At 43.3% G+C, this 144,179-nt stretch overlaps 1 protein-coding gene across 1 annotated transcript; it reads left to right on the top strand.

Moving 5' to 3' along the window:
- Positions 1 to 92,752: 92,752 nt before the first annotated feature.
- NGF (nerve growth factor) lies at positions 92,753 to 143,288 on the top strand. The gene is made up of 3 exons (XM_060006996.1): positions 92,753 to 92,796; positions 134,955 to 135,078; positions 142,396 to 143,288. Exon 3 carries the CDS (start codon positions 142,408 to 142,410, stop codon positions 143,131 to 143,133), a length of 726 nt encoding a protein of 241 aa, XP_059862979.1. The 5' UTR covers positions 92,753 to 92,796; positions 134,955 to 135,078; positions 142,396 to 142,407; the 3' UTR covers positions 143,134 to 143,288.
- The last annotated feature ends 891 nt before the right edge of the window (positions 143,289 to 144,179 follow it).

Genomic DNA, 144,179 nt, shown 5'->3' with positions numbered 1-144,179 from the left:
TGGTGGGCTAATCAATTCTCTTACTAATTTCGCAGGATGGCTGTAACAGATGTTTAGATGGATATTTAACTTCTTTATAAGTAGATTTTTGTTTTCTACAGGGAGAGAGATTTGGATAAAACTAAGCCTCCCCATGAAGCAGTGGTCCCTAGTCCGTCAGGCACAGAGTACTGGGAATTGCTGAGTTTCCACTGAGGCTGGCCATTGAAGGGCGGGGTTGCCCTGGAGGCACAGTGGGGTGGGCTGGTGGGCCTGCCAGTGGCTCAAAGAGGTGAGCATCTTCAGCAGTGAGATGCAGGATGCTGATGTACCGCTGGGGTCCTCAGTCTGCATTTCAGCAAGATCCCACCTCAGGTCATCGCTATGCACATTCAGCTAGGGAAGCACTGAGCTAACATTCCCGCCTCCCTCAAGGAGTCTTTGAAATTCCAGGCAGAGAAGTTCTGGGATGGAAGCAGCCCATCCACAGAGTGACTCTCCTCATATCTGCCCACCACCATTCAATCTCGCTGGGATTTTTCATTATGGAGAATACATCTAATTCTCAGACTGAACTTCCAAAAAAGTCTCCCTCTGTCTCTCTCTTTTCACCTGTTTGAGACACTCTCACAATTTCCCAATAGATGAAGTTAAAGGGAGGTCAGTAGATTAGTTTAAAAAGAAAGCTTTGGAATCAGAAGAACTGGGTTTCTGTCTTGGTTCTGTTTTTTTCCCGGCTGTGTGAACCCAAGAAAACTCTTACACTATCGAGCCTTGGTTTTCTTTCTGTGGAATGAGGATAGTAAGAGCACTTACTTCATGAAGCTATAGTGAGGATTAAATTTTTTCTTAGTCTTTTTTAGAAATTTATTTGATTGAAGTATAGTTGATTTACAACGTTGTATTCGCTTCTGCTGTATAACAAAGTGATTCAGTTATACATATATCTTTTTTGTATCCTTTTCCATTATTATGGTTTATTACAGGATATTGAATATGGTTCCCTGTAGGACTTTGTTGTTTATCCATTCTATATATAATAGTTTGCATCTGCTAATCCCAAACTCCCAATCCGTCCCTCCCCCACACCCTCTTCCCCACGATTAAATTCTAAAATATGGGCAAAGTGCTGTCACAGTGTAAGTGCCCAACAATCAACTGCTATCATTGCCATTATTAAGCAATAATATTGTCATAATTCCTTACTCATTCATCCCAGGAATACATTTTCACTTTAGTACTCTGTTGGTAGCTCACTGTGGGTATCTGGAAATCCTACTTAACAAAAAATTAATCTTCTAACAGGGTGCACTATGAAGAGGAGTATTTATTCAGTAAAACCTGAAGAAACATACCGATGAAATTGTATAGTAGTCCCAGGGGTAAAAGGCTTTAAAAGACTCATTTCAAATCATTTGCATTGTGCTGATTTAGGATTTTATTCCATCTATTTGCAAAAGTGTTGACTTTGTGCCAGTCACTGGGCGAATAAGATATGGTCCTGTCCTCAGGCAGGTCACAGGGTAGTCAGGGAGAGAGACACATGGACGAGGAACTGGAGTCGCTGAGGACATGGGCACTAGTGGAGCATAACAAGCTTGAGGACACAGATGGGAGCAAGGAGGGCCAATGTCAGTCCTGGGGAGGAGGCAGGGAAATAGTGATTCTGAAGAGACTGAATGAAGGTTTCATATTGGACAACTAAAAGGAAGGGAAAGTGTATTTTGGGCAGAGGAAAGAGAGGCATAAAGGGAGGGTGTGTGTCTTACATATTGCTGGTTAGCAGAAATCCTAGCATGAAGAGCTTTAGCGTTCACACACAGGAGTTTACTCTGTAGCCAGCAGGCAGTCAGTCACTGGAGCATTTAAGGAGTGGAGTGTTGAGGTCAGATTTGAGTTTCTGTAGGATCCCTCCAGTGACCATGAAATAGAACAGAAGGGTAGACTAGAGATAGCTATAGCAGAGAACAGAGAAAAAGGGCAGCACTGGGGGTTAGTTAGAAGCTAAAATTGGATATGGAAGTGAGAGAAATAAAGGTGGTAAAAATGATTCCCAGAGTGCCAAATAGGTGGAAATATCAGCAAACAGTTGGGTACACGAGTGTGGCAGACACCAGTCTGTGTTTGCATAACAGTCATCCCTACATCCCTTTTTCATCCTGCTAGAACCCCAATTTATTTTACAGGCAGAGATCCTTTGAAATTAGAAAGGTATAGGCCCAACTGCTATGGATGAATTATGACTGTTTTAAACCAGTTGTGTCAGTCTGATTCCCTTTGGCCACTTTGTCAAATTGTGGGCAAGTGACTCATTTATTCTGGCTAATTGAACATAATGAGGGGTTGCCCCGGATGAAAAAAAAGACACACCACCTGGGGAAATAACCCCATATCCAACATGTCTCCTTGCAGCCACCATCTTGTGACATGAGAGAAGAGCATGAGAACAAAGCCAATACACGGAGGATGGTGGAGCAGAGAGTGACACCTGGTCCTTTGTTGCACCTTTGAACACTGGGATCATAGGTAGATACTATATCAGATAGCATCTACTATCTTTGAACTTCTTGTTAAGTAAGATTAAAATGTTCTGCTCTTTTAAGGCCTCTGTTTTATGTAGGATAGGGTATAATGAGGTAATAAGTATACTTCCAAAGTAATGACTCAAATATGATAGACATTTATTCCTTGCTTTTGAGTGGTTGAAGCTGGATGTTGCAGGTGGGTGGTGGTTGAAGACCCAAGGACACAAACTAATGTGGGCTCTGCTGTTTTCAACATGTGGCCTCTAGGGTGGCTCTGAGCAAGGAATCACACCTAGCCAAAGGGAGGAAGAGGACAGAGACGCCTGGTGGCGAGGTTTTGTGGGCCAGGCCTATAAACAGCACACATCACTTCCACTCACATTCCATTGAAAATAACAGAGTCACATGGCCACCTCTAACTGCAAGGGAAACTGAGAAATGTCAGCTAACTAGGAAACAGCATACCAGCTTCTATATATGGAAGGATGGATTTTGCCAACAGCTAAGAGTCTCTGCCACACCACTGTACATTGAATTTTACTGTTGTTGTTACTTGCAATTGAAAGAATTCCTAACTGTTCCAATAGATCTGGAGTTTAGGGGAGACCTTGTGGTGGGTTATACAATTTTTCCTTGACTATAGTATCTGTAGTTTTCAAGACATATCATATGTGATAAGTAAGAGCAACAGAGTGGATGACATCACCCAGGAAGAATGTAGAAAGTCAGAAGAGACACAGATATAGAGCCCTTTAGTTGTTCACAGGACATATCTAATCCAGAAGAATCCCTCCTCACTGCCTGTGAAAGAACAAATCAGACATTTTGGTGGCCTAGAGGGTCTTGCTTTAGGTTGAGTGGACTCGTAGCTCAGATGTAAGAACAAAACTATACAGGGTTGTCCAAGGAATTTTGTTTTGGGGTGCTTCTGGATATTAAATCCAAGTAGGGCTGTCTTTGCCTCTGTTTTCTTTCTATAAGGCACTAAGTTTGATAAACAGCTGAAAAAAGTCTTGAGCAAAATGTGTTCAACTTCCTTCCTTCTCTGATGAAGATATTTTATGTGGACACCTAGCAACCCAGATCCTGAAATAACTCAATGTGAGAAATGCTCCAAGTGCAATTCTGTTCCTTCCCCTCTTCTTTATCCTCACTCCTGAGGCTTCATATTGGGAGACTCTGACTTTTCTGGTTTTAACTATCTAAACCCTCAAGAGAAGAAGAAAGAGATGTTATGAACTGGAAGTTTCCTCTGTCAGAAATCTACCTTGGCATTTGAATTTTCTTGGAAGGGTGTCCTCATTAGGCAGTGGTCTTTGGGGATAACTTTTACCATTTTATGGAGTACTTATTGATGACCCCAGAATCTGAGCTGATACAGCCTGCAGGTCTCGTGGGTTGTGACCTATGCAGCCATGGACAGACTGTCAGATGTCCTCCATCTAACTGTCCTCCAAACACTGTCCCTTCAAAGCTCCCAATCACAGTGGCTAAGCAAAAAGAGAACACTCAGCTGTGACTTGGTCTGGAAATTTGGGGTATAGGCACTAATTAGCTAGAGTTCTATCTATTTATTATTAAAATAAATTCCACAAGGGCAGGAGCCATATTATATATGCATTTCATTATACCACACTCCCACTGTAAAATGAGGATAATAATAACTAGCATACATGGCATTCTTAGTGTAAGCCAGGTATCATGCTATGTGTTTTACCAGAGGTATCTCATTTAATCCTCATAAAAACTTTATCAGGTAGGTAGTATTATTATTATCTTTTTCCAGATGAGGAAACCAAGGCTGTAAGAGGTTATATAGTCACTCAAGTATTCAAGTATTTGAATAGACTTGAACTTGAACTCAAGTTCAAGTATTTTGAACTCAAGTGTTCAAAAATGGTTGGGTCAGGATCCAAATCCAGAGGTCTGAGTAAACCTGACCCTAGACCCCCCCCATTAATCCTTGTTGTGAGGATTAGAGACCTAGGTAGAGCACCTTGCTGACACTCAGCAAGTGCTCAATAAATGGCCATTATCGTTATGTCATTGTTTCTACTTTATAAGGCATTGTGTGATGATCTTATAAGATTGCAACGTGGTCTTATATTAGACAAGCTGTTTTGTTTCTTGTGTGACTATGAGGAAACTGTGCAAAGTTGATTCCTTTGTTAGGAAATGTGTGGATCTTGTGACATGGTAACAGCTGAGGTCTTGGTGACAGGCAGTATCTGAGGGTCCTGGCCCAGAGAAATAAAGGTCCCAGCAGTCAACCTCCTGGGGTTCAAAATGTTAAGGATTTTCTTACCGGTAGTATTGATGATCCCTTGGAGAGCAACATTAAATTGAATTTATCATTTATTTTAATAATTTTTCCTTAATAAAGCTACTTTTCCAATAAAAAAAAGTAAAAAGTGAAAACTTGGAAAATGCAACAAAGTAAAAAGAGGAAAAATCAACATGATTCTACTGCTGAAAGACAGTCCCATTGACATTTTATTCATTTTTTTATTTGTTTGCTTTGTTGATAGCATGAGAGACCCTCAAATTCCCATGCACCTGAGTCATCAAATTTTCTAAATCTGGCCCCTTTGGCTTGGGACAGGAGAAGTCCTGCTATTGGTTGGTTCCCAGTTCTAGAGTCTCAAGGGTGCATTAAGACAGATCCCAGCAAGGCAGCAGCCAGAGGGGCCTCTCTGGATAGGGTGACAGAGGCCTTGATATCTCAGGGAAAAGCACTCAGCTCTGAGCCAGTATTCTACACAAGGGTTGACCCAGTCCAGGAGGAAGTTTTCCTGGGCCCAGTTCCCACCCTCATGGTCACATCATGGTGACGCAACAGGAAGCCGGTGTCCCCAGAGCCCAGGTCTCTCACAGGAAAGTGTTGTCAGAGGTTTCTGCATGGGCAGGCGGTCCATGCATGCTGGGTTCACAGCAGTATTCCCAACCCACAGGATTTGTTCACGGGCTGGAAGGCGGCCTCAGGGCTACACTGTGGCGTTTCCCCAGCCTGGTCCTGATGCTTGCGGTAATGTCTGCAGTGATGCCATAAATCAGCTCTGCTCTGCGCTTTCCCCATATTTCCAAATGAGTTACCCTTTAAGCAGGCAGTGTGAAATACCTCCTTTCAGATGTCATGTATGAAATAATGACTGGCCAGTGAAAATATATTTTGTAGTTGAAAAAAGTAATATTCTGAAGGCTTGGCTATGTTCTTCCTTTGGTTGACATTTTCTGGGCCATGGAGAGGAAGGGAAGTTCTCCTCCTTCATCTGCTCCCTGGATAGAATTTGCTTCTTGGCAAAGGAGATGAATGGCAGCGTTGCGCTATCCTGTTGAAGTCTATTCCCTTTTCTCATGTGATCTCCATGTCAGTGATGAGCTTACCCTTCAAGATTCTCTCCACAATGTTCCCTCAGCTAGAGGGAGGAGCCAAGGAATGGGAGTCTAAACACCTGCATGGCAGCTGCAAGTTTTGCCACACCCACGACTTGTCATGAGGCAAACCAACTTACCTCTCGGGGTCCTGAGCTTCCTCGAATGTTTATTCTCTTAACTGGGCAATTTATTCACTAACATTCCTTACAGCTATCAGTCCAAGAGCAAGTGATGCTCATGATAATGATCCTCGGGCACTGCAAGATCCTTAGTCACCTTCCACACTCCCTATAATCTCAGGGCTGTATGCATTTTATTATTCAAATTCCTTGAAGGTTGGTAATCCGTGTGCAATAATTATAGAGACTCTAGTAACAAGAATGGTGGAGACCAGAATCAGACATGGAGCATTAACCAAATTCTTTGTCCTTTACGTTGAAGATGAGGTCATGGAATGTGTTACAAGAATACCAGTAGGGCTGAAGTGATACATGCAGGACCATGGGCCTGTCGTGGGCACCCCAGGGAGACTTGCTGTAGGCATAGGGCAATGACTTGAGGCTGTAAAGCCCACTCTACTCTATGAGGCGTCATCCTTTTGCTCCATAGAGTAACACAACTTCCGTAGCTCAGAAAGCTTCTTGAGCTTCAGATTGCTCTAGCCAGTTCATCCCTCTGCTGCTGACACTTGCCAGTGGTCCTGTGGCATGGTGTGCCCTTTGAGTTCCAGCTTGCTCTGTGTAATTGCATTCAGCCAGTGCTAAATGTACTTCACAATGTGTCACAAGTGGTTGTATTACAGTGAGGCCATATCTTAGCCAGTGGGTGGGCCACGGATCAGCTCAAAACCCAAACTGTACATGAAGATTAATGTGATTTGGGGCATAAACCCATAAACCTATGGCTCAGAACCACTCCTCCATAGACCAAAGGCATGGTTTACAGTATGGTGTTTCCTTCTCACTCTGACAAAATATTAAGTGGGACTTTACCTATTTTTCCAGTTTCACCTGAGGAACCCAAAGAGACAAATAGCTCTTTCTAAAGAAGCTTCTAGACCATGCATGTAGGATTTGTTAAGAGATGGCTCGACACCAGTTCTATGGCCTTGTCCCATCACCCACCTCCAGCTGGAGCTTGTTTGAGGATGCCGAGGAGTCAAGATTCCTTCAAAGTGGCTCATCAGAGTGTCCTGTGTTTTCCCTACCCTCCTTGTGAGAGTTGGAGGGAGGTTTTTTCTTGTCCCTGCTTCAAGCCAGGTCAGGAGGTCCTGCTGTCCCAGTGCTGCTGGGAGAACACAGCAGAGAGGGATGAAAGAGTTCCTGAAGAACATGACTGTATCCCTTGGAATTTGGAAAGCACAGACACCAGGGCCTGAATCTCCTCTGGAAAATATGGAAGGAGAGAGAGTGACTAGAGCTGTTTATGAGAGTCAAAAGAGGACCAAGTCTGCCATTGGGCAGGCTGCTCTTTCCTCAGACACTGCGGAAGACAGTTGGGCTTGAACTGTCATGAGAGAACCCCACCCAGCTGGGGCAAATGAACCCCAGCATGAGCTACCTGGTGGGGTAGGAGCTGCCAGGAGCTGGAGTCTCCCCCCAAGAGACTGCATCACCCATGACAGTGCAGCATCTGTGGTCTCCTCAGAGCAGGGCCTTGGGAGAACTCACAATAGAGAGAAAAAGCCACGTATGGGCACCAGCCAGGCAGAGGGCACTCACATCTGACTCCAGCAGCTCCGACCCATAAAATAACACTTTGCTCTTTTCCTTTAGTTTTTCCTCTCCTGACCCCAACCATAGAGGAGAAAGAAGCAAAAGAGAGAGAGCTAGAGAGAAGACAGAGCAAAGCAGAGGGGAAAGCAAAGTCTTGCCTAGGCAGGTCATCAAGCCTGGATAAGGCCTGATGGGGTAGAAAGAAAAAGAAGCCTTTGAATTGGATGAGAAGTTGAAGGTTTGGTTTGGTTTAGTTGGGATTGCCCTTTTGCTCCCTAAAAATGAAGAACATTTACACTTGAAATGGACTGAAAAATGTGAGGATCTGCTTACCACATCATCCAGTGCAGGGAGCCTGGCAGAGTAGATTTGAAGGGGAGCAATGAGAGAAAAAGAACTTACTTTCTGACCCAACTTCTTCAGTAAACTGGTCACATTAACATTTGGAATCAGAATTTGCTTCTGGGAAGTTAGTAGACGTATTTTTCTCTGTTCCTCTTGCTAGGTCAATTAAAAGTCCTGGATATTATGTGAAAACAAACAAACACACAAAACAAGAGTCTGAAAGGTAGAGAGAAGGGACAGACTGGCTAGGGACCTTGGGATCTAAAGAGCAACAGAGAGGTGAGTTCCAAGGGTTTTCTTTTTGCCTTTCATGTCCTAGACTGTGTGCTGGAGAGGCCAGAAATGTGGAAATGCCAGAGGGTCAGACATAAAAATCCCCAACAAAGCCTTCTCTCTCTAGCCAGAATACCAGGAAAAAGCAGCCTACCCAGATAAGAAGTTTTTAGACAAAAACTCTTTTACTCCAATCAAACCAAAGGAAAAACTCTTGTCCCCCACCTCCACCAACACAGCCAAGATCAAGTGGTGAGTCTGGACTTCCACCCTCTGTAAGCAGTGATGAGGTGCCCCAATCCACCCCACCTGGTGTCTTAGTGGTGCCAGAGGAGGCTGAATAGGGAGCTGGGACTTTCATTCCCACTGGTTACCTTAAAAAATAGGGAAAATCTCAAATAATCCAGGTTCCCATATCAAGAATCTAGAAAGTAGAAGAGCAAAATAAACCCAAAGAAAGTGAAAGGAGAAATAATGAAGATAAGAACAGAAATCAATGAAATTGAAAACAAAAACAACAGAAAAAAATCAATGAAACGAAGAGCTAGTTTTTTTTTTTTTTTTTTTTTTTTTTTTTTTTTTTTTTTTTGCAGTACGCGGGCCTCTCACTGTTGTGGAACACAGGCTCCAGATGCGCAGGCTCAGCGGTCATGGCTCACGGGCCCAGCCGCTCCGTGGCATGTGGGATCTTCCCAGACCGGGGCACAAACCCGTGTCCCCTGCATCGGCAGGCGGACTCTCAACCACTGCGCCACCAGAGAAGCCCAAAGAGCTAGTTTTTTGAAAAGATCAATAAAATTGACAGACGTTTAGAAGGGCTGACAAAGAAAAAGAGAGAAGACTTAAATTATTATTATCAGGACCAAAACATGGGACATCACTATAGACTGTGCAAACATCAAAATGATAATAAAGGAATATTACAAACACCTCTTCAGATGTAAGTCTGATAAATTAAGTGAAAGGGATCAATTTTTCAAAGAACACAGACTACTGAAATTCACCTGATATGAAATAGTTAAACTATTAGGGAAATCAAATTCATAACTTAAAATCTTTCAAAGAAGAAATCTCCAACCCCAAATGGTTTCACTAGGGAATTCCATCATATGTTTAAAAAAGAATACCAACTCTACAGACTATCTTATAGAAAACAGAAGGGGGGGAAATACTTTCCAATTCATTTTATAAAGTTAGTATTACCATGACACTACAACCAGACATTGAAAGTACAAAAAAAAGAAAACCACAGACCAATATACCTCATAAATTTAGAAGCAAAATATTAACAAATAGAATTTAGGAATACATAGAAAGAACTATATTCCTTGAGCAAGTAGGGTTTGTTCCACAAATGGAAGGCTCGCTCCTATTTGAAAATCAATCAACAAAATCCACTTTATTAATAAGGTAAAGAAAAATCACATGATCATTTTAATTGATGAAGAAAAATATTTGACAATATTTAACACCTATTTATGATAAAAAACACTGAGAAAACTGGGAATAGAGGGAAACTTCCTCATCTTGAAATTGAGCATTAACCAAAAAATTACAGCTTTCTCTCTAAGAGCAGGAACAAGGCAAGATTGTCTTCTCTCACCTTTTGTACAATATATTGCTGGAAATTCTAACTAGTGCTATAAGCAAGAAAAGGAAATAAAGGCATACAGATCAGAAAGAAAGAAAGAAAACTACCCATTTTTGCAGATGACATGATTGTCTATGTGGAAAATCTTAAAGAATCAACAAAAGAAACCTCCTAGAACCAATGCATGTGTTCACCAAGGTCACAGGCTACAAAATAAATGTATAAAAATTAACTGCATTTCTATATACTAGCAATAAACATGTGGATACTGAAATTTAAAACACCATACCATTTACAACTACTCAAAAAAGTACTTAGGTGCAAATCTAACACCACATGTAGAGAACTTGTATGCAGAAAACTACAAAACATTGATGAAGGAAATCAAAGAAAATCGAAATAAATGGAGAGACATACTATGTTCATGAATTGGAAGACTTAACTTAGTAAAAAGGTCAGTTCTCCCCAAATGGAATTCATATTAAATTCCCTGCCAGACTTTCTGTAGATATATACAAGAGTATTCTAAAATTTGTATGGAAATGCAAAGGAACTGAGAGAGTGAAAACAATTTTTAAGAATAAAATCTGTGGCGTCCATCTCCCCAATTTCATGACTGGTTATATAGCTAGAATAATGAAGATTGTGTGGCATGGTGGAGGGGTAGGCACATAGACCAATAGAAGAGAATAGAGAACCCAGATATAGACTCACACAAATATACCAGACTGATTTTTGATAAGGTTGTAAAAGTAATCTAATAAAGGAAAGATAGCCTTTTTAACAATGTTGGAACAATTGGTTATCCAAGAGCAAAATAATGAACCTAGATCTAAGTCTCATACCTTATACAAAAATAAACTCAAAGTAGACTATGGGCATAAATGTAAAACTATAAAACCTTTAGGAAAAAAGATGTTAAAAGATCTTTGTGATATGGGACCAGGCCAAGGTCTTAGACTTGACACCAAAAGTGCAATCCATAAAAGGAAAAGTTGATACAATTGATTTCATCAAAATTAAAAACTTTGGCTCTGCAAAATACCTTGCTATGAGAATAAAGAACAAGCTACAGACTGGGAGGAAATATTGTCAAAACACAAATCTAACAAAAGACTAGTATCTAGAATACATAAAGAACTCTGAAAACTCAACAGAAAAAAAAAAAAACCCAAACAATCCAATTAGAAAATGGACAAAAGACATATACAGATATTTCAACATCATTAGTCATTAGGAAAATGCATATTAAAGCTGCAATGAGATAGTACTAACATAAAAATGACTAAACTAAAAAATAGTGACAATGTCAAATGATGGCAGGAATCCAGTGAGAAACTGGATCACTCATATATTGCTGGTGAATATGTGAACTGGCACAGTCACTCTGGAAAACAGTTTGGCAGTGTCTTAAAAAGCTAAGCATGTGGCCCATCGTGCAACCCAGTAATTGTACTCTGGGCATTTACTCCATAGAAATGAAAACTTATTTTCACATAATACTTATTTACAAGTCTTCATACAAGTTTTATTTGTATTAAGCAAAAACTGAAAACCACTTAGATATGTTTCAAAATGTACCATGTCCATACCATGGACGACTACTTGGCAACAAAAAAGCATGAATTATGGATATAATTGAGAATGAATTTCTTAATTATATGTTGATATATTGAGAAAACTTTAAAGATGAGACTGAGTAAAATGGAGACACTAACAAATTTTTTTAAGGAAAGCATTTTCCATCATGAACTCTATTAAAACAATTTCCTGTAAGTACTGTTAAGCCATTCCAAAATTTTCCATGGTCCTTTTTATTTTATTAGAAGTATTTTATTAGGATTAATCTTTAAATATTTAATGAAGATTTGATTTGCCAATTGTTCTGATTATCGCTCTGCCATTTTTTTGAGTGCCTTCCTCCTGGTGTCAAATTAATAGATGTAGATTTTGTCTGACAGGTTTGATTTTTCCATGAGTTTTTCTCTGGTGACAAATTTTACTCTACAGAGTGTCAGCCGATGTCTGTTTTAGCCTCAGACAGGTAAGGACTTAATAAACGTTAGGTGCTGTTATTATGCATTGTGACAGTATTCTATACAAATTTGTTTTGAGATATAATTACATTCCATAAAATTTTAATGTGCACATTTCAGTGGTTTTGAGTATATTCATAAGATTTTACAACAATCGCTATTTAATTCTAGAACATTTTATCACCTCCCCCCCCCAAAAAAAACCCCTCCATATCTGTTACCAGTCACTCCCCATTTTCCCCTCCCTCCAGTCCCTGGCAACCACTAACCTACTTTTTGTCTCTACGGGTTTGCCTATTCTGGACATTTCATATACGTGAAATCACACAATGTGTAGACTTTTGTATCTGGCTTTTTTCACTTAGTATAATGTTTCCAAGGTCCATCCATATTGTAACATATATCAATGCTTCTTTCTTTTTTATGGCCGAATAATCAATTGCATGGCTATACCACTTTGTATATCCATTGTATGGGTATACCGTTTTGTTTATTCATTCATCAACTGATAGATATTTGCATTGTTTCTGCTTTTCGTCTATTATTAATAATGCTGCTATGAACATTTGTGTACAAGTTTTTGTGTTGACATGTTTTCAGTTCTCCTAGATAGTTACCTAGAAGTGGAATTGCTGGAACGATTCCCACTTTCTCCGCCTACTAGTCAATACTTGTTATTGCCTGTCTTTTTGATTGTAGCTATTCTAGTATCCACTAGGTTGTGAAATGGTATCTCATTGTGGTTTTGATTTGTATTTCCTAATGACTTTGTATTTCCCTAATGACTAATGAGGTTGGGCATCTTTTCATGAGCTTATTGCCCATTTGTACATCTCTTTCAGAGAAGTTTCTATTCAAATTCAATTTTTAATTGAATTATTTGTCTTTATTCTTGAATTATATGTTCTTTGTAGATACTGAATACAAATCTCTTAGCAGATATATGCTTTGCAAATATTTTCCCTCCTCCTCTGAGTTGTCTTTTACTTTCTTGATGGCATCCTTTGAAGTAAAAACGTTTTAAATTTTGACAAAATCCAATGTTTTTGTGTGTGTGTTTGTGCTTTGGATATCCTTAAAAACTATTAAATTATCCAAGTCACAAAGATTTACACCTATGCTTTCTTTTATTGTTTTAGCTCTTACATTTAGGTCCATGATCCATTTTCAGTTAATTTTGTATATGGTTTAAGGTAGAGGTTCAACTTCATTCATTGCTTGTGGATATCTAGTTGTCTTAGCACCATTTGTTGAAGATCGTTCTTTACACATTGAATTGTTTGGGCACCCTTGTTGAAAAGCAATTGATGTAAATATAAGAGTTTATTTCTCGACTACCAGTTCTATTCCATTGATCAGGATGTCTATCCTTATGCCAGAATCACACTGTCTTGATTACTGCAAATTTGTAGAAAGTTTTCAGATCAGGAAGCATGATTCTTCAAACTTTGTTCTTCTTTTTTAAGATTGTTTTGGTTATCCTGGGTCCCTTGATTTCCATATAAATTTTAGGCACAGCTTGTTAATTTCATTAAAAAAAAGCGGGGGGAGCCGGGATTTTAATAAGAATGTATTAAATCTCTAAATCAGTTTAGGGGACTATTGCTCTCTTAACAATATTAAATCTTCTGATCCATGAACATGGGATTGACTTATTGATTTAGGTCTTTAATTTCTTTCAATGATGTTTTGTACTTCCTAGTATATAAGTCTTCCACTTTTTCTGTTTCTCTACAAACTGAATAAAAGACTGATGGAATTTATTTTTAGTTAACACATGAGAAATTTTTCTTATATTTGTAAGACAGAATGAGTGAGGCAGAGAGAAAGATGGATGCGGAGGGAAACTGAGAGAGAGGCTAGAGCTATTAACGGTGAATCTCAAGTTCAGTTCTTGAGTGTCTGGCAATGTCAAGGCAAAGTGAGAATATTTAGGCGTCACAAAGGCAGAGTATAAACTTTCAAAGTATCCAGCTGTGGCAGTAAGAGATGGAGTGAGGCAAGGAAGGCCTTTCACACACTTCAAATATACCTCATGGTTGGTCCTCTCAACAGTAACCTCTCAGGGGAACTTTAATATTTCCAAGAGCTTTTCCGTTCTGTAATCACCTGAATTCTGTCACTAATAATATAGGATGGGAATGTTTCCCCCAATTCTTCCTGACCTGCCAAGCTGCAAAAGGCCATTGATGCCAAAAGTTCTCATTTAATCAGCAGATACCAGTCCAGGAATGGCCCGCCTTTCACGCCAGTATGCTGTGGCAAAGGCAAGGAAGGCAGGAGTGGCTGGGAACAAAACAGAGCAGGGGCTCTCTTGAGTCTGAAACTGAGTTGTGGGAAAAAATACTGAGAAATCCCCGTGGAAAGAATGAGAAAGAATCCACATAAAAGATTTTGTTGCTTATGACAAACTCCTACTGCTCACATAAAATTTTCTAGAAAATAAGCTAATATTATAAATATGCAATATATATGTGTATACATATGTATACACACACACACACACACACACACACAGACACACACACACACACACCCTGACGTATTGACTAGGCTGCATTTATAGTGTGCTCCTGAGAAGAAAATATTTATTTCAGTCTAAACATCTTTAAATGCACATGGAAAAACAATTTCAGGAATCAAGTTTTCTGAGGTGGTCTCTCAGTCCCTCTCTATTTTATTCAGGATAATTCTACTATCATGAACTAGAGCAGATATTGATATTTAATTTACAGACGTGTTACTCCTCAATTTACCGGAATATTTTTGCCACCACCGTTTTAAGGAGTGGTGCTTCATAAGATGCTTGAGATATTTTATACATATGACATCATTTGTCTTCCCAATATTCCTGGGAGTAGATAAAAAAGAGAGCAGACAAGTTAAGAAACAGGTTTATTCCCCTCATTATACAGATGAGGAAACAGACATGAGGAAGGAAATGGACTTTCAGTCATTCATCAGTTTCTTCATTCATCAGTTATTTACTGAGAGCCATGAGGTATTACGCTCTGCATCTCGATGCTATGGTTACAGTAACTGTCTTGGTCCTTCTTCTCATGGAGTTTTTAGTCTTACAGATTGCTGTTTTCAAAATGCAAGTCTGACCATGCGACATCTTTGCTTAAATTATTTCTAGGGTTTTCCACAGGTTTCAGAATAAAGACTAAAATTCTTATGCTGACTTGCAGTGTTTACGTGGTCTTACCACATATCCAGTAATATTAGCCTCATCTAATGTTTGCCTGCATACCCACCAAAGCTTCAGTGGTTTTGTTGTTTTGAGAGAATGTATTTATTTAATTTCAGTTTTTATTTTTATCAAAGTTTTACAAGTATTTAGTTTAAAGAGTTAATATTTTAATAGTCTTGTTATAAAGAATAACAGCCCCCTTTTTCCAGACTCAATCACTTTTAAGTCTTCAGTCAATTCTTTTGATATTGATTTCCTTATCTCTCGATAACATTCTTGTATTGCTACGTCTCCCCTTTTCAGTGTTAAGCAGTATCTATTGACTTCACACTGAGGGGTATGAGGCTTTAGTTTTACTCCCCCTTCTACCTCCACACACATCCTGTTCCCATCACTACAGACTGTCAGGACTTCTCTTTCTAAATCCAGATTTTACAATCAAAAGCAGACTTTATGTGCTACAAATTATAGCATAAAGTTATATTTATTTGTTCCTGGTTCAGAAACGTCTCAATAGAAGGCTCAGTACAGGGGGAAAAAAAAGACTTTAGTTTAACAGATTTTTTTTTCACTGGAAGGAATCTTAGGGACCATTTCTTCCTCTTTTAACTTCAGAGATATTGATACCTAGGTTCAAGGTCATGTGGAAAATGGATGACAGACAGGGGACCAGCAAGTAGTTCTCCTGACTCCATTTCCAGTGCTCTTTAGCATAATCCACGCTGCTAACAAACTTTTAATTAAGATGAATTTAGGACTGATCTCTGAGTATCAGGAAATTTAAGCTGTTTGCCTAACAGTCAATAAATGTTTTTGTTTCATGTCAGATATTAGATTCTGTTCTCAGCTGGGAACCTGGGGCCTCTGCACATCCCACAGGAGCTGTCAAAGGCTGCTGAACCTCCATATTGCACTTTTCTTTGGTTTTATTCTTCCTTGGAAAAAGAATAAAATCAGTTAGCTTCAGAAATTTTGGGAGAAGACATTGTGTATTCTACACTATGGGGAAAATCATAGCAAATTGAGCCCATCTTTCTTTCATCGCTCTGGGAATATCCAGCTTTGGGGGGAGAAGTAAGTAAACACCTGCATATCTTTATATCCACTTCTGTAATGAAGTCAGAAAACAAACCTGTTGGCAAGAAATGCATCTTTAGGGGTGACTTCTTATCCTTTCCTGCACCTCTCCCTTCTCTCTCCACCTCTAGATCAAGTGATAGCTGCTCTGTGTTTGAAATTCTGCTACATCCTGTCTCCTTAAATATCATTGGTCTCAAAATTTTCCACTCTCACTATTGGTTCAAATACTTCATTGCTCAATAAAGGGTGATAAAGAAGAAAGATGAGATTAAACGGTGTACTGAGGGGGAGGAAAGAGACAGGAAATATTATTGATAGGTTAGCATCTAAATGGTCAGGCTACTCAAGATGGCTGCTCTCTTGTTCTCTGTACATCCCCTGCTTGACCAGTCCCTACTTCATTCACATCCTACTCACCTGACTGACCTTCCCTCTTAATCATAGAGCCTAATCAGTACTTGCCCTCAGCCCCAGCAAATGATTGTTCTAATCTTTAGATCAGAACTATCTCCACTTCAAAGGGGCAGTGAGGGGCATGTTCCTCTGCTGGTTTCCCTGGTAACTGACTGTTGACCTGACTGTCAATTCCTCCTATAACTGATAACACACACAGTCCCCCTGTGCCCTGACCCCGCCCTCCGCCATGGAGCAAATCCTGCTGCCATGTCCTGCTTGAGGTCTGCCACGCACAGTGGGGTGTCGCTCCAGAACCTTGCTTCAGACGTGTAAGATCCCACCATCCGTTAAACCATTGATATCTCTGTCCTCTGTCGCTGACTCCAGGCTCTTTCTTCGGTCTTGAGAATGAGCAAGTTCAGGGCTTGCAGGCCTGTGGGGTGTAGCCCAGCAGCACTCAATTTATCTTAGGCCTTTTACTAGTCACTTAGTAAATGCTACTCAATTGAATAATGGTAACAGCCCTGCAAGGTAATAACCATTATTCCGTTTCATAGTTGAGGAAGTGGAGGCTCAAGGAGGTTAAATTGTCCACTGTACTGTCCACTGTTGCACAGTTGTATTAGTCAAGTAGACTTTAGTCAAGTTCTCCTCGACTCCAAAGCCTGTCCTTTTTTTTTTTTCTTTATTGGTTATCCGGGGCTGCTAAACAAATTACCACCAAACTCAATTGGCTTAAAGCAACAAACATGTATTATCTCACAAGGCCTATGAGTCAAGAATCTGGGCGCAGCTTGGCTGGGTGTTTCTGACTCAGGCTCTCTCACAAGGCTGCAATCGAGGTGTCTACTGGGGGCGTCCAGCATCTCCAGCCTTACCCACGTGGCTGTTGGCAGATCTCAGGTTTTCATTGGCTGTTGGCTGGAGACAAACATTTTTTGCCTTGGGGGCCTCTCCATAGGGCAGCTCACAACATGGCAGCTGGCTCCTGCCAAGTTAGTAATTGAGAGTGAGAGAGAACACCCAAGATGGAAGCCACCGTCTTTTCCTAACCTAATCTTGAAGTGATATGCCATCACTTCTGTTGTGTTCTGTTCTGTAGAAGTGAGTCGATAAATCCAACCTACACTCAAGGGGAGGGGGCTACACAAAGATGTGAACATCACAAGGCAGGGGGCCATTGGGGGTCTGGTGGAAATCATCTTTCTGAGCTTGTTTTTATGTTCTAAAATATTCTTTGCTTTACAAAAACTATTTATATTTTAAAAACCCCTTAACTAAAATCAAGCATTCTATCTGCATTTAACACCTCTCGTGAACTTTTTTGTGTGGTAAGTCTTTAGGAAAGAATTTCAGAGAAGTTCTCATGCAACTTTGAAGCAAGCAGTTCAAAGTTAGATTGAAAGATGTAGCTGTGTGTGTATGTATGTGTATATGTTTGTGTGTGTATATATATATCAATATTAAAATGCTCTTTTCATGTTGGCTACAATATATAAAATATAATAATAAAATAAAAAGAGAGACAAATGACAGGGATAAGCAGCATCTGGTACAATGTCCATTACTTTTATACAAGTCTTACTTTGCAAAGATTTCTATGTGCAATTTGGATGAGAACCAAAAGAAATATCTTAGTGGCCACCTGACCCATGCTATGTGTGCATCTGTCCCCTCTTAAGTAACATTTTATTAGTGTTCAGAATTAGCTAATAATGTTTACCAACTATATAATAGGAACAGAGTCCTTCATTCAGGTGAACACTTGGTAAAACTTTTCTTTAACTCCCGAAGCTTTAGAATTCAATTGACTAGGCTGAAATATCTGAACCTCCTAGGGCCTAACGGGGAAAGGAAGGATGGATAGACAGAAGGCCACTTGCACAGGGCCTTGGGGTCCCAGAGACCTTGTGACAAAGGTCCGCTCTTCTGCTGGGGGTTCTTGGGCAAGTGCTCTTGTCTGAAACAACACGCACCCACCTGACAGGGCAACTGTGAGAAGAGGCAGCATAGCCAGGTGATTTAGGCGCACAGACTGAGAGCCAGACTGGGTTCATTTCCTGGCCCTGCCACTTAACTATGGGAAAGCCAGTAACCTCTCTGCTCAGTTTCTCCATCTGAAAAGTGAGCATGTGATGGCACCTACCTCATTGTACTGTTGGGAGGGTTACATGAGTGAATATGTGCAAAGCTCTTAGAAGAGTACTTGGCACTTGGTAAGTGTTAAGTCAAGGACAAGTGAAGTCATTTGTGTAAAAGCCCTAGCATAGTACTTGGCATAAAGTTAGAAAATTAATAAATTATGCTCAATTTTTAAACCTTTAATTTCTTCATCTGTAAAATGGTGATGTTAATGCCTATCTTATAGAGTTCTTTTTTTTTTCTGAGCAGTAGAAAAAATTTTAATTATTTTATTTATTTTTTATTGAAGTATAGTTGATTTACAATGTTGTGTTAGTTTCAGGTGTACAGCACAGTGATTCAGATATATATCTATGTGTCTATATATCTCTATATATCTCTATATCTATCTATCTATATATCTGATTTTTTCCCATATAGGTTATTACATAATATTGATTATAGTCCCCTGTGCTGTACAGTAGGTCCTTGTTGATTTCTATTTTATATACAGTAGTGTGTATATATTACTCCCAAGTTCCTAATTTATCCCTCTCCCCACACCTTTCCCTTTGGTAACCATAGTTTGTTTTCTATGTCTGTGATTTTCTTTCTGTTTTGAAAATACGTTCATTTGTATCTTTTTTCTTTTTTTTTTTTTTTTTGTGGTACGCGGGCCTCTCACTGTTGTGGCCTCTCCCGTTGTGGAGCACAGGTTCTGGATGCTCCGCGGCATGTGGGATCCTCCCGGACCGGGGCACGAACCCGCGTCCCCTGAATCCGCAGGCGGACTCTCAACAACTGCACCACCAGGGAAGCCCCATTTGTATCATTTTTTTAAAGATTCCATATAAAAGTGATATCATATGATATTTGTCTTTCTCTGTCTGACTTGCTTCACTTAGTATGATAATCTCTAGGTCCATTCATGTTGCTGTAAATGGCATTATTTCATTCTTTCTTATGGCTAAGTAGTAAAGAGTTCTCTTATAGAGTTCCTATGAAAATAAAATAAAATAATATATATAAAGCATCTAATGGTTTGTGACCAAATAAGGACTTTCTAAATGGAAACTATTATGATGATGAATATTCACAAACAATTATAGAGCTACCAATACGTGGGAGCTGGGGATGTCAAATAATTCAGTGAAAAATCTCTCTCAAGTCAGGAGGTAAATATCTCAGCTCTAGGAGAGTGCTGTGCTCTGAGATGACTACAAGATGTTCCTTTTAGCCTGGCTAGTGCTTTCTGGAGTTACTTTGGAGCTGTTATGTGTCCAGAGAACTGTAAGTCTGAGAATGGTTTCCTCTGGTTTCAGCTTGGTATTTTAATCGGCATATTAAGTTTCTTATCTATTTCTCTTTTGTGTTTTTAATAATATCCCTTTGTGGTTGCAGGCTGAGTGCAGAAAGAATGTATTAGAAGGAGCTAGTAGAGATAAATGCCGTCCACACACTGAGAGTTTGTAGCTCTGGGATCACTGGGTTCCAAACACAGGGAGCTGGCTGTCAACCCCGTGAGCTATTTCCAGAGAGCCTCGCTTACAAATCACAGGGTGACGAGGAGGGGAGGCTTGGGGGCACCCAAAGGCCTGCTGAAATTCGTTTGTTCTGTTTTCTCAAGGACTGCCACTGTGCCTTTTTCCCCACTTGAGAACCCCACTCAAGAATGCTTAATGTCTCGGAGCTCTCCTTCAAGGCTGAGAGGGACATTTTGTAGGTAGCCCTAGCATGGGTAGAAAAGAATGCATTTCTCAAAAACATAACCCTGTCTATGACCCTGCTAATGATAACCACAAACCAAAGGGAAAGAAAAGCATTTTAAAGCTGTTCTGGGAAGTAGGTTGCTCCCTGACCTCCTCCCCTGAGCCAGAGCTCTGAGTATCAGACTGACGGCAAACATACCACAAAACAAGACAGTGGGAGACACTTCATGACTAATTGGCTTTAAAAACACGGAATAAAGGAAAATATATAAACAACTCTTGAGCTTTGAAAATAAGTACTACTAAGGACCGTGGATTGCTCATACAATTCCGTATTTATTAGAAATACCAACCTCCGTGACCATCAATGTCCCACCCTAATGTTAAGTTCATTAGGGGTGTATCATCTCTAATGATAATCTTCAGTTGTATCTGAAATTTTACTTATTTTTTTGATCCCTCTTTCATTTTTCTTACCTGGAGGCTTCAGAGAAGTCGCGTCAGAGTTCACTTGGCAATATTTTGTGGATCTTAAATCAAGTAAATTTCATAAAAGTCCTAACTTTCAGCGCCTTTCAAATGGTATTAGCTTGGCTTTAAACTCCTTAGAGAATTTCAGTGGCAAAAGGATAAGTTCCTGGTATCTGTTATCAACTCCCTGTTTAGGGATTAGTCCTGTGTTTTGGTGTGGGATATAAACATATCCGGATAATTCTCCTGAGCTTCACTTGTTGAGATTTGACATTTGTCCTATCACTTAGTTATGGCTTAGCTCCCAGAGAGCTCTGCTGGCACCTCTGAGACAGCTGCCTGCCCCTCCCCACAGCATACACCCTCAGTCGGGTCCAAATCTTCCCTTTAGCCAAAAAAAAAAAAAAAAACAAGAAACAAAAACAAAACAAAAAACAAAGCTAATAACAAAATACAGCCTAGAAACCCTTCATCTTGAAAGGCTCTCTCAGCTTTGTGGGGCTTGGAGCTGTTAGCCACAGAGATATCAAAGGATCAGACCTGGGTTATTTTGTCTTGACTTGGTAGGGCTTCCAAATGCCTGCCCTACCCTATCTCCTGGCTACACCCTCTGACCCAACATTTTAGCTTTCCTCACTGTCAGTTTGTCTTACTAGGTCCCAGGAGCATCTTTTTTAAGGAGCATTTGCTACCTCCAATGTTGCTAAAACAGAAGCCGTTGCTCTCTTTAGAACTCCACTGTTGTGTATAGAAGTAGAGGACTGGAATTAGTAAAAAAGACCTGAGTGTGTATGTGTGTCCTCATGTGAGATGTTTCCAACTTGAAAGGATCATTCATGCATGTTATAATCATCATTCTACTACCACAGAGTGTTTTCTCTCTGTGTGAAGTAACCAGCTGGGTGGTATCCAGTAGGGTGCTGGGAATTGGAAAAATGGTTCTTATTTGTAGCATTTGCCAATTTCCTTGTTTTATATACGCCCAGCTTGGTTGATTTCAAGATAGCAAAGTGAAGTCACTGAACAAAGACTTGGGAAGAAATGCACATCACCAGCTCTGCCAGCAGTGTGAGTCTGGTCCAGCACAGGTTTGCAGGGAGAAGGCCAGGAAAGGTTTATAGAGCAAGCAGCTCTTGAGCTTGAATCTAGAAAGATGAGGAGGTATTTTCTGAGTGGATACAGACAAAGGGGAAGAAGGCAAGAGGCAAGAATGCCTAGCAAAGGGTGGACAACTTTCGCTGCATACTAAGTGTGTATGTGTGCACTTGTGTGTGTGGTGGCACCTGTGTGGCAGGGATAGATTGGGGAAAAGACTCCCTCCAGCAAGCCATCTGTGGCTCTAGCAATGAGCCTCCGTCATCTACACAATTCCCGGGATTAAATGTAACATCTATAGTCTCCTCTCAAGACTATGAGTCCAAACCAGACAGAAGATCATCTCCACAAGGACTCCTTTCAAAAAAGAGTAGTTTCAGGGCTTCCCTGGTGGCACAGCGGATGAGAGTCCGCCTGCTGATGCAGGGGACACGGGTTGGTGCCCCGGTCCGGGAAGATCCCACATGCCACGGAGCGGCTGGGCCCATGAGCCATGGCCGCTGAGCCTGCATGTCCGGAGCCTGTGCTCCGCAACGGAAGAGGCCACAACAGTGAGAGGCCCGCGTACTGAAAAAAAAAAAAAGAGTAGTTTCAAATATTCCTTTGGTTATAATAGTCAGTGTCCTAGTGAAATAGTCATTATTCTCGGAGCCAACGTCAATACATTATTATTACAGAGAATGGCCACACAACAGGGCACAGGCAAGCCAAGGAAAAGGGAATTTCAGACTGAGGAGCGGTTAAAGGTCATACTGTGATTTGGTCTGCATAGGAAATGGAGAAAGTTTAAAAGGGAAGAGTGATGCATTGATTTGCGTCAAAATAAGACCTTTGTGTAACAAGAAATATTTCAGAGTATTCTAATTACCAACTGTCTCCAACACATGAGCTTGCCCTCCAAAAGCTGCATTTCCTCGGTCGCATCCAAGGGCGATTCAGAGTATTGCTTCAAGGCAAGAAGTTTATGATTCCGAACGTGTGTACTGGTAGGTCTCGTCACTCTCGATGAAATCAACAAATATTTATTGAGTGGTATCTTGGCCCATGATACCAAGTTATCCTTATTCCTGGCACAGCAGTCCAGAGCTCTGAATGCCCTGCTCTCTCTGGCTTTTACAAGAAGAAAAAAGGATGCCTCGAGAGATTTCTCATCAGCTCTTTCCACTTCTGCTTCTTGACCTACACGGCAGGCTCCAGGGGTTAGGGATGCTCAGACATTATTTTTCTGGCTTCTTTCTGTTTCATGAGGATGGTCTAGTCTAGCTTCTGTGGAATTTAACTATTGTTTGTATAATTTAACTATATTTCAACGTGTAATTTAATAGAACTAGATACAAAATTACTATAAATATAACTGTAACTAATTTAACTATACTTTGTAACATGGACATGTTCTAGAGGCTTTTGGGTAATGGGTTCTTTAAAAATGAACCAGAAAAAGTCACCACAAATCAGGAGCACAAACTGAGTTTCTCCCTTAAGATCTTTTTTAAAAAAAACCCTAATTTCCTTTTTTTTAAACTATGGGAAAAATGCTAATTTTCTTACATAGGAAACGTTAACAATCCAATTACAGTGAATAGTAAAAATAGTTTCCTAGTGGGAGTTATTAAGGATATTGAAATAAACCCCCCTGGTAACACCAAATATCAGTTAAAAGTATATGGATAAATCAGGACAGAGAGGCAGAAATAAGAATTTGGAAGTCATCTATTACCAAAGTCATCATTTTGCTGCCTCTCCTAGTGGCCAGCATGGTTCTTTCTATGTTGTTTAAATAATGTACCAGGATAAACACGAGATTAAGTTTAACACCATCCTGCTGCTGCTGTCAACAGGCAAGCTTTTAAATGCTATTTCCCCTTCAGCTACCAAGTTGTTGCTCAGAAAATATCTGATAGGCAAGAATGGCCATCATAGGACATTCCTTCCCTAGCATAGTGAAGGGTATGGTATTGTAAAGGAAAAAATATATATTATATCAATTTATATTAGGTAAATAAAATTTTAAATTCTACAAAATTGGCTCCAAAGGAGTTTCTGAATGAGTGGAAGGCAGCCCCTACTAGAAGCCCAGGCTCTGAGGGCTGGTCTTTTTATGAGATCATCCTTGTCATGTTGTTTCAATTACGTGAGGCCAAGCACCATCACACAAGCATGAGGATGAAGTCATTCTCTAGAGCTCTGAGTTCAGGAGCTGAGCCTCTTCCAGTTCATCTCTCCCCATCTCAATTGTCCTGGAGAAATGGTAGAACCAGGAATTAAGTGAGCTTTCCTTTGGGACACAACACTCAGAGGCGACCACATGGTACAGCTGGATAAGCAGAGTCATCAGAGTGCAGCCTCTTAGTGTTAACTGAGCTGGTGGTCTATTTAACCTCTCTGAACCTCATTGGTAAAATGGAGCTCATAATACTTACCTTACAGATTATTTGAAGATTAAATGAAACAGGGTTAAAGCACCTGGCACAGAGTAGAATTCAGTCAACAATGGTGGCTCTCATCGTACTTCAAAGCTACACTGAATCCTCTCCAGATTGGAGTTTCTTCCTTTTTCCTCCCAGCAACTTTCCCCCCTCTATCCAAAAGGAGAGAAGAGTGGCTGGCATTGGCTCTACTAGCATCACCACGGGCAGGCCAACTACAAATTGAGGGTGAGGCTGAGTGAGAGGAATACACCATGAATGGGGACCAGAGCAACTTTTAGATAGCTCAGAGGAGCTGACTCTTCTGAGGCCTAAGGTCACCTGGTGAAGCAGGAATAGCTGTCAGTGGACAAGAGCTTAGCTCAGTAAAGAGGGGCCATATCTTATGCTCTGAGAGGACAGGCAGCCCCACCACTACCAACAAGATGCAAAAACAGCCTGTAACTTTCTACCACTTGGCTGGGGTGCAGGATGCTTGAGCTGTCCAAAACCACCTATGCTACACACAGTGTACATTGCTGTTTGTACGTCTGCTTGCTTTTGTTTGTTTTCAGTGTCTTAGCAGATTGGCTCTGGGTTCATGCTGCATGTTGTATTTGGCAAGAGGAGGTGTTTTAATATCCTTGCTTGGCTAGAACTATCTCAATGCTGATGAGTTCAGTTATTTTGAATAGGATAAAATATTGCCCCAGGTTTCTACATAATCATAGCATAGAACAGTTCAACTTTAAACTTGAGTTAGCTAACTTAAATACTTGCTAAAATAACCATATCTGGAGCAAGCCCCACAGATTCCTGGAGTTCTGACCAACTCTTGGGCAAACCATGCATGTCAAAACATACTTGATGATTTATCTGAGCTATAATCTGGGAAGCTGAAATTGATAGAGCATCCTTGTCCTTACCCTAACCTTCCTATGTATGTGTCTGTTATCCAGTACCTTAAATGGGTGAGACCAGTGAAGATTTAACAGTTACCTTATTCCAAATGTCTGTGATTTATATTCAGTCCACAAAAGATATATATTCACCCACACAAATGAAGTAAAGCTGAATCTATGCATTCATTCACAAATACTTTATGGCATCCAACTTGTGCCAGACACTATAAGCACTGGGGTTACAAATGTGAATGGCCCAATCTCTGCCTGAAAGACTTACAGTCTAGCAGAAGAGGCGGTATTCCAGATACATAGATGATCCAAATAAGGGGAGCGATCGGTTCTGCAGGGATTGGAAATCAGGAAAGACTTCGTGGAAAAAAATGACCTTTGTTTGGAATCAAGACTTCAAATCAAGAAGTCTTTCCTGATTTCCAGTCCCCATAAAACTGACCACTCCCCTCATGAACTCAGGATTATCCTAGCAGATCAATCACACTGTGACAACTTTTCTGGCTTGAATTATCCACATAGACTATTAGAGTGATCCTAAGTTCACTCACTAATTGAAGAGTCACTGCTTTTATAACACGTGTTCATCTCTTCAGTCAGCAAAAGAAACTTTGCTTTGACATTTGACAATCTCAACAGTTTTGGCCAATTCTAGTAAAGATTCATGAGCTCAAACTCTATAAACAGAGGCATGTGGGAAAAAGAAATAAGTGAAATTATGCCCTTTATTTATAGCTGTCTTCTCAATAGTGAAAGTTTAAAAGCTGACTTTTAAAAAGATTGGAGCTTAAGATGAGCTACGTGATAACAAAGGCAAGGAGGGAACGGAAGCACTGGAGTCAGTTTCAACTCATTGACAATTAGTGTGACTCCAGATGCACTGTATGTTTGCCCCCAGATGTTTCTCATAACTTTACCTCCAAGTGATGATATCCAAACTTACACTGCTAGACTCCCTTTTCTTTATCATCAGGTTTGATTCTATTTAAAGTATAACTAGCCCCACAGATGTATTTTATACCTTGGTGTAAATAAATCTGCCAGCTTCTTTCTTGACACCAGTAGCACCATGGGTGAAAAAGAGAGTGCTGCTAAGGTGGAAAGAGGGGAAGAAGAGTGAATAAAATGAAGGTTGAGGGCACTCCAAGTTGTTTTACTTGCAATTTGCTAAAGACCAATCCTGGTCACAGTTTAGAAAAAAACAAAAATTCACAGATAAGAATTGGTACCAATACCTGAGATTCTAAAGATTTGTAAGGCAGGTGAGTTTGATGGTTTTGATAATGAAGACTGACACCCACCCTTATCTCCCAGCCTCAGCTTGTAGTCATACAAGAGTTTCCAATCCAGAACGAATCAGATTGCACTAGGTACCCAATGACATGGCAGGATGTCACCTGCCCCATGGTACTCTGAGAAAACAGCTGCAGTCACAGTTAACTCCTCATCAAGGACATTCAGAGTCATATTTCACTTTTCCTTTTTTTCAGTTTTATTGTAACATGCTCTTCCTTGTTCTTAGATCTGATTGTTGTACACAGCATCTAATTTCTCAGTCCCCACCCACAGGCCAGTGCAGGCCTGTCAGGAAGGGAATGAATCAGTGTCTCAAAGCCCCAGTAAAGTCACTAAAGGAACCTTCCATTCCTACCTAGGCAGGGTATTTGCACCTGTACACATTCATTAGCAAGTACAGATTGAACACTCTCTGTGTAGCACCTGGACCTACCCTGTGACAGAAATCAGAATGGTATCAGACACAGTTCTGGTTTTGTTGTGCTTATAATTGTACTGGAGAGATAAGTCACAAATGCAGGAAAGGTTGGGTCACAGTAGGAGGTAGTAGGGGCCTAACTCTCTAAAGAAAACAATAGAAGATCAGGGAAAGGAGAGATACCTGTAGGTGGAGTAGTTAAGCTCTATGAGGGCAGGGACTAGGGCTAGTATTCATTGTTGTATCCCCAGGGTCTATAACATAGTGGGTGCTCAATAAATATTTGTTAAATGATTGAGTAGATAGATGGATGAATGGATGGATGGATGGATAAATGATGGATAGATGCTATTGTCAAATACTCCATGAAAGAGGTAGTTTTTGAAGATTGGCTAGATTTTTGATAAAGAGGAGAAGGGAGAGGGAAAATCAGACAAAGTTCCTCTCCTAAAGCCCCCCAGGACATTCAGCAGGATTGAGACGCTGTCAAGATAGAGCAAGCATTCAAAAACCCTTGAACAGGCATAAAGGGAACCTACTTCAACATAATAAAGGCCATATATGACAAACCCACAGCAAACATCATTCTCAATGGTGAAAACCTGAAAGCATTTCCTTTAAGATCAAGAACAAGACAAGGATGTTCATTCTCACCTCTATTATTCAACATAGTTTTGGAAGTCATAGCCATGGCAATCAGAGAAGAAAAAGAAATAAAAGGAATACAAATTGGAAAAGAAGTAAAACTGTCACTGTTTGCAGATGACATGATACTATACATAGAGAATCCTAAAGATGCCACCAGAAAACTACTAGAGCTAATCAATGAATTTGGTAAAGTTGCAGGATACAAAATTAATGCACAGAAATCTCTTGCATTCCTATACACTAATGATGAAAAATCTGAAAGAGAAATTAAGGAAACACTACCATCTACCATTGCAACAAAAAGAATAAAATACCTAGGAATAAACCTACTTAGGGAGACAAAAGACCTGTATGCAGAAAACTATAAGACACTGATGAAAGAAATTAAAGATGATACCAACAGATGGAGAGATATACCATGTTCTTGGATTGGAAGAATCAATATTGTGAAAATGACTATACTACCCAAAGCAATCTACAGATTCAATGCAATCTTTATCAAATTACCAATGGCATTTTTTACGGAACTAGAACAAAAAATCTTAAAATTTGTATGGAGACACAAAAGACCCCGAATAGCCAAAGCAGTCTTGAGGGAAAAAAACAGAGCTGGAGGAATCAGACTCCCTGACTTCAGACTATACTACAAAGCTACAGTAATCAAGACAATATGGTACTGGCACAAAAATAGACATACAGATCAATGGAACAGGTTAGAAAGCCCAGAGATAAACCCATGCACCTATGGTCAACTGATCAATGACAAAGGAGGCAAGGATATACAGTGGAGAAAAGACAGCCTCTTCAATAAGTGGTGCTGGGAAAACTGGACAGCTACATGTAAAAGAATGAAATTAGAACACTCCCTAACACCATACACAAAAATAAACTCAAAATGGATTAGAGACCTAAATGTAAGACCAGGCACCATAAAACTCTTAGAGGAAAACATAGGAAGAACACTCTTTGACATAAATCACAGCAAGATATTTTTTGATCCACCTCCTAGAGTAATGGAAATAAAAATGAAAATAAACAAATGGGACCTAATGAAAGGTCAAAGCTTTTGCACAGCAAAGGAAACCATAAATAAGATGAAAAGACAACCCTCAGAATGGGAGAAAATCATCGGACAAAGGATTAATCTCTGAAACATATAAACAGCTCATGCAGCTCAATATTAAAAAAACAAACTACCCAATCCAAAAATAGGCAGAAGACCTAAATAGACATTTCTCCAAAGAAGACATACAGATGACCAAGAGGCACATGAAAAGCTGCTCAACATCACTAATTATTAAAGAAATGCAAATCAAAACTACAATGAGGTATCACCTCACACCAGTTAGAATGGGCATCAACAGAAAATCTGCAAACAACAAATGCTGGAGAGGGTGTGGAGAAAAAGGAACCCTCTTGCACTGTTTGTGGGAATGTAAATTGATACAGCCACTATGGAGAACAGTATGGAGGTTCCTTAAAGAACTAAAAATAGAATTACCATATGACCCAGCAATCCCACTCCTGGGCATATACCCAGAAAAAACCATAATTCAAAAAGACACATGCACGCCAATGTTCATTGCAGCACTATTTACAATAGCCAGGTCATGGAAGCAACCTAAATGCCCATCGACAGACAAATGGATAAAGAAGATGTGGTACATATATACAACAGAACATTACTCAGCCATAAAAAGGAACGAAATTGGGTCATTTGTAGAGACGTGGGTGCATCTAGTGACTGTCATACAGAGTGAAGTAAGCCAGAAAGAGAGAAACAAATATCGTATATTAACACATGTATGTGGAAGCTAGAAAATGGTACAGATGAACTGGTTTGCAGAGCAGAAATTGAGACACAGAAGTAGAGAGAAAATGTATGGACACCAAGGGGGGGAAAGCGGCGGGGGATGGGTGTGGGGGTGTGATGAATTGGGAGATTGGGATTGACATGTATACACTGATGTGTATAAAATGGATGACTAATAAGAAAAAAGTTTAAAAAACAAAACCAAAAAAACCCCCAAAACTCTTGGCCAGTTCTGAGTCCTGAGCAATGCCACAACTTCAACATTTTATCACCATCAGTGGGCATTAAGAACAGTGACAGGCTAGAATCCAAAAAGAGAAAGTGTGAGATAGAAAGTGGAGAGGAAGCTTCTTGTTTTAAATACAACCTCAGTGCCACTGGGGGTGCCTCTTCCACCAGCCACTCATCCATCTATGGGGCAGGCTCACAGAAAGCCCAGATTGTCACACCCTGCCTGTGTCCATGTAACACTAGAGGAGCCAGAGCCAACTTGTATCAATTATAATAGTCCTTGTGAAGACAGGGATCCACCAGGTTACAACTTTTCCCATCCTTTTCTGCTGGGCCCTACCATGCTTGGCTTCCAATCTGAACCTTGACTTTCTCCCAAGATGAACCACCTGATTCACATCCAGAGGCTCTTAATACCAAACTGGTTAATACATCCAAGCATTGACAATAGTACCAGACCCATAGCAAGACACATCCTGCTATCTGCTTTTATGGTCTATGGAGGCAGTAACAGGTATTCAAGCTGAAGGCAGCCCCATCCAGCCAGTGCCTGACACATAGTAGGTACTCATCGTATGTTTGTAGAATGAAGGAGTAAGGCAGCTGTGGTCCATAGTGCAGGTCAGCCTTCTGCTAGTCTTTCCCTGCCCTAAACCCTAGTTTAAATGACTGGACTTCATTTAAAGTCCAGTCATTTAATATATAAAATATATTAAATTTTAAACATAAATTTAAATGTGTATGTATATATTTTAAAACAATTTTTAAAAGTCTCAAAGGCAAAATTTCCCTCACCTAATGTTTATTTATCCTAAGCTACAGTTTGTTTAGGAATCAAGAATAAATACTTGATTGTTTTTTTTTTTTCTATTTTCAGTGGTTCTCTAATATTCTTCAGAGGTGATCAATAAAAAATGAACTCATGGATTTAAGCATATTTGATGAATTTCAATCCACTGTGGTCATTTTTCTTATTGATGCTCAAGTCATTCCCTTTCTACCCAGAGAGAGACTGTTCAATTGGCTCTCTGCCCTTTTGACATGACCCCAGTAGTTGCCAATAGCTACTTTTAACTTTGGTATGACAAACTGCTTCAGACTCATCTTGTGCATTTCCTCCCCCAGACATAGAATCAGCCACTTCTCTAAGAAGGTCTTGTTCCTTTTAGTGGGAAATTGTGTTTAGAAGCAAAATTTAGGCTGTAGAGGTGCTCAATGGCTTTGCTCATTGCCTCTAGGTCTTTTTGGTGAGCTAGAAAAATCATGATTATATAGAGATACCTCCAGTTCAAACTGAAACAGGCTGGGGCTTGGGACCCTTTGCTGCAGTGCTTGTGCCTGGACAAACTTCTCCTTGAACAACAGAATACAAAGAAACTGTAAGAGCAAATTATGAACAATAAGATACAAAAAGGCCAAAACCCAACTGCCACTTCTGAGGTGCCTGGAGCAAAAGCAGGGTACTGGGCAAAATCCCTGCACACAACACCACCAAGGGGGTGGGCAGACCACCTAAGCCATCCCTTCGGCCCAATGCACTGACCCGCCCTTACCCTCACCCTATTTAAGGGACCAGCTCACCATCTTCAGATAGCAAGCAAGGGAACCCGTTACTTCTTTTCACTCCCTCGAGTCCCAGTAAAGCCTTGCCTAAATTTCTTGTCTGGCCTCTTATCAATTTCTATCAATTAAAGAGTCCAAGAACCCAGGTCGATAACAGAACTCAGGATTACAAAGTTCTCACTTATCCTTTACGCTCTTGCCTCTGTATTTCCTTTCTCCCACACCCAAAATCTTATTTTTCAATGACTCCACATTACTATTAATTAGCTTTGTCCCACATTATACAGTCCTAAAATAACAGTAACAATATTACCACAACAGATTTGTTTTTTAATTTACCATTTATTTATTTACTTTGGCCGCGCAGTATGTGGGATCTTAGTTTCCTGACCAGGGATCGAACCCATGCCCCCTGCAGTGGAAGCAAAGAGTTTAAGCAAAGAGACCACCAGGGAAATCCCCACAATGCATTACTGAAAATAGTTTGAGATGAATTTTTATGTTTTTTGTTTTTTTTCACTTTGGGGTGTATGCTATTAGAAATGTACAGTCAGATTACTGTGCTTTCCAGTCACGTGGAGTACTTCCTAACAACTATACACGACACTAGATTCATTTGTTTCATTTTACTTTTGTTTTTAGAGATTGTTTTTAAATTTTGGTTTATAATTAAGTAAAATATCTACAAGGTTTCAAAGTCAATTTTACACAAGAAAATAATTTTTAAAAGTCTAGCTTCTCTCGCTCTTCCCTATTCTCTCCCAGCAACCAAAATTTAGAAATTTTATGACTTATTTGTCTGACTTTTATTTATTTACTTTCTTCAACCAAACCATTATTTTTTCACTTTTTTTTATTGAATGTATTGAATGAAAGATTCATTAAATTCTATAGTGCTTTACAATTTTCAAAAGTTTCACACATATGGTTTCATATAGTGCCATAGTAACCCTTTTTAATATATTAAATTTTAAACATAAATTTAAAATATAAACGTGTATGTATATGTATGTGTACGTGTATGCATGTTTGTGTATTCTCCATTCCTGCAAACAACTGAAATATTCTACATACTTTTCTTCACCATACCTTTTGTTACTTAACAGTAAATCTTGGAGATCACACCACTGTAGTATAGTAATGTATGGAGAGATCCCCCATTCCTTTATACAGATGCATAGTGTTCCATTTATAGACACAGAATAGTTTATTCAGTCTCCTAGAGATGGATATTTGGGTGGTTGTAGTCTTTTGCTACTAATAGTACTACAATGGATTGCTTTGTGCAAATATCTTTTCATTGTTTGCAGGTGTATCTTTAGGAAAGATTCCTAGAAGTAGATTGCCAGGATAAAGGGCAAATGCATACATAATTTTACTAGATCTTGCCAAATTCCCCTTCATAGGGACCAACCTTTTGTATCTCCACTGGCAACAAGAGCACCTAATTCCCCGTAGACTCGCCAACAGATTTTGTTGCCAGACGTGGATTTTTGCCAGTCTGATAGATGAGAAATGATATCCCGGTGTGGTTTCTTTTATAATGGGCAGAGTTGAGCATTCTTCCATAACACTTAAGAGCTATTTCCACTTTTTTTGTCCAATAGTCTATATCCCTAGACCATTTTTTCTATAGGGTTGCTGGCTTTTTTCTTCTCTGTTTCTATAAATATTTTAATATATATGAGCATTAGCCATTAATCTGTGATGTAAGTTGCAAATATTTTTCCTAGTTTATCTCTTGTCTTTTACTTTACTTATGGTGTATTTTTCCATGTGGAATTTTAAAAAAACTATGTAATCACATTTGTCATTCTTTTCCCTTAATCATATTTAGATTAAGTTTTCACTCCTTTCAGATTATTGAAATAACCATTTTTTTGGTACTTGTATTTGTATGATCCATTTGGAATTTATCCTAGCCAGCAGTGTGAGGGATGCATCCAATTTTATTACTTTCCATGTGATTATTCAATTATCCTAACACCACTTTTTAAAAAATTGATCTTTCTCCCTGCTGATTTGAGATCCTGTCTTTATTGTATACCAAACATCCATATGCAACTGGATCTATTTTTTAAGTTTTTCTTTTGTTTTATTAGTCTGTCTATTCATGCACTAACATAAATCTATTTTAATTGTAAAGGCTTTATAGTATGTTTTAGTATCTAGTATGGCAAGCCCAACTTAATATTCTTTTTCAGGGTTATCCTATCTATTCTTATGTATTTGTTCTTCAACTGAACTTTATAACCAAATTGTCTAGGTCTAAAAAATAACCTGAGAGCATTTTATTGGGATGGCATTACACATATAAATTGACTTAGAGAGAATTGACATCTTTATAAAATTGAGCCTATCCAAGAACGTGGTATATTTCCATTTTTTCAGGCCTACCTTTGTATCATTCAGGAGAGTTTTATAGTTTTTTGACATTCCCTGTTAATTTTCTGCCTAAATATTTTATTTTCTTATTTGTTATTGTAAATGGATTCTCCTCTTCCATTATACCTCTAATTATTTTTTGCTTATATATATAACATAAAGGCTATTGATTTTATGTTATTTTATAACTTGCTACTTTATTAAATTATTTTATTATTTTAATAGTTTCTCCATTGATTCTTTTAGGTTCTTCAATTATATAATTATGTTTCCTGAAAATAAAGATAGTTTTATTTATTTATTTCTAATTCTTATGTTTTTAATGGCTTTCTCCCTTGTCTAATTACACTGATTAATATCTCCAATGCAATATTAAACAGTTAACTTAGAACCTAACACCAATGTAAGAAATGACTATACTATATTTTAAACAAACTCTGTCTCCAAGAAACAAAACAGTTAAGCTATTGTATCTATGTCAGTCTAAAAGACATTACAAACTACAATCTTTTACATAAGGTGGGAACTTTCAGTAGTGATCAATCCTTCTTCATGGCAAGTGAGAACATGTACCCCTGGACCTCTTCAATCTAAGTAGACCTTAAAGCTTATGGGATCCTTTCTGAATGAAGCCTTAAGAGTCTCATGGGAACTCACTAGAGAAAGTCTGATTCATCCCATGAATAAATGCTCTGATCCTTCCAATCCTTTAACTATTTCTAACATTGATTTTTAAAGTTTTGTTTTATAGTAACATCTTACCCACTCAGACTTAAAGAAAAAAAAATCAGTCTAATGTAATGGAAAACTAGAATGATAAAAAGCTTGCCACATATTTGACGTTGTTCATATGGATAAGATGGTTGCAACCCAAGTGTCCATCAGTAGATGACTGGATAGCCAAAGTGTGGTATATACTTACAATGGAATATAATTCAGCCTTAAAAAAGGAATGAAGTACTGATACATGCTATAACATGAATGAACCTTGATCGCATTACGTGAAACAAGGCAGACACAAAAGGACAAATACTGTATGATTCCACTTATATGTCATCGTTTAATGGGTACAAAATTTCTGTTAGGAATGATGGAAAATGTTCTGGAAATAGAGAGTGGTGATGGTTGCACAACCTTGTGAATGTTTTTAATGCCACTGAATTATACACTTAAAAATGGTTAAAATGGTAAATTGTGTTTTGTATATTTTACCATGCACTTGAAAAAGAAGTCTATAGGGGCTGTTATGAATGGAATGTGTCCCCCTAAATTCATATGTTGATATCCTAACCAACAATGTGACGGTATTAGTAGGTGGGACCTTTGGGAGGTAATCAGGTCATGAGGATGAAACCTTCATGAATGGGGTTCATGCTTTTGTAGGATGAGACAAGACAGCTTGCTTCCTCTCTCTGCTGTTAGCTATGTGAGGATACAGGAGGGCAGCCATCTGTCAGTCAGGAAGCAGGCCTTCACCAGACACTGGATCTGCTGGCACCTTGATCTTGGACTTTCAGCCTCTACAATTGTGAGAAATAAATGTGTGCTGTTTAAGCAAAAAAAAAAAAAAAAAAAAAATGATGGTTGTGACATTTTTCTGGTGTCAGGTATAGCTCCAGAGCCCAGGGGCATGTGGGACTCCAGGTCAGAAAGGTCTTTACTAACTTAGTAGGTCATGGCCTGGGGCTTAAGCACATGCCTTCACCTGTCTCAGAAATCAGGACTCAGCCTCCGAGCTTTGGTTCTTGGTCTGCATATTTTGGACAGACTGGCTTAGTAGTTAAGAGCATCACCTTGGATAAGTCTATATTGAAATACTGGTTCCCATACTTATTAGGTATATGGTTTTCAGAAAATTAACATCAGTTAGGTCACAAGGCACTGGAGTCATTCTTGGGTTTATTATTCAGTAGTTGCAGGTGACTTGCAAAAATGGAGGGAGAAAACCTATTTAGCAATGTCATTTTACATACACTCGGATTCCTTTAATAAATCATACATTCTATATCACTCAGTAATTTCACTTCTCTGATCAAAGGTTAAATGATACCTAATTAGGTATTGAAGTGGGCACTATTATAACAAGATCTAAACCATGTGGCATAAGTTTGGGGACAAAGTAGCATGCAGAAGTCTGATAGCCTCAAGGAGGCCATGGTGACAGCCCGAAGGAAAGTGACAAAAATGTTATTGAAAGCTGGACAAAAGGGGAACTCATGTTACATATTGGTGGAAATTTGTGGGACACTGTCTTCTGTGGAATGTGGGAGATTGGAAATGTACATAATTGTCATGATTTAGTTAAAACTATTTCTGAGCAGAATGTTGAGGAATTTACCTGGATACATTTAGCTGCATAGCATAAGATACTGATGGAGATTATCTAAAAAAAAGAATTATTAAGTATTCAAGTAGAATTTGGAGAAAATATAAAGGTCTTAGAACAAGTTTTTCAACCAGCAAAATTTTCTCAAAGTTTGAAATGACCTTAAGGCAGAAATCAGAAAAACATATCTCAGGGTAAAGTTGAAGCCAGCAGTATAGCTATAAAACCCTTTGCTAAGAGCTTAGAAATATTGTAGGCAGTGCCTAACAGTCCATTTTAGAAAAATAGCCTTTCCAATATCTCAAGTGTGTGCCTCTCAGATCCTCTCTTGGATGCATAAGAGGGCATCTAAAAATCATCAAGATTCTGTCTCTCAGCAGCCTCTCGAGGAACTCAAGGAAGAGAAAGGATGATTTTGAGATTTGGAGATACAACTTTTGCATAACGGAGTGAAGTATAAATTGATACATAAGAAACACACTAAATTTAAAAAATATATACTATGTTGGCCTGAAAGGAACAAAGACAATGTAAAATAAAAAGAGTCCTTCAGACTCCATAATGCCTATGGACAGGAAACTACTTGGTAAAAATACTCTCTCAAACATGGACTTTTCTCATGGAAATGTAAAGATCACTGAAAAGGTGAAGTCAAGACTCATGGAGTACAACCCGCAGAGAGCAAGATAGCCCTAATCAAGGAGGGGGCAACATATGCTGGCTACATTTCAGAATTACCATAGACCACTGACTGTTCTCGTTTCCTCTTTTTGAACAGGAGTATCTATTGCAGCTATTCTGTGCCTGTCACACATTATATGTCATGTGTAGGATGGGAGGAGATAACTTATCTCTTTAGCTCATAAGTCTTCAAACTGCACATGGACATGATTTAGATGATACAATATTGGATCTTGAGCCTAAGTCTCATGCTGTAATGAGATGGACCTTAAGGTATATAGTGAAAGGTGAATATTTTGCTCATAGGAAGGATGTAAGAAGGGGAACCGTGGCCATTTGTATTTTCCAAAGATAACCGTAACAATATCTGCCATCCACATGCTCATCTTTAATGTGACCTTGTCATTCCTTACTTGTCACTCTACCAAGAGGTGGAGTCTAATTTCCCTCTCCTTGAATCTAGGTTGAACAAGAGAATGCAGAGGAAATAACACTGCATGACTTTTGAGGCTAAATTAAAAGGTTTTCAACTTCAGTTTTGTCTTTTAGAACACTCGCTCTGCATGCTCCCTCTCAGGATGGTCTCTCTTGGAAACCAGCTCCATGACCTAAGGATCCTAAGCCACATGGAGAGACCATGTGTAGGTCCAACAGCTCCAGCTGAGCCCGACATCAAATCCACAGGCATCTATTATTTGAGTAAGAAAGATTCCAAATGATCCTATCCTGCAGATGTTAGCGTCAACCCCAGTCATTTGAGTCTTCAAGGTTCCAGATAGGAGAGCAGAAACAAGCTATCCTTGCTGCATCTTGTCTGAATTTCTGATCTACAGAATCCATGAGCTTTAAAAAAAGCTGCTTTTTGCCATGAAGTTTGAGGTGGTTTGCTACACATCAGCAGATAACCAAAAATAGTGCCTGAGAGTTGGGATTTTGTACAAGAAAATGATAGCTCATCAAAAATTGATGTGGGATAAGAAAAGAACACCTTTTGACATCCACACAAAAATATCAAGAGAACCTGGAAGAATAGATCCAAATAGAACTGGAACACAGAATATTTGTCCCACTGACACAGAGTATTAAACAGTTCCAAGAGGGGTAGGAACTGGTCATGAATTTTGAGACCCAATTATATATCATTTGTAGATTATTGCATGTACATAGGCCTTAATTTTACTGTCAAATGTAGAAAGGTTCTTATTGAAGAGTTTTGATTCCATTATTCTTAATTATTTTTGTTATAGTTACATGATTTAAGTCCAAATCAAGACAAAATGAAAAAATCTTTCACAGCGATGAAGAAATAAGATGATCCAGAATTATATTCCCCTGGCAAACAATCTAAAAACTGGAAAAAATATAGGAAATAACTATTTTCAGACATTGGACAATAGACAACACAAGAGTGCAGTCAGTGAGAAAAAGGAAACAAATGGGTAAGTCCTACCAGTGCCTAGGCTTTCTGTCTGGGGGAAATTCCAAGATTGTGGTGCAGGAAGGGGTAAACCTGAAAGACTCCATCAATCTTGTGGGTTTTTTAAAAATATGTAATTGTATTATCTTTTGTTTAAAATTTTCCTTTATTTTTATACAATTTTTAAAGATAGCTTTCCATTTACAGTTACTACAAAATATTGGCTATATTCCCCGGCTTGTACAATACATTCTTGAACCTATCTTACACCCAATATTTTATACCTTCCACTCCCCCAATCTTGTTTTTTTTAAAAGACAAATGTCATAGTTCCAGAAAGCTGAGGCAATAAGAATTTCAAAGATAGAATATCTAAGAGAAGAGAGCGACTCCAAGAAAGAGATCCAGAAATCTGCAGAGGGATTGAGTACTGACTGTACACATGTAGAGTAAATCCAACGAGGTTAAACATGAATAACATCTGAGACAAGGACAATTACTCAAAGTTGTAAGACAATTTCAAGAGCTCTCACAGGGCCAGGAATTGTTCAAATTCTCTTTGGACAAAATGGAGAAATTTTGATGTATAATACGTGGGGCATAAAATACACATTCCAGAAAGGTCGAATCTTAGAATTAGAGCTAAATTAACCCTGCAATGAAGACAACTCCAGACCTGCCTTAAAAGCATTTAAAAACAAACTGCAAGCACTGTTTACAATAACAAAGACATGGAAGCAACCTAAATATCCATCGACAGAGGAATGAACAAAGATGTGGTACATATATACAATGGAATATTACTCAGCTATTAAAAAGAATGAAATAATGCCATTTTCAGCAACATGGATGGACCTAGAGATTGTTATACTGAGTTAAGTAAGTCAGACAGAGAAAGAGAAATATCATATGTTGTTGCTTATATGCGGAATCTAAAAAGAAATGATACGAATGAACTTATTTACAAAACAGAAACAGACTCACAGACTTAGAGAACAAATTTATGGTTACCAGCAGGGAAGAGTGGGGGGAATGGATAGTTAGGGAGTTGGGAATTGACATGTACACACTGCTGTATTTAAAACGGATAACCAAGGACCTACTGTATAGCACAGGGAACTCTGCTCACTATTATGTAACAACCTAAATAGGAAAAGAATTAGAAAAAGAATAGATACATCTATATGTATAACTAAATCACTTTGCTGTACAACTGAAACTATCACAACGTTGTTAATCAACTATACTGCAATATAAAATAAAAAGTTAAAAAATAGTAGCTAATATTTTCCCTGATATTTTCTACTTATTAAAGTTATTTCATTAAAATTATATAATAATGCTTAAATCTACATAAAGAGCCATTGGAATATTGCTTATCTTTGTTCCCATATAAAGCTTCAGATCAATTTTTTTCCCATGAATAGAGGTGTCCAATAAATGAAGACCCAATGAGGAGAAAAACAAAAACAAAAACAAATTGCAAGAAGATCAAACTTATCTGCAATACCTTAATTGCTTGCCGATAAAAGTTAAACACTCTTTAAATTAATACATCAAAATACAGCATCCAACAAGATAAAATTCACAATGTCTAGCATCTACTCTAATATGGCTAACATACAAAGAAACAAGTTAAGTGACACATAACTAAGACAAAAGTCAGAAGCAGACCAAGAAAAGAACAGTGCTGATGAAAATAGCAGAAAAGGCATTAAAACTACTATTATAAATATACTGTTTTCTGTGGACTGAATTGTGTCACACACCCCCCACAATTCATATGTTGAAGTCCTAATCCCAAGTGTAACTGTACTTAGAGATAGGGCCTATAAGAAGGTAATTAAGGTTAAATGAGGTCATAAGGGTGAGGCCCTGATAGGATCAGTATCCTTATAAGAAGAGACACCAGAGCATGTGCTTTCTCTGTTTCTGCCTCTCTGTCTGTCTATTTCTCTCAGTCTCTCCTCTACCCATGTGAGGACACAATGAGGAAGTTGCCATCTGCGAGCCAAGAAGAGAGCTCTCATCAGGAACCAAATTGACAGGCACCTTGATCTTGGACTTGTCAGCCTCCAGAACTGTGAGAAATAAATTTCTGCTGGTTAAGCCACCCAATCTGGGGTATTTTGATATGGCATCCCATGCAGACTAATACACTCCTCTGCTCAAGAATGTAAAGGAAAGCATCACCATGATGAGAAGATAAAGATATTAAAGAGACTCAGATGAGTTTAAGTTAAAAAAACTATAACTAAAATGAAAAATATATCTATTGACTTGAGAAGATGAAATACTACAGAAGCAAATAGCACTGCAGTTGAAGACATAGCAATAGAAACTATCAGAAATGAAGTGCAGAGAGAAAACAGACTGAGAAGAAGTGATCAGAGCCTCAATGACCCATGGGACAATATCAGTGGTCTAACATATATATAAATGGAGTTCCAAAAGAAGAGGAAAGAGAAAATAGATAATATATTTGAAGAAATATACCAATATTTTCCCAAATTTTACAAAAAATGTGAGTCTACAGATTCAAGAAACCCAACAAATCTCAAGTAGAATAAACATAAAGAAATCACACTATAGCATATAATAATCAAATTACTGAGAACCAGGGATAAAGAGAAAATACTAAAGCCAGCCAGAGGGGGGAAAATAATTATATACAGAGAAACCAACATTTGAATGATAGTAGACTTCTCATCAAAACAAGTAGGACAGAACACAATGGACTGACATACTTAGAATAAAAATTCAAGTATTTAATGCCACTGAACTATACACTTTAAAAATAGTAATTGAGATGGTAAATTTTATGTTATGTGTATTTTACCACAATAAAAAAGAAATACCAAAAAAATTCAATCTAGAATTCTACATTCAGCAAAAATATCTTTCAAAAATGAACATGAAATAGTGCTTTAAAAAAATCTCTGAAATATTATTGCCAGCAGGTGTGTATTATAATCAATTTTTTTTCAAATTTTTCAGGTAAAAGAAAAACTAATGATAGAGATTTGAATTTTGACCTAGGACTAATGATCACCAGAATACAAAGATAATTTTCTAATTAAAAAAATCTATTTAAAAGATAATAGATGATTTGAAGCAAAATTAATGCTCTATTGTATTGCTTATAACATATGAAGAAATAAAATAGATGACAACAATAGCATAAAGGAAAGAGCTGGAAGGGAAGTATAAGATAGCAAGATCTTTATAATATCAATGAAGAGATATAGTACTATCTAAAGGTAGACTGTGAAAAGTCAAAGATGTTTACTGTAAATGCTAGATCAACCACTAAAATAATGAAACAAAGAAGCATAGATAATAAGCCAATAGTGGAAGTAAACTTGAATCATTAAAAATACTTGATTAATTTTTAAAAAGCAAGAAAAAAAAAGAATAAGGAATTGGTAGGAAAAATAGAAAACAAATATCAAGGTGGTAGATTTAAACCCAACTAAGTAAGTAATTAAGTTACATGTATGGTCCAAGCATTCCAGTTAAAATGCAGAGATTGTCAGATTTGACTAAAAAAAAACGAACCTGAAAAACAAACAACGACAGCAAAAAAAACCACAGCAGAATCCAGATATATGTTACCTACAAAATACTCATTTGACATAAAAAGATGCTGACAGGAAAAAGTATACTATGCAAACATCAAACAAAAGAAAGTTGAAGTGGATTTAATACTATCAGAAATTTGATTCAGGAAAAGAAATAATACCAGGTATAAAGATGGACATTTCTTTTTAATTTTTTATTTTCAGTACTTTAAATGTACTCATAAAAACATTCTAAAAATATACAATTTTTTCTTTTTAGCAAAGTATAATAAAACATAAAAACCCCCAAAACAGAATACTTGACATTTACAATTCAAAATCAAATTAGCAGAATATTGAATATTTACAAAACAATATCTCTTAACAATATTTATAAAGTTACATGCAATTTTGTAGAATTGACTATAGTGATAATTGTATCAATTTATCAAGAAGACATACTGACTATAGTAATCATTTCACTGTATACAGTTAACTCTTGAACAACATAAGTTTGAACTGTGTAGTCCTCTTACACACAGATTTTTTTCAATAAATATAGTACCTAGATTTTCATTTTATAGATTTTTAAATTAATTAAGTGTGGGGAAAAGTTTGTGTTCAATTAGAGATCACAATATTGTGGAATCAAAAGAACTAGGATTTGAGTCCTGATTCTATCCAAACTGTTTCATCTTCCTGCCCTTAGATGAGTCATTTATCAATTCCTTTGTTTTTGAAGCAAGATATGCAATACTTGGATTTCTGACTGCCTGTGGTTGGTTCTCCCAACCCCCCAAACTGTTCAAGGGTCATCTGTATATGTTTATCAAATCATCATGTTGTACAACTTGAACATATACAATTTTTATTAAAAAATTAATCTAGAACAAAAGAAGACAAACAATACTAAGTATATGCACACCTAATAACAAGGGTGTAAAAATATTGAAACAAAAACTAATAAAACTGAAAGTAGAAATAGATTATAATCTATGAATACAGTTAGAAATCTTAATATTCCTCAGTAATTGATAGAATAAGTAGACACACCAGTTTAATTGACGTTTATAGAACACACCACCCAACTAGAGCAGAGTAAACATTTTCAAGTGCACATAAAACATTCATCTAGATCATATTCTGGGCCATAACATAGGTATCAATAAATTCAAGAGGATTGAAACCATACAAAGTATATTCTTTCACTGTAGCAGAATCAAACCAGAATTAATAACAGAAAGTTAGCTGGGAAATCCCCAAATATTGGGAAATTAAAACCACACAGTTAAAAATACACCATGGGTCAAAAACGAAATCACAAGGGAAATTAGAAAATATTTTGAACTGAAATGAAAATGAAAATATAACATAACAAAATTTGTGGAATGCTGCTAAAACAATGCTTAGAGGGAAATTTATAGCATTAAATGATTATATAAGTAAAAAGTTCCAAAATCAATTATCTAAACTTCCACCTGCAAGAAAAATAAAAGCAAATTAAACTTGAAGTAAACCAAAGAAAGAAATAATAAAAATGTGTGGAAACCAATAAAATTTAAGTTGGACAGATAATTAGAGGAAAGGTTATGAAACCAATAGCTGGTTCTCTGAGCACATCAATAAAATTGATAAGCCTGATGTTTATTTAGGTTGACTAACTCATCCTTGGTTTGCCTGGGACTTTCCCAGTGTTAGTGCTGAACATTCCACATTTCAGGATCCCATCAGGCTTGGGTACAACTGGCACAGCTGATCACTTTACTGTACCCAGATTGATCAGGAAGTAGAAAAAAGACACAAATTTATATATCAAGAATGAGAGATATTTTGAGCTGTATAATTGTTGGGAGACGTACCTGGCCTTTTCAGAATGATCAGCAGCACCCCTAGTCGCTACCCACTAGATGCCAGCAGTATCCTACACTTGTGAGCAGCAATGATGTCTCCAGTCATTCCTACATGTCCCCTGGGTGGGCCAAATGGCCCTCACTTGACATCCACTGGTCTGATACATATGGGTTAAATGATTAGCAACAGTAGTATCAAGGTAATTCAATGGGAAAAAAATACGCTATTGAATAAATGGTGCTAGAACAATCATATCCTTATAGAAAGAAATGAACCTTCCACAGTATAAAAAATTGACTTTAAATGGGTCATCTACCTAAACATAAGAGCTAAAACTGTAAATCAATCTGTAAGAAAACATAGGAGAAAATCTTTGTGACCCTGGGTGAGCCAGAGCTTTTTTGGACAAAGCACAGACAATGCAAAAAAAATAATAAATTGGGCATCAAAAAAAAAAAGTCTGCTCTTCAAAGAAATTCCTAAGAAAATGAAAAACAAGCTATAGCCTGAGAGAAAATACCTGCAAAACATAAGTCTAATAAATAACTTGTATTGGAATATATAAAGAACTCTTAAAACCCAATAAAAGAAAAACAACCCAGTGAAATTTGGAAAAAAGATGTCAACAATCACCTTACCAAAGTAGATAGGTAAATGGCAAGTGAAAGACCATGTAAAGATTCTCAACATCATTAGTCATCAGGGAAATTCAAATTAAAACCAAAATGAAGTACAGCTATATAGATACACATCAAAATGGCTAATTTTTTTAGACAAAATAAACTAAAAATATCTGACAATACCAAGTGTTGACAGGTTTGTAGAGCGCCTGGAACTCTCATAAAATGCTGATAGGTGTACAAAATGGTACAGCTTCTTTGGAAAACATTTGGCAGTTTCCTGTGAAGTTAAATATCATTTACCATACAACCCAGCACTTCCACTCCTAGGTATCTTTTCAAGAGAAATGAAAACATGTTCACACAAAGACTTATATGTAAGTATTTATGACAGCTTTATCATAATTGCCAAAAAATGGAAACAACCTAAATGTCCACCACTGGTGAGTGAATGTCCACCACTGGTGAGTGAATTAACAGATTGTGGTAGATCCAAACAATGGAATACTACTTAGTAATAGAAAGAAACAAGCTACTGATACCTACAGTGGCACAGATGAATCTCAAAAGCATTTTGTTGAATATAAAAGTCTAACACAGAAGACTACATCCGATGTACTCGTCCATATGAATGCTAGACTTACATGAATTCTAGATTTCTGTCATGGTGACAGAAATCAGGTCAGTGTTGCCAGGGGCTAAGGGTGGAGGAGAGAGTTGATTGCAAAGGGGTATGGGGCAACTTTGGGGGATGATGGAACCGTTGGGGATGATGTGATTGTGTACAGCTAGGTACAACTAGGCTCCACAAGGTGACTACAGGAATCAAGGTCCTTGTGCTTAGAGGGGCAGAACAGGTGGCAGCTGCGGCAGTGGCAGCAACAGCAGCTGTAACGACCCTTCATTGAGGGCTTACACTGCCTGGAACAGTGATAAGCCCTTTAGATGCATTATCCCATTCCATCTTCAGAATAACCATTTGGGGTGAATACTATTGCTTCCCATTTTTACACATGAGGGAACTGAGCCCCAGAGTGTTTAAGTGGCATGTCCAAAGTCACTCCACTGGTCAGCAGGTGTGGCTGATCCCCAAGTGTGAGCTCTAAATTATGGACTTATCTTGCCTCCTGCATGGAATGCTGTTTTAATGCTTAATTCTATGTGATTGAGCGGCACAATGATATAATACCAATATTTTTTATCCCAACATGACCTTTTGCAATATAAGCTTGTATGGCTACGACACACAAATGGTTAGAGTATTTCAGCCTAAATTGAGATTCCTTGAATTAATCCTCCCCTGGGCAACAAAGAAAAGACACTTCCGGTCTTCCTATGTGTTGCAGGCTGTATTCTCTGGAAGCAGCTGCTAAGACAGAAATTCAGGGGCAAATTCTGTGATACCTGTAAAAGGAAGGGAGAGAAAGAAGGATTGGGTGAAGGGACCAGTCAAACCACAGTGTAGACCCAACAAAGTCCTGGCAAACCCGGTGGGGCACCCCGGGGTGAATGTTGTCCAGCAGAGTGGTCCACATTGGACAAGAATGGTCATGCCTTTCTCTCCCCACCTCACTCAGTCACTGGCTGAGGGTTGCCCCAGGGAGCATGTGACCTTGAGCAAGGCCACTCTCTGCAGCGGAAGCAGACCCAAGCTGCGGATCACTCAAGGTTGCCTGCTGACTGTATCCTGCGGTGGGGGAGCATCCTTGGAGTGGGCACCTGGGCGTGCACCTCTTAGTCCGTGGCCTGGTGCTGCCCTCAGAATGCTTCCCCATGGCACCGCAGTGTCACTGAGTTACCCCAAGTCCTCCGAAAAGTTTCTCTTTTTAAAATCATTTAACATTATATCAATGGACATATGGATACTTGAAAAAAGTAAATAAAGTCCAGGAAGTGTTGCCTTAACAAGCTTGACTGAATGATTTTAAACCAAAAACCACTAACATAATATCAATGTTTTACTTGTAACTAGGTGCTTCTTTTAGCAGTATCATTCATTTATTCATTTAAAGTGTATGGTACACTTTTATGCACCAGGCACTCTCCTGACTATTGAAGATATGAAAACATAAACAATATGGTAAGATTAAATAAATAATGGAAAAGACGAGCTTCTTATCCTCCATGAGCCTAAAATTTACCATGTGAGAACAACAGGGAATCAAGTAACAGTAGAACAGTGTGCTGCCTGCTTTATGGAGAGCCGGTAGAGAGGGATTTTCAACATCTGAGCTACGCCCTGAAGATGAACCACTGGAGTTGGATGGTCGGGTGGAAGGACAACCCTGGTGAAACCAGGAACATAGCAAAGTCAGAAGTGTGAGTAGTCCAGTGAGGATTGTGTAGCATAGGATTGGAAGAATAAGGGGAAGGAAGCCTCAAAGGCTGGCTGGGATGGACTGAGAGCAGCCCTGAACACAATGCCAAGGAGGCCGGAGGAATCACATGGAAGCTCAGGACAGACCAAGGCAAATCCATCCTTACGACTGGATAACTCAGTGCATGTGTCTTTCCAGATGGACAGGGTCCTTTCTTTCTTTTTTTTAAAAAAATTATTTATTTATTTATTTATTATCTTTGGCTGCGTTGGGTCTTTGTTGTTGCGCGTGGGGTTTCTCTAGTTGCGGCGAGTGGGGGTTACTCTTCGTTGCAGTGCACGGGCTTCTCATTGTGGTGGCTTCTCTTGTTGTGGAGCACAGGCTCTAGGTGCGTGGGCTTCATTAGTTGCAGCACGCAGGCTCAGTAGTTGTGGCTCACGGGCTGAGTTGCTCCGTGGCATGTGGGATCTTCCTGGACCAGGGCTCAAACCCGTGTCCCCTGCATTGGCAGGCGGATTCTTAACCACTGCACCACCAGGGAAGCCCTGGACAGGGTCCTTTCTTGTCTTTGTTTAGGGCCTTGTGTCCACACAGTTTCAGGATTCTTGATTTGCTTTCTTTGCCAACTCATCATATTCTTATTCTCCCATGTCATTTACAACTATAGCTTCTAAAAACATGCTCTCCCGTCCCTTAGGCAAGCAAGTTGGGGAGGTCAGGCCACATCAGTAACAGCAAGACCTTGAGCTGCTGTCAGTACCACAACGGAAACACCTTACCCTATGGACAGCAGGTGAGTGCGCCCACACCATGGGCAATTCCTCCTCTTTTGACAAGTGCCAAAAAGAAGGGAAAGCATTGTTGTTTTATGTCTTTGATTTCTCTTGCAGTTTCTGCTCCATCTATGTGGCTACTTTCAACAGGAGTAGATACAGGTACTTTATTTTGACACGATCCCTTAGAAATCAAAGATAAATCTAACAGATTCACTTAATCAATTGCTAGAAAAATCCTCTGAATCACACAGCTGATTTACATATGGTAAGTGAAACAGGAATTAGCAAATATTTTCTGAACTTGTAAAATGTTTTTAAGACACTCTGATGAGTCAGTGTTTAATCCTTTCTCCCACAAATAGGACAAAAGATCTTTGCCATGTTTTCTCTTAAGTAAATATATTTTAAAACTGTGCCTCCACAGTGTTTTAATTTTCTTTTCAGCTGCCACTATGATGGACATAGCAGCTGGAATGAAGGATAACACATCACACCTCAACTTTGAATTTCCTGCCTTTTGTTTTCTTGAATCATAGCCTTGATGTTGTTTAAATAGTGCTGTGTATATTTAATTTCTTTTTTCTCTTCGTAAAAACCAAACACTTTTTTTAAATCACCCCATCTTTCATGGTGGGTTATAAAAGTGTTCTTGAGCTGAAATTGAACTGGTCTCTTATTTAAACATATAAAGATATATTTAGGCATTTTCATCCACTGTAATTTATTTTAATTGACTGCTTGGGCAGAAATGTATTTGTGCACATTTTATCCATGTCATGTGCTTTGCCTTTAAAGATAACACCACTGATAGTGACTGCTAATTGTGTGCACAAATGGTTGGGCAAAGAACATGTATCTTCCAAGGTACATGTACACAAAGTCTGTTCTTTGCTGTTTGCAGACTGTGTCATTTGTGACTCTCCCTCTTCATCTCAGATCCTCCCAAAAGAGACAAAGATATATGGAGTTAGAAGATACTTAGATATTATTTAGCTCAACTACTCAAATGAAGCAGGCACCACCATTCTCTGGCCTCTGCTTATAACTTTCAGTGATAAGACATTCAGTTCTTCAGAAAGGTAGCCCATTTCATTGTCATTTATCTCTAAGCATTAAAAAATTATTCCTTTTATTGAGCCAAAGTTTCCCTTCCTCTAACTTCCACCTATTTATAGTGCCCTTGAGACCTACACAGAATATGTACAGGGAAGTCTTCAGGAGACAATTCTTACATCTCCTCTTTTGTCCTCTCCAAATGAAAATTTCTCATGTTTGTTCTCTACATCTACATCTCTATTCCTGTGAGAACCTAGATGGGTAGGATGGAGGGTGGGGGAGGGAGGTCCAAGAGGGAGGGAATATAGGCGTACATATAGCTGATTCACTTCATTGTACAGCAGAAACTAACACAACATTGTAAAGCAATTATACTCCAATAAAAAATAAAAATAAAGAAAGGCAAAAAAAAAAAAAGAAAAATTCTCATTTCCTTCAGCAGTTCCTCACTATCTTGACAACTGCCTCTCAACCCACATCAATTTGTCAACTTTTCTCTTTGATCAGTTCTTTTTTAATGAAGTATAGTTGATTTACTATATCATATTAGTACCTGAATGTATATAGCATAGTGATTCAATATTTTATAGATCAGGAAAACTAGACAGCTACATGTAAAACAATGAAATTAGACCATTTCCTCACACCATACACAAAAATAAACTCAAAATGAATTAAAGACCTAAACGTGAGACCTGAAACCATAAAACTCTTAGAAAAGAACATAGGCAGAACACTCTTTGACATAAATCATAGCAATATATTTTGCTGTCTCCTAAGGCAAAGGAAACAAAAGCAAACGTAATCAAACAGGACCTAATTAAACTTAAAAGCTTTTGCACAGCAAAGGAAACCATCAACAAAACAAAAAGACAACCTACTAAATGGGAGAAAATATTTGCAAATGACATGACCAGTAAGGGGTTAATATCCAACATATATAAACAGCTCAAACAACTCAACAACAAAAAAACAAACAACCCAATTAAAAAATGAATAGAAGAATTGAACAGACATTTTTTCCAAAGAAGACATACAAATGGCCAATAAATGGCACATGAGAAGATACTCAACATCACTAATTATTAGAGAAATGCTGATCAAGCCACAATGAGATATCACTTCACATCTGTCAGAATGGCTATCAACAAAAGTCTACAAATAACAAACGCAAGGATGTGGAGAAAAGTGAACACTTGTACACTATTGGTGGGAATGTAAATTGGTGCAGCCACTATGGAAAACAGTATGGAGGCTCCTCAAAAAACTAAAAATTGAACTTGCATATGATCCAGCAATTCCACTCCTGGGTATATATCTGAAAAAAATGAAAATGCTGGGGACTTCCCTTGTGGCGCAGTGGTTAAGAATCCACCTTCCAATGCAGGGGACACAGGTTTGAGCCCTGGTCCAGGAAGACCCCATATACCATGGAGCAACTAAGCCTGTGCACCACAACTACTGAGCCCACGTGCCACAACTACTGAAGCTCGCATGCCTAGAGCCCGTGCTCCACAACAAGAGAAGCCACCACAACGAGAAGCCGTGCACTGCAATGAAGAATAGCCCCAGCTCGCTGCAGTGAAAACCCAACAGAGCCAAAAATAAGTAAATAAATAAATAAAATTTTTTAAAAAATAGAAAACACTAATTTGAAAAGATATATGCATCCCAACGTTCATAGCAGCATTATTTACAATAGGCAAGATACAGAAGGAACCCAAGTGTCCATCAACAGATGAATGGATAAAGATGAATGGATAATGGATATTATACATATATATATAATATATATTATATATACTTGTATTTTATACACACACACACACACACACACACACACACACACACACACACTGGAATATTACTCAGCCATAACAAATAATTAAATTCTGCCATTTGCAACAACATAGATGGACCTGGAGAATATGGGGTCTAGTGAATGAAATAAGTCAGACAGAGAAAGACAAATATTTTATGTATGTTATCACTTATATGTCTCTTGAGTAATTCTTAAAACTCCTCATGTGTCTTGAGGTGTAGTATGGATACAGAGGAACATACACGTTCCCCTTTCTTCTTCCTTCCTCTAATACGGCCTTACTAGTGACTTGCCAATTTTGTCAACCAAGTTGCATTCTTGTCTTATAACTAACTTGTACTTCAAAGTTTTTCTTCTTTTCAGAAAAAGCTAAGTCATATCTATTTATCTATTTCATTTAGTATTTGTCCACTATTGGAACTAAAACATAGGACTTTACATTTAAATCTCATCTTGTTTCTTTCTTCCTTTTCATTGTTCCAGAGTTTTTTGTTTTGTTTTGCTTTTTAAGGATTTTAATTAATTTATTTTTTAGCCGCACTGCTTGGCTTGCAGGATCTTAGTTCCCTGGCCAGGGACCAAACTCGTATCCCCCTACCCCTGGCCCCCACTACCCCACAGTGGAAGCACACAGTCCCAACCACTGGACCGCCAGGGAATTCCCATTCTGGAGGTTTGTTTGTTTTTGTGTGTGTGTGTGCCATTTCTATCAATAAACATATTAGTTCTCTCTTCAAGCTTATTTTCAGCTGAAAATCTACCAAACATATCCTTCATTTAAGCCATTGATGAAGACATTTCATAGGATGAGGCTCAATATGGGGCTCCTTGACAAGCCATTAAAAACTCCTTCCCGTCCCCAAGTTTGTTTCAGTTCATTAATCAACAGCACCCACTTACTGATCCTTCAACCAGCTATCTCTGGCCTCATTTCTGTCTTGTTCAAAAAGATACAATGAAGAACTTTGTTAAATGCCTTACTCAAACTATGCTATGTTTAAACAGTACCTTCTTGACATACAACTTAATAACCCAATCAAGAGTGGATTAGATGCCCTTCTAAGGCTTCAATAGCAAACTATTCTTATGCTAATAATACCAATTCATGTGTTGCATTGCGACCACTTATTTGTGTATTTTTTTGGTCCCAAATTAGATTGTACATTCTTTGCTGGCAAGGACTAACTCTTTTTATTCACCATTATATCCCTAATACTTACTGGTGGAGCCTGGAAGGTAATAGGTATTCGATAGGTACTGGTTAAATTAGTGAATAAATGAAGAGTGGCATAATGGAATACAACAAAAGAATCAATTTGGAGGATATGTTGTTGGAGGTGTCTGTGGGTGAGTGTAGTAGATTTGCACATAAGTAGGCTTTATGCACAGGTTTGGAATTTGGGAGAAAGGGTTGGCCTGACAATATAGATTTTAGAGTAATAGGGGCAGCAAGGAAAATTAAAACCAAGACCATGAGTGAGGTTGCTTGGGGAGAGAGAGTTGGATGAGAAGAAAAGGGAAGCAATATGGCATACTGATCAAGAACCTGGGGCTCTAAAGTCAAGCTGCCTGACTACTGGACTGAATGTCAATATTATGACATAGTACGAGTGTGTTTCGTGTTTGGTAATTGCAATCATTGTTGCTTTTGTTGTGGTCATCCATTTACAATGCTTGGTGCCAGTGTATTTATCTCTTGTAAAAATAAACTACAGTGTGTGTGTGTGAAAAAAAAAAAAGTCAAGCTGCCTGAATATAAGTTCTGCCACTTACTTGGGCAAGAAATAACCTCATGGGCTTCATTTTCCTCATCTGTAAGATAGGGATGCAATAATAGGTCTTAATTCATATGCTTAATAAGCGGTAAAAGAATTATCAGAGTGGTGGAAGAGGAACTAAGGAAGAAACCAAAGGAGAAAGAGTTTCTAGAGGAAAGTGCTCATCAGCAATATCAGGAACAGGGTGACCTAGGTATTGGAAGAAGCTTCTTTCAAGTGGTAGCAGGAGAAGCCAGATTTTAGTAGCCGGAGGAAAGCCTGGGAGGTAAGCAAGTGGAAACAGCAAGTACTGGTATTTCTCACAAAGGTTGACTGTGGAGGGAAGGAGAGAGGACAGAAGCTAGACAGGGCAGGAAGTCAAGGAATTTTTTTTTTACTTGTTTTGTATAATAGGCTTGACTTGCACATGGTCACAGGCTGGGGAGAAGGCAACCAGCTGAAAGAAAAAGAATCTGGAATTACAGAAGAGAAAGAGGATAACTAAGCAAGAATAGGACCCAAGCATAGACAGGAAGTAGGAGGGGCTCAAAAGAAAAAAAGAAGGGCCTCTGTTCCTCACCAGTCTGACCTATTCTTGATGACAAGGGAAGTATGGAACCTACCTTTGCCCAGTAGATGGTTAATAAATGTTGAGACAATTTCCTAGAGTGGGAAGAAAGAAAGAAAGTGGTGTGAACAGATGTTGGTAGATGAGGGGCAGCAAAGGATGAGCTCCATATGTTCTGTGACATAGGCAGTGATGACATCTTCTGAGAAGGTTAAGTAAGGAGCTTGAGGGGAGCAGTTGAGGGGGATTCCAGAGGGAGCAGACCACGATCAGTGTGAAGATAATTGGTGGAAGCAAGACAGGAGTTTATTATTCAAAATTCAACATGTATTCATTGAGCACCTACTATGTGCCAGGTGCTGTTCTAGGTGCTGAAGATAGAGCAGAGAACAAAACAGACATTTTCCCTGCCTTCCGAAAGCTTACATTTTAGTGGAAGAGCAACTTTGATAGGTTAAGTGTTATGAAAGAAGTTAGAAGGGTGATATGCTAAATATCAACTAGGAGGTGGAAGAGAACACTATTTGGATATAGAGTGGTCAGAAAACCAGCACTTAAAAAGTAACATTTGAGTTAAATCCTGGAGCTGCGGAAAGGGCAGTGATGTTCTGATTAATTGGCTCTCAAAAAAAGAAAAAATAAAAGAAAGCTCTGATTTGTAGTTTTGCTGATTTTTGTAGTGTTACTACATCACAGCCAGTTTCCAGATACCAACATGACATCACTGAATGCAGAGCTGAGAAGAAAGGCACATATCTGGCTCTGGCAAGCCAGAGGAGTCCTTTCCAGTATACCACTAGAAGAATGCTGCAGATGAAAGAACATTTGAAAAGGAACTTCAGCAGGAAGGACTTCAGGATGACTGGGGACAGGAACGGGGGAGAGAGGCATGTGGAAAGCCGGAGAGGTTGGCAAATGCCAGATTTTCCATGTAACGAGTTGGATCTTATTCTAAATGAAATGGAACAAGATCTGATTTACATTTTAAAAGAATCATTCTCATTGTTATGTGGAGAATGAGTTAGAATAGGGACGAGAATAGAAGCAGGGAGCCAGTTAAGAGTTATTGAAGTTGTCCAAGCAGGAATTAGGATGAGAGCAGTGGAAATAAAAGAAGTGGATATATTTGGAAACATATTTTGGAGGCAGAGGGTAGGAGGACTTACTGGTAGATTAGATGTGACAGTTCAGAGAAGGGAACACTCAAACTGATTCTTAGGTTACCATCTTGACCAACTGGGAGGTTTCTGATGCCATTTATTTAGATGTGGAAGAAAGGAGGAAAATATAGATTCGATTTTGGGATATTAGTTTGAGATACATACTAGGTATCCAGGTGAAAATGTCAAGTAAGCATGTGGATATAGAAATCTGGAACTAAGGAGAAAGATTGGGGATAGAGATATAAATTTGCATGTCACCTGCATCAAATGGTAGTTGAACGATGTGACTGGCTGGGATTATGTAGAAAGAGTGTATTGATAGAGAAAAGATTAACTCCTGAGGATCTTAAGCATTTAGTGGTCAGCTAGAAAGGAGAATTCAGCAAAGGAGATCAGAGGCAGTGACCAAGAGAGAGATAGATCATTGTGCTCTCAGAGAAGCCTGGAGGAGAAAGTATTTCAAGAAGGAGGAAGGAGTCAACTGTGTTGAATGCTGCTGAAAGGTCAAGTAACATGAAGACAGAGAAGTGTCCACAGGATGAAGCAACATGGAGGTCTGGGTGGCCTTGACTAGAGACATTTCAGGGCCTGGTGCTGCAGAGTGAATGAGGGCAACACCACTAACTCTGACATGGCAAAGCAGAAGGCTAACTCTGCTCAGCCTGTTCCATCCCAGAGTCAGCCTCTCCTCTGGACAAGTTGGTGCAGCTGTTTGGGGAAGAAAGCAGGAGGCTGACAGTCAGTCTCAGTATCACCCACTAAATAGCTGCATGATTCTAATAAGCCAAGTAACCTCTCTAGACCCTCATGTTCTCATCAGTGAAATTAGATGCTCTGAAATTCTATTTATTCATTTACTCATTCAGCAAATATGTATCAAGCAGCTCTTCCAGGCCAGATCCTGAATAAGAAAAAGACCATGTCCCTGCCCTTGAATAATTGTCTCTAATTTACTGACTTGCATTATGAACTTCTTATGTCTGTATATGTGGCTTACCTCCCCAACAAGATGGTAGCGTCCTTGAAGCTATATTTTTCTCATCTTGGTGTCCTCCACAGGGCCTAATACAATGTCTGGCACATACTGTACACTTAATATCAAGGCCATGATTATGTTACACTATTAAAAATAATATTTATTATTTTCTGATTCATGTACAAATCCTGACTCTGCCGTTTATTATTTGGGCAAATTACTTAACCTGTTTCCTTAGCTGTAAAATGAGATAATAATAGTATCTATATCATAATGTATGATAAAAATTAAAATGAGTGCCTGGAATGGAATAAGCTATTATCATTAATAATATGTGCTCATGGTAGAAAATTCAGAAAAATCAGGATTGATTAAAAAGTAAACTAAATTACTCATGGCTTCACAACTAGAGGTAATTAATGCTAATATTTTGATGTATGTCCTCTCTTCTCTTTGCATGATGCAAAGAATTACATGCTGAACTCAAGTGGTTCAAATAGCAGTTATGCATGAGTGTGCTTTTATTGGAAATATCTTGTAGAACTCTTGATATTATGCCTTCTATCTTCCCTTCATGCAAAATAGAGTGAAATTATGTTAATTCTACTATGTTTTCAAAAAGGTGTATATTAAAAGCTACCAGTTATTGAGTCTTTGAATCCTAAGCATTTTGTATACATTATGCTACTGACTTATCACTACAATACATTGTAGTAGGTATTATTCCCATGTTATTGAGGAGGAAAATGAGAGTCAGAGAACATGGTATGACTGTTGTTTACCGGTCTTCACTTCTCCTCTCTTTCTGGGCACATGTGAGTAGTTATCTTCTGCCATGTTGACATTAGTTGTGGCCATATCAATTTCGGTCAATGAAGTGTGAGCAGAAGTGATGTGGGTTACTTCTGGATAGGAACATTTAATTCCTTTTTTAAAAGTTTTTTATTTGTTCAAAAAAAATTTTTTTTGGCACGCCATGTGGCATGCAGGATCTTAGTTCCCTGACCAGGGATTGAACCCTGCAGTGGAAGCACAGAGTCTTAACTACTGGACTGCCAGGGAAGTCCCAGAACATCTAATTCCTCATGCTTAACTCTCCACCAATCTTTCCTCTGCCATGGTGATCATGGAAACCAGTATGGATGCGGAGAGTTAAAGCTGAGCCATTGTGAGGAGAACAGCTGTGCTGGAGGGTTGCCAGACCTGTGTCAGACTTTGCCTGAGCAAGAAATAAAGTGGTTTGAAGCCACTGAAATTTTGAGATTGTTTGTTACCACTGCATAGCTTGGCCAGTCCTGACTAAGGCAGAGCGCTTAAAAGACTCCCCAAGTTCACAGAGCTTGTAAGTAGAACAGCCAGGATTTGGACCCAGATCTGCATAAAGCCCATGTTCAATAGTTTAAGAAGGGTTAGGCGAAGATTTTGTGAGAGATGGAGAGTGAAACTACTATAACAGTTACTGTCATCAGCTTTCTTATTTCACCTTGAATATGGTAATGATAGCATCATCTTTGAAGTTGTATGGCATTTCTCCAGATCTGCACATGTTGGGGAAGAAATAAGCAAAACAGGATAATCTTACCAGTTATGGTGGGATATGTGTTTTCAACATTGTGAGACAATAAGGAAAAGTCACATTACAATTGTGAAGCAAAGAGAGTTTGAAAACAGGAAGCGTCTGAATTAAATCGTGTTAATTAAAAACCTTTACACAGCAAGCAGTTTCAACAATAAATCCTTCAGTGGAAATTCTGGGAGGCCAATCTAATCCTCTTGGGGAGGCAAAGGTGATAAAATTGATAAGTCAAGCAACTGGATAAAAGGTTTTAAAGACAGTAATTGCTGAGTACCTGGCCAGGTTGAGTGGGTGAAAGAGGGTGAAACAGGCAGAACACAAAAAGTCATAGTTTTCAGACGACGCCGATGGTTAAAGCAGTATAAATCCCTATATGATATGAAGAACCATGACAGGCACTCCCTAACTTGTGGAGAGAGTCCTACACCACCAGAATCTGATTGCTGGGGTATCATTTCCAAACACTGCAGCAGAAGCCATGTGGTTAGCTTTTGTCAATTTCATCCTTCATGGTGGAAGAAATTAAATTTGAATATAGCTCCTAATTTATTCAAAGAAATTACAGACAGCATCTTCTTAGTGTCTCTAACCCATCAGCACAACCCGACCAAATTAGGCACTTTTTAAAGTCAGAACATTAATCAAAAGGAAAAGGGGGGCTTCCCTGGTGGCTCAGTGGCTAAGAATCCACCTGCCAATGCAGGGGACACAGGTTTGAGCCCTGGTCGGGGAAGATCTCACATGCCGTGGAGCAACTAAGCCCAGTGTGCCACAATCACTGAGCCTGTGCTCTAGAGCCCATGAGGCACAACTAGTGAGCCCACGTGCTACAACTACTGAAGTCCGCGTGACTAGAGCCCGTGCTCCACAATAAGAGAAGCCACCGCAATGAGAGGCTTGTGCACCACAATGAAGAGTAGCCCCTCTCGCAGCAACTAGAGAAAGCCCGTGCACAGCAACAAAGACCCAACACAGACAAAAATAAAAAAATTAATTAATTATTTTTAAAAAAGGAAAAGGGATCTCTTTCTTGGGTCAGTATACAAAGAAGGAAATAGTTCCAACTGCCTCTTTCCTTACTCTCTTAGCTCTGATCCCAAGACAGGATGTTATCATGGTCCTTAGGGATGAGTGACAAATGAAGTGCTAATGGATCCCTTGGACTAAATTTCAGATGCATGTGGGTCTTTGCCAAAGCTCTTGTCCAGGGAGAACCAAAGGAAAAGGACTGGGTCTTAGTGCATCATCTGAACAGAATGAATGTAGTATCGACTGCTGTAACCCAGACTGTGACTCGGTTCTGGCAAATTCTAGTGCTCCTCATCAGCTCCACTGATGAGAAACAGGCCTACTTTTCATGAGGTTGTCTCCACCATGGCTATTACATCAGAATCAGGGGCTTCATTAGTACTGGCTTGATTGCCTTATCTGATATAAGACTTTTTTTTTTTTTTTTTTTTGCGGTACACGGGCCTCTCACTGTTGTGGCCTCTCACGTCGCAGAGCACAGGCTCCGGACGCGCAGGCTCAGCGGCCATGGCTCACGGGCCCAGCCACTCCGCGGCATGTGGGATCTTCCCGGACCGGGGCACGAATCTGTGTTCCCTGCATCGGCAGGCAGACTCTCAACCACTGCGCCACCAGGGAAGCCCGATATAAGACATTTATATTCAGGAATTAAAGCATTTGTGCGGTCAAGTTATGCAAAGCATTACAAGGCTGTCTGCAATTCCCTGGCATCCTAAACTAACATACTCAAATGCTAAACCTAAACATATTCAAAATAATGTTCACTCCACCCTTTCTCAATGGGAGATAATCATAATATTTCATAAGAAATTCCTCACAATGAAGATGCGTTTTTGTCATCTTGATGGAGTCTCCTTCTGTGCAAGTAAAAATATTTTACTCTCTCATTAGCCCTTCATATGCGTGTAAAGAGAGCTCTGTGTATCAGAGTTATGTACAGTTCCCTAGCTTGGGGGCCAAAAGCACAGCTTTGGCTTCCAGGGACACAGAGCATATCCCTAATTTGTAGCTTGGTGATGTTCAATCCTCCCCAGCAAAAAAATCAGAACTTGTCTGTAGTTGAAGTTCTAATACTTTCCAATCTCAGCACTTCTCTGCTTACTAAAGGAACATCTCAATTTCTGTGCTGGCAGGAATCATAAAGAGAGTCCACACTCATTCAACAAACATTTAGTAAACATCTACTATGGGCTTCCCTGGTGGTGCAGGGGTTACGAATCCGCCTGACAATGCAGGGGACACGGGTTCAATCCCTGGACCGGGAGGATCCCACATGCTGCAGAGCAACTAAGCCCATGCACCACAACTACTGAAGCCTGCGCGCCTAGAGCCCGTGCTCCACAACAAGAGAAGCCACTGCAATGAGAAGGCCGCACACCACAACGAAGAGTAGCCCCCTGTCACCGCAACTAGAGAAAGCCCGTGCAGCAACGAAGACCCAACGCAGCCAAAAATAAAATAAATAAAATTTTAAAAAAATCTACTATGTGCTGGCCTTGTGCTAGATAGTAGGGACCCAAACTCAAGTCATACCTCCTCCCAAATATGTAGTCTGAACTTGGAGTTGGACAGACCCTGGTTGGAATTTTGGCTCTGCTTTTTACTAACATTGTGACTTTGGGCTAGAAACTTAACCTCCCTAAGAGTCCATTCTCTCATCTACGAGCGTGGACAATAAATGTATACATTTTACAGGGTCTTGTAAATACTGAATGACTGACATAGTGAATTAGAACAGTGCCTGGCTCATAAGACCTTCTATTATTATTCTCATCTTATGGGGAAACTGAGGATGAAAGAGTGAAGAAATTGGCTAGTAGGAGGCAGAGGTAGAAGTTAAACTAGGTTTTCCTGAGAAGGATCAGCATCTTACAAGGCATAGATGTCTCCCAATTTTGCTGTCCACAATGGCTGTTTCATCTTAAGCCTGATTCATAACACATCACTGTTGTAGGATGGCTGTTATAGAAGTCAGGGCTACATACATCCTTGTTTCCACCCTCTTGGGAAAGAAGATTGACCTTAGATGTCTTTCACTTAAAAGCAAGAAAAAATGTCTTCTGATATCACTTTGGTCAGAACTGGGTCACATGGCCATTGAAGCCAGTCACTTGGAGATGTCCTTGGAGCTTTGGGGCCCTTGGGATTTTCAGGGCATTTCTTTCCTTCATGACTTACTCACTTAACTTACCTTCTTAAAACCTTTAAGCTTGGAGAGACTTAAACATGTTTAACTATCGATGGTTTAAGCTGTGATGATGGATAATTGACTATAACAGAGAAAGATGGTAAAATTGATAGTATAATGTTCCCAAGAAAGCAGGAGGGGATAAGAGCCAAAGCAGAGTTGGAGGGGGGACTGGCCTTAGGTAGGGGGCACTCCTCCTCTATTATAACAGGAGACAAGGAGGGGCAGATGGGTCCCGGGTTAGGCAGGTGACTGACCATTGTTCCTTTCAGCACTCTGAGTGGGGCCACAGTTTCAGCCTCATTTACTTCCACAGAGACAAGTTCTCTGCCATCCAGGATGCTGCTGAGCCCTGCCTGAAGACACTACCAAAAAGTGTGCCCTTACCCAGAGTGCCAGCGTTCCTAGTTGGGCTTTGCCTGTCCCGGTTTGCCATTGGAGAGCATGCTTAAGACGCGTATTTAGTTTCCTTTTTGGATAATGCCTTCTTCTCCAGTCACTGCCACCTCACGACAAGCTCTGGCTCTGCTTTGGGCCAGGGGTCCAAGAGGTTTAGGCACAGGCTTGCAGGGTAAGGTAAACGAAGAAAGCTAGGAATACACCCTCCATACTTACTAAAGTTCTTTTAAGGAAAGCTATCTCTCCCAAGATATGTATTAATTACAAAGGGAAAAACGATAACTTCACAGTAGAAAAATGGGGTAGACACCTCTTAACCCATTGATCAAGGTTAACAATCAATCACCAGAAATAAGATAAATTGACTTCATGTACTTCCTGATACAATGAACTCAGAAGGGTACATCATTTCTGTGATATTCATGCCAAAAATGCCTACCACAATCTAATCATGAGAAGACATCAGACCAACTCAAATCAAGAGACATTCTAGGGCTTCCCTGGTGGCGCAGTGGTTGAGAGTCCGCCTGCCGATGCAGGGGACGTGGGTTCGTGCCCCGGTCCGGGAAGATCCCACATGCCGTGGAGTGGCTGGGCCCGTGAGCCATGGCCGCTGAGCCTGCGCGTCTGGAGCCTGTGCTCCGCAACGGGAGAGGCCACAACAGTGAGAGGCCCGCGTACCGCCAAAAAAAAAAAGAGACATTCTACAAAAAACTGACCAGTAGTCTTCAAAAGAGTTGAGATTGTTCAAATATCCTTCAACGGATTAATGCTTAAATAAACTGGGGTACATCATACCATGGAAAACTCAGCAAGAAGAATGAACAAACAATTGATAAATGCAACAACTTGGATGACTCTCAAGGGATTTTGCTGAGTGAAAAAAAAACAAACCCATTTTGAGAGGTCACATACTATAAGAGTCTATTTATATGGCATTCTTGAAATGACAAAACTATAGAGATAGAGCACTGATTCATGGTTGCCAGGGTTTAGAGGGTGGGAGAGGAAGGGAGGTAACTGCGGCTCCCTCCTTGGGTACCACAAGGGATCCTTGTGATGGAACTGTCTTTTGGTGGTAGCCACACAAAACCACATGTGATAAAATTGCACAGAACTAAGCACACACACACACACACACACAGATATACATGAGTCCATATAAAAATGGGAAAATCTGAATCAAGTCCATGGATTGTACAATGTCGATTTCCTGGTGTGATTTTGTGCTCTAGTCATGCAAGATGCTAATACTGAGGGAAACCAGGTGACGTGTACAGGGATCGCTCAGTATTATTTCTTACAACTGCACGTGAATCTACAATTATCTCAAAATAAGAAGTTTAAAAAGGTATATTAAGGTTGTAAAAGTCAAGGAAAGATGTAGGAGCAGTCCCAGATTCGAGGAACCTAAGGAGTCACGATAACTAAATGCAATATGGGAGCCTGGATTGGCTGCTGAGCCAGAAAAAGGACCAGAGTGGGATAAAGTCTGTAGTTTGGTTCATAGTACTGCATCAGTGTTCATTTGTTAGTTTATATCAATGTATTATTGTTATATAAGACAGTAACTTTGGGGGAAGCCAGGTGAAGAAAACTCTCCAGTATTTTTGCAACTTTTTTGATAAATTTAAAATAATTTCAAAATTAAGAAAAAAGACTTTAAAACTTTTGTAAGGAAAAGTTTCTTTTATCCTAACTAATCAGAAATCTGATAACTGTCTTTTAAACATAAGTTGGAAACCTAGGAAATTAGAGTAAACAAAATAATGAAAAAAGGGAAAACAAAAGGAATATGTAATTTCTTAATATTCTTCCCTATAGGCTTCTGTGAGTTTAAGACCATTTATAGCACCTGTAATATAAAATCCTAGAGTTTAAATATCACATCGATGCTACTTTTCTATTATAGAGGCCTCTACAATCCACTATTAAATTTGCCTGATCTAATACTTGTTTCTTAGAGCGATTTTCTCCACTGATGACTGTCCTGTGAGCAAGCCATCTTCTGCTCCCCTCACCTGCCATTTATGGTGGAGACCAGAGCTGGCCTTAGGGCCACTCTGGTTCCAAAGAACCCATCCAGGCTGTCTCTAACGTGATCCACCATGACTCAACACGTTTTTCAAGACGATTGGTTGGAATGAGATAGACTTCCTCACACCCATGGTCTCAGTGTCACACTTTCAGGGCCGGGGAACTCAAAAAAGACAACAGCCCACCCAGAAGTGTGCACTCTGCAGGCTTATTCTCCAGGCTCAGCTTCTGCCGTGTTCTTAGGTCAAGCCATCTGAAGAGCCAGGTTTTGCTATGTGTAGATTTTTTTTTGTCTTCCTCTAAATAAGTATTTTTCCAAGCATGGAATTCAGAGGAGAGGTCACTTTTTCTGCATGGGAATCTGTCTGGTTTCTTTTTATGGTCATTTCTATATCCAGAAGGTCCCAGGTCCAGTATGCCATGGGACATTCTAGTGAAGTTCCTCTGAGCATGCATCCCTGTGTTCACTTGTTGTCTTGTCACCTCAAGTCTCATGCAGAGGCCACTCCCTTCCAATTCCTACAGTCTCTGGTTTTTCTGCTCAAGTGGAAAAAGTACACTCCTTTAGTTTCTTCTTTGAGTCCTTATCTGTATAGCTCTGGTCCAAGGCTGGACTGGTCTGGTTTTCATCCATCTGACAGCAGAGGTTATAGCAGGATGGACAGAAGTTTGGACATAGCAGTCTGGGAAAACTTCTCCTATAAACCTGACTTGATACATCTGTCCTGCTGGCAACTGAAGGCGCATCAGGCGTCCAGCTGGCTCCTTGCCTCTTCCAAGAGGCTCAATCCGATGAGGAGTTCCCTAATATTCTTCACTCTGGCGGAAGCAAGTGTCCTGCCCAAGACAGCCCAGTGGGCTGGGCGTACCATGAGCCCTGGGATACCACGAGCAGTGTCCTATCCCGGCAGGAACACAAGGAGAGTAAGACTGGAGGACCAGACTGTGCCAGCCTTTTCTGCTTTCACAATAGCCTCACAAAAACACACAAAATAAAGCCCCCACTTTCATCTGTCTGGTTCTGTTAGATGAACCAACAAAGCAGAAAGCTAAGTTTCCGATGTTCAGGCCCCAAAGTCAATGTTTATTATTATACAAGAGGTCTAGCCTAGAACTTCAGGTACTTCATTTTCAAGCCAAAGTTGTCTGGCACAAACAACTTTAATGAAAATCTGCCGCTCTACCCAAATCTCACTGGTCTGAAACCCTCTCCCTCTAGAACATTAAGGAAACCCTCCGCACTGATACGTCAGGGTATGTGGCTGGCCTGGGCTTCAACCACGGGGGAAAAGGGGAAATACTTCAGGCTGGGGAAGGAACTGGGTGCTATTTCAGTCCTCCATCAAGGGTCTCTGTCACTTTGGCACTGTTGCTCAGCTGAGCAGGTTCCTAAGCTACCCACAGCGAGTGAGAAGGCTGAACTCACCCCACTGGCAGCCTGTGAGTGCTTCTTGGGGGTCGGCTGATGGCGGTCACATGGATGGACTCAGATCTCCCTCTAAGGGAGATGTGCTCACAGCACACTTCAGCCACAGCCTCAGGTGCATGGCAGCCAGGTGCCAGCCACTGCAGTTCTCGCCCAGCTTCTCACTGTACCTTCTGGTGCCTCCAGAAGGTCCTGGAAGGAGGGGCTCCAGCTGCCACAGGCAATGTCGGCAGGGGCAATCATCTGTGGAACTCTGTGAAATTTTCTTTCTGTTTACTCTTTATGTTTTAGAGGAATTCTGTGGTCCAGACTTGGTTTCAGACTCTGTGCTCTCAGAGTCAGCTCAAGTACAAAGGGGAAAAAAAAGAGAAAGTAGTGGGAAAAATTAGATTCTTGATTTGTGTCCAGATGGTTCTGGACAAAAATAGACTCAGAGATTCTCACTGCAAACTTGCCTCTGGTATGAAGCTTCCCTCCCCTCTTCATTTAAGGTCTTCTTGGTAGAAGAGGGAATGGGGATGGGAAAATACTGGGAACGTTCATTTTTCTTTTTCCCAGCCATGTATTAAAAAGCTGCACAGGTTCTAGTTGAGGACTTTTGTGGGACACCAGGAGTTGCCCTGCACTCGGGGGCCTGGGATGATGGGATTTTTCACCAACTTGGAAGAGCCCCTTGGAGGCCAGCCTGAAGGCAGAATGGGGCTGGTGTGCTCTGCGGGTGGCAACAGCGTGTGCTGGACGTGAGGAAGGGCCACACAGCCCTCCCCAGGTTCGGCTTTCAAGGAGCTCAAGTGAAAGGAGGAAGACAGCGCACAGGCCCTGGGCTCTGGGTCCCCCGCCTGCAGGGAGCAGCAAGGTCTCACACCCACCCAGTCTCCTTCCCTTCAGGGAGATGCTCACGGGAGGCGGATGCACCTGCTGGAGGCCCAGCAGAAAGTGGAGGGCATGCAGTCCTCTTTGAGGAGAGCACGTGAGCCTTGAGGTGTCCACCTGTCAGCAACAGGAAACCTGACAGATGTAACGGCTCATCTTAGGACCCATGGGGCATGAGCTTGGCCACAAAGCCAAAGTGACCCCAGGGCCCCACCCTGACCAGATAGAGGTCATGCCCTGTGGTTCTTTCATCCCCTAAATTATTCCCAATCATCCTTTGATGCTCACTGGGAGCCCAGAGTCCATAAGCTGCCACACAGGGTAGGCGGCCTAAGATCCAGGACCTCCTCCATTGAGGCAGCCCAGTGGCAGTCACTCAGATGCCAATGAAATGAGTACTGAAAGGTGGTAGGTACTTTTTTCTTAATGTAATTTTTTACAGTTGGGTTTTCTTCCTAAGATTTTAACTGCCTTACAGGACAAGCAGAGTGCCAGTGAGTCGGTCTTTGGTTCTGGGTGCCAGGGATGGGCAAGAGAAGAGAGCCAAAGAGATGTCAGATTCAGGGACCAGGCAGATGCCAGAAGCAAGAAGCAGCAGATAGTCCAAAGAAAGCATCCATGTGAAGGTCGGTTGGCAAGGTGAGAGTCAGATCCCGGGCACTGACACTGCCAGACCCCAAGGCAGACACCGTAGGAACAAGGCAGAACATCTCCTCAGCCACTGGGAGTCAGATGCAGGGACCTCTTTATAGTTTGCCTGGGGCCACGTCTGGGTTCAGCCCTGAGGTGTTTTTACAGAGCTTTAGGGTTTGAACTAAGATCTTTCAACTTTCCCAACCCCCTTCACCTGTATTTTAGGTATTTTCTCAGCTTCAAGTCAGCATTTGGGGAAATCTTATTGTATAGGCAATATGTTTGAACAGAGAATAATAATATTTTTCATTTTACTGTGCTTTATACTTAACAAATAACTTTCATATCTCTTCTCTCATGTGGGTTTCATAATTACCTTGTGAAGCAGAAAGGAAACGACTGGACTCCACAGAACATTAGGTTCCTTGAAGGCAGGGACTATTTTGTTCGTTATTGTAACCTAAGTACTTGCTATGCTGGCTGGTACAGGGTAGATACTTAACTAAATATTTGCTCTGTAAATGGATGGGTGGATGAGAGGGTGGATGGATGGATGGATGGAATTCGCCTTGACTTTCGAGCTGGATTCAATTCCCAATTCCATTTCCTACCTTGTGGCTTTGTCCAAGTCTCTAAACTTTATTTTCCTCACCTATAAAATAGCAATAATGATATCATTTCTGCTACCACAGTGTCATAGTGATTGGGAATAGAGCCAGGGCTTGAACTAGGATCTCCTGATTCTTGGTCCATTGTTTGCTCCATTGCATTATGGTGGAGAGATGGAGGAAACTATTGCATGTTTATCTGTCAGGCTGTGTTTTAGGAACTTTAAAATCCTCACAGCAGCTCTATGGGGTAAGTACTATTATTATTCCCAATTTACAGATGAAGAAACTAAGACTCAGAGAGATTAAGTGACTTGAGGGTTCCACAGTGGAGTTGGGATTCAAACCCAGGTCTGTGTGACTGCAAAACCCAACTTTTCCACCACCTGCCATATTTTCTTTTTAGCTCACACCAAATCCATTGTTAGAGACCTTCCAGCTTCCCCATCCATCCTGGAAACAAGATTGACAATGGCTGTTAGAGACTCCAGTACTGCAGTGGAAGCGGTCATTTATGCATTTGCCACAGTTATAACTATTGACCAATCTATACAAACAACCCTGCAAAGCTGGAATGTTTTGGCCCCAAAACATGGTTGTCCACTACTACTTTCTAGATCATCAAACTGCTCTCTGGTTGCCCAGATTTTTTATTCCAGTCACTCTGAAAAACAGCAGGTAATGTAGCCTTTATGAGACTAGTTCTATGGAACCATTTATGGCCCAAAACAAACTCAAAGTATATGAAGATTTATTGTGAAAGTCACAGAGGAGGAAAATGAAAACAAAGCTTAGTCTAAATCTTTTTATAGCCTTTATATCAGAGTAATTGGTTGAGTTAATTTCCAGCCAGGAAGCAGGTATATGAAGCAACTTAGGATCCAAAACTCTGATACAGAATGTTCCAATATGGGGCACACCTGTGCTTGAGAGAAGGGGCAGGAAAGGGGGGTTGGAGGAGAAAGAAATAGCTTTAATCCTGGAGCAAATGGAAACTCTTAATGGGTGGGACTTGAATATGTCTATCTCCAAGATGTATTTCTTTATCAGTTAAGGCTCAGCTACAAGTGACTAAGAGCCCAGCCTAAATTAGTTAGTCTAAAGCAAAATGTTAATTTGTAGGTCCACACAACTTATAAGTCTAGAGGCTGGTTGTTATAGACTTAATGTTTGTGTTCTCCCCAGATTCATATGTTGAAACCCTAGCCCTCACTGTAATGGTATTTGGAGGTAGGGCCTTTGGGGCTAATTAGGTTTAGATGAGATCATGAGGGCGGGGTCCTCATGATGAGAACAGTGCCTTTATAAGAGATCAGAGAGCTCTCTCTCTCCTTTTCTCTCTCTCTCTCTGCCTTGTGAAGATACAGTAAGAGGCAGCCATATGCAAGCCAGGAAGAGAGCTCTCACCAGACCTGACCATGCTGGCACCCTGACCTTGGACTTCTAACCTCCAGAACTGTGAGAAATAAAATTCTGTTGTTTAAGCCACCCAGTCTATGGTATTTTGTTATAGCAGCCTGAGCTGGCAAAGACACAGATCTAACTTCAGGTATGGCTGGCTACAGGTGTTCAGAGCTGTCATTATTACCTTGTTTCTCTCTCCCAGTATCTCAGCTCCCCTTACTCTCTCAAGGCTCCGTTCTCAGAAAAGCTCATGCCCCAGTGAAACTAAATTGGCTGCAGGTTCAAGCTGGAAGGGCAGCCTAGAGGGAGGCACCTCCTTCTATTCCAGAAATCCCAGCAAGATCCCATTACATCTCACTGGCTCTGATAGGGCCACATTCCTATTCCTGAACCAGGCTCTGTGGCCAGAGAATGTGACACGCTGATTCCTTTTGGCTTTGGCCACATGCTTCACACTGATTCTGTGGGCTTAGCCCCACCCGAAGAACACAGAATGAGGTGGGGGTGTGGGTGCTGAAGACACAAAGAGCACATGCCTAACAACAGGTTAATGGAGCCTGGGTGGGGGCCAGGTTAGACCTCTAAAACAAATGTCCAGGACCAAGAAAAGAGTGATCTAGCAAGGGAGCAGATAAATGCCAGCATATAAAAGGCTGCAACTTGTCTCAGTAACCTTGTACACTGAGTTTACTATTAAGCTGTGAAATGTTTTATCCCAAATAATAAGTTAAAAGGTAGAGTTTGTTAGGATGAAAGTTCATACCTTATGTGTTTTAAGCTCTGAAACTCAGTTTGTGGGGCTCTGCAAGAGGCTTAGTTTATCCTATAGAAATGTTTTCTAACAATATCCTTACAGATGTGCCTCACTTTTCACTGTTCATTTATTCCTGATAGTGTGGATTACATCTTCAAATATCGGACACTTAAGGAGCATTGGAAAATGCATCTATGATGTGAAAAATCTCCCTTATTTTCTCTATAAGTTTGGGTTGTGGGCTATTGGCCTATTGGCTTTTTGTAAAGTGAGGCCTTGGTAGTATTCTTAAATGCACACACATACGCGCACACACACACCTCCAAAATCTGTAGACCATATAGGAGTATCTGCAGAAGAATCCTAAAAATTTTTCGCAGCAATCTTTTTCCATATGAGTCCCTCCTTGTAGGACTAAATCTCTTTAAATTCACTTCCCCAAACTGTGTTCCACCCTGGACAACAAATTCCATAAACAAATGGCCCTGCAGTGATTTGACAGCAGAAAGACTCTAGGAGCCAATGGTCTTGGAACCAAAAAACAAAATTCTGTTTCTATATGGTTTCCATTGGATCAAAAGTCAGGCCTCTGTGCATCTCCATTCTACCAATTAGCATAACATTCCAGCTAAGTTAAACAGATCTCACTGGCAACTTCTACCTCACTGGGGGGTGACAAGGACAGATGCCAAAGTAGGCATATATTGTGCATGGAATGTTCTGATTTGCTGATTTGGAAATTTTATTTGAGCTGTTGATAAAAGCTGATATTTAATCAGTACTAGAACTAAAGTTGTGTTTAATAGGAATTTTCTCTGGAACAGGCTGGGAAGTCAGAGGTTTCCTTCATCCAGGGGCACACATGGCAATCTTTTAGAATGCTGTCTTCCAGCTGAAAACTCTAGGATTTATGAATATGATCATGATGTAAACATCTGAACATAGGGCAACAAGGGCAAGGAGGACATATTTTCTGCCTTTATATAATAAGAGACTTTTTCCAGAGTAAAAGGTGGGAGAGGGGCAGATTGCAAAGGACTTACAAGTGCATGTCGGTCCTGTCACCCTCTCAGGAAGGAAGCAGAGAGCATCTTTTCTGGAAGGAGCAGGTAACTCTCTCCCTAGTGTGTTTCAAGGGGCACTTGAGCCTCACCCCCAGAAGCGTCTCCCGCAGGTACTCTCTGGATGCCAAAGCTCTTTCCATAGAAGTCACATTGCTCAGTTCTTCAACTTCAAAGGCAACCATTCTGGGAAATGCTAGGTTAAATCTTCAAACATGCACCTTAGTGATGCCAGAGCCTTTCCTGAGAGGAGGTATTGATGATATCAGACTTTCATTATGGGAACTATCACATCGAATCCTCCAGCAACTATATGGACAAGCATACTATTACTAACACCATTTTACAGGTGAGGAAACCGACATTTAAAAACAAAATAAGGGGACTGAGAGCAAGATGACAGAGTAGAAGGACGTGGGCTCACTCCCTCCTGCGAGAGCATCAGAATCATAACTGCTGAAGAATCATCGATAGGAAGACACTGGAACTCACCAAAAAATACCCCACATCCAAAGACAAAGGAGAAGCCACAATGAGACGGTAGGAGGGGTGCAATCACAATAAAATCAAATCCCATAACTGCTGGGTAGGTGACTCACAAACTGGAGAACACATCCCACAGAAGTCCACCCACTGGAGTGAAGGTTCTAAACCCCACGTCAGGCTGCCCAACCTGGAGATCCAGCAACGGGAGGAGGAATTCCTAGAAAATCACACTTTGAAGGCTAGTGGGATTTGATTGCAGGACTTCAACAGGACTGGAGGAAAGAGAGACTCCACTCCTGGAGGGCACACACAAAGTAGTGTGCACATCAGGACCCAGGGGAAAGAGTAGTGACCCCATAGGAGACTGAACCAGACCTACCTGCTAGTGTTGAAGGGTCTCCTGCAGAGGCGAGGGGTGGCTGTGGCTCAACGCGAGGACAAGGAGACTGGCAGCAAAAGTTCTGGGAAATACTCCTTGGCGTGAGCCCTCCTGGAGTCCTCCATTGACCACACCAAAGAGCAAGGTAGGCTCCAGTGCTGGGTTGCCTCAGGCCAAACAACCAACAGGGAGGGAACCCAGCCCCACCCAATAGCAGACAAGCAGATTAAAGTTTTACTAAGCTCTGTCCACCAGAGCAACACCCAACTCTACCCACTACCAGTCCCTCCCATCAGGAAACTTGCACAAGCCTCTTAGATAGCCTCATCCACCAGAGGGCAGAGAGCAGAAGCAAGAAGAACTACAATCCTGCAGCCTGGGGAACAAAAACCACATTCACAAAAAGATAGACAAAATGAAAAGGCAGAGGACCATGTACGAGATGAAGGAACAAGATAAAACTCCAGAAAAACAACTAAATGAAGTGGAGATAGGCAACCTTCCAGAAAAAGAATTCAGATTAATGATAGAGAAGATGATCCAGGACCTCAGAAAAAGAATGGAGGCAAAGATCCAGAAGATGCAAGAAATGTTTAACAAAGACCTAGAAGAATTAAATAACAAACAGAGACGAACAACACAATAACTGAAATGAAAACTACACTAGATGGAATCAATAACAGAATAACTGAGGCAGAAGAATGGATAAGTGACCTGGAAGACAGAATGGTGGAATTCACTGCCACGGAACAGAATAAAGAAAAAAGAATGAAAAGAAATGAAGACAGCCTAAGAGACCTCTGGGACAACATTAAACACACCAACATTCACATTATAGAGGTTCCACAAGGAGAAGAGAGAAGGAAAGGACCTTTAGAAAATATTTGAAGAGATTATAGTCAAAAACTTCCTTAACATGGGAAAGGAAATAGCCATCCAAGTACAGGAAGCACAGAGAGTGCCATACAGGATAAACCCTAGGAGAAACAAGCTGAGACACATAGTAATCAAACTGACAAAAATTAAAGACAAAGAAAAATTATTAAAAACAACAAGGGAAAAATGACAAGTAACATACAAGAGAACTCCCTTAAGGTTAACAGCTGATTTCCCAGCAGAAACTCTAAAAGCCAGAAGGGAGTGGCAGGATATATTTAAAGTGATGAAAGGGAAGAATCTACAACCAAGATTACTCTATCCAGCAAGGATCTCATTCAGATTCGATGGAGAAATCAAAAGATTTACAGACAAGCAAAAGATAAGAGAATTCAGCACCACCAAACCAGCTCTACAACAAATGCTAAAGGAACTTCTCTAAGTGGGAAATACAAGAGAAGAAAACAACCTACAAAAACAAACCCAAAACGATTAAGAAAATGGTTATAGGAACACACATATTGATAATTACCTTAAATGTGAATGGATTAAATGTTCCAACCAAAAGACACAGGCTTGCTGCATGGATACAAAAACAAGACCCATATATATGTTTTCTACAAGAGACCCACTTCAGACCTAGGGACACATACAGACTGAAAGTGAGGGGATGGAAAAAGATATGGAAATCAAAAGGAAGCTGGAGTAGCAATACTCATATCAGATAAAATAGACTTTAAAATAAAGACTGTTACAAGAGACAAGGAAGGTCACTAAGTAATGATCAAGGGGTCAATCCAAGAAGAAGATATAACAATTATAAATATATATGCACCCAACATAGGAGCACCTCAATACCTAATGCAAATGCTAACAGCTATAAAAGAGGAAATCGACAGTAACACAATAAGAGTGGGGGACTTTAACACCTCACTTACACCAATGGACAGATCTTCCAGACAGAGAATTAATAAGGAAAACAAGCTTTAAATGACAAAATAGACCAGATAAATTTAATTGATATTTATAGGACATTCCAACTGAAAACAGCATATGACACTTTCTTCTCAAGTGTGCATGGAACATTCTCCAGGATAGATCACATCTTGGGTCACAAATCAAGCCTCGGTAAATTTAAGAAAATTGAAATCATATCAAGCATCTTTTCTGACCACAGTGCTATGAGATTAGAAATAAATTACAGGGAAAAAACATAAAAAGCACAAACACATGGAGGCTAAACAAGACATTACTAAATAACCAGGAGATCACTGAAGAAATCAAAGAGGAAATCAAAAACTACCTAGAGACAAATGACATCCATAAGCTATGGGATGCAGCAAAAGCAGTTCTAAGAGGGAAGTTTATAGCTATACAAGCCTACCTCAAGAAACAAGAAAAATCTCAAATAAAGAACCTAATTTTAGGGCTTCCCTGGTGGCACAGTGGTTGAGAGTCTGCCTGCCGATGCAGGGGACACGGGTTCGTGCCCCGGTCCGGGAAGATCCCACATACCACGGAGCGGCTGGGCCCGAGAGCCATGGTGGCTGAGCCTGCGCATCTGAAGCCTGTGCTCTGCAACGGGAGAGGCCACAAACAGTGAGAGGCCCACGTACCACAAAAAAAAAAAAAAAAAAGAATCTAATTTTACACCTAAAGCAACTAGAGAAATAAGAGGAAACCAAACCCAAAGTTAGTAGAAGGAAAGAAATCATAAAGATCAGAGCAGAAATAAATAAAATAGAAACAAAGAAAACAATAGTAAAGATCAATAAAACCAAAAGCTGGCTCTTTGAGAAGATAAACGAAATTGATAAACTGTTAGCCAGACTCATCAAGAAAAAGCGGGAAAGGACTCAAATCAATAAAATTAGAAATGAAAGAGGAGAAGTTACAACAGATGCCGCAGAAATACAAAGCATCCTAAGAGACTACTACAAGCAACTCTATGCCAATAAAATGGACAACCTGGAAGAAATGGACAAATTCTTACAAAGGTATAAAGTTCCAAGACTGAACCAGGATGAAATAGAAAATATGAACAGACCAATCACAAGTAACGAAATTGAAACTGTGATTAAAAATCTTCCAACAAACAAAAGTCCAGGACCAGATGCCTTCAGAGGTGAATTCTATCAAACATTTAGAGAAGAGCTAACATCCATCCTCTCAAACTGTTCCAAAAAATTGCAGAGGAAGGAACACTCCCAAACTCATTCTACAAGGCCACTATCACCCTGATACCAAAATCAGACAGAGATACTACAAAAAAAGAAAATTACAGACCAATATCACTGATGAATATAGATGCAAAAATCCTCAAAAAAATACTAGCAAACAAAATCAAACAATACATTAAAAGGATCAAGTGGGATTTATCCCAGGGATGCAAGGATTCTTCAATATATGCAAATCAATCAATGTGAGACACCATATTAACAAATTGAAGAATAAAAGCCATATGATCATCTCAATAGATGCAGAAAAAGCTTCTGACAAAATTCAGCACGAATTTGTGATAAAAACTCTCCAGAAAGTGGGCATAGAGGGAACTTACCTCAACATAATAAAGGTCATGTATGACAAACCCACAGCAAACATCATTCTCAATGGTGAAAAACTGAAAGCATTTCCTCTAAGATCAGGAACAAGACAAGGATGTCCACCTCGCCATTATTATTCAATATAGTTTTGGAAGTCCTAGCCATGGCAATCAGAGAAGAAAAAGCAATAAAAGGAATACAAATTGGAAAAGACGAAGTAAATCTGTCACTGTTTGCAGATGACAGGATACTATGCATAGAAAATCCTAAAGATGCCACCAGAAAACTACTAGAGCTAATCATTGAATTTGGTAAAGTTGCAGGATACAAAATTAATGCACAGAAATCTCTTGCATTCCTATACATTAACAATGAAAGATCAGAAATAGAAATTAAGGAAACAATCCAATTCACCATTGTAGCCAAAAGAATAAAATACCTAGGAATAAACCTACCTAAGGAGGTAAAAGACCTGTACTCAGAAAACTATAAGATACAGATGAAAGAAATCAAAGATGGCACCAACAGATGGAGAGATATACCATGTTCTTGGATTGGAAGAATCAATATTGTGAAAATGACTATACTACCCAAAGCAATCTACAGATTCAATGCAATCCCTATCAAATTACCAATGGCATTTTTTACAGAACTAGAACAAAGGATCTTAAAATTTGTATGGAGACACAAAAGGCCCCAAACAGCCAAAGCAATCTTGAGGGAAGAAAACGGAGCTGGAGGAATCAGATTCCCTGACTTCAGACTATACTATAAAGCTACAGTAATCAAGACAATATGGTAGTGGCACAAAAACAGAAATATAGATCAATAGAACAGGATAGAAAGCCCAGAGATAAACCCACTCACCTATGGTCAACTAATCAATGACAAAGGAGGCAAGGATATACAATGGAGAAAAGACAGTCTCTTCAATAAATGGTGATGGGAAAACTGGACAGTTACATGTAAAAGAATGAAGTTAGAACACTACCTAACACCATACACAAAAATAAACTCAAAATGGATTAAAGACCTAAATGTAAGACTGGACAGTATAAAACTCTTAGAGGAAAACATAAGAAGAACACTCTTTGACATAAATCACAGCAAGATCTTTTTTGACCCACCTTCTAGAGTAATGGAAATAAAAAACAAAAATAAACAAATGGGACCTAATGAAACTTCAAAGCTTTTGCACAGCAAAGGAAACTATAAACAAGACAAAAACACAACCCTCAGATTGTGAGAAAATATTTGCTAACAAATCAACGGACAAAGGATTAATCTCCAAAATATATAAACAGCTCATGCAGCTCAATATTAAAGAAACAAAGAACCCAATCCAAAAATGGGAAGAAGACCTAAATAGACATTTCTCCAAAGAAGACATGCAGATGGCCAAAAGGCACATGAAAAGCTGCTCAACATCACTAATTATTAGAAAATTGCAAATCAAAACTACAATGAGGTACCATCTCACACTGGTTACAATGGGCTTCATCAGAAAATCTACAAACAACAAATGCTGGAGAGGGTGTGGAGAAAAGGGAACCCTCTTGCACTGTTGGTGGGAATGTAAATTGATACAGCCACTACAGAGAACAGTATGTAGGTTCCTTAAAAAACTAAAAATAGAACTACCATATGACCCCGCAATCCCACTCTGGGGCATATACCCTGAGAAAACCATAATTCAAAAAGACACATGCACCCCAATGTTCATTGCAGCACTATTTACAATAGCCAGGTCATGGAAGCAACCTAAATGCCCATTGACAGACAAATGGATAAAGAAGTCGTGGTACATAGGTACAGTGGAATATTACTCAGCCATAAAAAGGAGTGAAACTGGGTCATTTGTAGAGATGTATATGGACCTAGAGACTGTCATACAGAGTGAATTAAGTCAGAAAGAGAAAAACAAATATCGTATATTAGCACATATATGTGGAATCTAAAAAAATAGTACAGATGAACCAGTTTGCAGGGCAGAAATTGAGACACAGATGTAGAGAACAAACGTATGGACACCAAGCTGGGAAAGCGGCTGGGGAAGGGGTGGTGGTGTTGTGATGAATTGGGAGACTGGGATTGACATGTATACACTGATGTGTATAAGATACATAGCTAATAAGAATCTGCCGTATAAAAAATAAATTAAAGAAAAATTTTAAAAAGTAAGTAAATTAAAAAAAATAAATCAGGAACTTGCCTGGGTCCCTCAAGCTTTTGAGAAACAAAGGGTTTGGGAAGCGAATAGAAAAGTATGAGGACAGGTAAGATTTACCTGCTTCACAATTGTTGCCAGGGCCAAGTCCCCAGGCAAGTCACAGCACAGCTTTCTCTGTTTTCCCAGTAAGAGAATGGGGGCCAGAAGAGGCACGGAGTAGGGTAAGGGGCGGGGGGTACCCAGCAAGTAAAGTACAGCCATGTACACATCTGAGCAAACATGTTCACCATCGTTTTCCCGCCATTATTTTCCTGTAGCAGGTTCCAAGGTGGAGAAGAAAGGCACTGTGTGACTCCCCCTCCTTATCTCCTGTCAACCATGGACATGCTCCCATCCCACTGACTTTTTAGCCTCAGGGCCTGGAGGTTGAGAGTAGCAGCACACAGGCAAGAGACTCCCCACCAATCACACAGAATCAGATGCTGGCAAACAGAAGTGAGTCCAGAATTAAGAATTATGGTACCTGATACTCCCCCTGGGTCTCCCCTCACCTCTACACTCCTCAAAGACCGTCGTATGTAATATATTTAAGAACACGAACCACCCTCACATATCCTCACTGCCAGGAATTTTTTCTTTCAGTATCTACACTTTGCTTTGTAATCCTAAGCCAGTCTCACCCCAGAAAGCTCTGGTGCACCCTACATGGGACAGATCAGGAAACTGCTGATTTTGCCCTGAGTTCCCTCAGGCAGCTGATCCACCTGGGAAGGTCTGATATGCCAGACTGCAAGGCGCTACAGCGTCCCAGGAATCCAGATGCTCCTTATTAAGACATTTCGAGTTTGTGCTGCTAAATTAATTTGTCCAATTTTAAGGGGAGAATGAGGCTCTGGTAGCTCTGTTTGTAATTTCCCACACTTCGGGAGATTGAAATTCCCTGCCACAAACTGGAGAGGATCTGAACAGTCTGACTTCTACTTAGTGGGTTTCTGAATCTGGTGGGTCATTCATTGAACAACACTATATTGAGAGCACCGACTGCATACCTGGCCCAGTGATAGCTGCTGGGCCTTCAGAGCTCCCCACAGGGACACACCGGAGACAAAACACAACAGTGGCAAGTGGTCAATTTGTAGTAGGACAGGCATATCTGCACCACGGGAGGAGAGTGCAGGGTTCAAGGTCACAGTCGTGGCTGACTGCCGATGAAGTGTTTATCGTTATAGAGCGGCTCAGTTTTCTTCTGCATTCGGAGATCCATTTTTAGACTCAGATTCAAAGAGCAGCAGGATAATTCCCGATAAAAGAATCCAGCCACCCATCACTCATCATTGCATCAGGGGAGTCCTGAGCAGGGGTGGAGGCAGGTGTTTCGGGGACCCTGAGTCTGTGCAGTGTGGCCTGGTGGCGGAAGCTATCTCCTCTGCAGGCCTCCCCATGCCGAGGCCTGAGGACGTTGGGGCCAGAGTGCTGGCCAGGTTGCCCAATGCTCCACTTGTTCAATCAGTCACTCGCTCACTCACTCACATAACCAATATTCATGCTGTGCCTCCTGTTAACCCGATGCTGCTCTGGGGCCCGGGCTGAAAAAGGACAAAAATCACTGCCCAATGGAGCTGACAGCCTAGAGCAGCAAATCAGACACCAAATAAGAATAACAAATGCTACTGCTGTGTGCCAGTCCCTGTTCTAAGTGCTTTCATATTTCATCTTCACCACCACCCTGTCTGGTAGGCACTATTGTTAACCACAATTTACAGACAAGGAAAGTGAGGCACAGAGAGGTCAAGTAATCTCCCCAAGGTCACCACCTAGGAAGTAGAGGAGTCATAGACTTGAAGCTAAATAATACAGAGCCCATGCTTCCAATGATCACACTCTGTCATAAAATAAATGTCGGTTATATGTTATATAAGGAGGTGATAAGTTCAGTAGGAAAAAAAAAATCAGGGAAGCAGGATAGGAAGTGCTGGGGTGTACGTGTGGGAGAGGGTGGTTTGTATGTTTAATTACAGTGGTCAGGAGAATCCTCAATATTAAGGGGCCACTTGAGCGAAGACTTGAAGGAAGTGAGGAAGTGTGTTATACAAACATCTGGTGGCGGGGAGAGCATTCCGAGGAGCAGATAGCAAGTGCAAAGGCCCTGGTGGAGGAATAAAGGTTCTGCACCCAATTTCAACATGGGAGGCTGGGGGCTTTCCACACCACCAAGTAATTCTCTGACACCAGGTTGGGGTCCTACAAGTCAACTCAATTCTGACACCATCTATGCAGAGATAGCCACGGAATCCACAGGTTAAGGGTTCAGTTCTACAAAACTACCCTCCCCCTCAACTTCAGACGCCAATCACAAATCCAGGTTGTCACCTATGCTTCCTCTGACCAACCACCTATAGACAGGAGGTTCCAACGACCCCCTCTTTGGGTTGGATTAATTTTCTAGAGCAGCTCACAAAACTCTGAGAAACATTTTACCTATGGATTACTGGTTTATTATAAAAGCGTATAACTCAGGAACAGTCAGTTAGAAGAGATGCACAGGGCAAGGTATAAAGAAAGGCACCAAGCTTCCATGCCATCTCCTAGGGCACCACTCTCCCCCATCTCCCCATGTTCACACCTGGAAGCTCTCTGAGCCCATCCTTTTGGGTTTCCAAGGAGGCTTCATTATATAGACATGACATCAAGTCCTTGGCCATTGGAAATTGATTCCTCCAGCTTCTCTCCCCTCTGCAGAGGTCAGGGGGTGGGACTGCAAGTCCCAACTCTCCAGTCATGAGGTTGATTCTCCTGGTAACCAGCTTCCATCCTTAGGTGTGATCCAAAAGTCATCTCATTAACAAAACAGGAGACATCTTTATGGCTTTCATCACAGGCCATTCTAATGGTTTGAGGGGTTCTGTGTCACAAATGGGTCAAGGATCAAATATACATTTCTTATTATAAGTCACAGTGTCACAGGGAGCCTGCCTGGAGTGTGAAGCAGCTGAAGTGGAAGGAGAGAGAAATTAGAAGGAACTGAGACAGAGGTAAGGGGTTGGGAAGTCATACCACGCAGGGCCCTGGAGGGCGTGACGAGGACTTGGGATATTTTCTGAGTGAGATGGGAGCTGTGGCAGCCATTATGCTTTCTGCCAAATATTTCCTGTCTTTTCCCTCTGACCTCAGGATAGGATTGCTCTTCTTTGTCCCTTTGAAGCTATGTGTAGCCACGTGCCTTGCTCAGTCAACAGCATGGGAGCAGAGGTGATGTGGTCACTTTGAAAAAGAAGTACGCTTTATTAGGTTAAGCCACTTCGATTTTGGTGTTGCCTGTTACCTCAGCATAATCTGGCCCAAACTGACTAATACAGATTCCAAGAGGGGGTTTTGGGAAGAGGCGTTTTGGCAGGATCATTCTGGCAGCAGCTGGTATTCAGAGACAAGGTTGGAAGCAGAGAAAGCAGTTAAGAGAGTATTGTATCACCTAGGTGAGAGATGCAGTTGATGGTCTATTGATCATCAGTAATATTGGAAATAATGCAAAGTGATCATATTCTAAATATATTAAACTGAATCACTAGGATTTGCTAATGAGTTGGATATTGGGCGGTGGTGGGGGGGGGAAGAAAGCAGTCGACGATGACCCCAAGGTGTATGGTGTTGGCAACTAGACAGACAAGAAAGCTCTCAATTCTCTAAACCACCCCCTTCATGCAACACACACACCCAGCCCCTGCCCCCCCGACACGTTTCAAAAAACGAACTCTATTTTTCATTTGGCAGGCAAAATGCCTGAAACTTCACCATTTCAAAGAGCCATTCTTCTTGGATAAGCATTGCCCTTTCCAGGCAGCTTATTTCAAAATGAAAATACCCACTAGAGAGGTTTTTTTTTTTTTTTTTGGCATACAGAGGAGTATATTATTCTTTTTTTTTTAAACATCTTTATTGGAGTATAATTGCTTTACAATGTTGTGTTAGTTTCTGCTTTATAACAAAGTGAATCAGTTATACATATACATATGTTCCCATATCTCTTCCCTCTTGCATCTCCCTCCCTCCCACCCTCCCTATGTCACCCCTCTAGGTGGTCACAAAGCACTGAGCTGATCTCCCTGTGCTATGCGGCTGCTTCCCACTAGCTATCTATTTTACATTTGGTAGTGTATATATGTCCATGCCACTCTCTCACTTTGTCACAGCTTACCCTTCCCCCTCCCCGTGTCCTCAAGTCCATTCTCTAGTAGGTCTGTGTCTTTATTCCCGTCTTACCCCTAGGTTCTTCATGACATTTCTTTGTTTGTTTGTTTTCTTAGATTCCATATATATGTGTTAGCATATGGTATTTGTTTTTCTCTTTCTGACTTACTTCACTCTGTATGACAGACTCTAGGTCTACCCATCTCACTACAGAAAACCATAATTCAAAAAGAGTCATGTACCAAAATGTTCATTGCAGCTCTATTTACAATAGCCAGGACATGGAAGCAACCTAAGTGTCCATCATCGGATGAATGGATAAAGAAGATGTGGCACATATATTCAATGGAATATTACTCAGCCATAAAAAGAAACGAAATTGAGTCATTTGTACAGAGGTTCTTTAATGTGGATTGATTTATTTTAGCAACTCAGAGACACCCTTGAAATCATCTAGTCCAAGCCTCTTATTTCATTTGAAGAAACTGATGTCCAGAGAGATAAATGATCTTGCCCAAGGTCATGTAGAAAATTAGAATCGAGTTGAGATCCAAAGAGAAGGACTCCTGACTCCTAGGGCATTGTTTTCCTTCCTCCTTCTTGTCCAGCCTGAGTAGGGGGCTCTTGGCCGTGCATGGGCCTTGGAAGGGATGCAGGAAGGAGAGGGGGGAGCCATGTAAAAGAAGCAGTGCCTCCTCCACTATTCTGTGTGGACCAGTCCTAAGCAGGACTCAGGAGCATCTTCCTTCAAGGCTGCAAATCCTTCCATCACACTAACCTTGACTTCACGGGTCCTAAGCCAAAGACCAAACCTGAGAAGAGAAATTATTAAAAGGACCTGAAAAGAATACATCCTGTTCAACTATGTGTGTGAGCGTCTGACACTTGGCAAGCATGCAGCACGTTCAAGTCCCTTCTTCCCTCTGTCTTGTTTGGTGTTTTCCTGCCGTGCCAGCTTTGTGCCACTCTTCTTGCAAAGCATTCTTTGCTCTCCATGGGTCAGGCACAGCTAAAAACAGACAGCGCCAACACTCCTCTCCTCTTCATATCCTGGCACATTGCATCCTGGCATACTAACTAGAATCATTTGATTCTGCATTTTTATGTCAGGCTTTAAATTTGCAAAGTGCCTGACTATAATTTTTATTATTTGTTGTACCTTTTAAAACAGCTATTTGAAACTGTTACCACTGAAACTCTTCTCCGACTTTTGCAAATCTTGGACAATGGCCATTTTTAGTGACTTTTGTCTTAGACCTTCTTTGGTGTCTAGGGAAGCCAAACCACCTTTTTAGGTAGTTAGTGATCAGCAATTTCCTACACGTGGCAGAGTGGCGAGAGGCAACAAAGAGGTATGGACTAGAATCTCCTCTTCTGAGAAGAAAGTAAAGAATAACCTGATGAGAAAAACATTGCAGAAGAGATTCACAGCTTTAGGTGCCAAATAGCAACTCTCAGAGACACTGGCAGCCGAGAGACAGTTTGTAATGTTTATCAGACCCAGTATTGAAAAAACTGTGTAGAATAAAGTGAAATCGTGTTAACTTTTCCTTCTGAAGTTTAAATGAATATCTGTATTATATAAAAGTGCTGAAAAGTACATGAAAGCCTATAAAAATAAGGCTAACTAAGACAGTGTTTCCAATGATTTTGCTTTCATTGGAAAAGAAATATCCCCATAAAAAGGCATAATCTGTGCCTCATGCCTCTGTTGAGCGATCTACAAATACTGCACTTGATGTCCTGGGTAAACTTCCCTTTCTTCCAATGCAAACCAATTTTGCCTTTCCCTGCACATGTGCAAGGACTTTGGAAAGATCGCTACAGCCACACATGGAATGACTTTGTGCGCTGCTTCTGGACACACGGCCTGTTTCATATATTAACTGCATTCTAAATCCCACTAATGACAATGCTGTATGTGCTGTCTTCAGTTACTACCCCATTTATACCTTTATTCCCCCCCAACAGACCCCAGCTGTTATTAAAGAACAGTATTTAAGTCCCATTATAACAAAGATTTTTTCAATAGCAAATGACCCCAAACAATGGCCCATTTCTTGGAATAACTTTACTGAATTCAATTTCTGCCAGGTACTGTGAGTACTCAGATCTGCCAATGACGCAGAGATGAAAAACGCTGCATACCTGATCTCAGAGGGCTCAATATTTGAAATGACAAGATTCTAACACAGCAAAAGAAGTGTGGTTGCCCCTTGAACTTTATTCCGATGGGACCTAATATAGAATTCCACGTGAGAAAGATGGTTTTATCCTGTAGAGATTTTAGGGTTTTTTTTTTTTTTTCTTTTTTTTCATTTCTGTAGCTTTTTGGTCCAGGCCCTGATGGCTCTTAGGTTCTATCACGGGGATTAGAGTCCTTCAGCAGCTGCCGTTCCTCTGTGACAACGTAGACTCATTTCCAAGGGGGCTAAGGAGGCCTTCTCATCACCTTAATCACACCAATCAGGTCTGACAGTATGATATTGGCATTGACACGGCATGACTTAACGAGGATTTAGCTTCACCAAAGCACACATCAGATGCAGAGTTTAAACTAGCTCTTTGCTCCATCCTAAGACCTGGGTAGCAAAGTAGCTCTTTATTTCATTTCAACCCAGAGGGACGACTTCACACGTCAGAGCCTTTCTTCTCGGCCCTCTTATGCAAGTATTTTTCCCCTCATCACAAAATGCTTTCCTTTTTGAAAAAAATGAACATGCTGCTCCAACCCGCTTGGTATCTGGCTCTAGGTCCAGAACTTGAGGGTAAATGGTGAGGTTGAAATGTGTTTCTGGATTCTGTGGTTTCAAAGTGGCAACTCTTTCCAAACCGGGGCGGCGGGGGGGGGCTCTGAAAAACTGTCAAGTTGGCGAAGTCTGCGTCTCCCCCCTCTCTCATCCCAGCTTCATCTGAGAAGAAGGAAATGTATCTGTGGTTCAAATAATGATCGCTTCACCGAGTACTCTCTCTGTGCCAAAGAACATCCCAAAGTGCCTTCCCTCCGTTGTCTTGTTTAAACCTCCCAGTGTTCCCATGTGCCCACCTTCTCTTCCTCCTCTGAGGAATCTGATGCTCAGAGAGGTTAAGAAACTCACCCAAGGTCACAGAGGTAGTAAGTGGCTGAGGCAGGCTGGACTCCATCCTAGGATAAAGGAAATTTGAAGGCCATAGGCCCAACCCTTATGCCAATACAGTCTTCGATTAAACGTCAATCACATTCTTTATTTTATATAACACAAAGGCAAACTATCCAAAAAAGACAAAGAAGAAAATTTCTCAGAAAAATATCTAACCAAGATCTTCCCCGTCCGCCCCTGACATCCTATAAGCCCAGGACTGACTCCCTCCCTGGGGCTGGGACCTGAAGTCCTTGCTGGAGACAGTGCACTGCAGGCATACACCTGCTCTGTGGGATCACAGAAGCCTGTCTGTCAGGACAATGCCTTCCCCCTCATGTACTTCCTTCTTAATTAAAATAACATTTTGAAAGTAAAATTATCCCGTGTGTAGAATAAACAGTACAACAAGAGCTGCGATTAACCTGTCAGAGATTGTATAATGTGATGCTAATAGGAAGAAATAAACTCCTGCTGAAGATCAAAGTCAGCTCTGCACATGGGGAACTTTTAAAATTAGAATGCCGATAGATGAATCTCCGTCCTGGAAAAATGAAAAAGCTCTGCAGGTTTGCGGAATGAGGGAGGAAAGACAGCTTGAGGACATTCCACCGCCCAGAGGAGCAGGGAGGCTGGAGAAGAAGAGGTCCGGTCTGCATCCTGGCCCCTCGCTGTCCTGTAGCATCTGGCAGCCCCTCCTTCTCTAACCCTGTGGTGGTCACTCAAACCTCCCTTGGTCTCTTGCACATACAGCTACGATCCATCCAGCTCAGCCCATGACAGGGCATGTGGGGCGTGCATGCGTGGGACACGTCTGCACGGGGCGTGTGTGCACGCGGGTGCGGTGGAGGGGGCGATGCACCCAAGTCTGTGTTGAGCACCTGCTAAACAGAGCCCCTCCTATGCCTTATAGGAGGGCCTCATTTTAATTTACATGTGTGGGTCTTGATAAGTGAAAGAACTGGAACTGTGAACCCAGATCTTTTGGGTTCTAAAGCCCAGGCTTTTTTTGCTCCTCTTGGGGAAAGGTATAAGCTAAGAAAGAAACCGTGGTTACGCGTGTTTCACTTACATCCACAGGAAGGCAAATGAAGAATTGAGAAGCATGTGTGTAAACGTGCAGTTAAGTAACAATGAAAAATGGGGCGTCTACTGTGTGCAGGCACTGTGGCAGGTGCTGGGGATGGCACGGCCCCTGCCACCGCCAAGAGAAGCTTGTTGAGGGAGAGAGAAGGGAGACCAACAGGCAGGCAGGCTTTTGTAATCCAGTGCAGACGCTGCAGAGACACAATCAGAGGGGGTGATGGGGCCACAGGGGAGGACCCTATCCCACACTGGGGAGTCAGGCTGCCTCCAAAGTCATATCTGCGCTGAGGCCTCAGAGACAAGGCAGGGTCAGCCTAGTGAAGCGGACACACAGCACGGAAAATGTCCCAGGAAGAGGAAAGACCATGTGCAAAGGCCCAGATACCAGAGAAAGCATGATCCATGGATGTCAATACACCTGTCCATGAACAAATGAGAAATTATTTCAGTGGCCTGCACACCCCAGATCCTGTGTTCCTTCAAATGTCCCCTTCACCCAATTTACAAGTCAGCTCTGCCATGTCTTGAGCCAGTTCTGTTGCCCACTGGAATGCAGATACCCCTGAGAGAACCAATGGATTTCAGTCCCTTTCAGCTCAGGGCCAGTGACTATCCCAGGCCATTTCCTGAGAGCAGAATGGAAACCTAAGGGTGATCATTGGTCCCTCAGATGGAGGCAAGTTTTGCCAGGCTCACAGTCTGGCAGAAGTGAAGTCCTGCTGGCACCAAGACCCTTGTCAAAAAGGTGCTACCTGGACTTCCCTGGTGGCACAGTGGTTAAGAATCCACCTGCCAATGCAGGGGACGTGGGTTCGAGCCCTGGTCCGGGAAGATCCCACGTGCCGCAGAGCAACTAAGCCCCTGCGCCACAACTACTGAGCCTGTGTTCTAGAGCCCGCGTGCCACAACTACTGAAGCCCACACTCCTAGAGCCTATGCTCCGCAACAAGAGAAGCCACTGCAATGAGAAACCTGTGCACCGCAACGAAGAGTAGCCCCCGCTCACCGCAACCAGAGAAAGCCCACGCACAGTAACGAAGACCCAAAGCAGCCAAACATAAATCAATAAATTAATTAATTAATTAAAAAAAAAAAGGTGCTACCTGCAGGGGTGATGCGTGTCCCCCATCTGCTGCCTCTCAGCATCTCAGCAGGCACACCATCAGTACCGGAAACGGATCCCAGGAACTCCCTGCTGCTCCCAAAATGCTGTTTACTTAACAGGAATACAGCCCGGGACTGAGTGGGGCTAAGGGAGCATGGCCAGGGTCATGGTGGGATTAAACTGTTAAGTGAGCCAGCACACCTGAATGGTCTACAGTCTTCTTAGCTTCTACCACGCTGACAAAACATGATTTTAAATACCTAAGTCTTGGTTCTTTAAGAATTTTTCCAAATACTAGTCAGTAAGTTGCAATGCTGAGGGCATGGGTCTTGGAGTCCACAGACTGGGTTAGTTACTTGCTAGTTGTGTGACCTCTGTCTGGTTATTCAAACTCAGAGTTTCAATTGATTCATTCAATAATATGCATTTGTTGAGGACCTACTGTACTCCAGGTGTTATGGGTACTAGGAATTGACAGTTCCTAGGATTTTATAGTTTAGTGGGGATGGTAGACTCTTGCCTATTGTATGAATGTAACAAGGATATGTATATCTACTCTCTTTTGCATTCCCAGTATTCAACCTCCCCCTATTCTTCCAGAGGCATGTGGTTTTCATAGGAGACTTTTGGGATTGTGGCAGCTGGGATGCAAAGAGAAAGGAAGAGTCTATGTTCAGCTTTCCACATCCAGAATAGGATTTTTGAGTTCATAGCAAGACAATGGTTTTGAAAGCCAAGCATTCTCAGAGTCAAAAAAGTGGGGTGGGGGTTGGTCTCTGAATTCCGTAGGCTCCCATTAAAGTATCAAGAGCCAGACTTGGAGCTCTTGATCACAGAGTTTCACTATAGGCCTAAGGAGGGGAGATCCCAGAGTGTAACCTAAGAGGAGGTCTGGCTGAGGAAAGGAGGAGGAAAAAGCACTTCCCTTCAGCCCAGCAGAGGAGAATGGGCAGGGGTAAGACAGGCCAGGCCAGGTGATCATTGGCCAGGGTCCTCATTTTCCCTCACTCTTGGGCCTGCTCCTAAAGGTGGTGGTGAGTATTACAGAAACGGGTAGGAAAGAAACAGAGAATATTGGAGCAAGTGGCCTATTTCCCTGGGCTCAGGCCTCTGGGAGATGCCCCAGAGTTGGTTTGGTACCAATATGGTAGAGGAATGAGAGTATGGCATTGAGGGAGGGAGTCCTCAGTAGAGACTTTGGGATAATGCCTCTGGCTCCATTCAGCCTGCATGCAATGGGCAGAGACTGCTAGCCCTGACATCCTTCCTGACTTCCAGACTTTCATGCTGCACAGATGCCCCTCAGGGTTCCACAGGTCCCCCCAGATCCTAAACTGAAGATCTCTGCTTCCCAGCCACCCACAGGCTCCATCATTGACACCATCTCCATAGTTGGCACAAACATTTACCTGGTCATGCAAATAAGGAAGCCAGGGGACATCCAGGACACCCCTTTCTCTCCCTCATCCCCTCATCCAACCATTCCCACGTCCTGACACACTTACCCCTGCATTTATTTTGAACGTGTCTCCTCTCTATGCCTAGGTCCCAGTGCCCCGCTCAGGCGTCATCGTTGTTGTTCACTTGGATGTGAACTTTATGTTTCAATCCAAGTAGAGCAGACTGGGAGGAGAGAAACGGAAGACTTTGGAGCATCAGGCTAAGAATGTGTAGCATAAGGTACTGGTGCCATCAGTCCTCAGATCTCACTATCGAGGCGCATATGCTGATGGCCTTTTTCTGCAAGTACCTGGGGGCTTTCTCTGGCTGCAAGAGTGTGTTCAAATGAGTAAAGGAGGCAAACTACTAGTGGTGGGGGACTATTCTCCCCTCCCCCAAAATAGCCTTCAACCAATTTTGAACGGAGGTTGGAGGGTAAATACCCCAGCTCCCTCCCTCCTCATGACAGATGACACTGAGGAACGACCATTTTGCCTGGGAATGACTACAGACCCCGGGGGGCCTCCCTGCACTTGGTCTTACCCTCCATAATCCACAACCTCCTTGACCTCACCTGTGACTCCTCCGGCTTCATCTCCTGCCGCTTCGTGCCCCATTAATTCTGAACCGACTGCAGCTTCCTGCACGCACCATGCTGTTTCACACTTGCACGCCTTAGTTCAAGTTTTCCCTCTGTCTGAAATGATGTGCTTCCCAACATGCTTCCCTGGCTCTGACTCATGCCTCAAAGCTTAGCTCATTTACATATATTTAAGCATTTGCTCTGTGCAATACAGAATGCCTCACAAGTACCTAGAAAGAGCACCCGGTCTTGACTTGGGGGATCAAGGAAAGCACCTCATTAGAAATGTCATCTAAGATTCTGAGAGATGAGTCTCAAAGGAAGTGAAATGGGCATGATGAAGCTTGGGGAGTGATAGTTTTTGAAACACTGAAAAAGGAATATGGGGTCCAGAGGTGCCAGCACAGCTTATTAAATGAACTGAAAAAAAGTCACTAAGGCTGGAGCTGTAGAAAAGTAAAGGAAGTTGCAAGAGGGGAAGATGAAGAGGCACAAGGGGCCAGATGACACAGGGCCTTAAGGAATCTGGAATTTATGCTACTGCAATGGACAACAATGAAGAGTCTCTGAAGCTCCAAGTTGGTCAAATGCTCCATCCCCTGAGCTTCCATATCTTCCCTGGGATGTATCGTATCAGTTTACATTTTGCTTCCCCACTGGATAGCAAGTTTCTATATGGCAGGAAACACTTCTTCTTTTTTTTTTTTTTTTTTTTTTTTTTTTGGTACGCGGGCCTCTCACTCATGTGGTCTCTCCCGTTGCGGAGCACACGCTCCGGACGCGCAGGCTCAGCGGCCATGGCTCACGGGCCCAGCCGCTCCGCGGCATGCGGGATCTTCCCGGACTGGGGCACAAACCCGTGTCCCCTGCATCGGCAGGCGGACTCTCTACCACTGCGCCACCAGGGAAGCCCGAAACACCTCTTGATCTTTCTTTCCTTGTACCTAACACAGATCCTGCCCAGGACTGTAATACATGCATTGGGTTGGACCACTGAGGTGACCTAGAGCCACCCAGCCCAGACTCCTCTATAGGAGCCTTACAAAGAGGGTGTGAGGCTCCTGCCTGTGCCTCAGTATCACAGATCACTAAGTGTCCACATGGTACCACGGGACGGGAAAGAGCAGCCGTGATGCTCTACAGACAGAATTTGATCTTCAGGGGGCCCTGCCCCAGGGGCATCTCTGCAGTGGCCCCAGTAGGAATGCCTGATGCCAGGGTTGGTGGGGGCTGCGGAATGAGGACCTGGGTGCAGACCCTGGAGCAGCAGCAGTATTGTGGGGGCTCCCGAGTAGCACTGAGGACTCGCCCTAGTGGGAGAGAAGGGGAGAGCCTCAGAGCTGTCTGAACACAGCACCCACGAAGACGAGATCTGGGCTGTCCACGTGGTGGCCATAGGGTCATTGGAGGCCCTTGTGCAGACAGAGCTGGACCAGTCTGGGAAGTGGGAGGCTCACAGCTGTTTGCATCAGGAGAGCAGAGGAGAGACTCCGATCCACTAGGAGGCTCGCTAGACCCTGCACCTGAGGAGGTCAGTGCCTGTTTCATCTGTCTCACCCTTCTTTCCAAGTCAAGCTCAACTAAATCACAATTTTATATTTTTACAGGCCTGGTATATATTGCATATTAAATAACTATTTAGTGATGGGTGAAGCAGCTTTCTAGAAATTCAGTTCCATGTGACTAGAGGCTGTTTTGTTCACTTGCTAAATCCCCGGCACCTAAAACAGGACTCGCCCATAGAAGGTGCTCAGAAATTACTTTAATATATTTAATTATATAATTATAAGTAATTATACTTATTATGGCTCAAAGAGGATAGATCTTTCTCCCAAGGTCGCACGACCTTCGAGGAGTTAAATCTTCCCAGTTCCAAGCTGGGAGCTTTCCTGGACTGTGGTGCCCCCGCTGGAGAAGAGCCAAACTACTCTGAGCCCAGCTAGGTTCTCGGACTGGTTCCAAGGATGAGATCCTCCAGGCTGCTGCAGGTTGAGTTAAGAACAAAGACTTTGGGTGGAGGTGCAGAGGGTGGAGGGGGAATGGCAACAGGGCCCTTGCTAGTGCTCGTGCCTGTGGTCTAAAACAAGAACCCAGGTAGCACTTGGCACTTAGGGACACTCAAAATGTCAGTGACTGAGGGGCATGTGTGAGAGGTCAGAGTTGAAGTAGGGGTGGAATCATAAAACAAGGAGGGAACACCTGGAAGAAGATGCATGGGAAAGGATGTAAGTCCAGGACTGAGCCATGGGAGGCATGTGCAGTCTGAGGGCAGACAGAGAAATCAGGGAGGTAGATGTTAAGCCAGGACGCAGTCACAGAAGCCTAGAAAGGAAAGTGATGGTGCCAGAGGTCATCGGAGAGGAAGCCGAGGACTGGCAAAGTCTGCTGAACTTGGCTGAGGGAGGAAGAGGCATGGGGGTCGAACAGCAAGAGCACCACAGGCTTGGGTCAAATCTCTGCTCAACCGTTGACTTACGCTGAGCAAGAGACTTACCTCTTAGGTCCTCAGCTTCCTTACTTACAAACAGATGATACCTACTGATTGGGCCAGAGAAGGCCTTGTCCAGGACCTGAAACTAGGGATGCGCTCAATACATGCTGCCATTATTATGTTGGTGGCGGTGTTATTATTGCAACTGGTGACCTTGAAGGAGAAAATATCAGTTCAGTAGCGGGAAGGGAAGGGAAGGGGAAGAAGATGGGAACCAGATTGCAGGAAGTTAAGGGGAACCAAGGAGATGGTGGGTGTCTCGCTGACTTTGCTGAGGAATTTGGTAGTGAATGAAGTCGAGAAATCCACTGGTTCGGCAGCAGGAGGGCCAGTGGTTTCTTGAGGAGAGAAAAGGCGAGTGAGCGCTCACAAGCAAAAGGAAAGGGACCTGCAGAGATGGGGCAGTTGAAGATATCAGAGAGGGAGAAAGGAGATATCAGAGAGAGGCCCCGTGAGTAAGCAGGGATGGTCCCCCAGAAGAGAAGCGGGACCCCCCCCCCCGACTGCAGTGTTCTCTGCACCCGGCCTTCCTTCACTCCTTTACCAGCCTTCCCACTTAGGCCGGGGATGGGAGGTCTCTCCCTCAGCCGCTTTCAGAAAGTGTGGCATCAAGAAGACTTGCCTAGAAGTCAAGAGGCCTGAATTCTGGTCCTGACCCCGGCCATCTGCACTTGGCTACGCCCTTGTCCTTCCTGAACCGTGTCCTCCTGCATAAATGACTGATCCTCTCTGTGATTTTGTAACCATGTCGTCTCACTAAGCATTATAAAACATTTCCTCTTCTGAAGCTTTTCTCCACTCTGATTGGAAGAAAGGGGGAAAAAAAAATCTTTGAACTGAAGCTAGCACTTCCTCCAGCAACTGGGACAATATTTCTGCTTCACACGTGTTGCGAGCAGATCCGGTGATTCCATCAGTACCGGCAGATCGCTGCTGAGCCTCCTGGTGTTGTAAATAGCGTGTGCACTTTGTCCTGGCCTCCTGGAATGAAGCAAGGGAGAGGCGGGAGCTTTGTGCAAGGCTGAGTGTTGCTGTTGACGGCTGCAGGCTTCCGAATCCTCAGAAATAACAACAGTTACTGCGCATGCCCAAATTTGTCCTCCAAGGCAGCAAATGCATCAGCTGCTGGTTATTTTGATACTCTGGAGAAAAAGCTTTCGAGAAAATCTAGTACAGAAAACAGTCTTACCCTCTGTTTGTCTGCACCATTCCTTCTGCCCGCTGCCCTCTCAGCTGTTTTCATTCCTATTAATCCAGGCTTTAAAGTCCTTGTCTCAATGACCCAGGAGGAAGGCGTTTCTGTTTCGGCCCTTCGTGAATGTGGAAGAAGCAAGAGAAGAGACACCTGGCTATGTGTCTCTGTGCCAAGGCCGGTCTGACCTGGAACCTGCTGGAAGCCAGTCCAGTGTGGATGGGTTGTCTGACAGCCACAAATGGCTCTGACCATTTTTGGATTCAACAAGCATTCACCGAATGCTTACTGTGCACTAGACCTCAGGCTAGGACCATGAGAGATGGTGATAAACGTGGCTGGGATCTAATAATCCAGCCGCCACAAAAACACAAGCTCTCTGATCAGGTACCATGACCATGTTACAGGACCTGGCACACAGTAGGCGCCCAATAATCAATCTTTGGAGTGTGTGTTTGTTATTTACGTGTTATAATTTACTCAAGATCCTAAAAGCTCAGGGACAGAAACGGAGCTATTCAGGGATGGAAAGGAGCACTTATTAAACCAAATGTGCCATCAGAATGTGATCAACAGTTTGGGGAGGGGGGTATCCAGGCTTATATCCTGCTTACATCACGTTTAAATTTCCCTCTTACACACTTCATGAAAAAGAACCACAAGTGCCCCAAATCCTTTTATCTTTCCGGGTGATATCACAAGGACACATATAAAAGCTCTGTATTCAACAACCAAAGACTCTGCTATTCTAAAATTTTCAACTTCATCCCTAAACTCTTGGACAGCTATTATGTAAGGCTTAGGGCTGGTGCTTTCAAACAAGTTTATAAGTAACATGATTGATGAATGAATTTGTCCTATGGTCTGGAAATTGTTTTGTTTCACTGACGATGATAAATTTCCTAATGGATCACCCTGACTCTGATGTTACTTCTAGAGAAAGGGCCATTCACGGTGGCTCTGGTCACTTACACTCACCTCCAAAGTGTGTTCCTCTACCAGTTTGTATCTCAGCAACTCAAGCGGATGAGGCTTTGCTGGGAAATAACAAGGTCATATCAAACCTAAAACTCCCTTCCAAGTCTGGGGCTTTCTCCTACCTCATCCTTCTCAGAGCATACATAAGTGGGTGAACTTAGGTATGGGAGCAAAGATGAAAACAGAAAGAAGCGGACACCTCAGCCCAATCTGTGTCAAGTGTCTAAGCAGGGCCTCACCTTGCTCAAGTGCCCTCCACTGGGGGACAAGGGCCACCCTTGGACTTAGAGCGGGAACTCCTGTGCCTCACTAAGTCCCGGCACCTGAGAGTGACTTTCACCTTAATTGTGCTGTCATGGCTTCACCCATAAAGGGAGACTCTGCCTCTCCCTCCCTCTGTCTCTCTCCCTACATGCCTTCTTCCCTTGCTGACTCAGGCACAGTGTAGGGGTTCAGCATGCAATTTGCTCAAGGAAGAAGTGAAGGAAAACATCTACAAGCTCAACACCAGAGGGGATGGTGGTATGAAGTTTCAAAGACCCACGAATCCCCCAGAACATTATTACAATTAATGATTCATATTTGGTAGAAATCTGACTTAAGGGGTATTTCTGCCTTGCTAGTATGGGCCATGGGTCAGACAAGTTCTCCCATCAAGGTCTGTATCCATGGAACCCAAGAAATATTGGAGGGCAATCTAGGAGATCCCACCTCCCTGAAAGTATGGATGGTGGAGGAAAAGCAGAATTTAGGTAGGGCTTGGGGTGAAGCAGCAGGTTCTCTGCCTAGGTCACTTGAGAGTCACAGAACTCTTGCAAAATTGTTGAGAGCTGCGGACCCTCTACCCAGAAAAGTGCACACATCACACACAGCCAGACAAATTTGCCTCCAATTTCAGAAGGATGGGGGACCGCAGGAAGGAAACTTCTGGAGTCAGGGCCTTAAGTTAATGCTCTGATTCTAGGTGCTGATGCCTAAGTCTTCTGCCCCTCGTCCCTACGCAGGACTTGCCCCTACCCCCAGGGTCTTCTAGCTGGTTCTGGTTCTTGGGGCCACAGTCCTCCCTCGTGTCAGAGAAGCCCCGGCACCTGTATCTCCAGGAGCTCCCCTGGGTGCTCTTTTCTCCCAGGGTGACGGGAGGTGTCCCGGGAGAAGGGGTCTCTGGGCTTTTCTCTCTCGGCTGCCAGGAGCAGCTGAAGCCTAGGGGGAGGACGACGCCGGCAGACACTCCCGTGCCCTGCTCCAGTCACTGGCTGCAGGCGACGCGGGAGGGAAAGGCGGGGAGGTGCGGGGTGGGCCGGGCGATTCAGCCCACCCCCAGCTTGTTGGCCCGTTGGCAAGCGAGACCAGCACCCACTCCAGGTGCCCCAGAAAATCCCTGGCCAGCCGGGCTTTGCGCGCAGCCCCTCCAACCCGCGTGCGTTTCCTTTTGACCTCTGGAGGTTTGAACCCCTTCTTGGCTGGGTCGAACCGGCCCTCCCGGGAAAGATCGATCTCTCGTCCCCAGGATCCCCTACTGGCGGGCACCTCCGCCTGGCCAGAGCAGGTGCGGGGCTGGGGCCGGGAAGGGTTGGAGTAGGGGAAAGGATTTGGAGTGGGTGACTCAGGAGTCCGGGAGGAGGGGCTAAGAATTCAAGAAGCCTGTGTTAGAGCAGCTCGGCGCTCCGGCACAGCAGAGAGCGCTGGGAGCCGGAGGGGAGCGCAGCGGTGAGTCAGGCTGCCCCGAGCCCAGCCCGAGAGGGGCGCAGCGCGGGCACGGGCGCGGGCCGGCGTGGCTGGGCTCCTGGGGAGAGTATGCATGGATCCCGGTCTGGCGAGATCTCCGGGCACCCGCCGAGGCTTCCGCGGGCTGAAGTGCGGCCATGAGAGGAGCGTCCCCAGTGGGTGCGGGAGCGCGGGAGCCTCGGCGGGCGGGCGAGTCGTGGGGAGCAGCGCTCTCTCAGGTCGTGGAGTTCCCGATCTCCCGATGGCCCGAAGTCCGGGAGGCAACCCTGGCGCCTGCAGTCGCCGCGCGGCGGTACCGGGGACTAGCTAGACGGAGACAGCGCGCAAGTGAGGGAGAGCGAAAGAGCGTGGCGAGAGGGATGCGCGGGCTGCGAGCGCTCTGGGGCCGCAGGAGTGGTGGTCTGCGCCGCGGAGGGCTAGTGCACGGCGCGCGCGGGCTGGGGTGTGCGCCGAGTCCCGCGCGAGCGCTACGCTGTCCCCAGGTAAGGGGACGAGTTGGGCAGGGGGCTCTGGACCTGGTGCAGGGAATGGAGCAAGGGTCTCTGGGCTCCTCCGCGGGTCGCTGGAGGGCTGGGAGTCTCGAGTGAGGGCCCCAGGGGTTGATAGGGGAAGCCTGCTCGCCAAGGGACCTCCATGGAAGGTCCTGCTACGTGGGTCTCACGCCTCACCTCCAGCTATCTGCCGCCAGGTGTGGGAGAAGCTGGCATGGAGGGGTGGGGCGGGCAGCGCCTTGGGTCCAAGCGACAAAGACCCAGGGGAGGGAGAGGACTTGGGGTCAAGGAGCGGCATCTTTGAGCCATCGGAAACAAGCAGCTTCATTCTGATTACAACTCTCCTTTCTCTTTCCAAAAAAAACCCCCCAAACCAAAAAACCTCTGAGATTCTCATGGAAGGTGTATTCTGCTTGAACTTTCTCTTCTCTTGTGACTTGAGAGATTAAAAAAGAGCCTGCTTGCTAGGCTGGTTTTTCCAAGTTGTTCCAGGTTGGAAGTTGTAACAGTTTGTAGGATAATTTACGGGTGTTTCATGCATTAAAGTGTATTACTGCAAAGCCTTTGGGCGCTATGGGTATTAAGGAAAACTCAGTGCATGTTCCCAGCTGGAAACCAAAATAGGGCTCTCCTGGGTATCTCTGCCCCCTCTGTCTTCTGAGGCCAACGGAAGTCCTGGAGAAAAGGCACTTGATTAATTGTCTTGGTTCCATCCTCTGGGCGCACCCATTGCCAGCCAGCCCCCCCTCCCCCCACACGCGCACGGCCAGCTGCATTCTTAAATTCAGAAATGGAAGTGGAGGGCCCACCAGTATCTCCTCCCCAGGGTCTTCAAACTCTTGAAGCTGTCAGTCAAGTCTGCTGGAGGGGACTATTTCTCCCTCTCAGAGCATATAGAAAGGCAGCAGCCATTGGGCCCTGCCAGCTCTTCTTGTGCAGTGTTTACAATTTGCTATCGAATGTCTGAAACGTTCCCCTTCTGAAGAGCTACTGAAGAAAGACTACATTAGATGTGGAAGATGTCTCTTCTGTGGAAGAAGTTGTATGTCAGTCTGGGCAACCCAAATGTCAATCCACTATGGGCCATGTTCCCAGAGGTTCAGAGGCAGCTGAGGACCGGGGGTGCGGGGTGAGTGAGAGTGGTCTGGGGGCTGAGACTGGCCCTGCTGGTGTGGACTCACAGAGGAAATGAACTCTCCTCATACTTGGGTCGCCGAAGGGGTTTGGGGTCAACTCCTCCCCCATACACTTTTCCCAGTGTTTTTGTGCAGGTGGGACAAAGGGCAGTCTCGAAGGGAAAAATGTTAGGAGGCACCACGAATGGGAAACCAAGGTCTCTGGGGCCCAGGGACACATGTTTTGACACGACTGTAGGAGTACCTCGGAGGATTTTACAGCCAGCTGCTGGTGCCACGCCGTCCCTGGACAGCCATCTTACCCCAGAGCAGCCCAGACCCACTAGAGAACTGGAAAATTGGGTCTCCTCAGGGCAGCCTGGCGACCCTTTCCATACCCTTAACCTTTGTCAAGGAGTGAGGTTCCCACCTTCTCCTATCACCCACCACACGTCTCCCCCACCCAGAGGGCCAGAGAGAGCAAGGGATGAGGATTCACACTCTCCTCTTCCATGGAGAAATCTGCGCGGTGGCCAGGAAGGGGGCCCCAGCTGCCGACATCAGCGGGGAGGGTAGGGCATGGCAGGGCAAGGCTGGAGCCCGAGGGAAGTTTCTCAACATTACTGCGATTAAACTGATGAGAAAATCGCACAACTTTACTTTTAAGTGAGTGCTGAGCACTACTGCTGCACATTCGTGGAGTGCCTTATTTCAGTGGCAACTGCACTGGAGCCACAGGAAAACTACTCTCTGCTCCCAGCAGGCAGTGGAAAGCTCACTGAGGACTCATATATAGTCTCTATATATCTCTGAGCAGATAACTCATGTCCCCAGAAGGCTTCTCTTTCTTTGACTGGCACCTCTGATCTCGCAAACCATCAGCTACACTGACAGCTCCCAGGCTCAGCCGGTCCTGAGAAATCAACTCTGGGATGGACCAGTTTCACAGAACAGCATATGGTGGGCTCTAGTAAGTAAATGGAGATGAAAGACCCTTCCCCAACCCTTTACTAGGGATCTTGCTTCCTGGCAGTGGGGAGACCGTTAACATCCTAACTCCAAATAGCAGTAAAATCGGGGTGGCCCTGAGGCAGAAATGCAGCTGGAGAAGCTGAGGCTTTGAGGTCATTGACCTTTTGGTTGGTTGTGCACAAGGATGGAATTGTCACCGTTTAAGCTGAGATGATAGACCTTGAGCCGCAAAATTTGGCCAAGACGAGAATAATGAAAACATACAATAAAAAAGCATCGTAGATTTTTTCATTACTCTTCTATGGGTTACTTTCCATGTTTTGGAGGAGTTTCTATAGGTTATTGGCTTCAATAGGAATCACACTGAAATGATCTCTTGATATCTTTCTCCTGTATTTTGAGGAAACTTCCCGTGGTAGTTTCCTGAATTGTAAGACAGGAGGGAAAGTAGCTTTGTGACCTTGAGCAAGTCACTAAACTTCCCAGCCCTCACTCTCCCAATCTGTAGGACAAGGGTAGTGGGTTAACAGTGTTTCTCAATGGGGCTATTGGCATTTGGGGATGATTCTGGGTTGAGAATGACCTATTTATGTAATGCAGGAAGTTTAGTATCCCTACCTCCCCTACTAAAATGACAGAAATGGTGCAACCCCAAATCCCCTCCCCCCATATATGGCTAAATGCTTATTACAAGGATAATACTGCTCCCGGTTGAGAAGTCCCTTGGCAATTACCAATAAGGGCTTTTCTTTCAGGCCCTATGTTCGGGTCATCTATTATTTAATCATTGAATTGGGGCTTCAGAGGACCAGCCCTGGGCTTCATCCTCCAGGAGCCAGCATATCAGGCTCCAGGAAGCCACCGGCAGGGCTGTGGTCCCGCTGGGCACCATCCTTTGCTTTTGTCAGTGGAGTGTGACTACAAATGACCCACGTGAAAAGAAAACCAGAAAGAGTGGGGAGGAGGGATGGGTGGTATTAGAGCGTGGCAGCTTCTTTCTCTGCCATATGCTATTAAAAACACAGGCAGACTGCCTGCCCCGGGTGTCCACAGCACTGGGAGGAAATCCTTCTCTCCTTTACTAAACGGATCACACTCTGGCACCGGGAGGTCCCTGCTCTGAATGAGAGAACAAGGAAGCAGAACCCTCCCCAGCACGGACAGCACTTCCTACAACATGGGCACATGTTGATATCAAATTAATACAACAGTGCCCAAGCTGTGAGAATCAATGGGAATCAATAATGTGACATTTGATTGAAAAAGCAGGCTAGCAATGCTACGCTGGAGGGACGGTGCTCGTAGCCCTGGGTTTATTCTCACTTATCCTTTCCTCTGCCCCAAGGTCTCACTGGAGGACAAAAAATAGGACCATTTGGTTATTCGTAGTGCAAATGGCTAAAATGAACAATGACTTTGGAGGATATAATTGCTTGCTACTCACCCCCAAGCAGTAGAAGAGAGAAAACTACCAAAGCAGTAGAACTGGCAGAGTTTGAATTTGATTCCTAATGAGGCCCCAAAAAACGGACACTGGAGACTTAAGGAGATTCCCAAATGAGGCTGAGACCGGTCTGATGATGCAATCCGGCAAGTGGGACTAGCAACAAGGCCTTTTGAATTGCCAGGTTTGGCCAGCCTCACACACGGAGCGTCTTTTTATTAGTGGTAGTATGAGTCAGTCAGACAGTCAGGGTTTCCCTGAAAATTCCCCACTGGGGTAAGCAGACAGAGATGTTTTGGCATTGCCCGTGGGGGCCTCTGCAGGTGGAGAGCTCTGCCAGTGGAACGATCTAGCTCCGACGTCAGTGGGAATGAATGGCCCAAGCTTCCCACAGAAGCTATTCCACATCGAGGGCAGTTACAATCCACTACTACTGGAATCGTCTCCCAATAGCCACAAAGTATTTGTTGTTTGGTACAGATGGGCTGATTTTCCCATTTCCTTTGGCTGTTCCTTCGGTAGCCAGGGTTGGTGGAATATATCATCTGTCTGCATGCGGCACGCTGTTCCTGAGTGAGCCCAGGGAGGGCCGTGTGCTGGAAGCCATGAGAGCTCAGCCCGGGTTGGGGGAGGGAGGTCCTGTCTCTGCCCCCCATCACTATGGATCTGATGTGTGGTTAAAGTGACTTGCGTTTCTCACTTGTCCAGTCTGGAGAAGTGCCGTCCCATGTCTGGACCTGACCAGGCCCGGCTTGGAGGTCAATCACCTCATCCTTGTCAGTAACCATACGCTGAACTCCCACATTGTATGAGAGACGCCGAGAGAGGCAGGCTCCCTTTGGGTTGTGGTTTCGAAGGAAGGAGCAGTCGTGCTGGGCTCTAATGGCCTGCAGGCGGCTGGACTAGGTGAGCAGGGAGGAAGTTGAGCACCAGGAGACCAGAGATGCAGGAGGGCGTCTCTTGTACCCAATGTTCCTCTTCTGTGAAACAGATAGAACAGTAGGACCTGCTCTGTTGGGCTGTTGTGCACATCAAGTGGGATGATACTGATGGGACACCAGCACAGGCCTGGCGCACAGTTGAGCAGGCACTCAACAAACACAAGTTCCCTTCGCTCATGTTCTCCCTCCGTGGTACTGATCTGAGGGAGTCCTCCCTTTATGCTTTTCACTTCAGATCGGACAACATCATCTTTGCATTTTTTATGCCTCTGTATGTGTAAAGCTTTGCTGCACTAGGAGAAGAAATCTTTCTGGAAGCACTGAAGCTTCTCTAGGAACTTACCTACCTATATTTTGACCTTCTGTAATTAACATTCTCATTTTGATGGAATTTGAAGCAAACATTTCACCTGGCCTCACAATATCTGAGTAAAAGGAAACTCATGGATTTCCTCCTGCAATTTTCTTTCAGAGGCAAACTTCTCCTCAGACTTGTATCTCAGAGATGTTATGTAATGCTCTCTAAATAAGGCATTTCTTGCGAATGGCCATTTGTACTGGCAGCTTTAGGAGTGTTTCAGTTCCTTACCCCGCAGAGCCAACTCCTCCTCCAACAACTTGTTTCCTCAGGATTTTATGTATCTTATCAAGTTTACAAGAGAAGGAAGAGGAGGAGGTGAATCTCTCTATGGCAGCCAGGCGGGCATTTGCGCTCTCCCACCCCAAGGGTCAGTGGCTGGCCAGCTGTTGCTGAATAGCGTATAACCTGTGGTTAAAGGGGGAACAGTCCTCACCCCCGGGGAGGCAGGCTCACTGGACATCAGGTCACTGGACTGATTTTCCTTCTCTCAATTAGCATCTTGATTAATATGCTAACCAGGGGCCTGGGCACTGTGGAGAATCATAATAACTATAAATCACGGTCCTGCCCAAGGAGCTGGCTCTAGAGCGAACATTTAAATGGCTTCAGAGAGGCTCATCAGATAACGTAAATGAGGTAAGGCCATGAGCCAATGCGGCCTGCAGTAAACTAGAGAGGTTATGCCCATCAGAAGGGGACAGGTCGTCTGTTGCTTTGCAGGTTTGTAGGTCTAATGTGGCCAGATCTTCCAACTTTTCCAAAAGAGTCAAAACTTTGAGTTTGAATGTATAGTATCTTCACTTTTCAAAACATCTGTGCAGACCAAACAAAATCTGTCTGCAGCTTCTTTTGTCTTGTCATCTAGATGAACACACTTGGAGCAGTTGAGACCAGTATCAAAATGGAAACTAGTTGAAGAAGTGCGAGCTGTGTGGCTCTCAGAGAGGTCTGAATGGCGCGGTGCTTTCTCCAGAGGCTTCCTGAGGGAGGGGATGTCCTGCGGGCGGGTAGGATTGTATAAAAGCAGCCCTGGCACAAAACAGAACTAGCTTCAGAGGCAAGCTCTGCCTCTCGTTGCCTCTATAACCACATTACTTAATCCCTCTAAGCTTCAGTTTCCTCATCTGTAAAAGGGACTCATAATGCTGATCTCGGGGGACGGTTGCAAGGATGACAGGAGGGAGGGCTGGAAAGCCCTTACTTAGCCCAGAGCCTGGAACACTGGCAGTGCCTAGCGAGTCTGAGTCCTGTCTTAATGCTGGGTGGGTGGGGTTTAGCCAGTCCAGAGGGCATTAAAGGGCCAGAGGCACGAAGAAGGGCCCGTCACTGAGCTTTGTGAACAGTTGCTTTTTGAGGACTTGAGCCGCAACTGCTTTTCCTGCCCCAAGAGAAGGACAGAAGGTGTAGGCTATTTTGCTCCCCTCCCCACCTCTTCCTGCTTCTCCCCACTGCCTGAGACCATGTGCCCGCCTGCTCTGTCAGAATGCCACCCTTTAAAAACCTGACCTGGGCCAACAGCAGAAAAACACAACTCGACTCCATAAGCAGGAAAAGTACTCCGGGAGGCTGTATAGACACGCACGGCAAATATTCAAGGAATTCTTAGGAATAAAAAAAAAAAATTCATAAATCTGGATTTTTGCATGAGGCCATCACAGGAACATGTTTTCTCAATTAGCATACACATTGCCTGGAGTGAAGTCACTGAGTCCGCGGCTCCTCAGGCTGACTTGTGCCGAAGCCACCTGATCTGGACCTCACTTTCCATGATCTAAATCTGATCCAGCCAACCCTGTCCCTGCCCTTAGCTGCCGAAACAAAATCACCCCCAAATCCTAAACCAGGGTGGAGACATACACACCGCACTGCAAAGCAGTCTAATTTCAGATCCTGGGTGTACTCACCCAGACATGAGAAAGACAACACTCTTCTTGATGGTGGAGTGATAGAGTCTCAGCAACCCCTCGCATTGTTCTTTTCCTTGGGCGTTTATTGTTAGATGGTGACTGCACTGCCCCGTCGGATCAGATGTGTCCTTTAGGCTCTGAAGGCAGAGAAAATTGTTTCTTTTGCAAAAGCATGCATCAACTGCTTAAAATATTACTAGCCGGTGCCTGAGATCAGCGATTACGTTTTCTGGATGGTTTCCTGGACTGATTCTTTTCCAAGTGAATGGCTTTGTCAGATATTTGTCATTTCTGAAATATTTGATTAATGATGTCCCCTCATCAGAGGGATGGTCCAGGGCGCATAATGAGCAGCCTGCCTCCAAAGCAAAGATGCTGCCCAGCGTCCAACAAGATCAAGCAGGAAGTTGACCAACATTTCAAATGTTACCCTGCCCTAGAGTAAAGGAAAGAAAAATGGTTTTCAAACTACAGACCCATTAGGGGGATGCGAAATCAAGTAGTACGACTCTCCCTCTCTTTTGTTTTTTTAAAGAAAAAAATAGAGTAAATTTTTAAAAATCAATATGTGTTGCATGGAGAAAGGGAAGGTATTCATAAAACTTTTATTTTAGTTGTATATACATTTACACAATAGGTGTGCATACCGGATCACGATGGAAAATGTATTTTTTCACTGTGAGCCATGGTTAAAAACGTTTAAAAGCTACTGGCACGGACAACAGCGTTGTACAGGAAAGGGCGTCGCTCTGAAGCCAGGCAAACTTGGGGTTAAATCCCAGCTCTGGGATTCCTAGTTGTGTGATCTTGGGTAACTTGTACTGTAAGGATCAGCGGCCTCATCTGTAAGGTCAGACTAATTGCTTCCTCATAGGGCTGTTGTGTAGATTGAGTGACTAAGATAAAGTGCCTGGTACTATGCCTGCCACCAAGGAGGCCTCAGGAAGCAAGAGCCACTGGCATCACCTGTCCTCTCCTCCCCCCCGCCCCCGCCTCCTCTTCCTTCTTTATCTTCTTCTTTGAGACTAATCAACCTCATCAGAACCGTGACTTCCCTAGATGTTTCTATCCCTGAGGTTGGCTGCTTCTCTGGCCAACCCAGCGAAGAAACAACAGCAATCATCTCTCACCTTTGTCCCTACCTTTCTCTACCGTCTTTCCCTATGTCACGTTTGCATAGCCATCTGTCTGTGATTCTGTTCCCCAGACATGATCATGACAGTAATTGTCCAAGGGGCCCAAGACATCCCCCTCCCTGTCACTAAGAACCATCAGAGGGGTATCCCAGCCTTCCCTGGCCTTGTGACCGGGATGAATGCTTTGGTCCTAATGTGGTGGTATAGTGACTCTGGAGCTTCTGTTCCCACAAATCACATCCTTCCTCCTCAGTATATTTTTGTAAGGGCAACAGGGCTAAGATACCATTAAAATGTTGACATTGTCAAATTCTTAAGAAGTTCCTGCCCAGAGCAGAGAGCCTAACATTTTCTCGTGAGCGAGGCTCCAGGCGGCCCCAATGTGGAGGGTTTCAGTTTCTCTCCTGGTATAAACAGCCTAGAGGCTCCTGGCGTGGGCCCTGGAGCTGACAGCTTCAGGTAAACCAAACCCTAATCCTGACTCCGGTCCTCAACCTGGCCCTAATGTGTCACTGACCCCAGACCACCCCTTTCCAGCTTGAAGTGTGGAAGACTGACCCACACCAGGGGCCACAAAGATGATATGCCCCAGTTTTCCTGAGAGCCTGGCTAACGCAGCCCCTGAAGACAGGTCAGGGATGACAAACTGCTGCCTCTTTGTTCAGACGGAAGCTTCACCTTTCTCCCTCCTCTGTTTCCCGTGCTCGCCTGGGGCTCATTCCAACTCTTTTCTTGTAAAATGCCCTCCCCCTGGGCCCCATTTTCACCACTCAGATTCAAAGAGGATTATTAGTGACATCTCCTCAAATACTGAATTCCTATCCAGACCAAAGGTTTAAAGCTCCTTTCCAGGCAGTTAAGACATCTCTATTTGAGGTTGCAGGGCAGGGGGCCTAAGGGGAGAAGGCAGACGTGGATCTGGTGTAATTTTCATCTCTGTAAGAGTCTCCGTGCTTTTCCACCACTCATCCCACTATTCCCTGTAAAACTAATGTCACCAGGCCAGTTGCACATTTTAAATAACATTTATAGCAGAAGAGACACATTTGTGACATCATACCCAGCCCCTTTCTCCTTAAGCAGGTGGGTTATATTGAGCCAAGCTCCGGGAGCTTGACTGGACCATAAGCAAAGCAGTTAAGAGGCTGTTTAAATCCATCACTGTTGCACCTGGGTTTTTTGTTTTGTTTTGTTTTGTTTTGAAGAAAAAGTGAATGCTGACTTAACATTTTCTGTGCCCAAAAGGGGGGGGGGGGAAGAAAAAGCATATTTCCACCCTTTCTGAAACTTGCAATGACAAATGGAATCAATTGTCCCAGAACATGACATACCACCAAGAATATTTCTTATGCATGAAACGAATTACCTTTCTTTTCATCTGGGTTCAAGGGTATTGTGTCTGTCCTCTCACGGGGAAAGTGTGAACACTTAGAAATGTTTTCATTTTCTTTTTCAGGAGGTCAGACACCAAAGCCTGACTCCAGATTTCATGCCCATGTGTCAGCATCTCTGTATCTTGGAAATGAAAGAAAATATTTAGGGAGTGGGGCTTTTAAGTATTATTTTGATTTTTTCTAAAAAAGAGTGGGACAGAAAGTAGAAGGCTTAATAAAGCAACAAATATGTTTCAAAGATTATTTTTAAAGCACCTTTATGATTAAGGGGAAAGAAAGGAATTTTAAGTTGGCACAGTGTACAGAATGTCCTCCTTCTACCCATTTCCACTTCTTAAATGATTATGGACCTACTGCAGAATTCGGACTGGCAATACTTGTGCTTGGGAAAATTTCACAAACCTGTCTGAAGCTTATTTCTTTTATGGATTGGGAAAGTTGTTATGTAAGAAAGAAAAATGGTTAAGTCAGATATAGGTTATTTATTTCAACTCAGTACTACTGAGAGCTAGGAAACTGGGGATTATTTCTGGCTCAGCTTCTTCCTAGCTGTGTAACTTGGGCAAATCACAGAACCCCTCTGAGCCTCTGTTTCTTAATCAGTAAAATGAGAATAATAATATTGCCCCTGCATTACCAGACGGGGCTGCTGCCTTGAATATGGTTGCCAGCTGGGAAGATACCTTGACTGTAGGTATAAGAGGTAAGATGTGAGAGCCCTGGACAAGGACCATGAGACTCCTGGCGCCAGTGCCGGCTCTGCCCTTAGTTGGGTGAGGAACCTTGACAGTCACTTACCCTGCATGAGCCATCCCAGCTCCCATCTGCCCGTCTCAGATGCAGTAGCAGATGTGAAGGCACTTCAAGCCTAGGCAGAAACAAGCTGTTCCCACCATGGTGGGAACGGAGGCCTGTGCCAGGCACTGAGTGGGCCCCTGCGAGACTGAGGCCAAGGGTGCCATGGAAAAAGTATGAACGTGGAATCAGCCTCTCCAGGGCTCCAGGCCCAGGAGTGGCGTTGAAAACCACATGTGATCGAGGGCAAATTACTGCAGCTCTCTGATTTCCAGTTTCCTCAGCTGTGATATGGAACTAGTAGCACTTACTTCTTAGTGCAAAGATTAAACCAGGTGACCCCTGCCAAGTCCTTGGGTTGTCCAAAACCCAGTTTTATAGTGGTCCTTGGTGTTGATCACAAATGAGCGCCCCAGGGGCTCCCCGCTTAGGCAGTGACCTGGCTGAGGACAGTCCAAGGTGGATGAGGTTGCCAGGCCAGGATGCCTCGGGGATGAGAAGCTCTCCTAATGTCCCCTCTCTCTCACCGACCCTCTTCTCTGTCTCCTTTGCTGGCTTTTCCTTCTTCTGACCTCTAAATATTGGAGTGCCTGGAGCTCAGTCCAGGGTCCTTTCTTTCCCCCAGGCATTAAAGGTGAGCTACACCTTCTGGATGTCTATTTCCAATCTGGACTCTCCCCTGGGCTCCAGGCTCTTCTGTTCTACTGTCATGGCCACTTGGAGATCTAATGGACATCTCCAGTTGAGAATTGTTGACCCCTGAACTACTTTTCTCCGAGTCTTATTTTAGTCTTCCCCATTTTAGACAATGACATCATTATTCCCAGTTGCTCAGACCCCAAATCTAGAAATCATCCTTGACTGGACCTTCCTCATCACCTTTTATATTCAATCCACCAGCAAGTCTCACTGGTTTCCAAATAAGTTCTGAGCCCAGTCCCTTCTCAGCATCCCACTACTGCCTCTTAGTCCCAACCACTATCACCTCTCAGCCAGACGACACAGGGACCTCCTCCTGGATTCCCTGCCTCCACTCTTGTTTCCCACAGCCTTTTAACCCAACAGCAGTCACAATGCCCTTTTAAAGATGTAAATCATGTCATGTTATTTCTTAGCTCTCAACCCTCCAATTAATTACACAGAGAATAAAATCCATACCCTTGCCATGGCCTCATTTCAATGGTTCCTAACCCAGTGGACATTTGGCAACATCATACATTTTTGATTGTCACACGTGGAGGGGGCCGGGGGTGGGGTGATACCAGCATCTAGTTGGTGGAGTCTGGGATGCAGCTAAACATCCTGCAGTGCCCAGGACAGCCCTCAACAACGAAGAATTATCTGGCTGAAAATGTCAGCAGGGTGAGGCGGAGAATGCCTTTATGTGATCTGGACCCTGACCCTCCTTCCTGTGTCCTGTATCACTCCTCCAATCGCCTGCTACGTGGCAGCCTCTCTGACATTCTTGCTATGTCTTCAACATATCACTCTTGCTACTGACTTAGGCCTTTGTACTTGCTATTTCCTCTGTTGGGGGCACTTCTACCCACAGGTCTTCTTCACATGGTTAGCTTTTGCTCATCGTTTATGTCTGCTCAGATGTCACCTCTTGAACACCGTAATTTAATGTCTATCCCCACTCGACCAAACCCTGCCATGGTAGGTTCTGTTCCCTTACCCTACTTTCTTTATTTCACAGTACTTAGTCCTATTATTGGTTTTCTTGGTTATTATCCTTCTCCTCCACAGGAATGTAAGAATGGGGACAGGGACTTTGTTGTGTTCACCAAGGGCTGCATCACATATAGGAGCTCAAGAAGTATTTGTTGAATGAATAAATGGTTGGTAAATATGGCACAGACGGGGATTACTACAAAAGGTTAGGAAAGGAGACCATCAGTGGGATCCAGCACGTAGGGGAAGGCTTCCTGGAGGAGGTGTGACATGGGCTGCTTTGCAAGTTTGTGCAGCCCTCACCCCTTCAGCTAAGGTGGTCCCAAATGGAGCAGGGCTGTGGCCTCCTCTGAAGCCTGAATGTACCTGGGGGCACCTCTTGTAGATTAGAGCCAGCTGTGGACTTTAATATTCAATAGGGTGGAGAGCAGAGCTGGAGGGCTCAGGGGTCTAAGATGTGTGATTGAAGAGAGGAGCCAGGAAAGAGAGGCGAGTGGGAGAAAAGCAGGAGCAGGAAGGAGAAACCTAGGCTCCAGTTGGTTCAGATCAGGAGCAGAGCTCAGTATGGAGGGAGGGAGGGGTCTGGGACGGAAGAAAAGCCATCTCCAGGGAACATCTCTGGGTAGCTCATCCTGAAGGGCTGATAGTAGTTCCTGGAGAAGGAACTGGGGGTTCTTCTAAGTTTTCCAGGAGCCAAGTGAGACAACTGTGAGTTCGACTTGGGCCATTAGAAAGGCCAGCAAAGGGTAAAATCAGACCTTTCACGTAGCCAGGCAGAGGCTGTGTCCTGAATAGACATACTGACCCATATCTAGTTGGTATTACATGAGATAATTATGCAAATGTGGTTCCAGGATAGTCTTGATTTCAAGCACTCTGAGCCATTGCCAAACATTGGTCCTGTGCTTCAGTTTAAGAAAGCAATTCCCATAACGCCACACGTGACAATGTGTAGTCCACGTGCAGCATATGCCAGCTGATGAGTGGGTGCCCCCCACCGCCCCAGGTCAGCCCCCCCGTGCCACCTCACGATAGGATGTAAATGTCCAGTTCTTGAGGAGGGCTGGGTTCACATCATGGATTATTTTTCCAAGGTCTCAGGATCCCAGAGTTTGTAGATCATGGAGCCCCCATGGGAGGGGAATGCCTCGTCCCAGGTGCATAGCTCCACTCATCCCAACATCTCCTCCGAGTGACACGTATGGTCAGGGTCTGTGCCCTCACGGCCACCTCAGAACACTTACTCACAACTCTGGTTCATTTTGCTGCCTGGATACTTCTGAGGATATCACTATAGGGGATTAGCTGACCAACACCCTATTTTATTAGTCTGTTAATGTAAGTTTAGAGTAATACACCTCAGATGTAGACAGCTTACTCCAACCTCCCAAAAATATCATCATGAACATTTACAAGGTCTAAAGAATGATATAATGGTGGTGAAATTCAGATGCGTTACATTACCCCAATGTCTAATTTAGCCCTGACTCAGTCCATAGAAATATGGATTTCCCCACAGACGTAGTCTCATAGCTGCCTGGGCCCCATGTGCCTCATAGAGCTAAGGTGATGAGTCTGTCTGTCACACATCCTTGAAAGCCATAAAACACCCCTGAACTAACCATCTCTTTGCTGCGTCCTCAGAGAGCCGCTGACACTCACTTTGACGTTTTGGTCACAAAACCTGTCTGCCACTTGTCACTGGATCCCCCTTCCATCATTAGGTCTCCTTGGTATATAGAGATTTGATGCTCTCAAACTTCTACTCCATCAAAGGCTGATCTTTGACCCTTCGTTCATACTAAGAAATACATGGCCGACAAAGGCTCAGACAGATGCTTATCCCAGGGGCAAACGCTCTCAGCAGCCATCAAATTCCCTCGGTCAGAAGGCAGTGAACCACTCAGAGGCAACAGAGCAAGCAAAAGGCTAGCCCTGGTCCTTCCTTCCTACTGATGGTGTGACTTTACATATATTATAAAAACTCCCTTTGATTCTCAGTTTCCTAACTGTAACATTGGAATAATAATAATACCTCCTTTATAAAGCAGTGGTTAAATGAGAGCATATATGTAACAGCACAGTACTTGGCACATAAAAAGCTGTAACGGCAGCTATTTGCTATTCGTTATTAAAATCTTGGAAAGTAAAATTTCAGACATCAGTCAATGACTCATGGAAATATTTTGGAGCTTAAGGTCTTTGTGAAGTGAGAGGGAAAGGGAATGGAGTTTAAAACACTGGGAGGAAATCCCTAGCAGAGGAAGGCAGAAGTTCATCGTCACGGTGTCCCTGTGATTACCGTTCAATTGTGGGGTAAGCCTCAGTTAAGTCGTCTGTCAAATGGCAGTAATGATAAGGTTGCTCTGATGATTAAGTATAATAATGCCTATGGATGGTTAACATAGCATCACGCACGTCAGCCTTGAAAAGTTTAGGGTTCTTGTTGTCATGGTTGTTATCACAACCTGTCTTCCCCATGCCAGGTCCTCTTGCAACTCTTTACTCAGGTCAAGCTTCCATGTAGAAAGTGCAGCCTAGCTTCCTAAGCACTATTCCAGGATTTAGGCTGGAGCACCTCTCCCCGACCCACAGGGGCCTGTCCCTGTCGCAGAGCATTTACAGCCAGCTAAGAATTACTCCCACAGATTTCTGGGATCCACTCCTTGCTGCCTCCATGTGGCTTTGTCATGTGGAAAGGCAATGTCATGCTATGCACAGACAGGGGACAGCTCCTTTCCTTTCTTACAAGGGGTTTGGTGGTAGTCTCACCTCGCTCTCACCTCTCATTCCTGGGATGGTCACAAAAGCGAGGGAACCATGGCCCTTGAAATGAATTTATGCAGCAACAGGTAAAAGGAAAAGGGGCCCAGAACTTAGCTTTTGCCATTGGTCTTGCCAGAAAGTGCTGGACTGGGACAGAAAAGCAATCCCAGAGAGAAGGGTCCTCTAGCTTCCTTGGACTCAAGGAGAAGTAAATTGTAGGTTGCCTGATTTGTGATCAAAGCTACCGAAATTTATAAAATGTTCTGAGGATGTTTCTGCCCATGTGTTCCTAAGTAAACCTATAAAAATGGAGGAATATTTTGGTTCCAACAAAACTGGTGATTAGGACTGATTCCTACTGCCAAGGTGAGGTCTGCCTTAAAGCTAACTATTCAGCAGGTGTCACTGGCTTCTCACTGCACTGTTCTGGGCTTTAGCAGGATATAAGGACGTTTAAGACTTGGACCTGCCCACAAGGGACTTAGGAACTGACCGGCAGTTCTTACTTCATTTTAATTCCAATGAAGCCTTTAGCCTTTTGGGAAAAAGACTCACTGGGATGAATCTAATACCACAGGGCTGGCTGTCAGATGGATTCTTCTATGACCCGGTGGCCTTGGACATGAAAAGGAAATGAAAACATTTCATTATGAGATTTTCTTCCCCCCCTTCCGCATGTTTCCGCCGTCTGCCCCGCCTACCCTCCACACCACACATACACATGCACACACACACACACACACGCACACACACGCACAGGCACTTATAACCAGACGCACATATACACACATACATACACCCACACACCCCACATGAAAGAGTGAAGACATTGCTGAAGCAGCTGCAAACATTCAAAAATTGCGTTACCTTCCTGACTCAAGTATCCATAGAATCTTAGCATTGAAAGAATCATGCGAAATCATTCAGTCTTTATATAGAGATATAGATACAAATTTTGAAAAAGAAGGAAAAAAAGCCAGAAAGGTAGCAGGTGAAGTGCCTTGTCTAAAATCAGGGTCATCGACCAAGCCCAGCTCAGGTCTCAGGTCATTTCTTTTTTTCATTCTTTCATCAGCTATTTCACAAGCACCGATTTTGTGCCGGGAGCCATGCCCGGCATCCTTGATACAAGGGAGACAAAAACTGTACAGAGTTCCTCCCTCACAAGGCTTACAGACTAGTTGGGAAGACAGTGGCGAGAATCACACAAAGGAATGGGCGGTTTCCACTCTGAGATGTGCTCCATGTGAGAGATCCACGTGCCATTGGAGAGGGGGTCCTAGCGGGGTAGGGATGGTTCCTGGAGGAAGGCGTGATTCATTTGAGAGCGGAAAGGTAGGCAGGAGAAGGAGAGATGCCCCCCAGATGAAGGGAAGTCTCCCTTCCTCACCCAGGAAGATATTTCCGACACTGGTGTGCTGAGGCGGGCTCCGACAGGCTCTCACCTGATCCTCCGCGAGCTTCTCTTCCCAACTCCACACTCAGTGAGGTCACACTGGTAGCTTGAAATTAGCCACGGTGGGAGTATTTACACCCCAGAAAGCAGCAGATGCTACAAATCAAGGTCCATCCCACTTTGGAGAACCGCCTTTACCAACACACCATGGGCTCCAACTACGTTCTACCTGCTTCCTGCTGTGGACAGCACAGACCCTGCCCTTTAAGCCAAATGCCTGTCCCCTTCCTGCAGAGACTCTTCCAAGAGCCTATTCCCAGAAAGGCACTGTCAACAAGTGACTGGGGCCTTGGGGCTGTTTATGTCACACCCTGGGCCATCTGGCTTCTAAGAAAGAGCCCGTTCTTGTGGTCTTCGTCAGCCCCTTGCCATCTAATGATATTTATCAACCACCTCTATGAGACACTTGGTCAGGCAGATCTCCGGTCAGGCTTTGACCCCTCAGGAATTCGGGGCCTGGCTGAGGCTGCTAGGCTGACATTGTTCTTCCTTAATATAACTCGGGCTGCTCGGGGCACAAGAACCAGGGGCTGAACGCTCAGCCAAGGGCACGAGATCAGGACGTGGCACCACTGCTGTTTTTCCCAGTCTGTTTCTAGGCACAGGAAACACCAGGTGAGCACAGGTCAGAGTTCACAATATAGATGATCTGGTCAAGTTTTAAAAACAACTGATTCTACTATCCTTGCACCTTCGCTGTCCTCCCAGTTTTCTAAAGGGATCTGCCAAGAGAAAGAGTGAGTGTTGAGTTCTTACAAAGACGGACAGGAAGCAAAGCAGGTGGACATGGCAGAGGTGGTGCTTTACAGTGGAAGTACCTTTGTTTCCAGGGCACGTGTGCACCTGTGTGTGTGTGTGTGTGTGTGTTTCTGTGTGTCTGCGTGGTGTCTGCTGTGCACACAGAATATGGGCTCTGGATGATGGTGCAGGTGCAGATGAGGCAGTCAGCAGGGCTGTGAGATGGAGAATCTTGGAGGAAAAGACCAGCCATGGGGTCTGGGTGGGAGAAGAAGCTGGACACTCGAGATGATTCCCTCTGATCAGCTCCCAGCTCCCGGATGGGAGCCCGTGATGCTCACACTTGGCTCACCCTGGGGAAGGCACCCGCTGTGCTATGGAAACTCAACCATTTACTAGCTTAACCTCTCATCAGATTTAAAGGCTGGGTGACACCAACCAGCAAGTCTCCCAGCCAGGATTTTCAGTTAGAGCCAGGCATGAGTAGGCAGGGAATAATTTAGGGGGTCCTGTGAAGCCACCCAACGTTATCTGCCCATAGCACACTCTGGGCACCACCCCTTAGGTGGACTGTGGGTCTCCAGATGGCTTCCCTTAAAAGCAAAACCCAAATGATCAGGGCAGCATTACTAACACCTACTCCTGAATTAGGTTCTCAGATGATCAAACTGCACACGCAGGCTGGCAGTGGATGCACTGAGGGACAGAGGCTGCCCAAAGGGGATGTGGGGGGAAGACCAGCAGGTGGGCCGCCAGGGTGGTAGGACATGGTGATGCCGCAGCAGTTGCTGTTTGTAGGTGCTCTGTATTTAGAGCACAGAGGAGATGATGAAAGAGAGAGGGTGGCTGGAGGCCACAGATGTGCCAAAGGAGGTTGGCACTGGTGAGCTGCCCACAGTAATGCAGACGAGAGTCGGGTGGATGTGAAGACAGCCCCCGGCTGCTGTGCAGAGAAGCTACATCCCCTTGCTGTTCCTCTGCTGACACTGCCTTGGAGTCCAAGGGTACCTACTGACCCTTCTGGCAATGCGCCATAATTCCAGGGTCCTGACCCAGATCCCGTGAGTCAGTGAGGCAGTCGAGAGGGCAGCCCTGTCCAGCCATCCGTAGAGGGACTGTGGGCGGTCCCCATTCTCCACGGCAGTTGTGCAGGTTGTGTCCTGTATCGGGTATCCGGCCGAGGGGGTGAGTGGGAGCTCTGCTGATGGAAGGGCACCTTCCACTAATTCACACAAAGGCTCCACGGGATCTGGCTGCAGCCTGCCCCTGGGAAGCCCCCCTGGGTCCTGGAACAGAGGCCACGAGAGAGGATGGGAAGCCCAGAGAAGGGGGAAGTTGTGTACCGTGGGGCCAGGGGAGGGGCAGCCTTTGTGGGAGGGAAAGGTGAAGACTGATGCTGCCCGCTTACCATCTCCTAGAGCAGCACAGGGTTATCTGTTTACTCCACCGAAAGCCACACGGTCTGAAGATCAAGGGATGTTTTCTTTATTAACAGTGAAATAACTCACGAGTTTATGTTATCATGTGCATTGTCTAAATATTGTTAAATAAAACATCTTATTGCCAATAATTACCCAAACATTTCAGTGACACGGGACTCCTGCCAGCGGCAGGGATGGGATTCCAGTTCGACAGTGAGAGCCAAGCGTTTACTTTGCCGCACACAGTCACTTGACTGGGGTCTCCTGACTGCGGCTCTACTCAGTGGAAGCTCTTTATCAGTCCCAGGTGAAGAGAGCTCGGATAAAGTGCGAATTATTCTCTGTGGTCAGATCCCAAAGTATGTGGGTGACAAACACAGCAGCATCGTTTCCTTGAGTGAGTCCTGTTTTCCATATGTGGGAGGAATTCCAGACTTGAGAAGTCTGCATCCAGACTTCATAGATTTTTTTGTTTCTAATTGAGACAACACGACTAACCATAAAGAACAATACCAGCCTGGCTTCTAAGCTCCGAAAGGCTCTGGGTCACAACTTGACCTCCACAGGGATTGGACAGGCTCCAACAGCAACTACTCTCTCTGGTTGTCAAGCCGGACCACAGGCTCCACAAGAGCAACTTTCTGTTGGCTTGTGGAGTGTGGAGACAGAGCAGATGTGTCTGCCTGCTAATGCACTGTGGGATGGAGTTGCTCTCTGGGCTTATTGAAATCAGATGCCCAGCCCTCAGAGCTGCCCTGCAAACACATGGTGGCTCCACGCAAGCGTCATCACATTGGAAAATTACAAGAGCCATGACTCCACCTACTCACCCCCGTGCAAGACTCCATTTTTACCAACTGGGCAAGAGAAAGGCCTTCCCTCCTCCATTACACACTCCGAGGGGCCAGGCCCATGCCAAAATAAAGTACTTCTAGATAGCTAAAGTGGTATGAAAATTTGAGTACCAAAGACAATGCTGCAGGATGTGACCAAAATGTTAACATTGGTTATCTCTGAGTAGTGGGATTGGAATAAAAAGCATGATGGCATATCGGGAATTGTGCATACTTGTTTGAGAAAATTACACTCAATCCCCAAATAATATTCCACTTGTTACAAACAAATCCTGAGGTTATGGGGAAATCTCTTCTCTTAATATGCAATGTCATTTGAGAAAAATACATCTTAAAATGCTAGTTAGTTAATAAACTATTTCAGTTGCTCTAAGATTTAAAAGTTTAATCAAAATTGTATTGACTCTCTTTGAGATTTTCTAGGTTAAAATTACGTAACCCGAGTAAAATATTGTTAGAGTGAGTTTGTTTGTTGGTTGTTTGATTTTTGAGATTTACCTAAGCAAATATATATACTCTGGTTTCCTCCTCTGTACAAAAACCAAACAACTCTACTCATAGAGCTATTACGAGCATTAAGTGAGATAATCCATTTAAAGTATTTACCACAGTAGCTGGCACATGTAAGATATCTGATAAATTTTAGCTATCATTAGCCATATATATATATATTTGCAAAATATATATATATATATATATATATTTGCCAAAAAAAAAAGAAAGAAAGAAATAGGTTGGCAATGAGCAGATATCAACTGTTTTCTTTTTTGAATTTATCTGAGATACATGAGTGTGAAACAAATATCTAGGGCCCAACTCAAGTCTTCCAGCCTCCATCAGGTCTTAGATCTCATCCCAGTTACTCCTATAAATAATGCATAATTTGGTGAGGCAGAAATTTAGGACTGAAAGGAGTCTTAGAGATAATTGGTCCAGACCATTTTACAGATGTAAAATGAGCCCAGATGTGTGATGACTTACCGGATGTCACTAACAAAGACCAGACCAGACCCTAGGCCCCTGACTGTTTCCTGACTGTTTGTGCATCTCTTTTCACTCTGACAGATGGCTTCTTGGTTTCTCTAGTGGTTGATGTGTAAGGATACTGACTCCCCACTGGTGCCCTACACTACTCATAATATCACCCGGCACGTAGCATAGCCCCGGAGGTATAGCAGGTATTTGATAAATGGTTTGCTCAATGCAACTCAACAGCAAGTTTGCAGCCTCTGATATGCCAGGTGTATGCTGGACAGTATAAAGGATAGGAAGCTAAATAAGACAGAGTGACTGCTTTTGAGAAGCTTCCTGAGACTGACCAGGGAAGGCACAGAAGGGGATGAGGGGGAGGGGGGTCTCAGAGCAGGAAGACTTGTTTAATTTCATCTACAGAAAAATGAAGGTCAGAAATTGAATCACGTAATAAACCTCAGTGAGTTAGTTCTCCGGGCTCCTTATCCCAGACAAACTCCAAATCTCAGTATTTCCAAAATTTACATTTACGGCTCTTGACCTCTCTCCTTTACCTCCAGATTTCCATATTAACCGCTTACTTGCACTCTTGTCCAATAGGGATCTCAAATTTACCATGTCCATACCAAACTCTTGATTTTGCCCTTGAAATCTCTTCCTTCCCTGGTGTTCTCTATCGCAGGAAATCACAGCTCCATCCTGCTGGATGCTAAAGCCTTGGAGTCATTCTTGATTCTCCTCTTCCTCACTCCTCCATACCCCAGTCCATTCGGGAATCCTGTTCACTCTGTTTCTTCAGTAGATCCCACTCACGGTGTCTTCCCACTGCCATGACAGCCCTGACTGACCATTACCACCTCCTGCTGGATTGTTACAGGGGCCGCCTCACTGATCTTCCTGCTTCTACTCTTGGTCCCCACTGCGCAAGCTGAGCCAGAGTGCTCCTTTTAGAATATATCAAATCAGGTCACTTTCCTGCCCAAAGCCTTTTAATGGCTTCTTCTCTCCTTCAGAATAAAGTCCAAAGCCCTCACCAAGGTCCATAAGGCCCTAAAAGAGCTGTCCCAGTTGCCTCTCAGATCCCATCTTCTGCCACTCTCCCCAGGGATCACTCTGCTCCAGCCGCAGGGGAATGTTTGCTCTCTTCAGCCGAACACGTTCCTGCCTCAGGACCTTTACACTGGCCATCCTCTCTGCCTAGAAGGTTTCTCCCACATTTCTGCATAGCTCTCTGCCACACTTTATTCAGATCTCTGTAAACATCACCTCATCAGAAAGACCTTCCTGTCGCAAACTAGCACGTCCCCAATTTGTAATTCCCAAACCCTTATCATGCTTTGTTTTTTTCTAGCAGTTATCACCAACTGACATTTTCTTGGTTATTTGTCCTTTATTTTCTGTCCATATCCACTAGAATTTAAGGTCCTTTAAAGCAGGGAACTTTTTCACCTTGTCCACTACTGCACCCCCATATCTAAAATAGGGTCTTGGCAGGTAGTAGGTTCTCTACGTATTTGCTAAACAAGTGAATTAACAATATGCTGTCATTCTGTGTTTCAGTTTAGCCGTTTGTGTACTTATCTCATTTCTCCAACTAGACCAGTCCTATTCCCCTCTGTAATTCCTGCAATCCCTAGCATGGGGTACCTGCACGGAACAGGTGCTCATCACATGTGTGTTGAATTAAACTGAAAAACTGCTAAGCACGAGCCACAGATTATGTGACTTAAATCCAGTTCATGTCGTCTATAAGGGGCGCTGTGCCCAGAGGGTTTGTTAATCTTTCTGAGAGATGGTCCCAGTGTTTCTTTATAACTTACGCAGCAACTCTGGGGAGACAGAGCAGCACAAATGGAGCTTTGTGTGCTGGAGAAAACAGAGGTGCAGTCACAGCAGAGCGAGCGTCCCAAGCCAAGCTCTGGGAAAAGCAACAGAAGCAAATGTGACCAGAGGGCTGACTGGCCCAGAGCCACCAAGGTCAAGGGTCTGTCTTAGAGGGGAAGGGTATACCATACATCCTCCACAGAACCATGCAGACAAACCTTGGTGAGTCAGACACACCAGGATTTTGGCTCCTGTCTGATTCTGCTACACTTCTACAGGACTTGACAACTTTGTTCCTCAACTTGGGAATTGCATCCATTTGTTTGTGGTATGACCCAGGGTCTTTCTGCAGTGTCATCCTCTGGACCCATGCCCCCAAGCCCTGATACAGATGAGGATGTACTATCATGAGGCCCATTCCGAACAACCCGCTCCTTTGGAAGGAATCCAGGTACAAAATTCAAGGCTATACATTGGGCTAGAACATGACACAATGTACTAGGAATCATTTTACAAATTTATCTTAAAAGCAAAGCTACTTGCAGAAAGGGATTTAACTCTGCCTTCAACTGTAACCTCAGGCTCAGATGTTTAAACAGAAATAATTCACAAAATGTGTCACTGTCTGCTTGTATTTTCTCCCAATGGCAATAGAATATTACTCAACTCCCCAATTCACCATCAATTATTTTTAAACTGCTTTGTCTTTTAATAAAAACCCTTTGGGATCTGGAAGACTTCTTTCAAAAGTTGATTAGAAAAGGAAAAACAACTGTACATTTGAAAGCTATATTAAAGTTAAAAAAAGAAACTTTTAATAAGGTAAAGAAACAAGATAATAGGCATTTTTGCTTTTACCTTTTTAGTGGATTGGTGCCCATACGTGATCCTTATAATTGGAAACTATGTAAGGAAACCCACCAAAACCAAAGCAAGTGCAAATTTACACAAAACAAACAGCAGCTGTCCCAGATCATCTAGGGCTCTGGGGCCAGCAGTCTGCTGAGAATTTATCAAGCCCAGTTGAGCAGTTCAGGGCAAAAGACATTTAAAAAAATAAAAGTACAAGCCCACTGGGAATATTAAGAAAAGACTCATCCAAAATTTTAAAAAATGTCCATCCAAGGCTTAAGCCATTACATCAGGCCAAGCAGGACACTCTAAACCGGAGAGGCAAAGAGGCCACTTATGAGAACTGCTCAAGGACAGCATAAAATGTATGCCGGTCTTTCCTTCACACAGCTTGGTTTAGAGGGACAGGACTTCTTTTTTCCTCTCTCTTGAAAATCCCCAAATCACAGTTTTATGGGCTCCATTATACTGTGTTCAAAGCACTGATCAATCCAAGAAATGATTTTCTTTGGATAATTTAAATTAACTAGTCTCAAAGCGAATTTCTTGGTGTACTGATTCAAATTTATGTCACCAAATCTTCAGTAAAAAATGTTTCCATGATCAAATAAGTTTGACCTCAGATAAGTGAATCCTTCTAGAGATTCCCAATGCATACTAGCACATGGAAAGCTCTGATTAAAGAAAGCTGTTTCTAGCCCAACAATTCCCAAATGCATTTGACCATGGAACCCCTGTTTTATCAAATCTCTTTTGACATCCCAGGGGTGAGAAACACTGATTTTAGACATTCCTGTGATTTCAAGGCCAAGATCAAGGTCCACTTCCTGTTGAGATCATTCATTCACTTATTAAATGGACATTAATTTGTTGGCTTCTACAAACCAGGCTCTGTCTAGACACCAAGAAGAAAGTGTCAAGGTCCCTGCACTCTTGGTAGCTGTCAGTGTAATGGGAGAGGTAAACACGTGAAAAAATATCAACAACTCCATGCGATTGAGGCTTCTCTGAACCCCGTCTTTGCTAACAGTCCGTACAACACAATTTAGAACCCAAGTTATTCAGTAAATATTTCCTGTGCTCTTGTCTCATCTCCTCCCCTATACTGTTTATTACTTGAGGGTTAAGCTTGTGCTTTATGCTTGTCTAGTATTCTCTCTGATACTGAGCATGGAATTGGACACATAGTAGGTCATCCAGGGAATACTACTTGATTGATTAAAGACTAAACTAGATGACCCCTGAGTCCTTTTTCGTTTTGCAGAGTTTCTAAGAGTTTTTCTCAAATATTGGTACAATCCTATGCCTGCAAAATTATGGTGAACCACAAAAGCATTGAATAATTCATTAGCTTTAGTTATCCAGGGGCTGTCTTGATGCCATAGAAGTAACAAAATTAATGGCCCTCCTGGAGCTGGCCCTCCAAATAGGCAAGGAACAGCAAACCAAAGCAATTTACTGTGCTTATAGACATAGCTTAAGTGTTAAATCTTAGTGATTGACCTTGTTATCAGAGAACAGCCAAGTTTCTGATTTTACATGTGGGAATCCTGAGGCTCAGAAGAATGTTCAGCTATTCACTGTAGAATTTAATACAGATTAGGGTTAGCCACAATTGGTAACACTAGGGGAGTTGTTAATTTCTTGCTGGCAATTTCACTGTAAACTCCCTTCATAAATTTCAGATTTGAACTTGGCATTGTCATCTAGATGCACATTTATTTGACTTACGTATGCTGAGTGGTTCCTCATCACACGATCAGTAAGCAGACAGCACCTCAGATACTTTATATATTTGAGAATTGTTCAGAAGCACAGAAACTTAATGTCATAAGTGAATAAGGAAGTGAATGTAGTGGGGATAAGTTACATTGGGTTCTATTATGACAGGGCAAGGTTTCTCAACCTCAATACCATTAACGTTTCAGCCCAGATGATTCTTTATTGTGGCAGGTGGTCCCAAACACTATGGGATGGTAGCAACATCTATGGCCTTTACCTGTGAGATGCCAGTAGCAATTCCCCACTCCACTGTGACACCAGAAATGTCTCCAGATGTTGCCAAATATCTCCTGGGGTGGGGTTTGGGGGTCACAATCACCCTTGCTTGAGAACCACTGACTACAAAAGAACCCCTGGTGATTAAAGTCAGTGCCAGACTTTTTTTTTTTTTTTTTCATTTTGTGGATTATCTATTAGTATGTGCCCAGAGCATGGAAGTCAATGCTTACTGTGCTTTAGAACTAGATAATTCCTTTTTTCTAGCCTGTGTGGCCTGGGACAAATTACCTAACCTCTCAGAGTCTCAGTTCCCTTGTCTGTCTGGGACGTGCAAGTGAGCCACACACTAATAAGCCTCTAGTGTTATTCCTGGAGAGGGGCAGGCATGTGTTCAATGTTCGTGCTACCCTCCTCCCAACCTTCCTACCCCTCTTCCCCCCAGCCCCCTTCCCCCAAGCCTGGGGTGAACACAACCAAATAATATGCCCTACAAATAGCTTGGTGGTTTCTTTACAATTTTTTCCTTCCATAGAACAGGTAATCAGGAGCTGCCATTAAAACCAAACCTTATGTGAGCTTTGGGGGAACAGAACCACCTAAGTCCACAATAGATGAAGGAGAATCCGAGTTCCCAACTATTTGCATATGTATCCAAGAACTTCCAAGCATAGACAGCGTGTCCACAGACATAGAAACCATCCATCAGTTTCTTATTCTGTGTTCAATGTAGTACAACTGTAGCTTGAGTAAACAAAGAGGCTGCTCACAGACTGAGCATGTCCCCCACCTGCAGCCACCCAAAGTCAAAAAATAAACCTGGTGGCTTAGTCAGCAACACCGACTGCTCCTCTGCAGAATGCAGAAGCCCAGGCTCGGCACCTTGAGGGGAACATGAACACAGAAACAAATCTGGTATCACCTGAAACCTGAAGGGTTTACAGCAAGAACATAAGGAAAGGTTTATGGACCTTATTTTCATTATAAAGGCATCATAATGACATTATGAACCATTTGGAAAATGGGGGAGAAGGGAAGGAGATACCCAAAGTTCTAACACTCAGTACAACTGTTTTCATTTTAGATATTTACTTCCAGGCCTGGTTCCTGTGCGTGTGTGATTTCCCTTGGCTGCAATGATCTCATACATGGTCTTCCCTAACCCGTCCCCCCACTGCCATTCCACACTAGATTATAAGCATTTATCCTTGTTCTTACTGCCTTCACAGTTTTCATATTTAATGACTACACAGAAGTTCTAGAAAAAGATTTTCTGCCGAGTAACTAATGAACTATCCCACTATTGAAGAACCTTGGCTTCTGATTTTGCAATTATAAATAATTGAGGGGAAAAAAGCCATGAGTATAGCTCTTTCCTTCTTAGGATTATTTTTGTGGGATAAAATCTCAAAAGTGGATTAATAGGTGAAATCTATGGACATTTCTACAGTTTTAAATATACAATTGTCAAACTTTTAAAATATGTTATTCTGATTGTAAAAGCTCTTTGTGGCTCATTGCAAAATATTTAGAAAATACAGAAAAGTATAAAGAATAAAACATGGGACTTCCCTGGTGGTCCAGTGGTTAAAACACCGTGCTTCCATTGCAGGGGGGCACGGGTTCGATCCCTGGTCCGGGAACTAAGATCCCCCATGCCACAAAAAAGAATAAAACACACTCACCCATAATCCTTTAACTTGACTACTGCTAACATTTGCTGTATTTCCCTTCAGTCTTTTTTCCCTGTGTTCATCTTTAATATCTGCATCTATCTAAAATTTGTTTTATTTTAATATTATCCACCTGCTGTTAAAGACTATCTACCTGTCCTCCAGCAGGGCTGTGTTCTAAAGTCAATGTATAAGAGAGCAGTGAAGTGTAGCCAAATTTACCTTCAAAAACCCCTTAGGAAGTCTCCATGCTGAAGTATAACAATGGCTCTCAATAAGTTTAACCAGCTGGTTTTTCCTCCAGTATGGGAACAGACTGCTCTTTCTTCAGTGGAGCACCGGATGTAGCTGGCTTGCAAAGAGGCCATATTGTTTAAAACAGACGAATCTTTCAGACCAAATCTGCCCAGGCTCACAGAAGGAGAGGTGGATGGGAACTGACACTGATGGAAGAATTGTATCCCCACCTCCTGTGCTGGTTTGGTGGGATTACAGAAAGACTCACTCTCACTATTCACATGGTTATTCATTTTCTCTCTTTCTCTCCTTTCCTTCCTTCCTTCTTCCCTCCTTTTCTCCCTCCCTCCTTTTATTTGTTCTAATTGCTGATAATTTACACAAGCTTAATACTCTTATAATGAGAGGCTATTACATTTATTCAGCCTGAATTGAACATGGCTCGTGACAGGGAATTCTACCTCAGCTGGCAGCCGTTTCCCTTTGCTGGATATCGTTGGCAACCTAGTGTTGAGGTAGGACCCGCTTCTCTTCCATTTCTGTGCTTTCGTCCCAGTTGTGTCTCCTGGAACGATGGAGGGCATCTCTTCTCCCCTCCCTGTGGAAGCTTTCCTGAATTTGTGACATCGTACTTCAACCATTTTTATTATGGGGTGGTTTCCAGATGCCCCACCCTCCTGGTTTGCCTTTAACGTTTGCCTCACTGAGAAGAGAAGGATCGTGGGTCTTGGGCAGAGCCCGTGGTTTCCCTCAGCTCCTTCACTGACTGGCTGAGCAGCAGTAAACAGGGGAATGGCAGTGCCACAAACGGAGTGGCGGAAGCACACCTCCAAGACAGCCTCTCTGCAGCTCCAGCCCCAGCAGCTTGCATCTCAGATTTGTGGATGACACCTGGTGAAGCAGCGATGCGAGCCCAATGTGAAATCCAAGTACATCATCATTTATCTGTGTTTGTATTTGGTTAGGGGTTTTATTAATGACAGAGGATTTTTTTTTTTTTTTTTTTTTTTTGCGGTACGCGGGCCTGTCACTGTTGTGGCCTCTCCCGTTGCGGAGCACAGGCTCCGGACGCGCAGGCTCAGCGGCCATGGCTCACGGGCCCAGCGGCTCCGCGGCACGTGGGATCTTTCCAGACCAGGGCACGAACCCGTGTCCCCTGCATCGGCAGGCGGACTCTCAACCACTGCGCCACCAGGGAAGCCCAATGACAGAGGATTTGATTAAACAAAGTTTACACTATAACCAAGTCCAGCTGGATCTGTGCATCAGTGGGAAGCCCCAATTCCCCTGATGTTGTCCTTTAGTCCTTTTCACTCACAGTTTATCTTCCAAGGCATTTTCTCTGACTCTGATAGTTGTGAGGTCACTCAATCACATTTATTTTAAGGGCTGGTCTGGCACACCCAGCATGGCGGCTCTGTGATGAAGGACTTCTGTGTTGAAGTCGCTGTGTACCCTAGGTTATGGCCTTACCCTAACCTACGGAGCAAGATCTCTGTGTCGTTCTGCCAAGACAATGCTACCATTGGGTTTGGGCTCAAATTTGGAATTTTTCCAGCAAAAATCATATTCTGATAGACTGTTAATTGAAACATCATCAGAATTATCTTGTACGGTCACCAGAAGACAGATCGGTGAAATCTGGGTTCTTCCGGGGGAGTTGCTAATTATAAATGGCTCTGATTACCTTTTGCTTGGGCTATTTCTCCAGGGAAATCTAGGAATCACGTCTCACCGGCACAGGCTGAAGCGTGTGTTTGTGACTTGTGCGGGGATTTCTTCCCTCTCGCTGGAACTGAGGCCAAGGCCATCTTCAAAATCTTCTCTCAATCTGTGTGTCTTTCTTCCATTTCCTTCTTCCTCTGGTTCCCCTCTCCTTGCTTTGCCCTTTGGGTCCCCCTCTTCAACTTCTTTCACTTTGCCCACTGCCCTCCGTCATTTTCTTGCCCTCTCTCTCCTCTCTTTTACTGCCCTTGTACTTCCCCCCACTCTCCTCCTCTCTCAAGTGCTTCTTACTATAGTTCCATCTTTCTCATTCCCTGTCTTCAGTTTCCCTCTATGATGACATCAGATTTCCTAAGGGCAGGGCGAACCCCAGCTCACTGAGTTTGTCCCAGTGCCTGCAGGCATTGGGCTGGTCTGATTCCATCTGTTCAGAACTCATTCATTCATGCCACAAACACTCTTCAAGCTCCAAGCTGATGGGAAACGAGAAAGGCGTTTCTCCCTGTCCCTGACCTGGACCCAGCCCCAGGCTGGCCCCTAACTGAAAGCTGCAGATCCTGCACCAGAGCCAGGGCCATCCTCAGTGCCAGCATTACTCAGATCCCCCATGGTGCCCAGTGGGGACGGGGCCAAGCTGCATAATTCATGGCCAATGTCCGCCCTTCTGGTGTGTCTGCCAAAGTGTCGCTGTCAGCCTGTAGGTGACAGCTATTGCTCACTGGTGAAGAGCCTTCTTATGATTTGCACTCTTCCTGCTCACGCTTATTCTTGAGAAGTTAGAAGACAGCAATCCTGTCTCTTTCAAAGAGAGTTTCTGAAGGCTGTAGGCTGGTGGGCTAAAGAAGCTGCCAGATTTTCACCCCAGAGCTTAAAATAAAAACCATTAATCTGCTGCACACAGAGAAGCATGATTCCTAATATTAAACCATTTACTCAGTTCAATGTAATTCAATGTGGCAAATCAGAAGGAAGTGCTTCTCTTCTGCCTAGCGTCCTATCTGTTTTTCATAGCATGAGATTCTCAGTCTTCTTGGAAAAGACCATTTCATTTACTAACAGTGAAAACAACCGTGTCTTCCTTAAAAAAAACAAAACAAACCAACATACACACACACACTCGCACACACAAACCACTGGTGGTAGCTCACTCAACCTCGTCTCTGCCTTTGATTCACTCCTATTATATATATATGAAGTACCCACTGCTGAGAGCCTGGAGCCTGGATGGACAGTTGAACACTGATTGGGTAATTCACACAGTTCTGGGAAATAAAGTCAACAATCCACAAACTGAATCCACTTCTGGATGCTCCTCCACCAAGGACCCTTGACATTCAGTCTCTCTTTATTTCTGTTCAGAGTTGACTGTTTTCCCCCATCCCTCAAACCAAAGTTATAGCTTGGTAATTTCTTGTTTTAGAAAGTGACAAACAGAGCAGGCAGAGAAAACACTGTATATTTTGGACTAAAAAATGAAATCATTAGGGTAAGTTTCTATTCCTGGTGACTGGAAATTTTACCCTGGTTCTGATTAAGCACAACAAAGATATTATATGTGATGTTTTCCTGTAAACGTATGAGATGGTTTTCTATGGCATGTCCATGAATGGAAATATTTAACAGACTCCACTTGGCCCCATCAGTCTCTGGCTTGGTCTTCACACCCAAAAAGCCAACCAGCAGAGAATCACAACCCAGCTCAGAGTGAGTAGTGCCTGTCTTGCTGTGTTTTTTTGTTTTTCCGTTTTTTCACAGTCTCACAATTAAGAGTAAATCTTATCCAGAAAATGTATGAGAGTACATGGAATAGACACATTCCCATGTCTATAAATTGCTCAGTAAGAAATGACTGCACATTCTAAGCATCTATCTTCTGTACCTACATTACTGTCAGAATAGTGGGTCCAACCAGAATCTGTTCCTTGGTGGTTAGAGTATTTCAGCGAGGAGGGCATTTCAGTGACTGTGGGCTCCCTCAGGTTGTAAACAAGGAGAGTCTCATGACAGAGAAGTGGAGAAGTCAAGGTATTCTATAGATAGGAGATCACCATTCGATTTTTTTTTTTTTTTTTTGCGGTACGCAGGCCTCTCACTGTTGTGGCCACTCCCGTTGCGGAGCACAGGCTCCGGACGCGCAGGCCCAGTGGCCATGGCTCACGGGCCCAGCCGCTCCGCGGCATGTGGGATCTTCCCGGACCGGGGCACGAACCCGTGTCCCCTGCATTGGCAGGCGGACTCCACCGTTCGATTTTTAAAAGCAATTAGGTAAATTCAAGAATAGAAAATATGCAGGATCCCACCTATACGTTATCCATATCACAGAAGCAGAAATCGGCCATCAGTACAAAGCCCAGAGGACAAAGCTGTCGCTCCTTTGAACAGTCAGATTTGTGAGCAGTCTGGAGAACAGTGACGAGGAGTGACCACAGAGCAGCCCTGTGCTCTTGTCCTTCACACGTCCACTAAGCACTTGTACTTCCCCACTTCACGCGGAGGGCAAGTTTCCTTATCTGCAAACTGGGGATAATACTGATCTCAGAAGATTTTTAATAAGTATTTAAAAAGATAATCTCTAGAAAGCCCTTAGTAGAGTATCTGGCACGTAATACCCAATAATTGTTATTTATTATTAGTGGTCGTAATTGTATTCACTTCTAACCCATGGTTTATGCTAGTGAAGTACTTATCATATTTTAATGCATCGTATTACACCACATTTAATTTTACACCTAAAATACAGGTAATTCCATCCTTATTGATGCCTCTCAGGCAGCCTAAGGGGGCTCTTCGGGGGACTTCTATCCCACCCCCAACCTTTTGCCCCACAAGCCTAAACTCAAACTTCCAGTGTCTGAACAAGTGGATAAGGAAGAAGCACCCCAGGGAGCTAACCTTCTCCTGGGACACTGGCGGCCCTTCTCTGGCTGGCACAGAGGGGCCAGTAGGGAGCCACACTCGGGCTGGCCTTTAACTCCCAGGGAACTCCCCTCTTTCAAGTGGGAGCCAATCACTGCATGGAGTCCCACTAGTCTGAGGAGTACCTCCTGGAAGCTGAGGGGAGGGCTCTGGGAGAGCTTTCCCTCCTGCAGGGGCCTAAACACAAAGTCAGATTGTCTTCAGATTATGAACAAATAGAAAAGCTCAAAGGTGGTCGGCAACAGTGGTGCACTGATCCTCAAACAATGCACAGGCAAATGGAAGAACCGGCCTCATTTTGGAGGACGAGGTACCTCGTTCCTTCTTTACCTTTTGAAGTATATGTGTGTTTATATATAACGTCCTTGAATAGTCATAGATACTCCTCTTTTGAGATAATTTTATCAAATCTAAACTAGATAATGTCATCTATATTACTGGAAAAACAAAGTTAACAACAATAACAAAACTCAGGAAAGAGAAAGAAAAAAATACAACTTCCAGAATGGGTGCTGGAAAACAGTATGATGGAATACACAGACGGAAAGCAGGAATATTGATTTCTAGACCCAGCTCTATTCACCACTCAGTTGAGTTATATGGAACATAAACAATTCACTTAACTACTTGGAAGAGACTAAATGACCCCCAGTCTTGACCCTCTTCTGGCTCAGCCTAAGAGGAGGCCTTGAGGAACACTGGTCAGACTTCCCTGCCTGACTCCAAAAAGTTCTTTAATCCTTTAGTAGTGGTGGTGGTGGTGATGCTGGTGATGGTAGTAATGGTGATGGTGGTACTGATAGTGGGGGTGTGGTAATGGTGATGGTAAAATGGTGGAAGTGGTGATGCTGGTGATGGTGATGGGTGATGATAGGATAGAGGAGGTTGTGGTGGTCATGGCGATGCAGGCAGCCAAGACGGTGGAAATGACAGTCATGGTGGTGGAGATAGTGGTGGTGGTGGTGACGGTTGAACATAATGCTGCCATGCTCTATGGCTGTGCATAAGAGACTTGTATAAATGCTGTGATAGATTTGAGAAGTAGGCAGAGGGCGGTGGGGCACTTAGGTACTAGGACTTCATGAGCACAAGTGCACAGAGCATCTGGTGCTGGTCTCTGCCTGTAACTACAACATGTGCATTTCGAGGTGCTTCCTCTCTTGGGGACAATGTAAGCAAAACAGAGATGCTTAGGCAGACATATACTGTTCTACTGGCTGTAAATTTGGCGGGGGGGGCGGTTGTTGAAAGGTTTTTGCTTGTTTTATGCTTTATTTTTAAGTTTTTATTTATTTTTAGTTTTTATCCTTAAAAATGTTTCAGTCTGTATTTTGGGAATAGAGAAATCAGGTCTGCTGAAAGAAAGAAAAGTAGAAGTAATTAAAAAAAAATAAGCTGGGGCTGCAAGTCCTGGACACAGACGGGTGGACACAATGCAGGCAAAGAGGAAAGCCCTGCATACACAAAGTGCACCAAATCCGGTTCAGGCAGGGCTTAAAAGGCACCGAGGCCGGGCACGTTCACACAGGAGGGGTAGGTGCCCAGGGACAGAAGGTGAGGGCCAGAGCTGGGCCCAGAGGGAGCTGGGGCAGCCATTCAAGCACCCGCCTTCCTGGGGACAAAGGGTGACACTCTAGACCAGATATGGCGGGATGAGCCCCTGGAAGGCCTTGGAAGGGCAGCTGTGTTTCACAGACAGAGGCCTGGAGCCAGGAACTCGGCTGATTCACAAAGAAAGGAGTGAAATGCTAACAAATGGTTTTCATTATCATCGTGCAGCCTCCACCCTCATTCCCTATGTGTGTGCTCTGCTTTTTTCTTTCTTTGCTTCATCTTTTCATGGGTTGTAACTAAACAATGAGGTGATTGCCATCCCAGTGGATTGCACAACATAACCAGTGGCTGGACTCGAGCACAGCTTTCTCCGAAGAAATTCTGAACTAGAAAAATAAGCAAGCTGGAAATAAGGAGTTTGTTCTGCCCAACACCTGTGTGCTTTTTAGTGCTTGTCATGAAGTCGGAATGAGGGGCTGCTGAGAGCTAAGACACTTGGTTCCTCAGCGGTGCACCTGTCGGCCCAGCAACGGGGCATTCTCCTTCTTAAATAAAACACCACAGCGCCAACATGAAAGGGGGGCTTACCCAGTTATCCAGGAATATAAATTGGGACCACTTGTTATTTACCAATATCGTATGAAATAATGATTTACTTTGACTAAACTGGTGCAGCTGTGGGAAGAGTTTTCAATTCTGTTCAATAAACATTCATTAAGGGCCTAACCTCTGAGACTGCCCCATGGAGAGAAAAACACCCAAGACCTCCAAAAGTTAACGAGCCAGCAGATACCTAAATCTGTCCCAAATCCCTGGCTAACTGAGCATAAATTTGACCATGAAGATACCTCCGTGTTTTATTCTCCTTGTGATCCACTTTCCCTGTGAGGCAGCAATCACCCTAAGCAAAGATGCTATTAACTGTACAGGGCCTGGCAAGTTTTAGTCATAGCTGGAGTAGCTTCCTGCCCCTGACTACGACAAGGCTGAAGAAAATGGATCATTTCAAAAACAAATGTCTTAGTTCGTTACTCAGCATCTTTGTCAGCAAATGACTGCAGATAATCATCCTGCAGCTGCCGACTGACTGTGTTCCACACTTGCTCAGACGGGGCCACTGAGCATGTGCCTGGCCAGCCATTCCAAAATGACTGGAATACAGACAACAACTGTAACACAAACAGGATTTCTTCCTGCCAGAGACAGCCAGACCAGGGCATGGGATGGACAGGAGGCATTGCCTTCTGTTCTGCACCAAGCCTGCCAGTAACCCACTGCCTGATTATAGCTGAATGTCTTTAACGGTATTGATAAGAATAGCTAACATTTATGTATCACCAGCTAGGTGCCAGCCACTGGGCTAAATGCTTATTCTGTTTAAGCCTCTCAACAACTCAAGGTAGAAGGTATAATTATTCTGACCTTTGAGAGGAGACACTGAGGCACAGAGAGGTTAAGTCACTTGCTAAAGGTCACACAGCTGATAAGTGGTAGGGCTAAAATGCAACCAGCCCCAGGCCTCAGGGCCTTGTTTGACGTGGCCATCAAGGGAAGTGCAGAGTCACTAGTGACCCTTTCTTTACAGCTCTAACAGCCTATAATTCTGTAAAATAACAACTGAGATTCTAAAATAAATAGTTTTTATTTCTTTGAATCTTAAACATCTAAACTTACCTCTTGAGTGGCTGAGTGTCTGGTTTCTTTCTCTGTGTGTGCGGGGTGGGCGGGGGGTGATGGAGCGGGGAAAACTGTCTGTCTTCATCTTTGGAATTTCTAACTACCCACAATGTTCTGGGTCCCTGGGGACGATGCACTCTGTGGGTTCCTTGTTAGCTCTGGAGTAAATTTCCCCAGTGCAGGGTTTTGCTCTTGTTCATGATGTCACGGTCAAATAAAGCCTAAAAGAAGAAACACTAGAAGTTTGAGAATGTTCTGAAATATAATTGTATGAGAATCAAGTGACTTTAGGAGGACAGCAGGTTTTCATCTCCTCTGACCTTTCCTCCTGGGGTAATGAAGGAGCTAGATGAAACTCTTTAAAGTGAGCTTTAAAATGCCCATCAAATAGCCCCTCATTACAGTTAACCAGTCCGCTGACATTCTGACATTCCCCATCAGGCGTATATGACCTGTGTAGTAGGCGCCCACTTGGGGCTGGGATAGTTAAAGGCATACACAGGAAGTAGCTAAAACAGCCCAAAGACCCCTGACAAACACACACAGGGAAATAAATTCTTCATTTCCAGCTCTTATCTAGGTAATCCTCCAGTTACCTAGAATTCACATGTGCTGCATGCCTGGGCAAAGCTGGGCCAAGTTATCTCTTTCATACTTTGAGTCATTTTCTGGGTGTGAAGTCAGCAGACAAGCCAGGAAATGTCAGCACGGAAGAGTGAGGGAGTTGTCACTCCAGGGGGGGTGTGGAGTAGGATGGCATCTGACGTGCCCTTGGGACTCGGTGTCCCCAGGATGTGTTTGGTGCTGGCTACCTGTGAGCCATGTTTCCTTTGATGCAGGGTGGTTGGGTTGCAGCAGTTTTTGCAGTAAGATTGAAGTCCAGCTGCTCAAACAGAAATGGCCTCATCTCATGGACACTCTGAGTAAGGGTGACCTTTTGCTAGGATCTTTACATTCAAGCCCCACAGCTTGTCCCTTATCCCTCTTTAATGGAAGGATGAACTGCCTGCATTTTAAAAGCCCTAGAACACTGTGTATCTGTTTAGCCAGGATTTTTCCCGGGTCTTTTTCAGGGCTATGGATCTTTAGCTTGTCTTAATTTCTGAAGTTACATCTGAATTGCATTACAGACTTATGTGTCGTAATATTGCCTGACCTGTTGCTTGGGAAACGTACCATACACTGAGAGGAAAAGGCGAGCTCAAGAAGAGCTGAGGACATTGAACCCTATAAAGCAAATGGAATAAAGAGCTTGGATCTGAGTTAGCATTCACTGGCAATGTTTTGTTTCCATTCATCTATTCTGTCCCAGGTGGGCATCTCGGTCTACAGCGGGCTGGGGGCCTCAGTAGGCGCTGGTATCGTTGGATGTAAACTTTGATTCCAACCAACCTGAGAGTCCCCCTTTCCCTCAATACCTCTTAGTCCCAAGTATTAGAACAACAGTCAGGAAAGGCCCAATGCAGAACTGAAATGGATCTTTTTCTTGTGGTTTAAGGATCAGCCAGTTGGAAACGAGGAGATGTTTTCTTAGGGTTGCAGAAGGGTTTGAAACTATTGGATTGTTTTTGGCACTCAAACGTACATTATAGATATATCATTAGTATTACTAAGCTGATGGGCTACACTACAAGGACTGTTATTTACTAGCATATTCTTGCAAAAATGTACTGCCCACAACTCTACAATGGAAGGCTGCTGTGTGTTTAGATGCCTTATCTTCTACCACATTCGTGTCATTGTAATTACCCACGTTACAAAAACCTCTCCGTGGTATTGGCATTGCACAGCTCATGCATCCACAGCTCATGAATCCAGTCGGGTAAATACCATGCAGATTGTGGCCTGCCACACACCCCAGAAGGCCACGCACGTTTGTGGCAAATGCTCTTTGATTCTGAAGCTCAGGGTCAACACCATGATGACTTCTTCCTTGAGCTGCCTCTCTGGGAAATGCTAGGAAGAGTTTGTAATTTATCTGGGCATCTCCAAAAGAGCCACAGGACCATTTCTCTTTTAGAGAAAAGTGGCAAGGCACTTTAGAGTTGTCAGCATTGAAACTTTCAAAAAGAATAGTGGTTTTGCTGAACCTTAATGTCTTCCTAAGTCCTTATTGCCAGAGGCTATTTTCCTATTAGATGTGCCAAAACAACTAAACAGTTAAAACACATCAAATGATCTCAAAATGGCCCAAACTGAATTTTTCCCCCCCAAAAAAGCTCCTAGTCAGCAGACCCCACAGTCATATTCCATACGAGAAAACGTCTGGTTAGGCTGAAAATGAGGAAAACAGACTTTCAATGTAAAAGATTTCAAATTTTCTTTGTGTATAGGCTCAGAGAAAGAACTAACAGAGGGGAGAATTAAGGGGAACAGTTACAGCAGTGAAAACCACAGCGACAGCACCAAAAGTTATTATTATGCCCTCAGCAACATGTTCTTAATGCCCAGCCTTTCTAGTGAGTTTTCCCAGCCCACAGAACTCCAGCAGGTGGAATCTAGGAGGAAAGAGGCTGCAGTTCACTCCAGCTGCTCTAGCGTTTTTGATGTGGTGTAAACTGCTCTTGGGACTAGCCGTTGTGTCCCAGCACCTGCGAGGAATGAGAGGTCCAAGAAGTCTTTTTGGTCAAGCATCCCCCAGTTTTTGGTACTAAAACTGTCAGCAAATAATCATTGGACTTAATAATAAGCTAACCATAGCTCCAACACCAAAGAACATTTTAAGTGGCATGCCAGGAGTAAAAAGAAAACTTTCCAACTCACAAATGTCAATTATATCTAGACAATTGCCGGGGGTGGGGAGGTGGGAAGGGGAGACAGGGGCAATATCCCCCTGAGGGTCTGCAAGCTATATTCTCACACCTTCTTGTTGCCTATGATGTGACCATACCTGCACTTTATATTTTCTGAGATATATTAATTTCTTGATAATTCTTCTTAATTGCTAGCTCATCAAAGCCAGTGTCAAGTTTCCCATTCCTCCTGTACAGCTGTGATTCTCAGCCCTGGCTTTTGCCTGGGGTCACCTTGGGAGCTTTACAAAACAGTTTGTATTCTGAAATTGACCAAAAGATCATTGAGACCATATGAAAGTGAAGGGGAGGCTGAGACAACTGTCAACAGAGAGGGCCATACAAACACGCTTAACCTCAGGGGGTCTTCAGAAGATGCCTTAGCTCTAGCTGACTCAGGTCTGGTTGCTCAGGGGTTCTGGGGCGTGGTCTAGACATAATGTGGATCGTGAAATGGAAAGTTATAGTCAAGCAGGCACCCCACAGCAGTAGGCTGACTCTGGGTTATCACTCTCTCTCAGCCCTGGATCCCTCACCCAAGGGAGAGGTTGCAATCGGAAGGGGACCAGAATGGGACCCTCCAAAACAGTGATTCTCAAATTTGGATGTGCGTAAGAATCACCTGCAGAGATTAAAACTCAGATTGCTGGGTTTCACTCAGCATTGCTAGGCCTATGGTAGAGCCTAAGAATTCGCATTTCTAACAAGTTCCAAGATATTGCCAGTACTATGGTAGACCTCACTTTGAGAAATACTGCTTTAAAGCCTGAGACCCAGGACAGGCCAGCATTGTCCTGGTCTAGAAGGGGTACACCAGATTTCAATAGCATTCTTTCGTGCCCTGTAAGAAGGAACAGAACACTGTCCTGAGATTTATTTCCATGCTTTTATAAAAGTGTGAAAACTGTCTAAGTGATTTTACCACCTGAGTTTAAGAATAGATAACGCACTTGGGTTGTTTGTTCCTAATATCTTTGCATTAGAAATTGGTAATATTTAAATCGGATTTAATTTCAGAGCCCCCAACCTCCACTAGCATAAGACTAAAATCAATGACAACAATATCTATGAAAATCACTTAGTGTTTCAGGATTCTGGGCCGGAAATTGCTCTCTCCAGTAGTAAACTACCGGTACCTACACTGAACAAGAGAAGGCCAAAGACACAGGATCTCAAGTATAGCAATCAGGCATCTAGATGTGGTTGGCAGGAGACCCTGGCGTGCAAAAGTGGCTTGGCCCAGAGGTTGCAGATATATGGCCAGGGAACCCTTTGTGGTCGGTCTAGAGCTGATCCTCCAAGAAGGCAGGTCTGCCTAGGAGTTGTGGAATGTTTGATTTAGATCGACATTCTCTCTCCTTCTAATCAGCTGGATTGGAGGCCATCCTGCCTTACAGTGGAATATATAGAATATTTTCAAAGAGAGTCACTCCTACTTCCCTGATTGTCCCAAAGATTAAAGTGTAGGCCTTTTGTGTCACATAGGAAGGTACAGTCAGCAGATAGGTCACAGCAGTGAGCTCTGCAAGCTCCTAAGTACCTGCTACTGTATAAGGCCCATCACATACCTTTCTCACCCTCCCCCAAGACTCCCTCTTAAGCCATGTTGGACTTCTGGGGCTCTGTGATGCCTTTCCCTTTTTCCCTGATGCTCTCCTATTCATCCTTAAGAACCCTGCTCAAATGTTCCTTCCTCTATGAACATATGTCTCTGGCTAATCTGGCCAAATAAAACAAACTCCTCTCTCCACTATGTTTTCCATATCATGTCAGATATCTATCATACTTAACATATTGTGCTTTAAATGCTGTTCATGTGTTTGCTTTCCTTACCTCTAGCTTACTTGCTCTTGGAAGTTGAGCTGTGTCTCTTTCTTCTTTGCTTCCCTAGCACTTAGCACAGTGGCTGGTGCAGCGCCTCCAAGTTTAGTGTTTAATTAATGAAATAAATAAATTCCAGTGTTTGGACAGGCAGGAAAGCATTCCTTAAGCACTCAGTAAGGATGCAGGCTGGAAACACTAATGCCCATAGAATCACAGGCGATCAGAGCTGGAGGAGACCTTAGCTATCATCCCTGCTGGTTCCTCATTCTACGGAGAAGCCTCAGAGATGTTTAAAGATACTTGGCAACTTACCCACAAATGAGAGCAAAATGGGCCAGGACACAGCTCTGTAGATTCCAATCTGGTGATCAGTCGGGTTTGTCCAAACACCCAGCTGAAGGGTTTGTGGACCAGATCCTCTTCCCATGAGTGATGCAACAAGACCCTAGAATACTCACCTCTTGCTGTGGGGAACCTGCTATCCTCCCTCTCCTGTGCTCAATCCAACCCTGAGGGAGCCTGAAAATGGTCTTTGCTACGGAATCTAACTTTTTTTAGGGTGTTTGAGTAAGTGTTCATCTCTAGGCCTGAACCACAGTTGAGTACGTGTAGGTTTTTCTGGTACTTCTAGAGGAAAAATGATATTTTGAGTAAAGTGGGTCAGAAAGAGGAATAGTAACATCTCAGTCCTTAATTTCATAACTTCTAACAGCAGGAAAACCACCCAAGGCCCTTTCTACTTCCTTGTCCTCCAGCTCCTCTGTGTGATCAGGGACTTGGGGGCCATGGTGGCTTCACTGACATTTGCTTCCATAGCACAAGATGAGAGGGGGTGTTGCAGGAAGATGGGGGGTGGGGGTAGCCCCCCACTGGGAAGAGGCATGATGGGAAAAGGGGTTTGGGAGTTGAAAAGACAATCTAGACAGGAAGGATAAAGATGTCATTCTACAACCTTTTTGGTGGGAGAGCTACCCCACCCTATGACAAGTTCTGCAATAGACATAACCATTCATTCATTCATTCATTCACAAAAAATGTCACGTAACCCTCTAGCTTAAAGCCTTCCACTCCCTTCCCACTGCCCATAGGGTAAAACCATAGTTCCCCCCTACATCTTTCTACCTCTCCAACTCATTTCTTTGGTCTCTTCCCTACATGCTCAGCATCTTTGACTTGTTTCTACCCCAGAGCCTTTGCACTTGCTGTTCCTTCTGCCTGGAATGCTCTCTCCCCCATTCCTTCTCATCCTTCAGATATCAACTTGAAGGCCACTTCCTCGGAGAACTCTCCACTGAGCACCCTGTCTACAATGGCCCCTCACTACACCCTGCTATCACCCTCTATCCTCATACCCTGCTTACCTGCAGGGCATGTAAAGAATCTGAAGATGTTTATTCACACAAGACTATAAACTCCACAAAAGCAGAGACCTTGTTGATCTTATTCACTGCTGGGTCCCTAGCACCTAGGAGAGTACTTGGCACATAGCAGAAATACGTGCTCAGGAAGTGTTGTTGAATGAATGAATGAAACACCTACATACACGAGGTTTATAGAAGTAAAAGAACAGACACCTACCATTGCTTCTAGGAACTACAACCTAAAATTGAATAGAACTTTTGCATCAGCTCATTGCATCAGCTCCCTAGCTCCTGATTCGTAAAATGTGACTTTCCTAAAATCTGAACTCTGAGATTGGCATCCTAGTTCTGTAACAGCTCTCTGTTATCTATCAAGTGGTCAGGTTGCCTTCTTTGCCACCACGACTTGTTCTAGATTCTCATCAAAACACCAACATGTTCTCAGTCATCAGGACTTTTTCTTCTGAGTAATTTACCTTAGTTATGCTGGTCCAGAGTTGGGTCTACTGTATCTGCGGGTATAATGTACAGAATAATTCCATTTCAATCCTGGATTAGGGGACTGCTAGAGCAGGACTCTGATGTGGGACTAGAAGCACCGACACTGCGTGTGAGATCAGCCATAGACTGTGTCCAGGCAGAAACCAAGAGCTCTGGCACAAGAGTGAGAGGCAGGTGCTGCCGCAGGTCTGTGCAAGTTCAGGCCCCTGGCAATTTTGGTAGCTGAGCTCTGTCTTCTCCTTTGGCCCTGATGCTGGTAAAGTCCCAACACTCAAGAAAACAGGGTTTGGGACATCCCTGGTGGCGCAGTGGTTAAGAAGCCACCTGCCAATGCAGGGGACATGGATTCGAGCCCTGGCCCGGGAAGATCCCACATGCCGCGGAGCAACTAAGCCCGTGCGCCACAACTACTGAGCCTGTGCTCTAGAGCCCGCGAGCCACAACTACTGAGCCCACGTGCCACAACTACTGAGCTCGCGTGCCTAGAGCCCGTGCTCCGCAACAAGAGAAGCCACCGCAGTAAGAAGCCCATGCACCACAACAAAGAGTAGCCCCCGCTTGCCACAACTAGAGAAAGCCCACGCGCAGCAACAAAGACCCAATGCAACCAAAATAAGTAAATTAATTAATTAATTTAAAAAATAAAGAAAGAAAGAAAACAGGGTTTGTTGTGTTGGCCCCTCCCTCCCCTCCCGCTTGGGACACAGCTACCCGTCCACTAGAGAACGTAGTGAAGAGCCGATCTAACGCCAGCTCTCTCCTCCCACAGAGTCCTGGCCCGGGGTCGTGCAGTCCAAGGGGCTGGATGGCATGCTGGACCCAAGCTCAGCTCAGCGTCTGGGCCCAATAACAGCTTTTCCGAAGGAGCAGCTTTCTGTCCTGGCCACACTGAGGTAAGCACCCGAGAGGCATCTGTCTCACCGAGGTTCCTAGCTCTAGAGCTGCCAGGACAACTGGAAATGAGCCCCAGGCTGAGGATGGGGCATCAGTGCCAGCTGTTAATCAGCAGGGACCCGGGTGGCTCCTAGTGACCCAGCACATGTGGCCCTCCTAGCTCATCTGGAGAGGACGTCGCCCATGCTCTCAGGCTGGCCCCATGGCTTCCAAGGACATGGTAAGAGTCTGAGCCACACACCTCTGAAGGCACAGAACACAGGGTCTCAAATAGACGGTGCCAGGCAGACCCTCCACACAGCTCCTGGTCTGTCTGAGCAGGTGATCTTATGAGATTGAAGGTCCCTGATCACTCTTCATGCCCTTGGCCGTGGAGCGGAGGGTGGGGAGAGCTCCAGGTCTGAAGACAGGGGTGAGTTCCACTTCCACCAGGCTTCTGCCTGTGGTCAAGTTATTTACTATTACTGTCTCTGTTTCCTCCTCCTTAAAATGGGAAGAATAAGACCCACCTGCTAGGTTTGTTGTGATGGGTAATGAGACAATTAAATTGATCGTGATGTAATTATGATCTCTCCACATTCATTTTAAGATGTGTCTCTAAGAATTCAGACCAGTAGATTCTGTTTCCATTCCATCCTGGAGTAGAGAATAAATCCACAGGTGCCTGCACCTGCTAGTGCTTTCTGGCTGCATATTTCTATCGTGGGCATTTTAAGTGCTTTTGGATCAAGTCTGCATGATGTCTAGAAACCCGATAAATAAGATATAAAACAATGAAATGTCCAACTATTCCCTGGAATCTGGATTTATGGCTTCAGGACGGTAAAACTCACAACCTGTTGAACAGAATTTTCATTTTGATGCTGGAGGTTGAGTAAACGCCGCCCAGGGCCCATCAATTACAGTCCGCGTGTGGCCTCAGGCCTCTTGCCTCTAGAGCAGCTGAGGCTGAGCAATGCCAAACGCCCACGTGCAGAGCCGGCCACTCACTAGCTGCATAACCCCAGGTCGCTGAGCCTCTCCAAGGCCCATTTCTCTCCTCTCTAAGGTTCAAGGATTGGACTCGATGAGTGGTTCTCAGAATGTGGTGTCCAAACCAGCAGCATCAGTATCACCTGGGAACTTGTGGGAAATGCAGATTTTCGGGCCCTACCCCAGACCTACTGAATCAGAAACTCTGGGGGTGGGCTCGGCAGCCTGTGGTTTAACAAGTCCTCCAGGTGACTCTAATGCACTGAACCTCTGGCCTTGATCAACTCTGACGTCCCTTCCAGTTCACGCTTCCCCATAATAAATTCCGCTTGGGAGATGCTTGCAGAGGAGCTGGAGTTTATTCTGTCAGTGCCTTTCTGCGCTGCTGCCTCAGGGATTTCTCCCTGGGAAGCTCACTCCATGCAGGCCCCAACACCCAACTGAGTCCCAGGCTGAAGACAGCAGCCAGTTTACGTTGCAAGTGGAGGCCAAGTGTAAAACAAGAAACGATTCCTGACCCGCACTCGTAATGTGGCGAGTGAGATGGAGGAGGAGGCTGGATTTCCTCAGCCACGAGGATTTCCTCTTCTACTAACGCTTAGTGACCCTGGTTCGCTGATCTAATCTCTAGCCTGAGAATCACTAACAGCTCACTCTCGACACTCCTCCCGCGAAGGCAGGAATTCTCTCTCTCCTTCTACAATGCACCTCCAAAGGCACGGTCGCCGGGCCCCCCAGTGCCATCAGCTGTCCTGGCCACAGAGGTGGACCAGTTGTTTAGCTCTGCCCAGCAGCTTCATCACCTATTCAGGTGAGGCCAGAACCTGTGTGAAATCATTCACCTGGTGCAGGAAACTCCTCTTATTATTGGAGTGTGTGAACCACTGGAAAGCCACAGAATGTACCTTTGGCCTGGGAGAGGGTGAAGAAAGCTGGGCGGACCTTGAGTAGATGGATAAAAGGCCCCTGACGGGTCCCTCAACTTTTAGTCATTTATCTTCCATTCTGGTGGGAGCAGAACAAACACAGAACATTCACACGTTAAACAGAACATGTTCCATCATGTGAGCTCCTAACTGCATCTTCCCCAGCTAATCATCCCGCTCACAGGTCTCTGCTTAGTGAAGCCCCAGTGAGGACTGTCATCTCTTCAGAAGAAAGGCTTCAAAGGTTGTTTTAAAAAATAAATAAAACTCCTCCCCTGGTTCACGTCAAGGAGAGAATGTTCTTTTGTAGACAGTGCTTTGTGCTTTCAATTACTAGAATAGAAAACACACTAATTTTTCTTTTCTTTCTTATCCACTCATGACTTTTAAACAAAAGACTTTTTTTTTTTAAAAGATTATAGGGGCATTCTGTTATGAGTAAGTCGATTTAAAAAAAAAAAAACCTTTTACTCTAAGACCCAAATGAGAGATATATTTGCAACATTTTAAAATCTCAATGAAACAATAAAACAATCTCTCCACGATGCAAACCTCCACTGTGATCAAATGCCACCAGGTAGCACAGGTTATCTGGACAGTGCAATGAGGAGTAGCACATTAGGCTTTAAGAATTCTGTGTAGTCAGTTGAGTAGAACCAGCAGAGTTCTAGGCAGGGCAGAAAATTTTATACTTGCTTAAACCCAAAGAGTGTCAGAGTTGGAAGACACCTTAAACATCACCACTCAGATGGAGAAATTAAGGGACACAGAAGGAGGAGACTTGTTCACACACTCACTGACTCTTAAGAGGTGGAGCTCCCTGCGAGGGCTAGGTCACGTGCACACGACAAAGATGGACAGGATGCGTTTCTGCCTCCAGGGACTTTACCCTCTAGGTGGGAGGATAAGAGGGGAATACGTTGCCATAAAAGAGCATTAAGAGGTGGATGGACCTAGAGTCTGTCATACAGAGTGAAGTAAGTCAGAAAGAGAAAGACAAATACCGTATGCTAACACATATATATGGAATCTAAGAAAAAAAGAAAATGTCATGAAGAACCTAGGGGTAAGACGGGAATAAAGACACAGACCTACTAGAGAATGGACTTGAGGATATGGGGAGGGGGAAGGGTAAGCTGTGACAAAGTGAGAGAGAGGCATGGACATATATACACTACTGAACGTAAGGTAGATAGCTAGTGGGAAGCACCCGCATAGCACAGGGAGATCAGCTCGGTGCTTTGTGACCACCTAGAGGGGTGGGATAGAGAGGGTGGGAGGGAGGGAGACGCAAGAGGGAACATATGTATATGTATAACTGATTCACTTTGTTATAAAGCAGAAACTAACACACCATTGTAAAGGAATTATACTCCAATAAAGATGTGAAACAAAAAAGAGATATTTTTTATCACTTCATAGCAAAAAATCCATGCTCATCACTATATCGAAATCAAGGTAATTATTAGTTATGCTTCCCGACCTTATTATTTTATACATTAATAAATAAACATATATATTACTATATCTTAATCTTAAAAAAAAAAAAAAGAGCATTAAGGAAATGCTTTTAGAGATGGAGAAGGGAGAGAACTGGTCTCTTTGGAAATAGGAAAAGCCTCCCCAGTGGAGGCGGCTATTATGGTGGGTGTTAAAGCCAACAGGAAGGCCTCTAACCAGCGGAGGTGGAGAGCAGAAAAGGCACAGGGAGGGACAGAGGGAAGAATGCCTGGCACAAAAGAGTTTGAACCAAGGGCAACAGGGGGGAAGCACTGCCTCTGAGGAATTCTGTTTGCCTGGAATGCAAAATATGTGAAGGGAGTAGAAGGAGAGCAGGGTCTGTCTGCCAGGCTGAGCAACCTAGTGGCATACTAGACAACCACTCACCACTGGATCCTTTGAGCAGGGTGATATGATCAGAGCACTTCTTTAAGAAGTTAAATGGGGCAGCCAGGGATGGTAGGCATTGGGAGAAGACAGATGAGGGTACAGGACATCAGCTGGGAGACTGTTCCATGACCTGAACCGGGAACATAGAGGTGAGAATAGAAACATAGAGGTGAGAATAGAAAGTATAGTTTCAAGAGATACTACTAAAAAAAGAGAAAAGAGTGGCTATATCTATCTGTATAACTGATTCACTTTGCTGTACACCTGAAACTAACACAACATTGTAAACCAACTATACGCCAATAAAATTTTTTTAAAATACAAATAATAAAAAAAAGATGCTACTGAAGCAGACAAAAAGGGCTGGATGGAGGTCAAAGAGGAAAGAGAAGAGTCCAGTCATGGGTTGAGGCTTGGAGCTGGTGAATGAAGGAATGGTGGCTCCAGTAACAGAAAAAGGAAATGCAGAGAAACATGTTTAGGAGGATGGGGAGAGATGCTCACAAGAGAGAGTAGCTGTGGAACTAATTCATAAATCATCAAGTGGCCCCCAATGGGGCAGCTTCTGTTGAGTAACGAGGAGGAAGGGGAGAATGATGATCCTAGTGAGGATTATGAGAACAAACATTTTTGTTTTGGATGTCTTGCATTTAAAATGTCAGCATCCATGGGGAGTTGCCCATCAGGAAGCTGGGGATTCAGAATGGGCTTTCAAAAGAGGAGTTGGACCGGAGATCCTGGCATGGGCATCAACTGCACAGAAACTTCAGTTGACTCCTTAGAAGAGGATGAGCTCACCAAAGAGGGGACTCCAGAATGAGGTGGGAACCTCTGGTAATTGGAAATAGGGAGCAGTATGTCCCTTATTACCATCAAAATCCTACATTTTAATCTTTTAGTCATTTCCCTATCCAAATTCTAAGTGTTACTAACATGGATATAAAGGGATGAATTTCCATTTCATTTCTTCTCCCTTCATCTACCTGATGAGAGATAATGTGTACTGAGAGGCAGAAAGAAATGAAACAAGAAAAGGCAAAAGCAAAGGGCTTGAATTAGCTGCCAACTGACTAATCAGCTGGACACTTATCTGCAGGACCATTAGCCAGCACAACCAGTGATGGTCGAAAAGTCAGATGTGTCACTGCTTCCTCTGCATGGCTGGCTGGAGAACTGGAGCAAACACAAACATTTTCCCAAGTAACCAGAGAGAGAAGAATTTGGTGGTTTTATTCTTGGTATCTCACCAAAGAGCTGTCTATTTCCAGCTGAATAGAAATACATTACAGAGAAGAATGCATCACTTTAAAACAGATTAGGAACGCAGCACGTGGTCACAGGCACAAAATCCAAAAGAAACCAGGCATCATGGTGGAAAGAAGGCAGATGGTGAGCTGCTCTGGCCATACCCATTCACTCTCTCATTCATTTTCCTTACAGAGTTTGAGGACCTACTACATGCCAGGCACTGCACATGGCCCCCGTAAATTCATATTGCACCGCTTCCAAAGTGCTCTCAGGGAGACAGACATGTAAACGATTATCCACAGCATGCAGAGAGGCCGCAGGGTTATGCACAAACCACCATGGGAGACAAGGGGTGGAGTGACTAGTGCGCAGGTGGATGAGACAGGCTCTGCCCTCTGGGACCTTGCGGCCAGTGGGGAGACAGGCTCAAATATTAGTCTTGAGAAGAAGCCTGACAGAGGTAAACCTACGTGCTAGGAAAAGATATGTATGGAGTGTGCTTTGAGAGTGAAACAGCAGCAATATAACGGAAGAAAAAAAAGTCCTTGACCGCAGGACATTGGAATGACTCAGAATTAAATAGGTGTGTGAGCACCTATTTAATCCTAACAACAACCCTGTGAAATAGTGTTTATTGCCTGCTTTTTATCAATGAGGAAACAAGGGCTCAGGAGGATTAAGTGACTTTCCTCTGCTAACAAGTATCAGGGCTAGGAATCCAAACAAGTTTTCCTAACCCCAGAGGCAGTGCAGAGTTCTTTCCACTACACTGATTTAGTAGGAGAGAACACACACAGACACACACATACACACATACACACACACATACACACACACATACACACACACACACACACACACACACACACACTTCTGTAGTTAAGAACAGGAAGAGACGGCTTTTCGCTGGGGTGATCTGAGCAGACCTCAAGGAGGAAGTGGTACCCATGCCAGGCTGGAAGAGCAGGCAGGGAGCAGAATGACCTGTGGGGAGAGAGAGGGAGAGAGATCAAATTGGAAGTTTAACACCCTCTCTAGGGGATGCCTCTAACCCTACCAGGAAGATCTGGGGAAGCTTTCCAGAGGTGATGGCTGGTACACACGTACAGGTGTGCACAGGAGCTCACCGAAAGTGAGCTCAAGAACAGAGCTAGTCCCACAGCTAGTTGGCCTGGGGGTGGCTGCTGGCGGGGAAGCAGTACAGTGCAGTGCAGAGCCCCATCTGGCACATGCTTAAGAGGGGCTGGCAGTGCCTTGTGGGGACAGATGACTTATGCCATTTGGTCTACTCTCACTTAAGATCAAATAATTTTTAAAAAGACGCACTTAAGAATGAAGGAGAAAGTGGGGGAGGAAGGAAGGATGGAAGGGGAGACTGGCTTAGTAAGGGGTCATGTTTGGATTCTATTTCTGGTCCGGTTTTTGTTTGCAGCTGTAGGCCTGTTAGTTAATTTCTGCGGATCACTTTCCTTGCATATGAAAGAGAGATGATAAATCCTAACCTAACTCACAGACTAATAAGAAACTAGAAGCGAATGCATTTGAAAAAGGCATCACTCACGCCAAGAGAAACCATTATCAGTATCACATTTATAGACGCGAATAGATGGCTGGTGGCTGAATAGACGGACTGGCTAAGATGGTCCCAGAGCTATGTTCACTTTTTTTGCCAAACATGGTGCTTCATGGGTTTTCAGTCACCAGATCTCAGAGCTGACCCGGTGCTACTGTCTGAAGAGGGTGTGTTCAGTGCTGAGGCTTCAAGACAAGTCCCCAGCAGCCCTGCCCACTGCCTTCCCAGGGGAGTCAAGCCGTTGGGCAGGAGACAGCACTGGGAGAGGTGTCAGAATCACTCCCCAGCCATCCTGTTTCACACAGGTGCACACACACCGCCTGCCCATGGCTGCCTCGCTGGCAGGCAGAGAACTCAAAGAATTCTGTAACTAGCACTGCCGAGTTCATACCACACCACTGGGCAGAATTTCAGGGGTTCCGTCCCTTCCTGGGAAAGTGCACCCTGTAGATGGGGTGCCCAGACACCCAGGTTGTCGGAGCCAGCCCTGTTTAAGCCTGTCATCCCAGTGTAACTGCTGTAGCACCGCCCTTCACTCTCAGAAGCGTCTCAGTTTGAATGGTCAATTCCAGGGTCTCCTGGCTTTTAGCCACCAGGAGAAACCTCCTCATCATCCTCTTGGGAGGTCAACTCCGAGGGACCCAGAAACTGCCCTTGCCCCACACCCAGTGCTCGGTGGAATAATCCTCACTTCTGTTTCATTCCAGGTGCACAGCGTAATGTCCATGTTGTTCTACACTCTGATCACAGCTCTTTGGATCGGCGTCCAGGCAGAAGCGCACACCCAGAGCAATGTCCCAGCAGGACACGCCATCCCCCAAGCCCACTGGACTAACCTTCAGCACTCCCTTGACACAGCCCTCCGCAGAGCCCACAGCGGCCCGGCAGCCGCGATAGCCGCCAGGGTGGCAGGGCAGACCCGCAAGATCACCGTGGACCCGGAACTGTTTAAAAAGCGGCGCCTGCGTTCACCCCGCGTGCTGTTTAGCACCCAGCCCCCACCTGCGGCCGCGGACGCTCAGGGTCTGGACTTGGAGGCCGGCGGGGCCGCCCCCTTCAACAGGACTCACAGGAGCAAGCGGTCGTCGTCCCACCCTGTCTTCCACCGCGGGGAGTTCTCGGTGTGCGACAGCGTCAGCGTGTGGGTGGGGGACAAGGCCACCGCCACGGACATCAAGGGCAAGGAGGTGATGGTGTTGGGAGAGGTGAACATCAACAACAGTGTATTCAAACAGTACTTTTTTGAGACCAAGTGCCGGGACCCCAATCCCGTCGACAGCGGATGCCGGGGCATCGACTCGAAGCACTGGAACTCATATTGTACCACGACCCACACCTTCGTCAAGGCGCTGACCATGGATGGCAAGCAGGCCGCCTGGCGGTTCATCCGGATCGACACGGCCTGCGTGTGTGTGCTCAGCAGGAAAGCTGGGAGGAGAGCCTGACCGGCCCGACAGCCCTCAACCTCTCCCAGCTCCCCCCTCCACACTCTCCGGCACCCCTCCCTACCTCAACCTGTAAATTATTTTAAATTATAAGGACTGCATGGTAATTTATAGTTTATACAGTTTTAAAGAACCATTATTTATTAAATTTTTGGAAGCAGCCTGTGTGCCGGCCCTCCAGTCATTTTGCCCAGGGTGACCATCTGCAAGCCTTGGGATGGAGGCTGCAGGGAGAAAGGTACACAGCACCCCCTGGCTTTCCCTCAGACCCACCTGTAACCCTCACTCTCCCATCGCCCCCCAACCAGCCTTGCCACGCTTCAGGGAAGGCTAACCGGGTTCAGGTTAAATTAGCCTAAGCCGGGTGTAATTAGGAAGGGAAGTCTGCTGGATTGCAACTTTGTTCTGCATTCCAGAGCCAAAGCTACCTAATCCTTGGATCATCCACCCCACAGCCCGGATTCCCGAGCCTTGATTGCCTCATTCGGGGAAATGTGTGGAGCCTTGTCAGAAGGCAGATCCCCGCCGCCGGGCACGGAGCTGCCTCTGACCTCAGAGGGGCCCAGGCTGGGTCCTTCAGGGACTCACCAGATAGATAGGAGGAGACTGGCACCAAAGACCCGTAAGCCTGGCTCATTTTTTTAGGGGGAGATCTGCTGTTTGCTGAAAAGCTCCCTGGAAGAGTTGTAACGAAATAATCTCAGGAGGCCTGTCACGGTAGATCTGATTTCATGTTAAGATTGCCTTAGTTCTAATGGCTGGCCCTCAATTTATCCCCCAGTGGCTTCCTGCAGAAAGACTCCATGACCCCAAAAAACATGAAGGCCTCCAACACTCTCGTCACCCATTCACGGCCCCACAGCCACTTCCAATGGCCCCAACGTCGGCCTAGAATCAGAGGAACCAGAGGCCGGCCTGAAACTAACTTTTTAATTCCTAATTGGGTGACTTCCACAAGTGACCAAAGGTGGATGGGGTCATGGGAACTGCAGAGAAGATGGTGTGGGGAGAAAAGACAAAGATGAGTGAGAACCAACACAAATAAC

The sequence above is a fragment of the Delphinus delphis genome, chromosome 1 (assembly GCF_949987515.2).
Source record: "Delphinus delphis chromosome 1, mDelDel1.2, whole genome shotgun sequence".
Classification (NCBI taxonomy): Eukaryota; Metazoa; Chordata; class Mammalia; order Artiodactyla; family Delphinidae; genus Delphinus; species Delphinus delphis.
The sequence above is the reverse complement of the archived record's forward strand: the minus strand, read 5'-3'. Positions and strand labels throughout refer to the sequence as shown.

What these genes read in the sequence shown, in the direction of transcription:
- NGF (XM_060006996.1), top strand. Translation starts at nt 142,408, where the DNA reads ATGTCCATGTTGTTCTACACTCTGATCACAGCTCTTTGGATCGGCGTC.